General features: G+C 34.8%; 8 protein-coding genes and 2 long non-coding RNA genes across 10 annotated transcripts; 4 read left to right on the top strand and 6 right to left on the bottom strand.

Annotated features, from left to right (window-relative positions):
• Positions 1-9,902: 9,902 nt before the first annotated feature.
• On the top strand, positions 9,903-11,767 carry LOC139431159 (uncharacterized). The gene is made up of 4 exons (XR_011641463.1): positions 9,903-10,566; positions 10,619-10,757; positions 10,809-11,388; positions 11,470-11,767. It is a non-coding gene; the product is annotated as an uncharacterized lncRNA (long non-coding RNA).
• A 5,021-nt stretch (positions 11,768-16,788) lies between these two features.
• LOC111422932 (uncharacterized) lies at positions 16,789-17,454 on the bottom strand. Its single transcript, XM_023056191.2, has one exon. It carries the CDS (start codon positions 17,452-17,454, stop codon positions 16,789-16,791), a length of 666 nt encoding a protein of 221 aa, XP_022911959.2.
• Positions 17,455-19,971: 2,517 nt separating this feature from the next.
• Positions 19,972-22,513, bottom strand: LOC139431414 (uncharacterized). Its single transcript, XM_071199074.1, has one exon. The coding sequence runs from the start codon at positions 22,249-22,251 to the stop codon at positions 20,446-20,448; it is 1,806 nt and encodes a 601-aa protein (XP_071055175.1). The 5' UTR covers positions 22,252-22,513; the 3' UTR covers positions 19,972-20,445.
• A 17,119-nt stretch (positions 22,514-39,632) lies between these two features.
• On the top strand, positions 39,633-40,352 carry LOC139431274 (uncharacterized). Its single transcript, XM_071198918.1, has one exon. It carries the CDS (start codon positions 39,633-39,635, stop codon positions 40,350-40,352), a length of 720 nt encoding a protein of 239 aa, XP_071055019.1.
• Positions 40,353-44,385: 4,033 nt separating this feature from the next.
• Positions 44,386-46,720, bottom strand: LOC139431273 (uncharacterized). The gene is made up of 2 exons (XM_071198917.1): positions 46,651-46,720; positions 44,386-46,418 (listed from the first exon to the last, which is right to left on the bottom strand). The coding sequence occupies exons 1-2, from the start codon at positions 46,718-46,720 to the stop codon at positions 44,386-44,388; spliced, it is 2,103 nt and encodes a 700-aa protein (XP_071055018.1).
• A 506-nt stretch (positions 46,721-47,226) lies between these two features.
• On the top strand, positions 47,227-52,290 carry LOC139431272 (uncharacterized). The gene has a single exon (XM_071198916.1). It carries the CDS (start codon positions 47,227-47,229, stop codon positions 52,288-52,290), a length of 5,064 nt encoding a protein of 1,687 aa, XP_071055017.1.
• A 427-nt stretch (positions 52,291-52,717) lies between these two features.
• Positions 52,718-55,657, bottom strand: LOC139431271 (uncharacterized). Its single transcript, XM_071198915.1, has one exon. It carries the CDS (start codon positions 55,655-55,657, stop codon positions 52,718-52,720), a length of 2,940 nt encoding a protein of 979 aa, XP_071055016.1.
• A 5,297-nt stretch (positions 55,658-60,954) lies between these two features.
• Positions 60,955-61,870, top strand: LOC139430919 (uncharacterized). The gene is made up of 4 exons (XR_011641275.1): positions 60,955-61,136; positions 61,266-61,518; positions 61,617-61,664; positions 61,733-61,870. It is a non-coding gene; the product is annotated as an uncharacterized lncRNA (long non-coding RNA).
• A 4,551-nt stretch (positions 61,871-66,421) lies between these two features.
• On the bottom strand, positions 66,422-71,842 carry LOC111429551 (uncharacterized). Its single transcript, XM_071198717.1, has 2 exons — positions 71,773-71,842; positions 66,422-71,516 (listed from the first exon to the last, which is right to left on the bottom strand). The coding sequence occupies exons 1-2, from the start codon at positions 71,805-71,807 to the stop codon at positions 66,809-66,811; spliced, it is 4,743 nt and encodes a 1,580-aa protein (XP_071054818.1). The 5' UTR covers positions 71,808-71,842; the 3' UTR covers positions 66,422-66,808.
• Positions 71,843-83,685: 11,843 nt separating this feature from the next.
• LOC139431270 (uncharacterized) lies at positions 83,686-84,954 on the bottom strand. The gene has a single exon (XM_071198914.1). The coding sequence runs from the start codon at positions 84,952-84,954 to the stop codon at positions 83,686-83,688; it is 1,269 nt and encodes a 422-aa protein (XP_071055015.1).
• Positions 84,955-124,260: the final 39,306 nt, after the last annotated feature.

The following is a 124,260-nucleotide window of genomic DNA, read 5'->3' as shown; positions in this document are numbered from 1 at the left end:
ATGAAGAGTAGACTACACGATCTTTTGAGGCTTCATTTCTTTCGGAATGTCACGCTTGTTCTGACGTAGTGTACCCACAACAGTAATATTTTTATCCAACAGATAAGTTGCTAGCGGAACACTAGTGAAGAAATTGTCTGTCGTGAGATTGCGACCAGAATTATGAATGCCACGCACAAGAGTTTGTACTACTTCAAGCCCTAGGTTTTTGTATGGAGGTTCTCCGGGCTGGCGACCAACATAAACTAAACCATCCAAAGCATAACCAGATGTAGAATAGATTCACCAGATGTAGATTCACACATCCAAAATATTTTAAGCCATATTTTGCCGGTTTACTTGGCATATATTGAACGAATGTGCATCTACCTCTAAACCCAACTAGTTGTTCATCAATAGTTATATTAGTATCAGGTATGACGCAGGTTTTGCATTGCTGAATGAATAAATCCCAAATGTAGGACACCATTGCCAACTTATCGATTTCCAAACGCGCATTCCGGGTTCTCTTGTCGTCAAATCTGACGCATCTTCGTATTTCTTCAAAGCGAAATATGGACATTGTGGCTCGGTATACAGGATTGGTAAATTCATCACAAAATAATTCTCTCGCAGGAACATCCCAGCTTCTGTCAACTCCCGTATGAATAAGTAAACCACACAATGCAAGAAATTCATCAACGGTTACATCTTTCTACGGTTTTCCTTTTGCTCCATAAACACGTTTGCCCTCTAAATTAGTACAGTTCACAATTTCTTGTACAATAACTGGATTTACAAATAACTGAAACGCTTCTTTTGGTGTTGCAGTCATATGTTTCCTTGCTAGTCCTGGCGCACGCCGAATAATGTTGTGTGGTTGAATTTTATTTTTTGCTGGAGGTTCCAAACTCCATACCAGACCACTTGGAACAATGTAACCGCTCGTTGAAGGCTACCAATATCATTAAGATCATCCTCTGAATTATCGTCATCATGATCAGAACTGGATCCAAAATATTCGTCAGGAACCAATTCGAAATTTCTATCTTCTGTGTCATCATTTTCTGCTTCTGACACATCACTTTCTTCAGAAGGCAGATCATCATATTCAGCTGCCCACTGCACCAATATTTCATCATAACCGGGGTCACCAAATCTCTCGCTTTTCACATTCCTTTTTGACGCCATTATCATATTTATCTCACTAGTTCACTCAATCCAACTTCTATTCCAACTGAATGAAAAACAGCTGCACCTACTGTTATACATCCAACAGTAATGCACGTTTTAACTTGCACAGACACGCACAATTTCGCGCAGCACTGTTTGACAAATTATAATAACCCTCAACCTGTAATGAACAAGTTCAAACTTGTTCTATAGTAACTAGTAGCACACGGGCTTCGGAGGCCCGGTTTATGCAAATACGAGGTGCTAATGGAAACGATTTTTTTTTTCGATTGCTAATTACACTTGAATGTTTTTGAATCAAGTGTGTATTGAATAATTGTTTAGAGCATATCTAAATGCTCAAGCCGATTGAAATTATTTTAAGAAAATTATGGGAAAAATTGAAGAATAGACATGTCGCTTAAAAATCGACGATTTTTTTTAACAACGTAAAAATGCCTAAAAAACACATTAAAAATAAAAAGAAAGTGCGGAAAAGTGAAAAAATGACCGAGAAATGAGTTTGAAATTTCGACGTGACGTCACAATTTGTGACGTCACGAATCTTAGTTACGACGTATTTAACACAATTGTACTGGTAACACAGGTCCGAGAAAATAATTTTTCCACATCCGCGCACACAACACGAATAAAGTAAGTAAAATTAAATCATTTTCTCAAATTTAATGAAAGAATTAACAACTTTTGAGTTTTTACCCCTGCTTCGAACCCGACCCGACATTTCGGGATTGCGCACTAGTTTAAATGTTAATTAACCTAACTCAAAATCTAATTGCTAGACAAAATTCGGAAATAAATCAGTATATTAGGTGAATCCGAATGTAACGTTTTTTTTCAACAAGACTACACTAATATTTGACCCACCCGCAGCTAAAAAATCAAATCAATCAATAAAATTAATATTTTGTACCTATTCTGTTCTTAGCGTTACCCAGGTTGCACTACGAGGAAGTAAACGGAGACGCAACCCAAAAATTAAATATATGCGCTGTAATAAAAGTTTGTCCAATTCAAATATTAATATTTGAAATTGCCAAATGTTAGTTATTTTATTGATGATCATTATCGGACAGATACTCATCACCTACATCCTCCGGATCTCGTTGCTCTGTTGGTTTTGTAGGGTGGTACATTGATGCAGCTAATTTATAAAATTCGATTGCCTTATCACCCCTCTTCCTGCACAAGATTTAAGAAACATATATCTCGCAAGATTACCGGGCAGATGGGTCTTCGTCCGGCCTGAGGAGGACAAACTACCCTTAGCATGTCGCCACGTACTCTCTATGACGTTAGTATGCGCGCCTGTTTCGGGGTCTACAAAATTAATCGAATGGTTAACTTTTAAATGCACGTACCCCCATGTCCAAACAATCGTAGGCCCTCCAATAATCGGATGTTATGGTGGTACCTTGCCGTATCCATTTTTTGATGATGGGGAGAAGGGTATCCGCTGATCTGTCCTCTACGATTTCCATGAACACGCGCCCTGTTCCACGTTCGTATCCGCCAAAAACCCATTGGCCCTCAACGCGGTGTCCACGGTGATATTTTCGCTGGTCAAATTTACTTTCGTCAATCTCGACGACAGAGTCCGGACCGCCTAACATCTCCGGGTGCACCAGGTATTTATCCAGTACGACCTCCCGACAGAATGATGCCCAGTCGACCGCAGTTCTTAAGGACATATTGGTTAGCTTTGCGATAAGTGCAAGATTAGCTTTCTCCACCCACAAAAAGATGAAACCTAAAATTTGGGATATTTTCAACATAGACTGTGCAAAAAATGTATCGGTTTGAAACGATACAGTCGTACCACACTTTTGCTTTTTCTGTTTCCTAATGGAAACACGTCCGTTGCATACCCACAAATATCCATCAATTGCTCTAGCCTGTTGTTGTAAGACTAGCGGACACTCACATTTCGGGCACTTGTAATCGCCTTCATTGGGAATGAAACCCCATTCCCTCAGACGATTCACTAACTCCTCTCCTTCAACCAAACGCAGTGGAAACATGCAGAATTCAGTACTCTAAAAAACAATAAAATTATATCTAATATTATGATCAAAATATCCAACTTACCTCAGCCATGTTAAACACGCAAGTAAATTTAAAAAAACGAAAACAGTTTATATAGTACCGAAAAGTACTATAAGTAACTAAGAACTTACCTTACTTAGTCGGAATTTGAAGCCCACGCAACACGCAGTTTGTTTACTAACAACCTTTGTCGAAATCAGTTGACAGTTGACACAATGAACGTGCACAGATCGGACCAGCGGCCGATTAGCACCGAACATTTCCGAATATTATTTCGATTATTTCAATAATTTTTCAGTTCGTAATTTTATAATTGTAATTTTATATAAGAAATTAGGATGCTCTTTGGATACGCCACTGTGATTGGTTGTGAAAAACAAAGAAACGATTGGAATTAGCAGTGGTGTTAGAGCATGGTTGATGACGTCACAAAACGTGACGGCACATCGAAATTTCAAACTCATTTTTCGGTATGTTTTTCACTTTTCCGCGCTTTTTTTTTTATTTTTAACGCATTATTTGAGCGATTTCACACCGGTAAAAATTCTATTCTTCAATTATACCAAATTATGAGTAACTAAAATCTCGCCGGGCCTGAGAGGATCGGTCTTTGCATCCTAGGGTTAAGGTTGCAAAGTTCTATGTCTTTATTGGTGAGGGTGATGTTGCTAAGGTTTATGTACCTGGGAGCAAAGTTAAAATTATTAAGACTATGTAAGGTTATCTTTTCAGAGGGTTTTGTTTCATTTATTTTCTTTATTATGAAAGTCCCATTAGAAGAGACACCAGCTCGGTTGGGGTCATTTAGTTTAACATGTGAAGAGTTATGTCCTAATACATTCTTGCTTTGTAAATTATTGTTGTTGTAGGTTTTTTTATTATTATTTTGTTGTGACATGTGGTAGTTTTTGTCTTTAACCTTGTGAGTTTTTGCTGTTTTCTGCTTTTTAACTTACGTGTTAGTTCCTCATATTCAAGAAAATGCAGTATAGATGAAAGTTTTCTGTGGATTAGTTTTAGGACGGAATCGACCCCCGACAGTTTCTTGTATTGTATCCTAAGGTTCTTTTTTATAAGTTTCATTTCAATATCTAGTTGTTGGTGTTTAAATATTTTCGGTATCTTGATTTTAAAAACTTTGGGTGTAACTTTGTGTGTGATTGCTTGATGTTACTTATTATTTCTGGAATGCGCTGATTCAAACACACTTCTTTTATTGTATTTAAATTATTCTTTATTTTATTTATTTTACACTTGTTTATAAGGAGTTGATTGAGATATTTAACAGTTTGTGAAATTTGCGAAGTTTTTCTATATTATGTATATGACTGGTATGACGTGAAAAATATCGAAAGACGGGCTCTACATTTTGAGCGCACAGGCTATTTTATACCTTTTTGGGAACACAAAAAGTTGTTCTCGACTTAACCAAAATTAAAAATAAAATTGTGTACTTAACTGCTATTAATTTTAAACCCTAAAACTGATAATTTGAAATAAATCTTAACACTTGATGTGAAAAGTTTATTGTATCTCTCGTGTTTAAGTCTTAACAACAATACGATGAACATGGAATCCCAAATCGCTAAATGGATAAGTTGTTGATTGCTAAAAAAGGGGTTGTTTACCTGATGGGTAATAGATGGCGCTGTTATAATTTTAAAATTTAAATTTACCTGATGGGCGATAGATGGCGCTGTTATAATTTCAAATTTTAAATTTACCTGATGGGCAATAGATGGCGGTGTTATATTTTTAAAATTTAAATTTACCTGATGAACGATAGATGGCGCTGTATTATATATATATTTTTTTTTAATTTAAATTTGCCTGATGAAAGATAGACGTTGAACGCTTAAAAACATGCCTCACGACGCGCACACGCAGGAAATTAGGAATATATCGGAAATAATAGAATTTAATTTCCCCCAATCAACCCAATTTATTATAATAAAAATTACACCTTAAAAGTTTATACGCGATTAAACAAATAAACTTTAACATTTGTGGTACTTTTTTACAAATTCAATTATATGAGCAGGCTTCGGTTTACACTAAATCTTTATAGACTAAACATTGATCATGTAACTTCAAAAATTTGTTGATCGGCAATATTCTTAGCGAGCCGGGTAGGCAAAAACGCTGAGAAAAAAGATGCTTCGCATGTAGAATGAGCTGAGGTAAATCCAACTGAAGTTCGGATAAATTCTTTTTCGGTTTAAATTCACAGAAGCCCAAAACACTGAGACGACGAGACAATGCCATTCATTTGTCGATGCGTGGAGTTTACGAAGTTAACTGAAGTACAAATTACCTTCGTATAAAAAAGTTTCTAGAAATAGTAGGTATTATTGTTACATAAATTGCAAATTAAACAGTTTTTATTAAATCACTGAGGTTAAGTAACGTCCAATGCACCATGCAAAACACATCTTATCAAAAGTTTCTGGACAAATATGTAATAGGTAAGAACTATGACGTTATCACAATCGCAAACCAACGTCTTTCGTGTTTCAATAAAATATTTTAAATTAAAGTAAATAAACGATTGTCTTTAGGTGTCCAACTGTTATGGGATGAACCCAATCCTACCCACTTAACAGACACCTTATTCTTTATTCTCTTTAACACTTTTTCAACAAGATATACGTTTCTCATTTATTAGGTATTAAACAAATCTCTTCTTTGTTTAAAGAGCCCTCATAAAATAAAGTGGTTTGATAAAAAAGCAGCTTTGATTGGAGCTCTGTTACTTAAAAACATCAAGTAAAATATGGGATGTTATCCAAAAACAAGGTGTCGGTGGTGTAAATTAATGAAATATATATACGTACTCGAAATCTCGTTGATCAAAGAGACAGGAAAGATTTTTGAAAAGTCTTTTATAGACAAATGAAATACAAAAAACCACACCTGCGCGAAAACAAAATTTCGCAGCACTCTCTCATAAAGAGAAGAAGAAAATAAGAAAATTGTAGGATGTTTTAGAAATAAAGAAATGGAAAAGGAAAAATTTTGGGAAATCAAGAAAATGTTGCTGAAAGAAAATTTATTATATAAACAAAATGTAAATAAAAATTTTAAAAAATATTAACAAGAAAAATTAAATCAAATACGAATTTATGCAACTCAAAATACTCTAAGATAAGACAAGTCACAAACATTAAACAAATAAAACATACATAAATTTTTGGAATGTAACAACACCTCTCATTCCCCCTAAAATAATTTTCCCCAGGAAATTTCTTACTAATGAAATCCTAAGATGGGTTAAGGAAAAGGAACACAACACTGTCTTACACAATACTCAATACTCTTTAAGGTCTATTAGAATAAGCCGTGATAAGTGAATATATATATATATTTTTTTATTTTAACTAACTACTGTATGTTTTTGGGTTTTAAATGAGAAACATGCCAGTGACCCTGCATTTCATTTCCCTCCATATCCTCTAAAATATAACTGTCTAGGGACAATTTCTTTCGAACTCGATAAGGCCCTATGTATTTTGTTAACATTTTCGCCGTAATTCCCTTTACCAAGTCCGATAACGCAAAATTCCGTCTTCAAACTATAGTTCCCGGTTCGTAGTTCACTACTCGATGTCGCAAATTATAGTGATCACCAGCTCGCTGTGATGCTGATTTGATTCGCGTGTATACTTCTTGGTATAATTTGCCGAAATCGTCAGTACGTTCTCGAATATGAGTTTTAGTTAGTGTTAACGCGGCAACCCATACTATTTTACGCCTTGTTAATGCACTCCGTATTTCGACTGGGTCCGCAAGATTAAAAATTATTCCGTATCAATCATTCGTTCTGTAACGCTCATAAGTTTGATTCACGCGATTTTATAATACACGGCTAGTGCTATAAATCTAAAATATCACATTTATATTCTGTATGGTGGGTGGGAAATCACAATAGAGTAAGAATTATTAAAATTATATTTATTTGGTCTTTTTTTACGATCATCATTATTGCAACCAGCACCCTTCTTTAGAGCCCGGCTTATTGCCGCGCGTTCATTATTGGTCCTTCGAGGCGGATCCATCCGGAATTTGGTCTCTTTGGTTCAGATTTTCGCCCACATTTTCATCCAAATTTTTATTTTACGGGATCGAATCCATTTTTCACCATCTGGTGTCATTCGTCCTTTTCAAAACCACGTTTCTTCACTGTCTTCGATTCACCAAAACCTATCTTGGTGCACATCTGGTACCTAAAAAACTGGTTACGGCTAATTTTAGTCATTTTCGAAAATATTTTCGGATACTTACGCTATTTTAAGAATCCGAATACGCGATTCTTCATCATTTTTCAAAAATACATTTGCGTTATTTTACCTTTTCCAAGAATTTTCACTTTTCTTTTAGTTTTTTTGAACGAATTTAATTTATTTTCCTCTTTTTTCGTTTCTATAGCGAAATTAATCGCGATCCTTTTTTAATCATTTATATTTTTTCTTTACGATTTTCACTCACTGGATTCATTCATAGTGGAATTTATTTTTATTTCTTTTTTTTTTCGGTTTCTCTCTTCCCTTTGGAAGCATCCTCTTTTAGTTTCTTATTTCATTTGTTTCATTTTTTTTTTGAAACTTGTCTATTTGGGTTTAATCATGGCTGACAAACTTGCGAAATTAATCCTAAAACGTACTACTTTTATTAATCAAATTTCTGAAACACTCACATTCGGACATGCCTTACCTTCCAATCCTGTTAATCCTATGAAAAATCAAATTTTTTCTGAAAGAGCAAGCGATGTTTCCACGATTTACGGTAATTTTCAAACGGCACACAATTCAATCATTCGTCTCTGTAATGAAGCCAAGTTCAACGCTCAAGATGCCATTCGTAAACAAGTGGATTTAGAATATTATGAAATTAAAGCCTTACTTCACCAATTATCAGAACCAGCTACATCAGCAAATGTTCTCTCCCCAGTAAATACAAATTGACTAAACTTCAAATTCCAATTTTTGATGGAATATATAAAAATTGGCACACGTTTTTCGATCTATTCAGAACCATGGTACATGAAAACCAGTCACTATCTCCTATTGCAAAATGTCAGTATCTACTCACATCGTTAACTGGAGAAGCCTTTAATCTGTTGAAAGGATTTCCGGTAACGGAAGCCAATTATAATATCGCCTATAATACATTAAAGGGACGTTATCAGAACAAACGCCATTTGGCGACGCTTTACTTCAAGGAAGTCACTAATCTAAAACCTCTGAAGGAGGATTCTCCTAAGGGTTTTCGTTCCCTTATAGATATCTTTCAAGAAAATGTAGAAGGTTTTCGTACATTGGGCTTTCCCGTAGATCAATGGGATTTTCTATTATTTAACTTGTTACTTCAGAAAATTAATTCTTCTATTAAAGCTACTTTTGAAGCCGAACATTCGGAATTTGAGATCCCGACATATAAGCAACTGATTGCGTTTCTAGAAAAGAATGCAAAAGCTTTAGAGACAGTACTTTTAACATCAAATGATAAAACTTCCCAGAGCCGTTCAAAAAAAATATAAGCAATAAATATGTAAATTTAAAAATTGAACAAGGATCTTCCAATTCTGTCAATTTCCAATATCTTTCATACAAAGAAAATCATCCTATTTATCGATGTAATTTATTTCGATGTCATTTTAGTTTAAGTAAAAGGCATACAACACATCAATGTAAATCTACACATCAATGTCACACATGCAAACAGCATTACCATACTTTATTACACCTTAAACCTTCAAGCACACCTAGTATTCATGTTGGAACGTCCTACAATGAAAATCAATATTCTATTGAGGAGGATAAACACAACATTCTCTTACCTATCGCTACTTTAAACATTAAAGACCAAAGAAAATACTCGAAGATTCTTCCTGTGAATAAAGTTGGTTTTATGTGACCTTTCTTTAGTCCATTGGAGTTACGCAGATGATACCAAGTTGATTTTTCTTCAGCAACACTTCTGGTAGGATCAGGAAAAAAAAGATATTTGGTCGGATCGTCCCAATGAGGTAGATGTTACTAATTTTCAACAAGAAAGTCCTCTCGGAAAGAAGTCCGTACCAGAAGGGTAAGGTTCCCGAAGAGATTTCGGATCAAAATATTTTCCCCCAGGAATAAAAGTTATTGAAAATTGCTGTCCGTAATAAAAACCTGGATAAAGAAACCAAAGAAATAAAAAAATTGAAGAATAGTTTTAGGATTTTTTTTTGTAGTTCTAGGATAGTTGAGATGAATGAATAGGTGAAAGGGTGGCTGAATGGTTGAAAGGTGAAGGATGAAAGTGAAAGGGTGTAAGAATTAATAAAGGAAACCTTAGAAAATTTACCTCAGGTGGTCGAGGTTTTAGACCAGAGTAAAATGTAGAAAATAATAAGAAATACGCTTAAATCCGGATAATCCGTAAAAGAAAATCACTTTTCCCACAGTTATACTTAAGTGATAAAATGTAAATAAAAATTTAAAAAAATAGGAATTTATGCAACTCAAAATACTCTAAGATAAGACAAGTTACAAACATTAAACAAATAAAACATACATACATTTTTGGAATGTAACAATGTTTTCTACGAAACAACTCAACAAGTTTTCAAATATTCGATAATTTGACGTAAGTTTTTAATTATAACCAGACATGTAGTTTATTTTTTAAGAATACATACTTCTGAAGGTGCCTTAAAAGGGCGAAACCGGTCAAGGCGCAATTAGCAATAAATAAAGTCCATTGTTTAAGTGCACGTTAGTATATCTTTATTCCGAATTACAACACAATGGTCAGCAAGGAAAATCAAGCCATATTGAATATTTGTCTTTATTAAGATCAAGTCGGAACGTCATCGAAAAGAACCGTTTAATACTATTATGGATACTCCGAAGAGAAAACGTGGTAAGTTATGCGTAGAAGAGAAAGTAAGAATTTTAAAATATTTTCAGGACCCACCAGGAAGAACATCCAACATCAACAGTAAATAGCGTACAATTTACTGTAAAAGCCGCAGGTAACTATATTGTATATCGCTTCGTGCTTCCAATTCAATTTGCGATTGGGGTAGGACTAAGAGGAATAAATTTTATTCATTTCATCATCAAATTATTCATTTAACATTTCAATGGGATTAACCCAAAATGGATAATATAATATTTAGAAATCATATCATACTCCAATTGCAAATGTAATTGATAGCACGGTATTACAATAAATAATTATTTTGCTGCATTTTTGTAAATGTGTCGGAGAGGACCGTTTATAATATTTGAAGGGAAGTCGACGAAAATGGTCACGTTTTACCCTCGATGAAATACCATAGAGCAATGCAGGGAGTCTTGCACAAAATTTGTGAGGACCAAAAAGGTATTATTCGTAGAATAATTCATTCTTACTTTTTTAGGAACATATGTCCAACGGTAAATTCGACACCACAGAAATTCGTAGCAGATATTGAAAGTAACGAAGATTTGCCGACTCTTAAAATGCATTTTTGTTAAAAGAACCTCTTTAAGTACGCTATTGCATGAAATGAATTTTAGGTAAATGTTTTAAAATCTGCAGTAAATAAAAATCTAATACATTTCTTATAGGTATGTTAAAAGGGGAAAAATGCAATAATGGTGGAGAAAGATGAAATTATTTCTTGGCGGCGACATTACCTTCAACAAATACGCGACTTTCGACAAGAAGGAAGACCGATATATAACATGGACGAAACTTGGATTAACGCAGGACACACTGTGGGTAAGGTTCGGACAGATATGTCAGTTAATTCGGCCAGACAAGCTTTTGTAGATGGTTCGTCCACAGGTTTAAGGAGTCCACCCGGGAAAGGAAAACGGCTAATTATCGTCTATATCGGAAGTGAAGAGGGATGTGTTGAAGATGGACAGTTGGTCTTCCGATCAAAAAAATCTGGAGATTATCACGATTGAAATGAATTCAACGCATTTTGAAGAATGGTTTGTCAGCATATTTGCGAAGTTGAAGGAGAATGCGGTAATTGTAATGGACAATGCCCCATATCACAGCATGTTTCGTACGAAGAAAACACCTTGAAAAGTGATCTAGTACGTCTTGTTAAAGAAAACGCAACGTCAACGTCGTATGTAGTAGATGAATTAGTAAAAAATAGTTCATGCTTCGTTTTGCTATTGCCTCCGTATCACTGTGAGTTAAACCCAATAGAGCTCATATGGGCTCAAATAAAAGGATATGCTGCTCGCGCTAATAATACTTTTAAAATTTCAGATGTTTTGAAATTGTTCCATGAGGCATTAACCCACGTCAGTACAGAAGATTGGAAGAAGTCGATTGAATATGTAAAGAAAAAGGAAGAAGAAATGTGGATGATGGATAGTATGTATGGTAGCAATATACAACCCTTGATAATTCATTTGGAAGAAGAAGGTGATGATGATGACGAAGGTGCATATTAGTAATTGTTGTTTTTTTTAAATAAATATCAGTGTTATTAGATTGACAATAGAGTTGTTTAACTCTTGTATTTATATCAATGTTTAAGTGTGATTTGTTTAAGAGTTTTTAGATTATTGATAAATGTTTTTAATTGGTTTATTTTTAATTTAAGGAGGATAATAGTGTCTTATCATTATAACATATACATAATAATACTTCCATTTTCCAAAGTAATATTAAAAGAAATGTAAATATTTGTAAATATTATAGCTTTCAGTCATATATATAAATATAAAACACCTCTTCTCAGTGGTAATTTGTTTTATTTTTTATAAAATAATGTTTTAATTTTATAAAAAATAAAACAAATTACCACTGAGAAGAAGTGTTTTATATATATGACTGAAAAATTTGAATCTCGGTAAAACAAAAATTTCTATATTAAACTGTGCCTTATAGACCCTGCTGGGAGTAGGCGGTTACATAACGAAGGTTACATAACCGAGCAGTCCCTTTTTTTAAGAACCTGTCACGGTGATTTATCACTGCACAAATTAAACGGTACCACTTTAGAAAGAAGAAAAAAAAATTATTATATAAACAAAACAATATTTTTTTTAAATATTTAGCGGGGAAGGTGTAAGTTATGACTAATAGTAAATGTTATTAATATTAAGTAGGTTAAGAGTAATAAGGCTATTTAATAACGTTAGTACAACAAACATAACAACGTTTGTTAGCGGTATGTCTAGTATAAGTATAGTGCACCTAAGTTGTACCTACTTATATCACGGTACATTTATTCAAATAAAAAATAATAAGTTAAAGCCTGATACTGTTTTCTTTTATAATGATGCAAAAAAGGGTGTTGACTTACCGAACCAAATGTTTTCGTATTATAGTTTACGAAAATCCGTGAAATGGTACAGAAAAATTATCATACAGTTAATATGCGGAACTATTAGATAAATTTAAGAAAGTTTCTATATTTGTTGAATTCTGTTATGTCATTTAATAGCAAATCATTATCATTTTTATTATTAATATGTATAAAATATTACTCGTAGAGGTCCAGTTCTCTGGATTTTTTAATTTTCTTGAGAAGTTTGGCGTTTTCTAAAGAAGATTTATGGTTGTTATTCTTTAAATGCTTAAAGACGGTGGAAGACTCTTTGGTAAAGTGTCCTTTGATTCTGGTTTTAAGGCTTCTACCAGTTTGGCCTATGTAAAAATGTTTACATTCATTACATCTTAATTCGTAAACATTTGTTCCTAACGTTATTAGTATGCGAATGTCGCGTGTGCCAATCGAGACTTACATAAAAATGGTTGTAAAACAGAGAATCTGAGACATATCGAAAAACGGCTACGTACTTACCTAGAATAAGATAATACAAACTTTTGAAAAAAAAAATCTTGAAAATCCGTTGAAAATGTGGAAGTTATCGTGTGCACAGATTTGAAAAATGTAGTTTCCAGACAAACGCGTTTAAAGTTTTCGAATGTAAAAAATTGTATATTTTTAACAGCGATTCCTGCACCATACAGCTGTCCTTCCTGAAGCTTATTTTCATCTTCTGCAGCTTTTCTGTCTGACAGTAGGCTTCTACGAGATTCTTTAGCCTCAGCAGTCATGGAGCGCTCAGCGCGAGCAATGCGATTTAAATCCGTTTCATGACAAAAGTCGAAGCACGATCTTCCAATTGTTAATTTCAGTGCTTGCACTATTTCCATAATGCTTGTAAGACTGTTATTAAAATTGCAAGCAGCTATATCAGACGCAATGTCAACCACTTTCTTGCCACTATGAATTGTTTTTGGTGCGATAGACCATAACGCGGCGTTGTAACTTTCATTGCTGTTTTGCGTATATCCCCCTAAACATCTTGTCAAAAGATCTTCCCTTGATAGTTCTTCTTACGCAGGTTTCACTGCGTTGAAAACATCATTGCCGATTGCTGGCTTGTGAGTGTACTCATCGATTTCTGACAAAGCGTACGCTTTTTTCCAGGAACACCACGAGTCAGCACCAACTGGACCATTGTCATGATTTGGAGTTTCATCTGTTGAAATTTTATGATACAAAGTAGCCCAGATCTCTTTTTTCATGTCCTTCACGGAATCGCAATTTCTGCGAATAGCCAATCCATAATATAAGGAAAGTTCATCAATTAATTTTCCTGTTAATTTTCCTTTGCCTCCTAATCCGCGGTTGTTTCTTTTTAGATTTCGTAACCGTGTGCCCATTCGTTTCTGAACGTGATCGACGCATTCTTTTTTAGTTTCTATTACACTGTCATACGGCTGAGCGTCCATAATACCTTTGAAGGTTTTGCTGTCTCCATCTCCTACGTAAAAAGAGTACTTCAAATTATGTTTTTCTTCGGATCGTTGAAACATCCCTACGACGGAGTCCACTTCCATTTTTCCTTCAATAGCGTTTTTGAAAAATGATATTTTATGTTTTTTTTAACTTTTTTGTACAACAAGAACTGTGTTCTATTATGTGGTAGAATTTGGTTTAATTCGGAGGTGCCCATCAGGGCGAAAACATCCCTTTTTCGGGGGTGGGGGTTGAAAAAATTTTTTTTTACCAAGTGGGGTTGTAAGCTGTTTTTCAGGGTAACAGTGACCTGTGTGTGAATTTGGTAACCCAAATCGTATTGGTTACGGAGTTATTAGTTTATGGCTGGGATTTATGGATAACTTCACACCAGTTAATGATGATAAAGTTCGAAGACCAGGATGTATAAATTTATGATGTGTTTCTTCAATTATTAGTTGTGTTAATCGACAATTTTTCGGTAATAATAATTGATGTTTATGCTCGAATGGTATTTCAGCACAACGTAATCGACCATCCACCCTGAGCAACCCATCTCTATCCATGAACGGAGCGAGCTGCCGATAATAAATTTGAGAAAATTTGTTTAGCAATTCGTCTAGTATATTGGTAGATACATCTGTGGTACAATTTATTATTGCTCGTTTCTCTTTATTAACCTCTTTATCAGATTTGTTAAGTTGTTGGTTTGGCCAATTATTGTATTGTTGGGAAAGCCATTCAGGACCGTTCCACTAAATATTAGCATTTAAAAGTTGATTTGGATACAGACCACGAGAAGCACAGTCTGCTGGATTCTGCGATGACGGAACATATTTCCAAGTTAGCAACAAATACCTTCCATTTATGAGGAGAGGATTTGATCCAGGATAATACAACCTGAGAATCCGACCAAGCGGTTATGGAATCGATTGTAATTACAGACGCTATGGTGTTTTTAATGATTAATAGGAAATCAACAAGAAGCGTAGCTCCGCATAGTTCCAATCTGGGTATAGAAATAGTTTTCAATGGGGCAATGCGGGACTTTCCACCGATGAAATAAGTTTTAATGAGTTCATCTTGATTTTGATAACGTAAGTAAGCTGCAGTAGCATATCCCACCTCAGAGGCGTCACAAAAGAGGTGAAGCTCACAAGTTTTATAATCACTAGATGACATGAAGCGAGGTATTTCGAGATTTGATAATAAAGTTAATTGTTGCTTAAAGTTTTCCCATTGTGTTACCACGTGATGAGGTGGAATATCATCCCAATCACAATGAACTTGCCAAAGTTGTTGAATAAAATGCTTAGCTTTGAATGTACGTGGTGCTAAAAATCCCAATAGATCATAAATCCGAGCAATATCTGAAACAATACCATAGTATTCTTTTGTCGAATGATTTGAACGAGGTAAATATTGGTATTTAAAGTTGTCCGTGATTACACACCAATGTGATCCCAGAATTTTAACAGTAATTGAGTCTTCATAGTCTAAAGACAGTAATGATTGCAAATCAGTTTGAAATATGGTTTCCAAAAGGTGTGAACAATTACTTGCCCACTTGCCGAGCTCAAACCCCCCTTTCCGTAGAATAGCAATTAGATCTTCCTTTAATGTAAGTATATCTTTGATTGATGTTGCACCGGTGACAATATCATCAACATAGACATTAAAAAAAACCTATACACTAACGTGCCTATAGATAAGTCCTTGAAAATTATTGAGAAACACCTTAAACGTCACATGAATGATTTTGATGGTGTTGAGAATGAGAACATAAAAGACCTTTGCTCCATCATCAGATTCATATGTAAACAAAATTTTTTCCTTTCTAACAATAAATTTTTCACTATGACTAATGGCTTGCCTATGGGTTCTCCGATTTCGTGTATCATCGCCGATATTTTTGTTAATAATCTAGAAAATAAATTGGTCTCATACAAATACTCCATTTTCACTAAAGATATTAAATTCTATGAAAGGTATGTTGATGACATTATTATTATTTACACGGGGAATCCGGCTAAGCTTAAAGCTTTGTTCAACGTTTTCAACACCATCAATAATCTAGAATTCACCATGGAAAAGGAAAACAATAACCGTATAAATTTTGTGGATCTTACTCTCATAAAGAATTACAAGGATGGTTTTATCAATTTCGACATTTACAGGAAACCAACAACTACTGATTGTATCATCCCCAAGAACTCTTACATTTGTACTGCTCATAAAAAAGCTGCACTTAATTTTTTGTTCAACAGATTAACTACAACACCCCCCTTAATAAAAATAACTTTCAAACAGAACTTAACAATATAATAAAAATAGGAATTAATAACGGCTATAACATCACCTTTTTGCAAGATATTAACAGTATACATAATAATAATATTAGAAAATTAGTTTACCCAAATTTCCAAACCAAAAAACAATACTTAACTTTAACTTATAGCCATAACTTGAACAAACTTAACAAAAATATTAGAAAACTTAACATCATCCCAGCGTTCTTGATGTCATTCTCTATGAGGAATATTTCATAAACAAATATAAAAAGGATAATGAAGAAAACCTACTCAACGACATTTCCGACTTTAACAACCAGAGATTTTTTTCTAAAAATGTTATCATATCCATTTTTATTTTAAATAGTCAGGTTCATTTCAAGAACTGCATTTCAAATTTTCCCGCTTTCTTAACGTTCAACTATCCTTAACCTACAACTTGTTTCAATTACGCATCCTCAGTCCGCTCAAAGATGTCGAAACGAAGAGTGTGACTTAAGATAGATTTTCCGTTTAATAATTTTATATCTTTTGCAATTACGTTAATGAATGCAAATGATCCCTCATGAATTCGACGTATTTCTTGTGAAGTATATCATCTCTCAACAAACGTTTCTCCAATAATTTAAATCGTTTCAGAGCAATATCATATGAATTTCCAAGAATAGGTTCTTTGGTTCTAAACGGGAGTGATACAATAAATCTGCCATTAATATCACGACGATAATTATTTTTGTAATGAGTTTCACATTTTGCCTCTTCAATTGACATCATCTTGATTTCAGTAGTAGATTCCAATTCCCAAAAGCGTTGCATTGATAAATGTAATGAGTCATCAATTGTTAAGATAGATGTTGATAAAGACATGGATGGTAATAATTTGGATTTTCCCATCACTATCCACCCGAACACTGAATACACAGCCACAGGATCGTCCTGACCACCACAGACACGACCACCAGTAAACAATTGATGTACCAATTCTGCTCCCAATAATATATCCACTTCTTCGGAAGGAGAATGATGTTCGGGATGGAATTGGAGGCATTTAAGATAATCGTAGGATTGTATAATAGAAGATAATGAAGGTTGAGCGGAACATATTGAAGATGTAACAATAGCTTTCAGATTAAACGATAAGTTTCCTGAATGGCAAGGTTGAATGATGCAATTAACACTTTCTTTGTTACAGATGGACGTCATCGAGTTTAAACCCTGTATTTCTAACGAAGAATTATTTTGTCGTGGCAAACGAAGTCGTTGCAGTAGCTTGGTGGTAATACAATTTGACGTGCTTCCAGAGTCAATCAATGCACGTGCCAAATGAGGTTGACCAAATTGATCATAAATGAATAAAGGCGATGGGTAAGATAACTCGACGATTTTCTGGTTTTGAATGATTATTTATATCTAATGTTGTACCCACATGAGTAGAAGAAATTGGCTGTTTAGGTCCAAAATGAAGTAATGTATGATGGCGTTGCTTGCATGAATGACAACAGTGATTTGAAAAGCAATTGTTAGTGGTATGACCTTTGCTTAAACAATTTCGACACAAATTGTTATCTCTTGCTATCACTAATCTTTCAGCTGGCGATTTAACATGAAATTGAGCACATCGGTAGACCTGATGTGATTCTGAGCATATCGGACATTTGACGGCCGATTTCGAATCTTCCACCTTTAAATCAATTGCTTTTTCACGAGCCATAGTAGATGTCGACAATTTCGATCGATTTATTGAGGGCTTCTCCGACGAAGTGAATGATACAGAATCTAGAGCCTTAGATTGTTGTTCCAAAAAATGCAATAATTGTTCAAACATCGGAATATCGAAAGTGGTATGTTCTGACTCGAATTTAATTTTACATGATGTATTTAACTTCTGAAGTAATATGTTAAATAAAAGAAAATTCCATTGGTCAACTGGAAAACCCAGAGTTCGGAAGCCCTGTACATTTTCTTTAAAGGTATCTAGGTATGAGAAGACGGAACGATTTAGATGTTTCTTCATGGATCGGTTTTAAAGCGACAATGTCCCAATGAGAAAATACGGAAAAGAAAAAGTAGTATAGCTATGGGCGTTCTGGACCAAAATCCCATAAGATTTAACATTGGGGTCGAAAAGTACTTTTTATCCCCACCACTACCTCCTTTCGAGGGTGTAGCCACGCCCACATTTTAAATTCAACCAATCAGAGCGCAGCATTCTCCAAGAACCCTCTTTTTGGCGGGAAATTTGAATGAGGATCGACAGGCCTTATGATGATGACGTCATCATCGAGGCCGGACACAAAGCGTTTGGTTTGGCTTACCGGCTGAGTGCTATGGTGCGGGGTGCGGGCGGGCAGGGCAGGGTGGTTCAATCAGAGCATAGCATTCTCCAAGAACCCTCTTTTAGGCTGGGGATTGAATGAGGCTACCGCCTTATCACGATGACGTCATCGTCGATATATCAAGGCCTTGACACATCCGGACACGAAGCGTTTGGCTTGGAGGTTATAAAATGATAAATATCTCGTTAACGATGCTTCAAATCGAAAAATAAACCAAAAAATTCCCCCCTACAACCCCCTGTCGCCTATAACAAATACGAACAATATGGCACGGGTGAAAACTGCCAAAAGGGCCTTATTTAGTTATCGAGCTGATGACGTCATGCCGCCGGATCGTGTGGAGCTTGGTAGGGGTGACGTCATCTAGACAACCAGTTAGGTGCGGCATTTGGGCGTGGGCCGGTAGGGGGGGCAGGGTGCGAAGTGAGGGGTGTTGGAACTTCATCGAGACCTTGATACATCCGGACACAAAGCGTTTGGTTTGGCTTACCGGCTGAGTGCTATGGTGCGGCGTGCAGGCGGGCAGGGCAGGGTGGTTCAATCGGAGCATAGCATTCTCCGAGAACCCTCTTTTAGGCTGGGGATTGAATGAGGCTACCGCCCTATCACGATGACGTCATCGTCGATATATCGAGGCCTTGACACATCCGGACACGAAGCGTTTGGCTTGGAGGTTATAAAATGGTAAATATCTCGTTAACGATGCTTCAAATCGAAAAATAAACCAAAAAATTCCCCCCTACAACCCCCAATCGCCTATAACAAGCACGAACAATATGGCACGGGTAAAAACTGCCAAAACGGCCTTATTTAGTTATCGAGCTGATGACGTCATTCCACCGGACATGTGAACACAAAGCGTTTGGCTTGGAGGTTATAAAATGGTAAATATCTCGTTAACGATACTTCAAATCGAAAAATAAACCAAAAAAATTCCCCCCCAACAACCGCCCGTCGCCTATAACAAGCACGAACAATATCGCACGGGTGAAAACTGCCAAAAGGGCCTTGGTTAAAACCCCTGTTCAACCGATCGGTTCAACCCCTATCCCTCCCTACAACCTCCTGCCGACTATAATTAGCGTGAACAACATTGCACGGGTGAAAACTGGTAAAAGGACTTTATTTAGTTATCGAGCTGATGATGTCATGCCGCCGGATCGTGTGCAGCTTGGTGGTGGTGACGTCATCTAGACAACCAGTTAGGTGAAGGATGTGTGCCAGTAGGGGGCAGTGGGTGAGGTGCGGAGTGAGGGGTGTTGGAACTTCATCAAAACCTTGATATATCCGGACACAAAAGCGTTTGGCTTGGAATTCTGCCGGGGTTCGAGCATGCGGGGAGTGAAGTGTTGGAACTTAAGAGGGTATAGAAGTGGTGGTAACCTTTATCGCAGACATGTTTATATTTACTTAATAAAAAATAAAGCAACGCTACGGTTGCTGCTAAAAAAAAACATCACGGCAGCAGCTGTCAGTCGGGAGAGATAAGGATTAAAATAAAAAATTATAGAAGATTAGAGATTATTTATTTATTTAAAAAACCATAAATTATATAAATTTAATAAGATACATTTATTATTATTATTACATTCTTCATAGATGAAGTCGGTTTCGTTAACACACAATAAGTGTTCATTACTTTACGTGTTGGATCATAACATTCATTCTCCACTTTTACCCAGAAATGCATTATGGGTATGTGTAGGTCCTTATGTTTCATATAACCAAACAACATTTCCGGCTAATACCCTAATTTACATTAAAGATGCTTGTAGGCAGGCTCCAAAAAAATGTTGTCTTATCAATTCTTGGGGAATTATATTGTTTAATAATGAGAGTTTAATTCGATCCGCACCTGTTAACAGCATGATAAGATGCGCCAATGTCCCCAGGGTAAAGTATCAACTGTCCCCGGAATAATATATCTTTTATCGTCGTGAGAACTAAGTGCAGTTTTGGTTTGCGTAATTGTTGATACTTGGTGGTTTCGCGATTGAAACAATTTTTGGGTGACGAGCATTTCTTTGTCCTCTCGCAAACATACTAAGTAATCATCGAAACTGATTACGTTTTTAACAATAGACGTTTTTATGCCTTTAGCTTTTTTAACTCTATCTCCCCCCTCCACTCGGCATGCATACATCTTCGATCTCAACCCCACAAATTCAGTCATTACCTTACCGGCGTTTTCATCTTTCATCATACCGAGAACTTTTTTATTTACACGAGGAATGTTGTATATATTATTTTCAGGATAATCACTCGTGTCGAAATATTTCGAAGCATCGCGTCGAATCACTTCATATAAATCCGGGCATTCGACTTCGTATATAAGGGAATCAGTATCGGTGTAACAGACTCTGGCCTTGTCCCCAAATCGTCTCCTCATATACGAATAATGAAAATCATATATTTTTAATTTCGATATATCTAAAATACACATACCAACGTAGATGGGTTTATTAAAATAAATTTCCATTTTATTGAGCTCTATAGCAACTAAATTTTCATCGAAGATAATTGAGGATTTGAAATTTGGTTTCGCGATCAACGCCTCAGCGCCGTAACGACCACCCCATTTTGTCACAAGCTTCACATTGGAATGTTTTCGAATATTTTCCATCGTCTTGCCAAATACGGCGTTGTTCATTAATTTGAATAAATTTTTCTCGAAGTCGTTAATCGCCGCGGTTCTAAATTTAGTGTTTAAATCAATATATGATTTCAACCAAGCCGACTGTTTAAATTCCAAAACACGATGAATTTTTGTTAAAATTAAACCATTTTCAATCGCTTGTTGTAAATTACGATAATGCAACACATATCGCTCTTTATTATATAAAGTGCCCATTAATTTGGTTTGTTTTGAATTTGGTGGTGCACGATGTTCTGGGCAAAATGGAAGGTCACAATGTGAATCATGAATGGATTCAGGGTACTCGAGATCAACTTCTAAAATGTAACCTTCAGGGTTATCCTCAGGTACAGTGAAGTTGATGTTGTTTCCCTCAACCCACTTAAATCCGCCATAGGGTAGGTACTGAGACATTGCCCATCCATATTGATTATTGATATCATCATAAATTATAAATTTTGATGGCTCATCTGATTTATAATTAGGTAGATATTTATTATTAGCCGAGGCGTAACGTTTCGAACACTGGCTTAGACCTCCTCGTATACCTCGCTCTATAAACATTGCCATATCAATATCCGTTAATAGCTCAAGTTTTACCCTCGTATACTTCAGCATGCAGTCCCATGTATACCCGGGCAATGTATAGTAATGAGCCGGGTCTAAGCTATACGAATTCAGGCAGCTAGCCCGAAATTTCTCGAATACGTCTGCTAATAACAAAATATCTGTTTTCAAATATAACTCACTGTAATTTCCTAAATTTTGACAGCCAAAAGCGTTCCACACTTCATTAGCATGCGTATAATCAGTATCTGCAATGTGACTGTCGGTCATAGAGTTATAAAATTTAGATTCATCCGGTAATGCAGTTTCATTTAATTTTGTAAAAGAGTCCAAGTAATCATAAGGAAACACTCCTTTACGCGTTAATAAATTGAATTTAGATTCATCTAAATTTGGAAATTGTGTTTTTAAATTTGGAAAGGAATCTATATAACTTGCTAATTTATCTAAACTCGATGCCATGAACCGAAATGAATCAATAAACCGGAATTTAATTAAATTTTGGTCTATATTTTTAGTAAAAGAAATATATCGCTCCTTATTTATAGGTAGCAAATCGATGCGTCCTTCGAAATCTTTTGCTAAATTCTTTATAATAAAGTGACTATCGTACCCACTTAAATTATGAAAGACTACTGGAATCACGTGACTATCCTGATAGTTAATGTTGCAATCCTCATGCGCAGCTCCTCGATATTTACCAGTAAGGTGACAATGGTCTCGAACTCTGACGAAAACCGCTTTGACGTAGGTGACTACGTCAAAGCGGTTTTCGCATATATGACAGCATGATAATGAGCGAAACTCCAGTTCTTGCGGTTCGGTAAGGGGTTCCATGGGTAAGGGACATAGGAATATAGTTTCCACATCTTCCGCTAGCTGCTTCATTTCGGTCGCAAACCACTGCTGACAGTTCTCACCGGCATATGATTTGTAAAAGCTCAGGGACTCGTCATATGAGCATTTTACGTAATAACCAATACTATATGGCTTATGTTGTGTATCAGTCTTTGTTGTTGGTATCAGAAGACATTCTAGATCCGCATACACCACAAATGGAACCGGTTCTTTATTTTGAAAATTCTTGAAATATACCATTTCACCTTCCTTCGGCATACGGATGCGGCATTCATTCATTTTAGCACAATCCTCCACGTGTTTTTCTAGACCGGTGGAAGTGTAAAAATAGTGAAGGCAACGTTCACAGAAATATTTTTTCGTATGATGTATCGATAATTGAGATGACACTAGTCGGGATAAATCTTTTATCCAAACGTAGTGAAATCTCGGCTTGAATTCACCATCATCATCCCCATCTTCTTCTTCTACATACTTATCTTGGATGAGTAGCAGGTTAACGTGTCTGCCTCTCCTCTCCTTAGCTAGATAGGAAGGAACTACATTATACCGCCCCTTCTTTAGTGATTCGAGAATGTACACGTTGACCGACACATCGTTTTGTTGTTCAAACCGAGGGATTTGTTTCATGACCATCGGCATTGCTATGTTCTTCATATTTAAAACTTCTGAGTAATGTGGATACATGTAAGTTCGGTCGGTGTGATGATTGGCTGGATAAAGCGCTGAAGTCACTGCCCACGCAAAACATGCTTCATCATCGTTCTTTACATTTACACAAGCATGTTTCAACCTAAGGGCCCTAGGTAATTCAATGTATGACGACCCAAGTTGTGGGGTATATTTATTAATGTTCATCTGTAGGTTTACGATCGCATTTAAAGCCCATCCACTATCTTTTTCTTGAAATTCTTCAAGGTCTTTTAGAACGGGGTCTTGAATGTTGCTCTTAAACCACTCTTCTAAATCGGTGTTGTTATAAATTGCGACATTTCTAGTATTTATATATTTAAATTCAAATACTTCCTTTCCCATTTTCTTAGTTACGAATTCACCACAAAACACAGCGTTAACTTTCAATGTTGATTTTTTCACATCATTAGTCATTCTCCTTATTATCATTTTTTTAGCATCTTCCATAAATTGTCGAGGGTCCTTGTGGGTCAGGTTAATGATGATCCCCGTTCTCATTCTGTTGGAGAACGCCGTCTGAAGGTCTTGCCATTTTACCCGCAAGCTTCTAAAGTTCTCGCGAGTCGGGTGAGTTGGTTTGTACCCGGTCCCAGTTACGTACCGGAGCGATTTTAGCATGCTTCGGAATCCATGCATGTGACCAGCACAAGTGGTTATGTGGTGCTTTTCACCACTTGTGTTGGCTACCTTTAGCGCAGCGTTCATCACCTTAATATTACGATTACAGTCCTTTATTGCGGGCTCTATATCTTCCCCATCAGCAGTTACAACTCTATGACGCATTTCCTCAACTAGTCTTGAAAAAGACAGGGTTTTGACTGATGTTGAAGCCATTCTAGAACAGCGAAAATTGCGGTTATAACTTCTCGCATGAGATGCAGGATATTAATAAGTTTTTGTCTAATATCAAAGCCTTATATACACATTTTAATTAAAGAAACAAGTTTTGATAATTATTATAATTGGGAAATAACTTTTGATAATCATTAAATCGAAAATAAATTATCTGTTAAGGGGAAGCTAATTATAATATAGAAACTCTACGTGTGGACATGAGTTAATACGCCGGTGACCTTGATAAACATATAGGATTGTTTAAAAATAATTGCAAGTGTCATCACAATTTTTAAAGTTATTTTTAAATTTATATATGCAACATACACATTATACTTGCACGTTTTATGATAATATTACGCAACATTACGTAATCATCAGCTTCAACACCATATTCATTCGGACAATTACGAAAATGACTACGCTTATATCAGGGGAGCGACTTCATATCAAAGGATAGCTAAGGTAAACACTTAAATAATGATATGAAGATGATGTGAATGTTAAATATTAATTTACGCTTTAGCAGAAAATCCTATTTTTATATGTATGTATACATATAACCAAAGCCCGGACAGTTTAGGAAAGTGATCCTAAAACGCCTCCCACTCCAGTCTCAATATTCAATGAACTAAATCGAAGCGTACGCTTATCAAGGTATACGTTTAGTGTGGAGGGGGCGCACGTTTCCTAAACTGTCCGGGCTCTGCAATAACAATCTAGCGCGTGACCTTGAGATAACTAACGTGATAATCGAAGAATTCCCACACTTACATGATATTAAATCCGCAAACGACGGAAGTTGATGTTCAACTGACCGATTTATAAATTGCTAGGTAAATTTGATAGGTAGCTGCGGCCCCCCCCCCCTCTACTTCCTTAATAAATTATTATTTAATTTCCTCTCACGTCAACCCGTTCATCAACGATTCCCATCATTGTTCCAAAAAAACATAATTATTTATTAATTTTAAAAAATCTTTTATACTTGCACGTTTTATGTTTTCTGGATTATCTTAATAAACTTTAACAATTTTACTTATAATATTACGCAACATTACGTAATCATCAGCTTCAACACCGCGCGGGCTGTAGATCATGATCTATCCAGGCTAGGTCTTAGGGGGGGACAGGGGTTGAACCGGTATTCAACCGGTTGAACAGGGGTTGAACCAACGCCCTTTTGGCAGTTTTCACCCGTGCCATATTGTTCGTGCTTGTTATAGGCGATTGGGGGTTGTAGGGGGGAACTTTTTGGTTTATTTTTCGATTTGAAGCATCGTTAACGAGATATTTACCATTTTATAACCTCCAAGCCAAACGCTTCGTGTCCGGATGTGTCAAGGCCTCGATATATCGACGATGACGTCATCGTGATAAGGCGGTAGCCTCATTCAATCCCCAGCCTAAAAGAGGGTTCTCGGAGAATGCTATGCTCCGATTGAACCACCCTGCCCTGCCCGCCTGCACGCCGCACCATAGCACTCAGCCGGTAAGCCAAACCAAACGCTTTGTGTCCGGATGTATCAAGGTCTCGATGAAGTTCCAACACCCCTCACTTCGCACCCTGCCCCCCCTACCGGCCCACGCCCAAATGCCGCACCTAACTGGTTGTCTAGATGACGTCACCACTACCAAGCTCCACATGATCCGGCGGCATGACGTCATCAGCTCGATAACTAAATAAGGCCCTTTTGGCAGTTTTCACCCGTGCCATATTGTTCGTATTTGTTATAGGCGACAGGGGGTTGTAGGGGGGAATTTTTTGGTTTATTTTTCGATTTGAAGCATCGTTAACGAGATATTTACCATTTTATAACCTCCAAGCCAAACGCTTCGTGTCCGGATGTGTCAAGGCCTTGATATATCGACGATGACGTCATCGTGATAAGGCGGTAGCCTCATTCAATCCCCAGCCTAAAAGAGGGTTCTCGGAGAATGCTATGCTCTGATTGAACCACCCTGCCCTGCCCGCCCGCACCCCGCACCATAGCACTCAGCCGGTAAGCCAAACCAAACGCTTTGTGTCCGGCCTCGATGATGACGTCATCATCATAAGGCCTGTCGATCCTCATTCAAATTTCCCGCCAAAAAGAGGGTTCTTGGAGAATGCTGCGCTCTGATTGGTTGAATTTAAAATGTGGGCGTGGCTACACCCTCGAAAGGAGGTAGTGGTGGGGATAAAAAGTACTTTTCGACCCCAATGTTAAATCTTATGGGATTTTGGTCCAGAACGCCCATAGCTATACTACTAGAAAATTCCAAGGGGAATAAATTCTCAATGGAGAACTGAAGAAAAAAATTTTGAAAATAAAATATTTAATTAAAGTTCCAAGAGGAACAAATTCTTAAAGAAGAATTGCGAAAAAATTTAGAAAATAAATATTTAATTAAAGTTCCAAGGGGAACACATTCTTAAAGAAGAATTGCGGAAAAATTTGCAAAGTTGTAAGGAAATTTTAAGTTCAAGAGAACAATAAGGTTGCATGTAACGTCGCACTTGTGACGGAACAAGAAAAATTGTTGACCATGTTGTGCCAGATGGCCACGTCGAAAATTAAAGAAACCCTCTCCAAAATATGAGAAACGTAATTTTAGAAAATAAGAAAAGTAAAAAATATTCAATTAAAGTTCCAGGGGGAACAAATTCTTAAAGAAGAATTGAGAAAAATTTGAAAAATAAATATATATCCGGGTCGAAGGACCAAATGAATACAGCCGATAAAAACCGGGTTCAAAAAAAAAAAAAAAAATCGGTCTACAGTTGAATTTTCTCATGTCTCACGACATCGTGCGCACTTGACAAAACATTTTACCCCTTCGCGAGTGATATTTGGGTTGCATAAACAAGTTTATTAATGTTATTGTTGTGAACACTATTATAAATCTTCTGTATGTCTTTAAGTTTAAATCTGTTATTAAGGCCTATTTTTATGATGTTTTTGAGTTCTGAAATGTAATTTGGTTTGTTTAACGGAGTATTACAGAGTCGATGGAATGCAAATCTAAAACTGGCCATTTTATGTTGTGCTCAGTTATATGAATCAGATGGTAAGATGCTGCGGTGAACGTATTTTTTCTAAAAATGTTAAAATCGAGACACTCTTTATCTACATTTTTGTTGATATTCAAGTCTAAAAAGTTTAATTGTCCATCTTTTTCAAGTTCATTAGTAAACTTTAAATCGCATAGATTATTAAGGAGGTTACTCAAACCATGTAACAAAGCAGGGTTACCGTCATAAATCACAAAGATGTCGTCAACATATCTGCAGTAGAATTTTATACCACCAGTAAAAGGTTCACGTTTTTTTGAGAAAAATTCTTTTTCGAAATGATTAACATATATGTCAGCGAGTATTTCAGAAATAGGCAAACCCATGAGCAGTCCGTCTTTCATGTAAAAGAATTTATCATCAAATAAGAAGAAGTTTTGTTTACATGTAATTTCTAATAATTTAGAAAAGCAGTTTATTTTATTGATGTTGAGTGCAAGTTCTTTACTATTGCGAATTAAATGTTCTTTGATTATTGAAATGGTGGAATTGATTGGTATGTTAGTATAGAGGTTTTTGATATCGAAAGAGATAAGTTTATAATTTTTTAAGATTTTAAAATTTTTTTTTCCAATAACAAACTAGGTCAGTTAATTACTAATAACAAACACAAACTTAACCAGTTAGAACTTAATGGAGTTTACGAATTAAGATGTAACGAATGTGAACATTTTTACATAGGCCAAACTGGTAGAAGCCTTAAAACCAGAATCAAAGAACACTTTATCAAAGAGTCTTCCACCTTCTTTAAACATTTAAAGAATAACAACCATAAATCTTCTTTAGAAAACGCCAAACTTTTCAAGTTCTCAAGGACCCACGCACGTGTCCTCTTAATAAAATAATTTGTGAGTATTTTTGTTTTCGCTTTTATCTTTTGCAACTCGCTTTTGAGTAGAGGATTTTATACATTATCCGTTTGAAATGTTGTTTCGTTGTAATGTGCACATGTTAACTTTCGTTTTACTCCTTAATTGACGGTAATTATTAATTAATTTCTTATATAACAGGCGAAAACAAGCGTTTGACGAAAACTGGAAAACAGACAAAGAAATAAAAATAGAAAGGGTTAGGATTAGCCCCTGGGAACCCAATATCTGCGACATCTAAATGTAACAATCCGATTTATAAATCCCTTTCTAATCCATTCCCCAATGTACCGAGGACTTCTATAACCAGCCTCATTTAGATGTATAAAGTATGTAGATGTACTTATATAAAGTCGTACTAGTTTCGGGTTACCCCATCATGAAAGGTGGTAAATATATTAGAGTGATGTTAACTCGAAACATTTTTAAAATGAATTAATTATAAAATAATTTTTTTGATGTAGGTATAAAAATTAGAAGTCAAGTTAAAATATATAAATATAAATGTTTAAAAAATATTGTTAACAATTAAACGAAAAAAACTTAAATTAGCCTTAGATTAAACTTATAATGAAAATATTTAAATTTAGAGGCAGGATACACTCAATAATGGAAAACATTTTTTATATAAAAAAGAGCTAACCACGAGGAAAAGTGAAAAAATCAAAAAATATTTTGAAAAATACAGTCAATGAAGCTATAATAGGTGTAAACTGGAAATCAAATGAAAGTAAAGCATTTTGCTATCTGATGGATAAACAAAATGAAGATAAAAGATGAATTAGGAATGGCGACGTTAAAAAGTGTGGAATCTAAAGAAAAATAAAAGAAGTTTGAATCAAAGAAGTTTAAAGCTACCACATAACGCAGAATCAATGATTTTTATCAACAAAAAAAGTTTGTTACAAAAATATTTGAATTTTCACTTATAAGTTTCAATGTAAGTATTTATTTAAGTTTGTTTTTTGATTCTTTTATTTTTTATAATTAAATAACACATTCATTCTGATTGATCTAATGAGAAAATAAAAAAAAATTTTTGTAGTTCTGATGATGCCCGCATGGAACGGGCGAAACATATAAAATAAAAACTATAATTTTTTAAATATATTAACACTATTAAACCAGTAAAAGTGCAATATTTTACTTTAATCCTTGGAATTTAGTTATTAACTGGTTAAAGAATAGACATTAACATACAATTCAATTAAAAATAAATTTTGTATGAATTGGAGAAAAGGAAAGGATCTCCAGACTCCGTGGCTGAAATAAATACAAATTAAAAAAACATAAGTTAAATTCAAATCTATTACGTAGAAACATAAAACAATAAATTGGACTGTAACACGTTTCATCGACAAACATGAAATAAATCAGTTTTTATGCTACAGAGAACTGACTGAACGCACAACAGGTCAAGATATATATAAATCCTTTGGCTACCAAAATCTTTCATCAATCCCTTTCTCCCCTACTTTTTACCACATCCGTTTATATTTAACATTTGTCATTATTTTGTAATATTTTAAAGTGACATTTTGCAAACTTCACGACGTTTACATAACCTTAAAATTTGGATTTCCGTCTACCATTTTGTCATTGTCGGATCGTGTTTTAATTTGTTGAAGTTAAGTTTTTTAATATTTTAATATTATTCATGTTATTTCTAACACGCTAATGAAATTGGAACGTTAAAATTGATACCAGGGTTGTTTATTCAGTGTGACGTAAGTTCATTTTATTATAAGATTGTTATTTCCTACAACCTAACCTAAAATATAAGATAACATGTGTTTATTAGAATTTTTGATTTTGTTCAAATTTATAGTTGATTCAGACTTTTTCGTTTTCATACTATAGATGTTCCTGAGGATGATTCTGAAATGGAAAGAAATGATAATAACAACATAATAAGATATATGTATATATATGTACAGCATCAATTCATATTTAGAAGAATTAAACTTGTCGTGGAACTGCTGCGTAGGAACTTGTACAGATGGAGTTCCATCTATGGTGGGCTCTATCAAAGGATTTTGTGGCGTCGTTAAGAAAAGAAATGCTAACATTGTATACACGCATACAATAGATACTTTTTACATAAATTTTGATGAAACATAACCTCTTCAATAGTAATTGAATTTGAACATCGTCGGCAATAAATTTTATTATTTGATTCAAGGTGCTCCTCTAAATGTTTTCGTAACTGAATATAAGTTGGATATTCGTCATCGCAAGAGGTGCATTTAAAGGGATTAACATCGTAATGAATCATTTTAGAATGAACCATTAAACCAGAGAGAGATGTTTGAGATAAAATTGCAGACTGAACAATATAAATTTATGTTCTTATCTTGTGGTTTACTTGAACAGTTAGACTTAATTGTATGAACATCAGTATTCTTAATACCATTTAGTGATACATTTTCTAAATTGATATCATTCTCTAGAGTTGCGATCGCTGAATTCTTTATGGCACATACACGAAGAAATAGACTTAAACATTAAGCGATCAGGATTATCCTCAACATTAAATTTATGTGTTAAGATTGGTTTTTCATTATCTTGGAAGGTAATTTGATGTGGTGGCATATTTATTGCAGTCTTTGGTGATATCACAAGTAATGTGAATGTCCTTTTGAGGTAGAATATTGTTTGTAAACATAGTTTTAACATGTTTTTATTAAACATGTTTTTCACTTAATAATAATATGTTGAGTTTCACCAAAGACAGTGTGCTATATAACTTGTTACAAATCAACTTGATGATATACATTTATTCCGTACGATGGTTCTGTAATGGATGGGCCATCAGCATAATTTTATTGTAACCTTAAATTTATATTCTATGTTACTCCATGTTTTTTATGTTTGTTTTTGTTTAGTTTTCAGTTTTATGAATAAGAAATAACAAATAAAACTTAATTTTACCGTACAATTTTGCATGTGTTTATAGCAAAAACGAATTCTATATGCGTTGTCCTCGCCATTCTCTATTCAACTTTTAATGTTATGTTATGTTTATGGGCCATAATATTATTTTTGAATTAATGTCAACGGAAAGATAAATATGTTTTGTAGCAATGGCAATAATGGCATGTAGTGGGAGTATGTCAGTTAGTATTAAGTAATAACAGATAGAATATGTAAGACAGTCGACGTATGTAGTTGAATAAACTATTATGTAGAAAACTTTTAAATCAGTATTTTAATATAAGGAGACCCCACCCTTATTGGCAAATTTGTTAGTGAAGAATGAAGATAAATTGATTAATTTGGAGGAGTTTATTTTGGATTCTGGAGCTGCCCAGCATTTAACTAACGAAGGTATGAAAAAGTATATATTGAATTGTAATGAATTTAGTTTAGTTTATTTAAATAAGTTATAGTTAGGCAACTTAGATTACTCAATGAAAACGATTCACACAAAAGACTGAATAAAGCCAGTTCACGCTCAAGCGTTGTTTCTTTAACATAATATAACATGGCGCAGTAGAAATTAACAAATAAAAGAAGAATAAAGAAAAATAGATACAAATAAGCCAATACAGACAATGGATTTCAATGGAAATTTAGCAATAAATTGGAAAAGGTGGAAACAGATTTATGAAATCTACACGATAGCGGCGGAAATAGGAAAAAAGAAAGAAAAAGTACAATGTGCGCAGTTACTTCATCTTATGGGTCATGAAGAGATAGATTTATAATACTTTCACATTTAACAAAGAAGAAGAAAACAAGATCGAAGTATTAAAACAAAAATTTGAAAGTTATTTCGTACCTAAGAAAAACCTAACCTATGAACGTTACAAATTCATAACGTCAAGACAGGAGATGGCTACAATAGATGAATATGCAACTAATTTAAAAAATCAAGGAAATCAATGTGAATTTGGGGATATAAAAGAAGAAATGGTTAAATTAATGTTGATTGTTGGTATCAAAGATGATTCAACAAGGGAAAAATTATTACAAAAAGATGATTTCAACTTGGATAAGGCTATTGAAATTTGCATTCTAACGGAAAATTCAAGAAACCAACTAAAAGAGATGAATGGAACGGAAGAAAATGATTGTATCGAGGAGATGAGAAAGGGAAAATACACGAACCGACGTTTGACAAAACGTCGGTTCGAGACAGATGGATCCGAAACCACAAGATCAGTAAACAAAAAAGAAGAACAGAGGAATTATAACACAATAAAAACAAATAAGGTAATTAAAGATTGTACTAGTCAACAGATAGTCAACATGTAATGCTTACATAATGTAAGTACGGTTGCATAACTTTTGTTTTTGAAACCACAGAATATACAGAAAGGACAAAACCGGCGGCGTCTTTGATGTTTTACTGTTCATTTTATTTAACCTTCGCCATATTGGTGATAGTTACGGCGGCAATTTTAAAATTTAAAATACTCTTTTTATGGTCTAGTGTCCAATCTGTAGCAAAATACCGTCGTTACTAAATTTCTATCAAGAACATATAATTACGTTAATTGTTATAAAAATGTACAAATACTGAAATACATAAAATTTATTTCATAAGTATTAGTATTGTTAAGTAACAATATCAATTTTAAACGTATTAATATGCTAGATTTTTTATAGTGGATATTAAATAAACTGTAGATCATATAAAAATATTTAATTTATTTACAATTTTAAATTAAATATTAGGAGTATTTACAAAATTTTTTTTAATATTTCTATTATGGAATTTTAGAGTATAAAATAATCTTAACCTAATAAATAAATTTAAAAAATAAGAAATCTTAACAAATAAATAAACTTAACAAATATTTTGATGGAAAATTTGTACATATAAAATTGTTCTATTGTTTGTAAGTATTGTAAAAATTGCCGACCTACCCCTCTCTTATATATTACATTCGGGTATAAATCATAAAATGATTCTTCTAATTTAAAAATGTAATTTAAAAATAAATCAGATGCTGATATTAAATTTCCGTACACACTGACAGAAGAAAAACTTTTAAAGTGCATAAATAATTTGCTTGCTTCAAAATTTTCTTCATTAAACATAATAGCACAAGTATCACAATTATTGTGCACAGCCAATACCTTTTTGGCCAGGTATCCACAGACGTACGTAAACCCATTTTGGGCCGGTAGCTCCTGGTTTCGGTAGTCCGTGTCTACTGAAACCAGAGTGTTAACAACATTTTTTGTTTCTAATGTCACTGGCACTTCCTCGATGATTTCGGCCATATTTATTTTCTTTATTTTTACTAAAAATGTGGCAAAATCATCGCTGCAATTCTCATTCCCGGTATGAAAATATCTCTGACAAAACAACTTTCGAAAGCTTCTTTCGAATTGGATGGGTGTTGGGTTCAAACAATTTCCGCCCTGCGTCCTGATTTGCCCAAAAAAGTTTTCTAGGCAATCTTGGTTTACGTATCTTGTTGTTATGTATTCATGATTGTTTTTTCTTAATGTGTTCCATAATGTTTTGATACCACTAATTATTATTGTCCATGCTTTTATACATTTTATTGATGTTGTAACGTCATTTCCTTTGTTATTGATTACTTTTAAATTTTTAATGAAATGTAACATTTCATTTAGATGCTCGTCATCGCCAGAATATTTTCTTGAGTTAAGAATATCAAATAATTTATTGAATCTTTCGATAAATTCGATTGTCCCAATACACTCTGATGGGAGCGCTTTGAAAGAGACGTACACTTCTAAGCTACTTGCCACTGTATTACTAATAATTTGGGCTGCCAATTTAACTTTCATTTTTTGGAAGTTGGTCGGGTTGATATGTGTTGCTGTTAATTTGGGTGCCAATCGATTTCTCTGTTGGACATCCATTTCATAAAATTTTTCGATATATTTCCATGATGTTTTTTTTATTATGAAAATGAAAATCGTGTTTTATTAAATTGTTCCTTGTTGCTTTCAGCAAATGAGGAGTATCGAAAATAAACGGAATGGCGTCCGCATTAAACATCCACGCCGTCTCGGGCGATATATTTAAAAGATTATGGAGTTGAATAAAATTGCTTCCCATATCTGTAACGACACATCTTATATGGAGGCCAATATGTTTTAATTTTTTGATGCATTCCTCGATTTCTTCCTTTAGGGTTGATGCTGTAAGTGTTGTTGTAAAAAAATAACCAAGTGGTAGCTTCCTATTATTAATCAGCCCTCTAATCATAAACACATTAGCAGATCGAGCTACAATGTACTCTCTTTTATTATCTCCTCTGTCTACAACCCCGACTACTTCATCCCTTCCAATGTGATAGAAGAAATTTTCTTTTAGAGCCATTTCGTCAATGCATAGGATGCAATCCTTATCCAAATGACCCATACCAGAGACTTTTATTTGCAATGCCTTGTACAAATGCATGTTGTTGAGCCCCGGCAAAAATTTTAAATGTTCTGTCAACCTTCTTAAAGTCCTTGTTGAAGGCAAATAGAATAACGTTTGTAGAAATCTATAAGAACGAGGACCCAAAAAATATAACTGCATACTCAATTCTTTGTATGCTGTGTTATACGTTCTTTTTGTTGAAGTAATATTGCACAGTCTTCCTTGTATTTTAACAAACTTGGCCAAATCGTTGGGCAAAAATTTATCACAGCAATTGTCAAAATCTTTCAAAGTGGGTTCGTTGTTACTAACTGTATTTGTAAGTAATCTTCTCACTTTTAAATTTTCTGATCGTAAATTTTTTATTGATTGTCTCAATTTTCTCTTCCTTGGCGTGCTCGATGATAGTGACATATTTGTTTGTGCAAATGATTCTAAAGAGATAATAACAAAATGTTAATTAAAACTGATTTTATATTTATTATATGTATTTATACTATACGGTCTCCGAATCGAGTATGGATTGAGTTACAAAGAGGAAATAAATTCTTATTACTGATTTTTCTAACATGTTTGGTTCCTCTTTGTAACTCGATCCAGAGATATACTGTATACAGCGTGTCCCGTATCTTCCGCATCAGAGCATTATACGATTGTACGATACATTATTCTGAAGCGATCTTTCTAATAAAATTTTTTCGAAATGTTTATAATAACCGCACGGGAACTGTTTAAACGAACTGTTTTTCGTCCAATCAGCAGATCGCAAATCAGCCTCAGGTAGTCGGTGCCTCCTTCGGCCGGTCCGCTACGCCGATGATAACTCCTTTCCCACGTGTACCAATAGATTCGTCACGGAAAGAGAAATAAACTTTTTCGGTGAATCAAAGTCGTCCGTTATTGGTCGTTGTTAAACAGTTCCCGTGCGGTTATTATAAACATTTCGAAAAAAATTTATTAGAAAGATCGCTTCAGAATAATGTATTCTACAACCGTATAATGCTCTGATGCGGAAGATACGGGACACGCTGTATATACAGCTATGCCTTCGGCCAGAAACACCCGTAATCGGTGTTAATCGCCATAACGTACGAATGTTTCATTTCTAACAATATCTACACATACCTGATTTTATAGTGCTGGGAGTTGACATAGCGGACGAAGTTGGAGTGGTTTCTATTCAAATAGAACCAAAAAAACAATTAGTATAATTTTAATAAGTCCATAATGAAAAAGGAGTTTTTAATACAATACAATAAAAAGGATTAAGAGGCCAAAGAAAACTTTTTCTTAAGATATATTTTAATAGATTACCTGTTGATACTGAATCCACTTCAACAAACAAAGGGCTGAATGTGAAATCTAAAAATTTTCATTTTAATTAGTAAGAAAAATGTTGTATGCAGCACAATAAGGGACATATTTATTCTAAAAATTTACCTGAAGATAATTCAGTATTATGTTGTTTATCTGTACTTTGAGATTCCTCACATTGACCTCCAGATGGTCGTCCCAGTTCTACAAAAAAAATTGTTTAAAATACAAGTAATATTTTATTCATTAATATTATTACTTCCCATCTTGTTAGAATATTTATGTGAATAAAAACTTTGCTTTTCAGAAGGGTGGAATTTTCTTTATTTTCGGCTCAACCGGTTTCGACTATTCTTTTTTCCTGAAGATGACTAAAAAAGAATAGTCGAAACCGGTTGAGCCGAAAATAAAGAAAATTCCACCCTTCTGAAAAGCAAAGTTTTTATTCACATAAATAATATTTTATTGCTTTTCAGTTGTATAGTATGATTAAATTTTAATTTTCAATTAAATCAATTGCAATAAATTCATGGAGCAATCAATTAACAATTAAAACAAATCAAAATAAAATGGCCAACCCAACTTACATTTATATCTGAGAAAAAGGTACATGGCATTCCAGAGGCTCCAGCTTTAAGAAAAACAAAAGGTTTTTGTTTAAAATGTTTTTGTGTGAAACTACTTTCATTTATACCTGCGAAAGAGTCCAGCTTGGGTGAAATAATCTCTTTCGATGTTGAAGGAACAAGTAAAGTATCTAAAGTAAAATATCCATTAAACAATATGCTGAAATAAAAATTTATTGGTACAATTACCAGATAATATCACAATCTTCTCCTTAGGATTTTGGCTTGTTTTCTCTGTAAATTCAGTAGGAACTGCAGTGGGTAACAACCTTTTTTTGTATGGATCACTGTACATGTTATTTTTAAAATGCAAGGCACAAACTCTATAGCAATTGTACAATTGTTCTAAGAATTTGTCTTGCAAATCTAATCGGTCGCAAGCTTTCAGCCACTGACTTGCTCTAAAAAAATTATATTAGGTATTAAATTATAAGAAAATGTTGATATCACATTTTGTTTACCTTTCTTGATTTTTTGGTATTCGAAACATGCTTATGTTTGTATGACCACTACGAGTATTACAATCATGTACTACACAGTAAAAACCACCTCTCACACTCATTTTATATTAAATACAATACAATACTAATAAAAAAAATTAAAAATACATTAACTAACTAAATTAGACCGTGAAAAACTAAACTACGCTGAAAAAACTACTACTATTTTAAAATATAAGAATTAATAAAGTAGAAACACTATAAATAAACTACGCTACACCTAACAATAATAAAACTAAAGAAACAAAACTATTAACACAAATGATAAGAATCGCAAACAAACGTAAACTCTCTCACACCTATCGCACGTGGTGAACAAACGCAGAGTGGGAGTGGGGACCGTGGGGACAGACGAGTAGACGACTAACTATCACAAATATGGCGGTGCCGCACCAGCGTATAAAAATGCGTTTTAGCGGGAAGATCTCTTTGTCCTTTCTGTTATATTCTGTGTTTGAAACTATATCTTCAGTCGTACAAGAACAAGTTAAGTAGTTCAATGGTTATAATAGTTGTAACATGGTTGTAAAACGTTCTAACACGTTGAAGTAGAAATAATACATAATAAACTTAATTTAGTTGGTCCCGGTTGTTTAAAATCAAACCCTGATTTGCCCTAAAACAACAGGTTATGGGCCCACGCAACGAAGAAAAGTGAGAAAAGCCAGGGAATAAAAAATAAAAAGGAAAGTTTCATAAAAACGACGCCAAAACGCGGTCGCCATTGTTGTCTCATCGAAACAATGGAAGAAATCGTTGACGGTTAAAAGCAAGTGAATAAAAACAAACTCAAAACTTAGGATAAAAAATTCGGTAAGACATTTTAATTTATTTATAAATATAAACGAAAAAGTTAAAAACAAAAATTAAAATAAAAAAATTAAAATAAAATAAATAATAAAAATGAGTCAAACTAACGAATATGCAAGTATTGACACATTGAAAGGAGCGGAGAACTATGAAGTGTGGAGCTTTCAAATTGGAATCTTTTTTAAGGCCAAGGGTATGAGATAGCTTATGGAATAAATAAATGTCCAAAAGAAACAACAATTGAAAAACAACCGATGATGTATGTGCTAAACAGTAAGACGGCAAATGAAATGATCGAAAAATTGTCGGGAATGTATCAAAGAGATACAGAAGATGTGAACTACAGACTACTACAAGATTTTACCAATTACAATTTAAAAAGGAAGTTGATATGGGGTCGAACATAGCAGAACTTGAAAATATAACCCACAAACTAAGGGGATTAAAACAAGAAATAACAGACGAAATGAAAATAACAAAGTTATTATCGATAGTACCAAATACGTATAAATATTTTAGAAGTGGTTGGGAGTCGGCTTCAGAGAAAGATAAATCTTTTGAAAAACTAACCGGAAGATTGCTTAACGAAGAGTTGAGAATGAAAAGTGAAAACACAACGGAACAGGTGGCATTTAAAGGTGAACAAAAAAGAACTAATAGACACAATAAACCAAACAACATAACATGCTTCAAATGTGGAAAAAAGGGCACATCGCAAAAAATTGCAAAAACAAACAAGGATGCAAGAAAAATAATCATTCTGAAAAACAATGTTTTTTCAGGAATAAAAATGAAAAAAATAAAGTTAAAGTTGAAGACAAGGTAAGTTTCCTGGCTGCAAAAAACTTAAATAAAAAATCAGAATGGATACTGGATTCGGGTCCCTCAACCCACATGACAAATGACATGAAGATTTTGATCAAGACTGAAAAATTAAATGAAAATATAGGAACAGCAAAAAAGGATCAAACGATAAAAACAGAAGCAATAGGAGAAATTGAACCAGGAAATTGTAACCTGAAAGATGCATATATGTATCGGAATTGGAAAAGAATTTGTTGTCTGTGGACCAAAAAATGTGGACCAATTGACCCGGAAACATGGGATGGAAAGAAATATTTTGTAACAATGTTAGATGATTATACTCATCACATTGAAGTATACATCATAAATAACAAAAGTGAAGTGCCTGAAATAATACAAGAATACGTCAAAAAAGTCGAAACAAAATTAGAAGCAAAAGTTAAAAAAATCAGTTGCGATAATGGAAAAGAGTACACCAATAATGAATTGCAAAACTGGTGCAAAAAAAAAGGAACAGCATTAGACTATACTATACCACATACTCCACAATTAAATGGAAAAGCTGAGCGAGCAAATAGAACAATAATGGAAAAGACAAGAGCTTTGATATATGATTCGGGATTAGGAAAAAGATTTTGGGGTGAAGCTGTACGAGCTAGTGCTTATTTAATGAATAGAACACCAACAACGACCACAGGATGCACTCCATACGAAATGTGGAATGGAAAGAAACCAAACTTAAAAAATCTACAGATATTTGGTACTTATGCTCATGTAAAGAAGCTTGGTTACCTTAAAAAATTAAATGAAAGAAGTGAAAGAATGATATTTGTAGGATATGCAAGCAATGGACATAGGTTTTTTGATGAGAAAAAACAAAGAATAATTATCTCGAGAGATGCAATATTCGAAAATAAAAAAATTAAAATACTGGTTGATGACACGAAAGAAGAAAATGAAGAAAGACAAGAAAATAATGAAGATAGGAGAGATCAAGAATGTCAGAAAAATGAAGAAAGACAAGAAAATAATGAAGATAAGAGAGATGATGAAGAGGAAGTAGAAATTGAGTTGCAACAATGAAAGTCAGAACAGTGTATATTTAAAAACAGTGACAGAGCATTAATTATGGCTATTTATGTAGATGATGGCCTCATCATATCAAATAATAAAGAACACATAAAATACGTAATTAATAAATTAAATAAAAACTTCATCACAAAATCATGGGTAAATCCAAACAATTTCCTAGGACAAAACATAAAAATAAAAAATAATGAATTAAAACTACAACAAATTAAACTAATTGAAAAAATAACCGAAAAATTTAAAATGAATGAATCAAAAGAGACTCATATACCATTAACTATAAGTGACTTTAAAAGAAGTGATACAATAATTAAAAACTTTCCTTATCAAGAGGCTGTGGGTAGTTTGTTGTATTTGGCAAAGAAAACACGACCGAACATTAGCTTCGCGGTAAACTTTGTAAGTCGTTTCATAAATAAAGTAACAAACAGTGACGTAATCAATGTGAAAAGGATTTTAAAATATTTGAATACTCATAAAAACATTGGTATTAAATATCGATTAAACACGGCACTTAAAAATTTAAAATTAAGTGCGTATTGTGATGCGGATTACGCGAATTGTACAGACACAAGAAAAAGCACGGCCGGATTCGTGATAATGTTAAACGATGGACCAATAAGTTGGGTAGCAAGAAAGCAACCAATAGTTGCTTTATCAACTACGGAGGCGGAGTATATAGCCATGTTAAACATGGATAATAAAAGTGCTATTAGTTTAATTAAAAGTGGCGTAATAAGCAGACGAAGTAACGGATAAGAAAATTGTACTACAGTTTTGTAACAGTGAAGAGAACATTAGTGATATGTTCACAAAACCCCTTGAAAGGGTTAAATTCACTAAGTTTAGGAAAAATATTGTGGGTATAATTTAGGACTTTGTTATTGTTTATTTTTCGTTTACGGGCGAATGTTAAATAGTTAAACGAAAAATAGTATTAAATGGGCAACATGTAATGCTTACATAATGTAAGTACGGTTGCATAACAGAAGAAAATGATTGTATCGAGGAGATGAGAAAGGGAAAATACACGAACCGACGTTTGACAAAAACAGATGGATCCGAAACCACAAGATCAGTAAACAAAAAAGAAGAACAGAGAAATTATAACACAACAAAAACAAATAAGGTAATTAAAGATTGTACTTGTTAAACGGTTGCATAACTTTTGTTTTTGAAACTATATCTTCAGTCGTACAAGAACAAGTTAAGCAGTTCAATGGTTAATAATAGTTGTAACATGGTTGTAAAACGTTCTAACACGTTGAAGTAGAAATAATAAATAATAAACTTAATTTAGTTGGTCCCGGTTGTTTAAAATCAAACCGTGACTTGCCCTAAAACAACAGTACTTGATGTGGTTACACACAAAATTAATGAATGCCTAGCGTTTGGTAAAAAATGTTTGTCATGCGATAGGTTGGGACATTTTAAAAAATTATGTAGGAGTAATGCAAATAAATTTAAATAGATGACATCAAAAAAAGGTAATAGAGAGTCTTAAATCTATTTTTGCGAGACACGGAATACCTAAAATTGTAATATCAGATAGTGGAAGTCAACTGAAGAGTAAAGAATATGCCAATTTTGCTAAAGAATGGAATTTTACATTTATGAATTCTTCTCCATATCATCAACAATCTAATGGTCAAACAGAAAGAACAATACAAACCATAAAGAAAATGTTAAAAAAATCGCTGGAATCAAATGATTTTTATTTAGTTTTGTTAGCACTAAGAAATACATTATATATTACATTGTTATACTCCAGCTCAAATTTTAATGAGTAAAAACCTAAGAGAAAACTTACCTATAAAGAAAAATAAATTACAACCAAAAACAATAAACAGAACTATCTATAATTCAAAATTGAAACAGGATAAAGAAAAAGTGCAAAATATTATAATAATAATGCGTATAAAAAAGTTATAAAAAACTACCAAAATGATGAAATAATTAGATACCAAGAAACACCTAAAAGTGTATGGCAAAGAGGTGAAGTTATAGGTAAAGTTAGGGAAAGAACATATAAAATTAAAAGAAGTGATGGTAAATACATAATTAGCAATATTCAATTTATTAAACCACATTATAACAAGAGATCTTATATAAAACCTGATCAAGAAAGAAACCATAATATTTCACATTATGTATAAAGAATAAAGAAGAGGATGAAGAGATTGATTTGAAAAATGAAGTGGTCCATGACACAAACAATGTTCAGATTGAAAACTCTGTTCGTCCAGTTCGAACAAAAAAGGTTCCAGATAGATATAATGATTTTGTATTAGATTATAATGTAAAGTAAAAAAAAAGATGTTGTAATGAGTTTAGTTTAGTTTATTTAAATAAGTTATAGATAGGCAACTTAGATTACTCAATGAAAACGGTTCACACAAAAGACTGAATAAAGCCGAGGTCTTCTAGGTCTAGTGTTAGTTGTACTGATAGTGCTAGTATTAATTCTAGTTTTAATTTAATTAACACCGGTCGTGAAAGCCTTCGTAATTATAATTAAAGGTATCCTAAAAAATTATCTAATTCATCAAAAAAATTATTTACTCAAAGGTACTACGAATAAAAAGTCTGGACGCGTTTCTAAATGTACAGTTTTCCGACAGAGACGTATAGTAGCAGTGCAAGCAGCTAATGAAAATTACGGTTTAGATGAATTGATGTAGTAATACCTGATATGTCGCCCATTAAATACACCGCTAAAAGAAGCGTTTTTAAAAAGTATTTATAAACCGGAAGACGTCGCAATTAGTGTTATTTTGTTGTATGGGTACAACGTTGTATCGAGATAGAAATGGTATAAAGATACATTAATTCTTTTTAGATTTCTAAAGATCCTAATTTTTTGGAACGAGAAAATGAAAGAAAAATTGAAAAATTTTTATTTTGATACACGCCATACTAGGAATTTAGTCATTAGAAACAAAACGCCCTTGATATAACAATAAAAGTAAAGATTCAGCCATTTATTGATCCTGCTCTATTAAAAGTTTTGTTCCTATAACATCACATTGAAAGAATAGGGACCTTTTTGGTGTTTCTGTTTTTGAATATCTCTACTCCCAAGTATCTATTAATAAATTAATTTTGTCTATTATTTTGTAGAATTGTCTAAATTTGAATTATGTAAATTGATCAGTAAATTTGTTATCAATATTTGTTATAAATCACTATTTTTCATTGCAGTACAATAACGCGTTTTACATAAAATTTTTGATTTGTGTTTATCTTGTATAATCTACAAAATTACCAAAATCCTTGTTCTATTAAATATTTACTGATGAAGACTCCACTTACTGTTCACGACTTTCTCTATATTCTCCATAAAAAACGGATAATATAAACATATTCAATTCATGGTCACAGCTGAGGAAATACAGACTTTGCGTAAGATCAAACATAAGATTAAAGAGAAACAAACAAGAACACAACATCTACAACCACAACTGAGGAAATGCAGACTTTGCGTAAGATCAAACATAAGATTAAAGAGAAACAAACAAGAACACAACACCTACAACCACAACTGAGGAAATACAGACTTTGCGTAAGATCTAACATAAGATTAAAGAGAAACAAACAAGAACACAACATCTACAACCACAACTGAGGAAATACAGACGTTGTGTAAGATCAAACATAAGATTAAAGAGAAACAAACAAGAACACAACATCTACAACCACAACTGAGGAAATACAGACTTTGCGTAAGATCAAACATAAGATTAAAGAGAAACAAACAAGATCATAACATCTACAACCACTACTGAGGAAATACAGACTTTGCGTAAGATCAAACATAAGATTAAAGAGAAACAAACAAGAACACAACATCTACAGCCACAATATTTTTGAATGATTTAGAACATAAAATCTTAAGCAACGACAACACCAACAACAAAAACATTATTTTATGGCGTAGGTATGTTGATGACATATTGGTTGTATGGAATAATAACAACAACTTAAATACAATAGAGCACTTTAATGATTATTGTCATGTATGCGCATGACCAAAAGAAAACGTGCTCGCTACGTTTCGAGCACACCAACCAGTACCACAGAATAACCAGAAAGGACAAAGAGACCTTGAATATGGCGTCCATTTTTATGGACGCCATATTGTTGGCGTTTATTTACATCTGTGTTACCACGTGCGTTTGTTGAGATTGTTTTGATAGCGAAAGTTTTTCTTTGAGTTATAACTATAACTATAACTAAACAACTATTTAGTTAATAGTTATTTAGTGTATTATTCTATTTTTTCTTATATTTTAAAGTAGTTGTGCGCTCCAAAAATACGAGCCACAATAAGCGATTGTGAAGGTGCTGGATGCTCAATGAATTAATTAAAAAAAAATGATTCTAAATAAATTGTTTCTTTAATTAGTAACAAAGGTCGAAATAATAATAAATAAAATAAAGAAAAGAAAATTACCTTAGAAAATGCGGAAAGAAAGCGTAAGAACAAAACGAGACGATGCGGCACACGCGCTGCGAAACGCTCGAGATCGTGGTGAGTGAGATAATGCCCCCTGGCGGGGGTGGCATGTCATATTTGCGGAAATAGCTTAAGCGGAGCGAACAATCACCCGCCAAAAAATAACGAAAAGTTTTTTTTTTTTTTTACAACAATAAGAAATTGAAAATTTACAAAATTAAATATAGTATAATGACAAGATGAACGTGAAATTACAACGATGCAAAAGAGAATGGAACAGGATTGAATTAATTAAAAATGTTACAATAATAATTAGATAACAAACAGTTGTTGGGTTTACATTTCTGAAGGTAGTGGGCAGATTTTCGTTACTGGGCGTTGTAGTTCCCCTTGAGCGGTGCGGACGGTCACCACCCGAACGACGCCATCCAATCCGGGATGTGTTTGAATAATACGTCCCAACTTCCAACACCAAGGAGGCTGTTGATCGTTTTTTATTAGTACGACGGTGTTTAGCGGTATATTAGCTGTTGGAGTAGTCCACTTGGCCCTTTGCTGCAATGTGTGTAAATATTCTAAGCTCCACCTCTTCCAAAAATGTTGCATCATCTTCTGGAGCAAAGCCCATCTAGACAAACGGCCATTTGGGACATTCTGGAAATCGACATTCGGAATTTCATTAGATGCTGGTGATAATGTAAGAAAATGACCAGGAGTGAGGGGCTGAAGGTCATTTGGATCGGATCCAAGTGGACATAGTGGGCGAGAATTAAGGATAGATTCAATTTGAGTAACTAAAGTATAAAGTTCTTCAAATGTTAACACCTGGTCTCCAATAACCCTCTTCAAATGGGTTTTTGCGGACTTGACACCAGCCTCACTCAGTCCGTTAAAATTTGGTGCCGCGGGAGGGTTGAATAGCCACTCTATACCCAACGTTTCACCCGCCATTTGGGCGTACTCGTTTAATTGGCGGTATGCTCCCACGAAATTAGTGCCTTGGTCTGAAAACAGTCGAATACATGTGCCTCGTCGAGCAACAAATCGGCGTAAAGCGGCTAAGAAAGCTTCGGCGGTTAAGTCGGAGACTAATTCTAGATGAATAGCCTTGGTTGCAGCACAAACAAAGAGACATATATACGCTTTAAAGGTTTTTGCTCCTCGATGTCTTCTGGCAGTTACAAAGAAGGGGCCAGCATAATCAACACCAGCCGTAGTAAAGGCCTTCATTTGCTGTATTCTAAAAGTAGGCAAATCAGCCATAAATGAATTGATTGATTTGGGACGTGCTCGAAAACATTTTAAACATCTGGATATCACTCTATAAATTACGGTGCGAGGTGACATAATCCAGAATTGATTTGCTATCAGCGCATGTAACGTTCTATAACCAGGGTGCAAATTTTCTTGATGTAAGTGTTGAACAATTAATTCGCTCAGACGACTTTTACATGGTAACAATATAGGATGTTTCGCATCGTAGACCAGATCAGAGTGTCTCAAACGTCCACCCACTCTAATCAAATCTCCCTCGCCAATGAATGGTGCCAATTTACGATATGGTTTTGCGGGTAAACTACCAGTGTGTAAGCTTCGAAGGACATCCGGAAAGTGTTCCAATTGAACTTGACGTGCCAAAGTATGAAGTGCGGTCTGCTTCTCCAACATTGATATAGGTAGACGGCGATGTTGATTCAATTTTCGACAACCTGCAACGAATCTCAACACATAAGCTACTACATTTTTAATCTTACTTAGAGATGAACAGCGTTCCATCAATGTAAGTAAAAAGTTGTCGGTTTTCGTCGTTGTATTAACAGCCACTACATGTTTCTCTTCGGGTAATTTCTCGGCAAGGGTTGCGATTACTTGGGTAGGCCAGTCGGACGATGGACATGATAACCAGACTGGACCATTCCACCATAACTGACATCCAACCATTTCCGCCGGAAGTAGACCACGGGATCCAGGATCCGCTGGATTATCCAATGATGACACATGATGCCAACACTCGCCAGGTATTATATTTTGAATGTGGCTGGTGCGGTTGGCGACAAATGTCTTCCAACGATGTGGAGATGACTTCAGCCAACCCAAAACTATTGTGGAGTCACACCATGCAAACACCTTAGGTTGAGCGATGCAGGATAGATTGGAGATGAGAAACTCAGCCAAATCAGATAACAGAACAGCACCACAGAGTTCCAAACGAGGTAACGATGTGATTTTAAGTGGTGCTACTCTAGACCTTGCACAGAGAAAATTGACTTTAATAGAATTATCTGGTAATATTAACCTGAGATACGCCACCGCACAGTATCCGACCATAGAGGCATCGGAAAATAAATGAAGTTCTATGGATCTATCATCTGCCAATTGAACGGAACGAGGTATTCTTAATTGTGATAACTGTGGCAGCTGCTCTTTGTATTGGATCCAATAAATTTTGATTTTTTCAGACGGTGTATCATCCCAGTCACACTTTTCCAGCCATAATTGCTGAATTAAATATTTTGCGGCCAATATGCATTGTTCGCTCCGCTTAAGCTATTTCCGCAAATATGACATGCCACCCCCGCCAGGGGGCATTATCTCACTCACCACGATCTCGAGCGTTTCGCAGCGCGTGTGCCGCATCGTCTCGTTTTGTTCTTACGCTTTCTTTCCGCATTTTCTAAGGTAATTTTCTTTTCTTTATTTTATTTATTATTATTTCGACCTTTGTTACTAATTAAAGAAACAATTTATTTAGAATCATTTTTTTTTAATTAATTCATTGAGCATCCAGCACCTTCACAATCGCTTATTGTGGCTCGTATTTTTGGAGCGCACATTTTTTGGTCCTTCGAGCCGGATACTTGGTGTCATTTCGATTGTTTTTTGCATACCTTTATTTAATTTATTTCTAAGTAATTGCAATCATATAGTTTCGCCCACCCGCAACACCACGTGCTCTTACTTCTTTTTCGATTCGCATCGCTCCACATCTGGTGTTTGTTGAAATCGCAATTCAAGTCAATCTGAACAAAAAAAATATACAGATAAAATTATATTAATTATTTCGTTTATTATTTTTTTTCTATCTTTGAAGAGAAGATATAACATTGCATTATATTATTTTTCGCTCTTTATTTTCTTTTCTGTCGATCATTTCTTAAATTGATGAAGATTGTCAATATGGCTGATCACAAACTTTCAAAATTAATCTTACGCCGTAACGGTTACCTTAATCGTTTAATTGAAACGGCTGATGCTGCTCATACTGTATCTGACAGTAATGATTTAAAATTAATTTTCATTGCCCGTGCTAATGACTCTGAAGACACATATAAAGAATTCAAAACGCTGCACAATCAGGTTATTGGGCTTATAGATGAGGCGGATTTTGATACCCATGATGCTATACGTAAACAAGCTGATGAATCTTACTTTACGATAAAAGCCGTCAATTATAGAATTTCCTCTGAAATTTCCAAACCAAAAGATCCTCCTATACCTATTAATTCTCCTAAATTGAATAAAATTTCGCTCCCAGTATTCTCAGGCGATTACAAGAGCTGGCCAAGCTTTTACGATCTGTACCGATCTTTAGTACATGAAAATCAGTCATTATCAGAGGTAGCGAAGTACCAATATCTCTTAACATCGATTTCCGGAGAAGCTTTGCATCTTGTAAAGGGTTTGCCGATGACGGAGGCGAATTATTCGATCGCCTTCAAAACTTTAAAAACTAGATATCAAAATAAACGACATCTGGCGACTCTATATTATAATGAAATTCAAAGCGTTACAATCAAACAATCAACTGAAGGTTCCGCTAAGGCCTATCGGATGTTGATAGACACCTTTTCCGAGAACGTTGAAGGGTTAAGAACGCTGGGCTTTCCTGTTGATGATTGGGATTTTTTATTATTTAATCTTTTGTTGCAAAAATTAGACACGTCAATTAAGACAAAATTTGAAACAGAACATAGTGAATTCGAAATCCCAACTTATATCCAATTAATAAGTTTTTTGGAGAATCAATCAAAGGCCTTAGATTCAGTTAAATTAACATCGTCAGTCAAGGGACCTAAGCCGTCGTTAAAGTCCACGTCAACTTTTGCTACTGAAATAAAACAAAAACTAAGCTGTATTTTATGTAAAATGAACCATAACCTTTATCAGTGCGATAAATTTCTCGAAAAGTCTCCTTCACAGCGGTTTAACATCATTTCTGACAATAAGTTCTGCAAGAATTGCTTAGGATACCGTCATCATACAAGTAAATGCAACTCAAATAAAACTTGTAGAATTTGCAATAAGCGACACCATACGCTTTTACATTTAAATTTAACTCCGCTGGACAAATCTTCACCAAATCCAAATTCAACTGGTACGTCAACCCAACCTCATACTGTCGCTTCTGCTACCAATACCGTCGCTACTATTTTACTTCCGGTCGCAGAATTGGATGTTCAGGATCGATTTGGAAAATACCATAAAGTCAGAGCTCTAATCGACACCTGCAGTATGATCAATTTCATCAGTGAAAACCTTCAAAAGCGATTGCAACTGGTCCGCTCGATTCATTCTGTACCGATTGAGGGTTTGAATAATATGTCATCCAATTGTAACAACGGCTCTGTTGAATGCTATATCAAGCCGTGCAATGTCTTTCAACCTACGTTACACTTCACCGCTGTAATCAGTCAACGTATCTGTTCAGAACATCCCAGCATCTCCATTGATGTTTCTGCGTATCCGCATTTGCAAGATCTTAATATATCTAAAACTCAATCATCTCCTGGGCCAATCGACATACTATTGGGTGCTGAACTGGTGCCATATATTCTTACTGGTGATCGTCGTGTTGGGGGCATGGATGAACCGGCTGCCCTGGGTTCTATTTTTGGATGGTTATTGACGGGAAGATCTGCTGATTCGTCGTTTCCAGAGTCCAACATTTCATTATTGGTTGAACCATCACTTGATTCATGCCTTCGCAAGTTTTGGGAGCTGGAACAAATGAGCGAGATCGTTCCGGAAGATCCTGAAGATCGTCAATGTGACGCACATTTCCAATCTACCTATAATCGCACCTCTGAAGGAAGATTTATAGTCTCACTTCCATTTCGTACACCTACTCCCAAGCTAGGTGAATCTTATACGCAAGCGCATCGTCGATATTTATATCTCGAGAGAAAATTAATCAAAGATTCGGAGATTTTTCAAAAATACAAAATATTTATGGAAGATTATTTAGCTAAAGGCCACATGTCTCCAGTATGTAGTGATGATTATCGCAATGAAAACGCCTATTATATCCCTCACCACTACGTCCTAAATCCCAATTCCTTAAAACTCCGAGTTGTTTTCGATGCCTCCGCCAAAACTAAGTCAGGCTTATCGTTAAACGATATTTTATTGACTGGATCAAAATTACAAAACAATTTATGCTCTATACTTATCAAATTTCGTTACTTTCCAATCGTCTTCATTTGCGACATTAAGCAAATGTATCGTCAAATTTTACTCATTTCCCATCAGCGAGATTTCCAACGTATCCTTTGGAGAAACTATCACACAAATGAGCTTTGTGAGTATCAACTCAATACCGTCACTTATGGTGTTTCTTCTGCCCCATATTTGGCATTGCGCACAATTAAGGAACTAGCTAAGCTCTATGCGGCAAAATTTCCAGAGGCTTCTCAGGTGTTAATAAACGATATGTACGTAGACGATGTTGTTACCGGGAGTTTTTCAGTTCGCGACGCGCTGCATCTACAAGAACAAATTATTAAATTACTTTCATTGGGTGGTTTTGAACTAGCCAAGTGGGCTAGCAATTGTCCTAAACTAATGAAGCGAGTCTGTCCCGATGGTGTTACTTCTCCAGTGTCTCTCGATCACGCTGAGAATGGTTTTATCAAGGTCTTGGGCCTTCATTGGGACCCTTCGATCGACACCTTTGGGTTCTCAAGTCTTCCAAGAAATGACCCGTGCACAAAAAGGGCAATACTTTCAAACATTGCCCGTATTTTCGACCCTTTGGGATTCATAACACCATGCATATTGGCCGCAAAATATTTAATTCAGCAATTATGGCTGGAAAAGTGTGACTGGGATGATACACCGTCTGAAAAAATCAAAATTTATTGGATCCAATACAAAGAGCAGCTGCCACAGTTATCACAATTAAGAATACCTCGTTCCGTTCAATTGGCAGATGATAGATCCATAGAACTTCATTTATTTTCCGATGCCTCTATGGTCGGATACTGTGCGGTGGCGTATCTCAGGTTAATATTACCAGATAATTCTATTAAAGTCAATTTTCTCTGTGCAAGGTCTAGAGTAGCACCACTTAAAATCACATCGTTACCTCGTTTGGAACTCTGTGGTGCTGTTCTGTTATCTGATTTGGCTGAGTTTCTCATCTCCAATCTATCCTGCATCGCTCAACCTAAGGTGTTTGCATGGTGTGACTCCACAATAGTTTTGGGTTGGCTGAAGTCATCTCCACATCGTTGGAAGACATTTGTCGCCAACCGCACCAGCCACATTCAAAATATAATACCTGGCGAGTGTTGGCATCATGTGTCATCATTGGATAATCCAGCGGATCCTGGATCCCGTGGTCTACTTCCGGCGGAAATGGTTGGATGTCAGTTATGGTGGAATGGTCCAGTCTGGTTATCATGTCCATCGTCCGACTGGCCTACCCAAGTAATCGCAACCCTTGCCGAGAAATTACCCGAAGAGAAACATGTAGTGGCTGTTAATACAACGACGAAAACCGACAACTTTTTACTTACATTGATGGAACGCTGTTCATCTCTAAGTAAGATTAAAAATGTAGTAGCTTATGTGTTGAGATTCGTTGCAGGTTGTCGAAAATTGAATCAACATCGCCGTCTACCTATATCAATGTTGGAGAAGCAGACCGCACTTCATACTTTGGCACGTCAAGTTCAATTGGAACACTTTCCGGATGTCCTTCGAAGCTTACACACTGGTAGTTTACCCGCAAAACCATATCGTAAATTGGCACCATTCATTGGCGAGGGAGATTTGATTAGAGTGGGTGGACGTTTGAGACACTCTGATCTGGTCTACGATGCGAAACATCCTATATTGTTACCATGTAAAAGTCGTCTGAGCGAATTAATTGTTCAACACTTACATCAAGAAAATTTGCACCCTGGTTATAGAACGTTACATGCGCTGATAGCAAATCAATTCTGGATTATGTCACCTCGCACCGTAATTTATAGAGTGATATCCAGATGTTTAAAATGTTTTCGAGCACGTCCCAAATCAATCAATTCATTTATGGCTGATTTGCCTACTTTTAGAATACAGCAAATGAAGGCCTTTACTACGGCTGGTGTTGATTATGCTGGCCCCTTCTTTGTAACTGCCAGAAGACATCGAGGAGCAAAAACCTTTAAAGCGTATATATGTCTCTTTGTTTGTGCTGCAACCAAGGCTATTCATCTAGAATTAGTCTCCGACTTAACCGCCGAAGCTTTCTTAGCCGCTTTACGCCGATTTGTTGCTCGACGAGGCACATGTATTCGACTGTTTTCAGACCAAGGCACTAATTTCGTGGGAGCATACCGCCAATTAAACGAGTACGCCCAAATGGCGGGTGAAACGTTGGGTATAGAGTGGCTATTCAACCCTCCCGCGGCACCAAATTTTAACGGACTGAGTGAGGCTGGTGTCAAGTCCGCAAAAACCCATTTGAAGAGGGTTATTGGAGACCAGGTGTTAACATTTGAAGAACTTTATACTTTAGTTACTCAAATTGAATCTATCCTTAATTCTCGCCCACTATGTCCACTTGGATCCGATCCAAATGACCTTCAGCCCCTCACTCCTGGTCATTTTCTTACATTATCACCAGCATCTAATGAAATTCCGAATGTCGATTTCCAGAATGTCCCAAATGGCCGTTTGTCTAGATGGGCTTTGCTCCAGAAGATGATGCAACATTTTTGGAAGAGGTGGAGCTTAGAATATTTACACACATTGCAGCAAAGGGCCAAGTGGACTACTCCAACAGCTAATATACCGCTAAACACCGTCGTACTAATAAAAAACGATCAACAGCCTCCTTGGTGTTGGAAGTTGGGACGTATTATTCAAACACATCCCGGATTGGATGGCGTCGTTCGGGTGGTGACCGTCCGCACCGCTCAAGGGGAACTACAACGCCCAGTAACGAAAATCTGCCCACTACCTTCAGAAATGTAAACCCAACAACTGTTTGTTATCTAATTATTATTGTAACATTTTTAATTAATTCAATCCTGTTCCATTCTCTTTTGCATCGTTGTAATTTCACGTTCATCTTGTCATTATACTATATTTAATTTTGTAAATTTTCAATTTCTTATTGTTGTAAAAAAAAAAAAAACTTTTCGTTATTTTTTGGCGGGTGATTGTTCGCTCCGCTTAAGCTATTTCCGCAAATATGACATGCCACCCCCGCCAGGGGGCATTATCTCACTCACCACGATCTCGAGCGTTTCGCAGCGCGTGTGCCGCATCGTCTCGTTTTGTTCTTACGCTTTCTTTCCGCATTTTCTAAGGTAATTTTCTTTTCTTTATTTTATTTATTATTATTTCGACCTTTGTTACTAATTAAAGAAACAATTTATTTAGAATCATTTTTTTTTAATTAATTCATTGAGCATCCAGCACCTTCACAATCGCTTATTGTGGCTCGTATTTTTGGAGCGCACATGCATGGTGTTATGAATCCCAAAGGGTCGAAAATACGGGCAATGTTTGAAAGTATTGCCCTTTTTGTGCACGGGTCATTTCTTGGAAGACTTGAGAACCCAAAGGTGTCGATCGAAGGGTCCCAATGAAGGCCCAAGACCTTGATAAAACCATTCTCAGCGTGATCGAGAGACACTGGAGAAGTAACACCATCGGGACAGACTCGCTTCATTAGTTTAGGACAATTGCTAGCCCACTTGGCTAGTTCAAAACCACCCAATGAAAGTAATTTAATAATTTGTTCTTGTAGATGCAGCGCGTCGCGAACTGAAAAACTCCCGGTAACAACATCGTCTACGTACATATCGTTTATTAACACCTGAGAAGCCTCTGGAAATTTTGCCGCATAGAGCTTAGCTAGTTCCTTAATTGTGCGCAATGCCAAATATGGGGCAGAAGAAACACCATAAGTGACGGTATTGAGTTGATACTCACAAAGCTCATTTGTGTGATAGTTTCTCCAAAGGATACGTTGGAAATCTCGCTGATGGGAAATGAGTAAAATTTGACGATACATTTGCTTAATGTCGCAAATGAAGACGATTGGAAAGTAACGAAATTTGATAAGTATAGAGCATAAATTGTTTTGTAATTTTGATCCAGTCAATAAAATATCGTTTAACGATAAGCCTGACTTAGTTTTGGCGGAGGCATCGAAAACAACTCGGAGTTTTAAGGAATTGGGATTTAGGACGTAGTGGTGAGGGATATAATAGGCGTTTTCATTGCGATAATCATCACTACATACTGGAGACATGTGGCCTTTAGCTAAATAATCTTCCATAAATATTTTGTATTTTTGAAAAATCTCCGAATCTTTGATTAATTTTCTCTCGAGATATAAATATCGACGATGCGCTTGCGTATAAGATTCACCTAGCTTGGGAGTAGGTGTACGAAATGGAAGTGAGACTATAAATCTTCCTTCAGAGGTGCGATTATAGGTAGATTGGAAATGTGCGTCACATTGACGATCTTCAGGATCTTCCGGAACGATCTCGCTCATTTGTTCCAGCTCCCAAAACTTGCGAAGGCATGAATCAAGTGATGGTTCAACCAATAATGAAATGTTGGACTCTGGAAACGACGAATCAGCAGATCTTCCCGTCAATAACCATCCAAAAATAGAACCCAGGGCAGCCGGTTCATCCATGCCCCCAACACGACGATCACCAGTAAGAATATATGGCACCAGTTCAGCACCCAATAGTATGTCGATTGGCCCAGGAGATGATTGAGTTTTAGATATATTAAGATCTTGCAAATGCGGATACGCAGAAACATCAATGGAGATGCTGGGATGTTCTGAACAGATACGTTGACTGATTACAGCGGTGAAGTGTAACGTAGGTTGAAAGACATTGCACGGCTTGATATAGCATTCAACAGAGCCGTTGTTACAATTGGATGACATATTATTCAAACCCTCAATCGGTACAGAATGAATCGAGCGGACCAGTTGCAATCGCTTTTGAAGGTTTTCACTGATGAAATTGATCATACTGCAGGTGTCGATTAGAGCTCTGACTTTATGGTATTTTCCAAATCGATCCTGAACATCCAATTCTGCGACCGGAAGTAAAATAGTAGCGACGGTATTGGTAGCAGAAGCGACAGTATGAGGTTGGGTTGACGTACCAGTTGAATTTGGATTTGGTGAAGATTTGTCCAGCGGAGTTAAATTTAAATGTAAAAGCGTATGGTGTCGCTTATTGCAAATTCTACAAGTTTTATTTGAGTTGCATTTACTTGTATGATGACGGTATCCTAAGCAATTCTTGCAGAACTTATTGTCAGAAATGATGTTAAACCGCTGTGAAGGAGACTTTTCGAGAAATTTATCGCACTGATAAAGGTTATGGTTCATTTTACATAAAATACAGCTTAGTTTTTGTTTTATTTCAGTAGCAAAAGTTGACGTGGACTTTAACGACGGCTTAGGTCCCTTGACTGACGATGTTAATTTAACTGAATCTAAGGCCTTTGATTGATTCTCCAAAAAACTTATTAATTGGATATAAGTTGGGATTTCGAATTCACTATGTTCTGTTTCAAATTTTGTCTTAATTGACGTGTCTAATTTTTGCAACAAAAGATTAAATAATAAAAAATCCCAATCATCAACAGGAAAGCCCAGCGTTCTTAACCCTTCAACGTTCTCGGAAAAGGTGTCTATCAACATCCGATAGGCCTTAGCGGAACCTTCAGTTGATTGTTTGATTGTAACGCTTTGAATTTCATTATAATATAGAGTCGCCAGATGTCGTTTATTTTGATATCTAGTTTTTAAAGTTTTGAAGGCGATCGAATAATTCGCCTCCGTCATCGGCAAACCCTTTACAAGATGCAAAGCTTCTCCGGAAATCGATGTTAAGAGATATTGGTACTTCGCTACCTCTGATAATGACTGATTTTCATGTACTAAAGATCGGTACAGATCGTAAAAGCTTGGCCAGCTCTTGTAATCGCCTGAGAATACTGGGAGCGAAATTTTATTCAATTTAGGAGAATTAATAGGTATAGGAGGATCTTTTGGTTTGGAAATTTCAGAGGAAATTCTATAATTGACGGCTTTTATCGTAAAGTAAGATTCATCAGCTTGTTTACGTATAGCATCATGGGTATCAAAATCCGCCTCATCTATAAGCCCAATAACCTGATTGTGCAGCGTTTTGAATTCTTTATATGTGTCTTCAGAGTCATTAGCACGGGCAATGAAAATTAATTTTAAATCATTACTGTCAGATACAGTATGAGCAGCATCAGCCGTTTCAATTAAACGATTAAGGTAACCGTTACGGCGTAAGATTAATTTTGAAAGTTTGTGATCAGCCATATTGACAATCTTCATCAATTTAAGAAATGATCGACAGAAAAGAAAATAAAGAGCGAAAAATAATATAATGCAATGTTATATCTTCTCTTCAAAGATAGAAAAAAAATAATAAACGAAATAATTAATATAATTTTATCTGTATATTTTTTTTGTTCAGATTGACTTGAATTGCGATTTCAACAAACACCAGATGTGGAGCGATGCGAATCGAAAAAGAAGTAAGAGCACGTGGTGTTGCGGGTGGGCGAAACTATATGATTGCAATTACTTAGAAATAAATTAAATAAAGGTATGCAAAAAACAATCGAAATGACACCAAGCATCCGGCTCGAAGGACCAAAAAATGTGCGCTCCAAAAATACGAGCCACAATAAGCGATTGTGAAGGTGCTGGATGCTCAATGAATTAATTAAAAAAAAATGATTCTAAATAAATTGTTTCTTTAATTAGTAACAAAGGTCGAAATAATAATAAATAAAATAAAGAAAAGAAAATTACCTTAGAAAATGCGGAAAGAAAGCGTAAGAACAAAACGAGACGATGCGGCACACGCGCTGCGAAACGCTCGAGATCGTGGTGAGTGAGATAATGCCCCCTGGCGGGGGTGGCATGTCATATTTGCGGAAATAGCTTAAGCGGAGCGAACAGTAGTATTAGTTTATCTTATCTTTTAGCATACTTTAGTTTTACTATTTTTTAATAATAGTTTTTTAGTAGTTATTATTTTAATTAGTTTTTATTAATATAAAATGAGTGTGAAATGTGGCTGTTATTGTGTGGTACGTGGTTGTAACCAGTACTATTGGCACAAAGATAAGTATGTTTCGCATACCAAAAGATCTAGAAAGGTAAAGAAAATTTAGTAGTAATATTTACAATTTAAATTATATTTATGTAATTGTTTTTGAGCAAAGCAGTGGCTGAAGGCATGCAATCGTTTAGATTTGGAAGACAAATCTGTACAACAATTATGCAATAATTAAAGAGTTTGTGCATTACATTTTAATAATAACATGTTCAGTGACCCATATAAAAAAAGGTTGTTACCCATTGCAATTCCCACCGAAATTATACAATACAAGGAAACAAGCCAAAAACCCGAAGGAAAGATTGTGATATTATCTGGTAATTGTATTTATAAATTTTAATTTAAGTATATTTGTTAATGAATACTTTACTTTAGATGTTCAACTTGCTCCTTCTACATCAAAAGTGATTAGTTCACCAAAAACAGACTCTTTCTCAGGTCTAAATGAAAGTGAAGAAAATAAACTCGAAAAAACGATGAATAATTAAATTTATTAATGTAAATTCGGTGCTATTGACAATTTCGAACGCCTGGCGTTCCTCATTAGGCACGACTACGAGAAACAAGAAATAAAGATTAAATTAAATTTGTACATATGTGGAATTTAAAATTAATTGATCAAAGAGTCCTTACAAATCTTAAAATAGTTACAAGAGAAAAATAAAAAATATTTACCGTCAAACGAGGAGCATCAAGTTGAGAGTTTTCAGGAATACATTTAGTCTTTGTAAAATCATTTATGAGATTGTCTCCAATGAAATATGAAAATATTGTTGAAAAACACCAAAAACTTTTCCGTGTATAAATTTATAAACTGATGGGTATGAGTAGGTACAAGAAGTTGCAAAAATTATTTGTGTAAAATCGTTAAAACATTAAAAATAATAAAGGATGTCAAAACTTATCTCGAACGTTAATAGGAAATGAAATATATTTGATTGAGTCTGTTCAAGCTGGCGTATTGAGGTGGATTGAAGGTCAAGAGTGCAACATGGAAAGGTGAAAGTTGGGGGAGTTGGTGGGAGTAAAGTAAATGTAAATTGTGCTGTTAAACATATTTTAAAAAATTTCTGTAATTGTAATTGTTGAAGTCTGTTAAATCATTAAGAAGTATGTCATCTTCATTATATTGATGAATAAACAATTCTTCATAAAGGTCGAGTTCTTTTGACTTCTTAATGTTTTTTAAGAGTTCCAAGTTTTTTAATGTAGTTTTGTGTTTTTGATTGTGTATGTGTTTGTAGACGGCGGATGATTCTTTAGTAAGATGTTCCCTAAATCTGGTGGTGACATTTCTGCCTGTCTGTCCTATATATAATTTATTACAATCACCACATTCTATCTTATATACACCACTTAGTTCACCCTTTTCAAATTTGTGTTTATTATTTATCAGGATTTGACCAAGCTTATTGTTAGTGGTAAAGGCAGGGATAATGTCAAAATTATCTAGATTTTGTTTAAATTTGTATTGGAGGGAAGGGTTGTAGGGAAGGGAAATAAATCTATATTTTTTCTTGAAGTGAGGATAGATAAGGTTGTTTAAACGTGAAGCGTGTACTTTATTGTATATTCGTTGTAGGTCCTTTATATTAAAATCGTTATTTAGGCCAATTTTTAATATCTTCTTAAGTTCGTTTAAATAATTATCTTCATTGAGAGGTATGGAGCTGAGACGGTTAAAGAAAAATCTGAAACTCGCTTCTTTGTGTTGGTTACAGTTATATGAAAATTTAGAAATGACAGAGTCTGTAGTGGTAGGCTTTCTGAAAATGTCAAATTCTAGAATCGTTTTTGTTGCATTTCGAGAAATTATAAGATCCAAGAAGTTAAGTTTACCATCAACTTCCATTTCAGTGGTGAACTCGAGATTACATATGTTATTAAAAATGACTTTTAGAGCGGAAAATTTAGCTGGGTTACCATTGTATATAATGAAGATGTCGTCTACGTAGCGGCCGTAAAATAAAATATCGTTGGTAAATAATTTATATTTCTCAGAAAACAGTTCATTTTCGAAATTGTTAACATAGATGTCGGCAACAATTCCAGAGATAGGAGAGCCCATGGGCAAACCATCTTTCATTTGGTAAAAACGGTTGTTGAAGACGAAGAAGTTTTGGTTACAAACTATTTCAAGGATATCGAGAAAACAGTTAATTTCATTAATGTCTATTTTTAGTATTTGTTGTTCTGAAATGAGGTATCTTTTAATGATTGCAACGGAAGCGATCGTGGGTACGTTAGTGTATAGATTTTTGATGTCAAAAGAAATTAGTTTACATTTTTTAGAGACTTCGAAATTCTTCAGTTTATGAATGAGATCGGTTGAATTTTTTATGTTGTAAGAGAATGAACTTTGAAAGGTGTTAAAAAGGAATGACTGAATGATTTTCGATATTTTATTAGTAGATGTGTTATTATTGCTGATAATAGGACGAATACTTTTTTCCTTTTTATGAAGGTTTATGAAGCTTTTTAGAGTGGGAATTAAGGGGTTCATTTCTATACAGTTATAAGGAGTGATATTAAATTTCTTTAGATAAAATTGATTGGTTTTGATTTGTTTTTTGAGTCTGTTGTTGAATTTAACGGTAGGATTATTTTTAATTTCTATAATATTGTTCTCTTTGAAAAAAGTTAAAGTTTTGAAGATGTAGGAATCTTTATTTAGAATGACAAGACCTCCGTTTTTGTCTCCTAGTGTGACAATAAGGTTTTTTTCTTTGATTTTGTGTTTAAGATCTTTTAAATTTTTTAATTTATGGAGTACAGGGTTTACATGGGAGGATTTCGTGTTGACATCTTTAATAAAATTGTGATTTTCTAGAAAAATTTGTTTTAAAACTTTTATAACCCCTATTTAAAAGCAGCTTCATAAAACTTCATAAAAAGGAAAAAAGTATTCGTCCTATTATCAGCAATAATAACACACCTACTAATAAAATATCGAAAATCATTCAGTCATTCCTTTTTAACACCTTTCAAAGTTCATTCTCTTACAACATAAAAAATTCAACCGATCTCATTCATAAACTGAAGAATTTCGAAGTCTCTAAAAAATGTAAACTAATTTCTTTTGACATCAAAAATCTATACACTAACGTACCCACGATCGCTTCCGTTGCAATCATTAAAAGATACCTCATTTCAGAACAACAAATACTAAAAATAGACATTAATGAAATTAACTGTTTTCTCGATATCCTTGAAATAGTTTGTAACCAAAACTTCTTCGTCTTCAACAACCGTTTTTACCAAATGAAAGATGGTTTGCCCATGGGCTCTCCTATCTCTGGAATTGTTGCCGACATCTATGTTAATAATTTCGAAAATGAACTGTTTTCTGAGAAATATAAATTATTTACCAACGATATTTTATTTTACGGCCGCTACGTAGACGACATCTTCATTATATACAATGGTAACCCAGCTAAATTTTCCGCTCTAAAAGTCATTTTTAATAACTTATGTAATCTCGAGTTCACCACTGAAATGGAAGTTGATGGTAAACTTAACTTCTTGGATCTTATAATTTCTCGAAATGCAACAAAAACGATTCTAGAATTTGACATTTTCAGAAAGCCTACCACTACAGACTCTGTCATTTCTAAATTTTCATATAACTGTAACCAACACAAAGAAGCGAGTTTCAGATTTTTCTTTAACCGTCTCAGCTCCATACCTCTCAATGAAGATAATTATTTAAACGAACTTAAGAAGATATTAAAAATTGGCCTAAATAACGATTTTAATATAAAGGACCTACAACGAATATACAATAAAGTACACGCTTCACGTTTAAACAACCTTATCTATCCTCACTTCAAGAAAAAATATAGATTTATTTCCCTTCCCTACAACCCTTCCCTCCAATACAAATTTAAACAAAATCTAGATAATTTTGACATTATCCCTGCCTTTACCACTAACAATAAGCTTGGTCAAATCCTGATAAATAATAAACACAAATTTGAAAAGGGTGAACTAAGTGGTGTATATAAGATAGAATGTGGTGATTGTAATAAATTATATATAGGACAGACAGGCAGAAATGTCACCACCAGATTTAGGGAACATCTTACTAAAGAATCATCCGCCGTCTACAAACACATACACAATCAAAAACACAAAACTACATTAAAAAACTTGGAACTCTTAAAAAACATTAAGAAGTCAAAAGAACTCGACCTTTATGAAGAATTGTTTATTCATCAATATAATGAAGATGACATACTTCTTAATGATTTAACAGACTTCAACAATTACAATTACAGAAATTTTTTAAAAGTTGTTTAACAGCACAATTTACATTTACTTTACTCCCACCAACTCCCCCAACTTTCACCTTTCCATGTTGCACTCGTGACCTTCAGTCCACCTCAATACGCCAGCTTGAACAGACTCAATCAAATATATTTCATTTCCTATTAACGTTCGGGATAAGTTTTGACATCCTTTATTATTTTTAATGTTTAACGATTTTACACAAATAATTTTTGCAACTTCTTGTACCTACTCATACCCATCAGTTTATAAATTTATACACGGAAAAGTTTTTGGTGTTTTTCAACAATATTTTCATATTTCATTGGAGATAATCTCATAAATGATTTTACAAAGACTAAATGTATTCCTGAAAACCCTCAACTTGATGCTCCTCGTTTGACGGTAAATATTTTTTATTTTTTATTTTTCACTTGTAACTATTTTAAGATTTGTAAGGACTCTTTGATCAATTAATTTTAAATTCCACATATGTACAAATTTAATTTAATCTTTATTTCTTGTTTCTCGTAGTCGTGCCTGATGAGGAACGCCAGGCGTTCGAAATTGTCAATAGCACCGAATTTACATTAATAAATTTAATTATTCATCGTTGTTTCGAGTTTATTTTCTTCAATACTTTACGATGAACCCGGAATCTACAATTTCTAAACTAGATGAAAGTATTTGAACACTAACAATAAATATAAAGGTTTTTTTCTTGTAGAACCGGGACCATCTGGAGTTGAATGTGGTGATACCCAAAACCATAATACTGATTTATTAGGTAAGTTTAATAATTAATATTTCTGTTATTATTATAATTATATAATATATAATTATAAGCATACAAAATTTCCTTCTACTATAATTGCTAATTTTTAGATTTTCAATGCAGCCCGTTATTTGTGGATGTGCATTCAGAATCAACAGGTAATCTATTAAAATTTCTTATTTAACTCTCTCTATTATTAATTGTTTTTGTGGTTCTACATAAATAGAAAGCCGTCCAGCTTCATCCGCTAGGTCCACACCCAGCACTACAAAATCAGGTATTATGATTTTATGTACTTACAAAATGTATTTGAAGCATGCAAGACAATGATTTTACCATATTGTAGTTTTTAAATTATCTTTGATTTGTTGATTTAGTGTAATTTTTTAAAAATTTTTGTAGAAACTTTTGAAACTTTTGATCTGAAAATGTCAAGGTGAGAAGATTACTTATGAATGCAAGTACTACTAACAAAACATGCACTCTACAAGATTTCGACAATTATTGTGATCGTTTTTTCCCAACAATTTGGCAAGTTTTATAAAAATTCAGGTGGGGTTGTGCAACATAACATCATCAAAAAGAAGATATACTACTGCATACAAAGAGTTCAGTATGCAATTATATTTTTTGGGGCCACGGTCTTATAAATTTTTACAGACTTTATTTTATTTGCCTTCAACAAGGACCTTAAGAAGGTTTACTGAAAATTTAAAATTTGTCCCTGGCCTCAACAACATACAACTGTATAAGGCATTGGAAATTAAAGTTTCTTCTATGGGATATTTAGACAAGGATTGCATCCTCTGTATAGATGAAATTGCCCTAAAAGAGAACCTGTTTTATCACATTGGAAGAGACCAAGTTGTTGGTCTTGTAGATATAGGAGACGATAAAAGAGAGTACATTTCAGCACGAAATGCAAATGTTTTTATGATTAGAGGGCTTACAAATAATTGGAAATTACCTCTTGGTTATTTTTTTATTAAAACATGTACAGCACCAACATTGAAAGAAGAGATTGAGCAATGTATTCAAAAATTAAAAAATATTGGACTCCGAGTACGATGTGGGATAACAGATATGGGAAGTAATTTTATGCAACTACACAATATTTTAAAATAACACCAGAGACCCAATGGATTTTGTTAAATGGAGACGCAATTCCTTTTATTTTTGATACTCCTCACTTGTTAAAAGCTACCAGAAATAATTTAATTAAACATCATTTTGTGTTTAATGATAAGAAAACATCTTGGGAGTTTATTTCAAGTTTTTATAACATGGATGTTCAATAAAGAAACAGAATGGCACCAAAATTGACTCCTGCACACATCAACCCAACCAACTTCCAAAAAATGAAGGTAAAATTAGCAGCCCAAGTAATTAGCCATACGGTGGCGAGTGGGTTGGAAGTTTATTTATCTTTAAAAGCGCTCCCATCAGAATGTATTGGAACAATAGAGTTTAATGAAAAATTCAATAAGCTATTTGATGTATTAAATTCAAAAAAATATTCTGGCGAAGACGACTTCTTAAATGAAATGTTTGATATTATTAAAAATTTAAAGGTTATTAATGGAAAAGGACATGATGTAACAAAATCAATAAAATGTTTAAAGGCTTGGGCAGTAACCATCAAAGGTATCCAAAAATTATGGACTATATTAAAAGAAAATAATCATGACTTCATGACGACCAGTGTAGTGTATCCAAATTCATTATTGTTTAAGTAAATTACAAAACGTTTAACTATAAAATGTAGGCTCAGCAACTTCATTAATAAGTATCAGGTTATCGTCCGTTGAACCGTATTACCGTGGTAAGCATTATTGCTGTAATACTTTAATATTGATTACGCTTTTGTAATCATCAGAATTGTACGAACCTTTGGGTAAAATACATTAACATGTAGTTGGGAAGAAACTCTTTTATTCAAAAAACCTAAAACCCTTCAACGATACCACATGGCGATCCTGCCAGTTGTGTTCATTGTGAAACAGAACAGCGTAAAAAAAAAGAGATAATAAATAAATAATAAGAAAAAAAAAGAAGAAAGAAAATATGGGAAAGCAACAATCCAAGGAAGTTAAAGAAGAGATAATTATAGTTCAATCCGGAAATAGTGGTGGTCAAACATCTGATGTTTCAACGGGTCATATATTCGAAATTTTCGGTATAATCGCATTTATTGGTGTTGTTTTAATATTTACGTGCTGCTGCTGTGGAGCGGTGATATATTTGGTACGAGTGAGAGAAAGGGCTATGGAAGGAAGATTGAAGCGTCATCTTAGCCGAAGCCAAGACTTATAAATTAAATTCTCTACACCAAGCAAGAGATGTGCGCGATTATGTCTATTGAATGTCGGAAGTGATTGTGACGAGTTTTCGGCATCTTCTTGAAGAGCTGCGTGTAATACAGAGAAACCTAACCAAGGACAATGAAGAGAGGCGTAAGGATATTTCAGTGATTAATCGTAAGGTAATTAAATTAGAAAGCTTAGAAGTTGAATTTAAAGATCTAAAAGAAAAATTTAAGCTAGGGAAATATGATAGTGATAGAGTTACAGAAATAAAAAACTTTTGCAAAGCAATTAAAAAATATTTCAATAGTTGTAATGAGGTTTTAGAAAGTAGACGTAAAGCAATCGAATCTTTATCCGATAATATAGAGTTAGGTTCTGATATAACTGTAAAAGACGAAACAAAAATGAGTTCATTTGACTTAAAAACGGCAGGTTCTTTGCTTCCATCTATGGATGGTACGGAAGATACCACCAAACAGCTTATCAACTCAATTAAATTATACGATGAATTGTTGAATGATGCAGGTAAACAATTATTAACTAAATATGTACTAAAGACAAAACGTTCACAAAGTGCTAAGTTGCGAATGAATAGTAATTATAATAGTAATAATGATTTAGTTAAAGATTTAGAAAAACACTTTTTAACCAAACATTCGGCAGCTGTGCTTTCTGTAAAGTTGAATAATGCAAGACAAGGTTCTAGAACAGTTGAAGAGTTCGGCAAAAGTGTCGAAGAATTATTTGTGAATCTCACTATTTCACAAGCGGATGATAACGCCGAGACATTAACTATATAAATAAATTTCAGACCATCAAATAGCTTTCGTGGAAATAATCGTCGACCTAGTACTAGTACCTATAGAGGCTCTGCAAGAGGACATGTGTACTATTCCGAAACTGCTCAGAAAAACTCTAATAACAACCAAAATTTTAATGACATTCAAAATCAATCTGACAATAATTTAGAAAAATTTTTTCGTAACTAATAAAGATGAAATAGTAGTAAGTTACAATTTAAACGGGTTAAATTATATAAATTTTAGGAGTAATAATAAATGTTTTTCATTTTTAATTGACACGGGAGCTTCTGTCAGCAAATTTTTTCAAGAATTTTTAAATGACGATCATGTAATAAATCCATTCAATAAACTTGAGGTTAAAGGCATTAGCGGTTCAGTAACTTCGCTTGGATCAGCAGATATCCTTTTACAAATTAATAACGAAAAATGTATAACACATCAGTTTATAGTAATTAATAATCCAAATTGTCAATTTCAGGGAATATTAGGATCAGATTTCTTTTTCAAATATTTTGCCACAATAAATTACGAAACATTTTTACTATCTCTTTGGATTGACAATGTTAAAGTTTCTGTACCCATTAACTCAGATGCGTCAGTATATTAAGTATTTTCCAGTTAACTTAAAAGGAGATTTAGTTGTACTGAACGAGGAAATAGGTGATGGTGTTTTTGTTGCAAATACTGTAGTTAAGGTCAATAACGATAATAAAATACCAGTTAGAATACTAAACACTAACGATCAAAACATTAAATTAAAAAATTTTGTTCCAAAAGTTGAAACTCTAGAGAATTATAATATATGCAACATTCAAACTAATAAAGCTTCAATAGGGCAGATACTTTGCTAGATTTAATAAGAATGGATCATTTAAATGCGGAAGAAAAACTAACATTACAAAGAGTGTGTGCAAAATATTCCGATGTTTTTCATTTAAAACATGATACTTTGGGTGTTACTAATGTTTACAAACAAAAGTTATATTTGCAAAACTCAGTAATTCATGAAATTCATAAACAGGTCAATAAAATGCTAGAAGACGGTATCATTGAGGAAACTCGATCAGAATGGTCAGCACCTTTGCTCATTGTTCCAAAAAAGGAAGATAAAAATGGTAACAAAAAATGGCGTGTAGTTATAGACTACCGATTATTAAACAAAAAGATTGAAGATGATAATTATCCATTGCCTTCTGTCTTAGAAATAATAGATTCTTTATCAGGTGCAATGTACTTTTCTCATCTTGATTTATCACAGGGGTACTACCAAGTAGAATTGGATCAAGCTAGCAGACCGTATACAGCTTTTAGTACAGATAGAGGTCAATTGTAGATGACGAGATTACCAATGGGACTTAAAGTTAGTCCTAGCGGTTTTAGTCGTGCAATGACTATTGCCATGTCAGGTTTAACATATGACATATGTTTTGTTTATCTTGATGATCTGATTGTTTTTGGAAATACATTACTAAATCATAATAAAAATCTTGTAAAAGTACTTCAAAGGTTAAGAGAGGTTAATTTAAAGCTTAACCCAAATAAATGTGAATTTCTTAAAAAAGATATTGTTTATTTAGGTCATAACATATCCGCTGAAGGAATTTCACCGGATCAGTCAAAAGTCGAAGTAATAAAACATTATCCCGTTCCCAAAGATGCTAATGAAACAAAAAGATTCGTCGCATTCGTAAACTACTATAGACGTTTCATTAAAGATGTTCGCGCAGCAATAAATGCCGGGACAAAATTAAAAAAAAGAGGGGTGCTGATTCAAAGCAAAATTAATAGAAATAATAAAAAATAAACTGAATTAAAGAAATTCTTGCTATATTTACCCAATTCTCTTTCCCTTCCCCAAATCACACAAAGGTTTTACTTTCACAAATTACAAAATCTAACAACTCGCGTGTTATCGCATTGAGGGTGGCGACGATAAGAGATCGATCCAAAAGATCGATCCAATTTTATCCTTTTAACGTTCAATTTCTACCGGCGCCCAAAAGATGGCGCTCACACATTCCGCCCACCAACAAAAATATAAACAGAGTACAGGAATATAGATATTTTTTTTTTTTTTATAATAGCGTGAAAGTTTTAGTTAAATGAACATGGAAATAAACAGGTAAGTAATGATAATTGGTAATTAGTTAACCAGAAATTAATCGACATTAAATGTAAGTTACGTATTTCAATTTAAGTGGGCAACGGACAAATCTTCACCAACGGTCGAGTCACGTGACCACGTGTTGTTTTAACGGTCGCCACACGTATGACGCCGTCAACTCCAGGATGAAGCGCCTCGATTCTACCCATTTCCCACTGCAACGGAGGGCGCAATTCATTTTTAATGGTGACGAGATCCCCAACAGACGGACTCGAATCAGGAGTGTTCCATTTTCTTCTTTGTTGAAGCGAATGTAAGTATTCAACGTGCCATCGTTTCCAAAAATCCTGGACCATTCTTTGTAATAGCTTCCAACGGTCCAAGCGATTGAGGGGTAATTGAGTACAATCTAAATCTAAAACAGAAGTATTTTGAGGTTCGAGTAATAAAAAATGGGCGGGAGTCAATGGTTGAAGATCATTTGGATCTTTGGTGATCGCCGAAAGCGGTCTCGAATTCAAAATAGCTTCGATCTGTGTAAGAACTGTATAGACCTCCTCGAAGGTAAGTTTCTGATCTCCGATGACTCTGATTAAATGTGACTTAACCGATTTTACACCCGCCTCAGCCAATCCATTAAAATGCGGAGCCCCTGGCGGATGGAATTGCCACGTGAGTTCTAGCCTTTGACCTGAAATCTTTGCCATTTCTTGAAGTCTATTATATGTGCCCACGAAATTGGTTCCTTGGTCCGATAGAATGAGTGTACATCGACCTCTTCTGGATGTAAATCTTCTCAAAGCCGCAATAAAGGCCTCTGTGGAGAGATCTGAAACCAATTCTAAGTGTATGGCTTTTGTAGACGTACACACAAATACAGAAATATAAGATTTGATACACTTCGCTCCTCTACATCGACTGATTGTGGTATAAAGGGGTCCTGCGAAGTCCACAGCTACCCTGGAAAAGGCCTTAGCTTCAGCTACTCGAAATGCTGGCAGGTCCGCCATCAATGGTGCATATGAACGAGGCTTGCATTTTACGCAACGGATACATCTGGATACAACACGATGCACTAAACTTCTCGATCCAAGAATCCAATATTGTCGCATCACCAGCGATTGTAAGGTTCTTTGACCCACATGAAGATGTTTTTTATGAAGTTCTTCCACCAACAGTTCATTGACCCGATTAGTTTTTGGTAACAACACTGGGTGTTTATGATCAAATGGTATCACTGCATATTTTAAACGCCCGCCCACCCTAATTAAACCCTCTCTATCAATGAACGGAGCCAATTTTCGAAGAGGTTTAGGGGGTAATTGGTTATTTTTTATGGAAATGAACAGTGACGAAAAGTGTTGATTCTGAACGTGGCGGAGCATAGTGGTTAAAGCCTGCTGAACTTCAAACAAAGATAAGTTTATACCAGAACATCCTTTTTGCCTTTGACATAGACTTAGGAATCTTTGAATGTATGCTAGGATACGTTGAATTTTTGATAGTGAGGAAAATTTATTCAAAAGAATATCAATGATATTAGTTTTAATTTCAGTTGTTTGAACGAATTTCTGTTGTTGTTCACGTAGAATATCTTCTGTTTCAGGAATTTTATTGATAGATGGCCAATATTCTGGGGATTTATTAAGCCATGAGGGACCTTTCCACCACAATTCTGTGGCAATTAGTTGATCTGGGAACATGCCTCTAGATCCGCAGTCAGCGGGATTAGAGGACGAGGGAATGTATCTCCAAGAAGTTGACGGCAGAATGTTATTTATATGAGACACACGATTGGCGACGAAAACCCTCCAACGACTTGGGGTGGAAGCAATCCACGCCAAGGTGACTTGCGAATCCGACCAGGCGGTAATTGATTTAAATTCTATAAGTGGAGACAATGTTTCCTTAATATTTTGCAACATGTCTGCAAGAAGAACTGCGCCACACAATTCCAAACGTGGAATTGAAATCGTCTTCAGAGGTGCGACACGAGCTTTAGCACATATGAAAGATGTGGTTATGGAGGTGTCAGTTTGAGAGCGTAAATAGGCAACTGTGCAATACCCCTGTTGAGAAGCGTCGCAGAATAAATGAAGTTGCACCGATTGAGTTTTAATTGGAATCATTAATCGAGGTAAACTCCATTCGGATAACACTGGAAGATTGTTTTTAAATGTTTTCCAATTTTCAGTTACATGGAGCGGAGGAGTTTCATCCCAAGATATTTTTAGTTGCCATAACTGCTGCATGTAAATTTTTGCTTTGAGGGTACATGGAGTAAGAAACCCTAGGGGATCGTATATTCGAGCGATCTCTGATAATATAGATCTTTTGGTACAAGGAGCCGGACGAGAGGAGAAAGAGTACTGGAATTGATCGGAGGTAGGATTCCATTGTAATCCAAGCACTTTTACGCAATGAGTGTCATCATAATCCAAGGATATTGGCATTGAAAGGTCAGTATTAGACACAGAACGTAATATTTCTTTACAATTGCTCGCCCATTTTCTTAGCTCAAAGCTTCCTCTTCCCAATAGATCAATCAATTCCTGCTGTACTTTCAAAGCTTCATTTATCGATTGGGCCCCTGCAACGATGTCATCCACATACACATGGTTGCGTAAAACCGTAGCTGCTCTAGGATAGTAATTCTCATATTTGTTGGCCAATTCCAATAAGGTCCGTAAAGCCAGAAAAGGTGCCGACGCTACGCCATACGTGACTGTGTTTAAACAATATTCCTCTATCGGTTCTGCAGGAGAGAACCGCCATAAGATCTTCTGAAACGGCCGATCAGAAGGGGATATCAAAATTTGCCGATACATCTGCTTAATATCGCAGATGAATGCATAGTTGAAACATCTAAATGACATTAAGATTTTTACGATATCCTGCTGAAGCTTGCGCCCAATTAATAAATTATCATTTAATGATATGCCATTAGACGTTATGGCAGAGGCGTCAAAAACCACTCTAAGTTTTGTAGAAAGACTCTCTGGTCGAACAATACAATGATGTGGTATATAATAGGATTTTTCAGAAGGAGATTTTAATGATGACAGACGTGTCATGTGATTAGATTCAAGATAATCCTTCATAAATTTAACATAATCATCTTTTAATGCAGGATTTTTCAGGAGTCGATTTTCCAATGACAAAAAACGTTTTAACGCCATAGTATAAGAATTTCCAAGAACAGGTTCCTTTGTTTTGAATGGCAACGAAACCATAAACCGACCAGAGGAGGTAAGTTGACAGTTCTTTTTAAAATGAGATTCACACATTTCTTCTGATTTTGATAATGATGTTTCTTTTGGTATGGATTCCAATTCCCAAAATCTTTGAATCGATTTTTCAAGCGAGGCATTGGTGGTTGAAAGACAAGTTGAGTGATGATTTGGATTGGAAATAGAAGATTTTCCCATTATGATCCACCCGAAAACGGAATTAACCGCAATAGGCTCATTAGGTCCGCCCTGAATGCGACCATCAGTAAATATTTGAGGCACCAGCTCAGCTCCCAATAAGAGATCGACGGATATCGTGGTAAGGTTTTTATCTGGATTTATGTTTAAGTGTTTTAGGTGTGAATACATGGAGGTAATGGATGAAATGGATGGTTGGTTGGAACAAATGCTTGGTGTGATGATTGCTTTAAATTGAAAAGATGGTTGGTGAGAATGGATGGGTTGAACGGAACAATGAATTGATCCCTTTTTACATAGAGATGTCATCGAGTTTAGTCCTTGAATCTCTACACATGATGTATATTCTCGAGGAAGATGTAATTTCTTTGAGAGTCTTTCAGAAATAAAGTTTGACATACTTCCGGAGTCAATTAAAGCATTTACGGTATGTAGTTTTCCAAATTGATCCGGAGTGTTGACTTGAATAATGGGTAGAATAACCTTGTGAGTTGTTTCTTTTATATTAGAAGACATTTCATGGAAGGATGTCCCGACGTGAACAGATGAAGAACCTTGACCCTTCAGATGTAAGGATGAATGGTGATGTTGGTTGCATAGACGGCAGGTACGAGTAGAGGTGCAATTGTGGGTTGCATGTTTTTGACTGAGACAATTCCGACACAAATTGTGTTCTCTTGCAAGTGATAATCTTTCCAGAGCTGACTTGCCATTAAAAACGTGACAGCGATATATAGGATGAGAGTCTGAGCATAAGATACATTTCAGCGATGAAGTCTTCGAATGATTTTCAATTTTTAAATTCACTGATCGAGTGGTGGGTTTTGAACGCCCAAGGGAAGTTTTATCTCCCGACGTTAATAAAACTGACTCTATTGCCTTTGCTCTTTTTTCAAGGAAGGACATCAGCTGTACATAGGTTGGAATATCTACATGAGAATATTCCGCTTCAAAGGCTGTTCGGATGGCGTCTGTTAATTTTTGCAACATTAAATTGAAAAGTAAGAAATCCCAATTGTCAACGGGGAATTCCAAGGTACGAAAACCTTCAACGTTTTCATGAAAGGTATCAATTAGTGATCGAAAACCTTTTGCAGACTCGTCCTTCAATGGTTTCACATGAAGGATTTCAAGAAAATACAAAGTGGCTAAATGCCGTTTATTATGATATCTTCCTTTTAAGGTTTTATAGGCCGTTTCATAGTTAGCCTCTGTAACAGGCAATCCTTTTAAAAGATTAAAGGCTTCTCCTTTTAAGGATGTAAGCAGATACTGGTATTTAACGATAGACGACAGAGAATTGTTTTCATGGACCAGAGAACGAAATAAATCATAAAATGTATGCCACTCCTTATAATTACCATCAAAAGTAGGTAACGAAATTTTATTCAATTTTGGTGACGATGGTGCAGAAACGTTACTAGTTGTGGCTGGTGGTGGTGAACGTTGATGAAAGAGAGCTTTGATTGTATAGTATGCAGTAGCTGCTGTTTTTCTAACTTTATCATGCTCGTCAAAGTCAGCTTCTTCAATCAGTCCAATAATTGTATTATGAGCCGTTTGGAAATCTTTATAAATGCCATCAATGTCTTGTGCTCGTTCAAGAAAAATGCTATTTTTTATAGGATCGGAAGAGGTATCTTGACCCAGGGCTAGGCATTCAAGTAGGTGGTTATAGAAACCAGTACGGCGTAAAGTGAGTTTTGTAAGTTTTTCGCTCATAATGAGATAATAAAGTAATTTTGTTTAAAAATAGAATAGAAACAAAATTTATTTAATGATTCGTAACTCGATTGATGAGAGCGAGAGAGAATGTTTGAGAGAGTGAAAGAAAGCCTAGAGAGAGAGAGTGAGAGAGAGAGACTTGTGGAAGGAACGAGGTATACGTATATAAAATACTTAGGATGATTTTCGTAAGGACGATTTAAAACGAAACGATTGCGACCAATGAGGTAAGGGACCAAATTGTTTACCATAAAAGGTAATGCTAAAAATAGCTGTATCCAAGTTTTTAGTTGCCAGATGTTCGAAACGTCGAACGTGGAGGATCAAAAGAAAACGCTTGGATGAAAGAAGGAAACGTGAAATGAACAGCGTAATGACGAAAAATAATGAAAATAATAAGAAAAAGAAAAATAAATGAAAATGATAACGAAAATAAATCCGGAATGCGATCCGGCTCGAAGGACCAATGTTCGCGCAGCAATAAATGCCGGGACAAAATTAAAAAAAAGAGGGGTGCTGATTCAAAGCAAAATTAATAGAAATAATAAAAAATAAACTGAATTAAAGAAATTCTTGCTATATTTACCCAATTCTCTTTCCCTTCCCCAAATCACACAAAGGTTTTACTTTCACAAATTACAAAATCTAACAACTCGCGTGTTATCGCATTGAGGGTGGCGACGATAAGAGATCGATCCAAAAGATCGATCCAATTTTATCCTTTTAACGTTCAATTTTTTTAAAAAGAAAAAACTCGCGTGTTATCGCATTGAGGGTGGCGACGATAAGAGATCGATCCAAAAGATCGATCCAATTTTATCCTTTTAACGTTCAATTTCTACCGGCGCCCAAAAGATGGCGCTCACACAAAAGATTTTGCTCATATAGCTGCACCTTTGAATCATTTAACACGTAAAGGTGTAATCTTTAAATGGGATAACGCGTGTCAAGACGCATTTGATAAATTAAAAGCCACCCTTATCTGTCCACCTATATTACAATATCCAAATTTTTCCAAGCATAACACTTTTATTTTAAAAACAGATGCTTCAGGTTATGCTGTTGGTGCTATTCTTTGTAATGGTGATGACAGACCTGTAGCGTATTGTAGTCGTAGCCTTAATAAATCCGAGAATAATTACAGTACAATCGAAAAAGAACTAACAGCAATTGTATTTGCGGTAAAACATCTATTCGGAAGGAAATTCCAAATATTTACTGACCATCGACCACTTGTTTATTTGTTTAGTATGACTAATCCTTCCAGTAGATTAACGAAATTCAGATTAGTTTTAGAAGAATATGATTTCGATATTCAATATATAGTAGGAAAAAATAACGTGGCAGCAGATGCTTTGTCCCGCATAGAAATTTCTTTAGATCAACTTAAAAGTATGACAGATAACGCAGTAAAGGTAAATGTTATAATTAGGTACATCGCTGGGGGATTTAAAGAAAATATGCATGCAAGAAAAAATAGAAGAGTTAGTAATTATAAAAGACAGCGCGCGAGAAAATCTATTAAAAGAACTATTAAAACTATCTCATGAGATGATAAAAAGATTAGGTATAAAGATAACAGTTGTAAAAGGTAAACAAAGTGTACACGATTTAGAAACTAGACAACTTATCATTAACGACTATCATATGCTTCCTACTGGCGGACATGCGGGCATAAACCGGACATACAATAATATAAAAAAATGTTACGCATGGCCAGGAATGCAAAAAGACGTTGAAAATTTCATTAAACGTTGCGATGATTGTCAACGTTATAAATACCCGAATTGTAAAAAACATCCATTAACAATTACGACAACAGCTTCCTCTGCTTTTGAAAAAGTATTTCTAGATTTAGTAGGACCACTAGAAGTAGATGAAGAAAATAAACGTTATATATTAACATTGCAGTGCGATTTAAGTAAATACGTTGAAGCATATCCAATTGAAAATAAAGAAGCTATAACAGTTTCTAAAACATTCGTCCAAAATTTTATTCTAAGATATGGGATACCATCAGAAATAGTAACGGATCAGGGTACTGAATTTCTATCAGAAACTTTTAAAGAAACTTGTAAAATTTTAGGAATCACTCACTAGAATGCTACAGCATATCATCATCAGACGTGAGGTGCTCTAGAAAATTCGCACAAAAGTCTAGGTAGCTATTTGAGAATGCAGATAAGTAAAAACGTAAACTCGTGGAGTTCATGGGTTTCATTTTGGTGTTTCTCTTACAATAATACAGTTCATACTGAAACAAAATATACACCTCATGAACTCGTATTTGGAAAAACTTGCAAATTGCCTTCATCTATTCTAGAAACCATTGAACCTTTATATAATTTTAGTGATTATCCTTTAGAATTAAAATACCGATTGCAAAATGCATGGTCAGACGCGAAAAATAATTTAATTCAGTCGAAAGCAAAACGTAAAGAACATTATGATAAGCAGTGTAAACCAATTAATTATAAGAAAGATGATCAAGTGTTACTTAAAAATGAAAGTGGTAATAAAATGGATTGTTTATATAAAGGACCTTATGAAGTAAAAGAAGATAAATTTTCAAACGTTGTGTTAGAAAAAAACAGTAAAGTGATTACAGTACATAAGGACAGAATAAAACATATTACCAAAGCACTTAAAAATTATATTTTAGTTCTAAGTAAAGTTGTGTATTTTAAAATAGAAAAATAAAAATAAAGGGTTTATGTTAAGTTTTAGGGTAACAATAGGAATTTAGCATTTAAGTTAGTATTAAAAAAAAATTGTAAAATGTTTAAAATTTTTTTTTCCTTCCCCAGGGAGATGTAGTGTATCCAAATTCATTATTGTTTAAGTAAATTACAAAACGTTTAACTATAAAATGTAGGCTCAGCAACTTAATTAATAAGTATCAGGTTATCGTCCGTTGAACGGTATTACCGTGGTAAGCATTATTGCTGTAATACTTTAATATTGATTACGCTTTTTTAATCATCAGAATTGTACGAACCTTTGGGTAAAATACATTAACATGTAGTTGGGAAGAAACTCTTTTATTCAAAAAACCTAAAACCCTTCAACGATACCACAATTTAATATAATTATTATATAAATAATAAATAAATGTATTTAATATAATAAATTTAATTTAATTTATTAACCAGGACTGTCTGGAAAATTTCTTTGGGCAAATACGGTTCCAGGGAGGAAATTCTGTGAACCCCACGCCCATTCATTTTGAAAGAAGTTTTCGAAAATTGTTTTGCCAACGTTATTTTCACACTGGAAATGAAAATTGTAGTAATGATTTCGCTACATACTTAATAAAGATAAAAGAAATAAATATGCGCGAAATAGCTCAGGAACCAGCATCAATTCTGGAGACACCAAATATAGATGGTAATTTGGTGTCGGTTGACCCAGATTACCGAACCCAAGAATTACCGGCCCAAAATGGCTTTACTTATGTTTGTGGCTACCTTGCCAAAAAGATATTAGTTTTTCTTCTGAAAATATTTATGGCAATCTGATTGCACCAAATAATTTATTTTTAAATTATATTTTTAAATTAGAACAGGTATTTTACGACGGCTATCCGACTATACTACACAAAAGAGGAGTGGGTTGGGCACCATTTTGATTGTTCAAATTTTCCTACGTTAAAGTTAAAGTTTTTATTAAGCTTGTTTATTAGATTAAGATTATTTTATACCTTAAAGTATCACAATCGGAATATGAAAAAAACACCTGTAAATGGACCAAGTGCAAAATTTAAAATTGTTAATAATTTATAAAATAAATATTTTTAAATAATCTACATATTTTTTTTTAATTAACGATATACTGTATTAAATGAATTTTATATATTGTATTAAATTTTCATAAAAATAACCGTAATTATATCTTCAATACAAATTTAGTAAAATTAAATTTCAAAATCATTTTAGTGGACACTCTCCTAAAACAGAGTACGTTACTTTTCAAATTGGCGCCTACACGCCAACAATATGGCCGAAGGTCAGATAAAATAGCTGGTGAAACTTCAAAAGCACCGCCGGTTTTGTCCTTTCTGGTTATTCTGTGCCAGCACAGAACAGATATATAAAAGAAGCACCAACTACATGTTAAAATCAGAGCAACACATTTTACCCCCACTTTTGTATGGCACAACTAGGCGCGAAATTTGAACTGGTTAACTCCGTTATTATTTTTTTTTTCATTTATAAAATAAGAAAAAAAACACAAATTTAAAAGTGAACTGCTTTTTTTATTGATAGTAACAGCAAATATAACAAAAATAATCTAAAAATATACATATTTTCAATAAAAACAACACTTTTAACAAGCTTTTAAGACCATTCCTTAAAAGCTTGTTAAAAGTGTTGTTTTTATTGAAAATATGTATCCGTTTACAGGACCACTTCTTTCTAGACAAGGATGATACGGCGAGATTAGACATGACAATACAAGAAATTACAATGCAGTAATCAAAAAAATTAATACGAAATTAATTAAAAGAATAGGTTCCGCTGCATTGTAAAGCCGGATTTATATTTATCTGACGTGTTGTGTCGTGATGCGCTCTGACGCACTCTGACGATATTTTGAATCAATACAATCGTAGCACTCAGAGAGTTCATACGTGGGTCTATAATATTTTCCCATGAATCTTTTGATTCAGATTATGAAGAAGATATTCATTTTATGGTACTGGCAACTCTTTAAAAAAAAGAAAAACAGAGAAGATATTGGGTTCATCCAGTGAACAGAGGGCGAATTTCACGGCCTGGTTAAAGAGCTTGAGAGCGATGCTGATAATGTTAAATGTAATAAATTTAATATCGAAAGAAAGAAGAAACGCAAATCTGACGAGTCATAAAACAGGTGTACACTTGTCTGATCTGTCGTTATGCGTCACTTCCCACTCCACTGCTCTGACGGATATCGGGATCGCTGCTGATGCGACACAACACAAGGCACCACAACACATTGCGACACACAAATATAAATCTCACCATAGTAAACGTATTCAACCGATACCGTTCTGACGCGTCACAACACGACACGTCAGACAAATATAAATCCGGCTTAACGCTCGCTCAAGGTTAACAGCAAATGTAATACAAAGTAAATTAGATGTAACGATTTGTGTAGTAATAATAAATGTGTTAAAGTTGTTAAACTAAACGTCATTGTTCTATGTGGGACCCTCTCACTGACGAACACAACATTTTGGCGACGAGGGTTAAAAGTGAATGACAATGGCGATTCTAGGGAAAATAGAGTCGTTCAACGTAAATGATCCGGCTAGTTGGGATGCCTACGATGAACGAATCGGGTATTTCTTGGCGGCAAACGGGATTGTGGACAACAAGAAAAAACATACAGTGTTTTTGAGCGTCTGTGGCTCCGCGACCTACGACATTTTACGCTCGTTTCTAGCACCGGAAAAAGCACCGGAAAATTGTGGATTCGGTACCACTCTAGACATGATGTTACGTGACAGGCTAGTTTGCGGTGTTTCGGATGAGGGACTACAAAGACGTTTATTAGCCGAGAAAGATCTTACGTTCGCGAACGCGTTGGACATGTGCATAGCGAACGAAACGGCTATAAAAGGACAGACGTTACTCCGGGAAACTACACCGGGTACATTGGGAAATAACTGTAGTGAAGTCCGTGCAATGAACACAAACAAAAACACAAATAAAAAGGAAGACAGTCGCGCACGTAAACAAAAATGTTTTAGACGTGAAGGAAACCATAGTCCGGACGGATGTGCTTTCAAGAATGTGGAATGCAGATACTGCAAGAAGCAAGGACACATAGAAAAGGCTTGTTTTTTAAAAAAGAAACGATCGGGAACCAAGAACAGAAGACAAGCAAAAACGAAGACGATAGACAACACAGAAGAGGAGGAGGAAGAAGAACAAGGGTACAGAACACCTATAAACAAAATTAATTGCAACCGAATTCCTGACAAGGTAATGATTGATGTCAAAATCAACGGTTACTGCTTGCCAATGGAAGTAGACTCAGGAGCAGGAGCAACCATTATTGGTAAGAAAACTTTTCATGACATTTTCGGAGACAAACTACCAGAGTTAAGTCCACCGAAGGTAATTTTGAAGGATTATCAAGATAAAGTAGTTGATACATTGGGAGAATGCACGATCTCCGTAGATTATAAAAACAAAAAAATGAATTTACTTACCAATCATTATTCTAAAAAACAATCGATCCAATCTAGTGGGTAGAAATTGGTTCGATTCATTGGGAATTTCCGTAACAGGAATAGACAACTGCATAGTTAGCAATACACCAAAGTACGCCCACGAATATCCAGAAGTATTTGAGGAAAAGGTAGGAACATACCGAGGTAGGCCAGTATCATTCGATATTGATCCAAACGTAAAACCGATAATGATGAAAGTGCGCAAGATACCTTTCGCGTTAAAAGGGAAAATCGATGATGAATTGAACAGATTATTACGTGAAGGAATAATAGAGCCAATAGAACACCCAAGGTGGGGAACGCCAGTCGTAAGTGTCATAAAAAGTAACGGAGAAATTAGGTTGTGCTGCGATTATCGTGTGGCATTAAACAAAGCTTTACGTACCGACACGTACCCAGTACCATCCGTTCAAAGCATTCTAGCAACGTTAGCAGGTTTGCAAATACCTTGGTATTTGCAAAAATTGATATGGCCCAAGCATATTTGCAACTGACTGTGGACGATGAAGCCGCCGAAGCACAAACCATTATTACTCACAGAGGAGCGTTCAAATGTAACCGATTGCAATTTGGAGTTTCTGTGGCCCCACAGATCTTTCAGAGATTTATTGACACACGTTTGGCTGGAATAGATGGAGTGTTACCTTATTACGACGACATATTATGTGTTGGAAAGTCAGATGAAGATCTACAGATGAAGGTCAGAGAAGTGTTACGACGTTACAAAGAAGACGGACTTCATGTGAGAAGAGAAAAATGTACATTTCATCATCAAATAGAAATCATATATTCAATTCAAACGGACTCCTTGGGCAAAAGATAAATAAACAGATTGAGAACAGCAAAAAATCTATTGTTCGTTATCTGTAAGAGGCGGGGAATATCGAGAAATAAACCCCGTCCTCTTGCTTCCGAACGTCCGTCTCCTGGGCTTCTCAGAAAGTCTGTGACCGTGAGACTACAGTACATTTATTTCGTAAAAGTATATTTTCAGCATAGTGTAATAATTTTAAGAAGTACCCTCTCTGAGACGATTGCCAAAGTTTTAAAAAGTCTTAATTTACCGATTTTAGGTAGATTCCTTTACACAATCTAGTAAAGCTTAAGTATATTGAGGAAATCGCACATTTTCACTTGGTGCAGCTGTCCACGATAATGACAACTTTTCTGCGCTTGTATTAGCGTGAAATCTATTCCTATAATATATGTGCAAAAAATGACACCTTTGTTCTCCCGTTTAAGTGTACAATTTTCACATAAACCGTATTATACGAAGTCGTTTTTATGGCAGAGTTTAGTAATTTTTTTATGATTAACATTCTAACTATTTTACAACAAAAAATACATCATTTTGTACAGAAATATGTTAACAACAATCCTATGTATTTAACTTCGAATAAAGATGTGAGAGAAAGCCGCAAAGCTGCACCGAGTGAACCACTGTCGGTTCATATAAAAACCGCTATTGAACGACATTATTTTTGTGTTTATTTTGTTGTAGTGATTTAGTCCTACGTTAATTTATTTTACAAGACAATTTGTTATTAGTGTTTATATGTATATTAGGTATGTATGCGTTATTATCCTTCAATAATTCATTCCATTTAACCCTCGGCATACGAGGTGGGGTATCATATACCCCAGCTTCAGGAAAACTGAAAAAATTGAAAAAGAAAAAAGACGCACGAGATCGTGTTCTATGTAAAATTTTATAGAAATAGTATTTTATTTCCGGGATATGTCATACCCCACCTAGTATGGCATGTGAGATTAATTCACCTCGTATGCGGAGGGTTAATTTATTATTGTAAAAGCCTTAACGTGTATATCTCTTTTATTTATTATAAAATTTTAATTAATTAATGCCAAACAGTGAATGCAAAGTATTACTATATTATTAATTGTTATTATTTTTTTATTTATCACAATTAGTGAATAAACAAAAAGGATGTGATTTGTGGCATTTTTTAAAAGCGTATGAAGCTAAAAAAACTTTATGTGAATTTTACAGATCCCTGATAGTATAGGGAATTCGACGTTATGAGAAAATTTATAAAATAACTTATAGTAATTAATTTTTTTTTTTATATATAGGCCCATCGACATCTAAGGTCATTAAGGCCATCATGGTATTTAGACGTGACTCACATTTCTATCACGTGACGGTCAGAGACTCGTCACACTCGTCGCATCGAGGTTGCTCCTCTCCCTTTAGAAGGTGAGAGGAGATCAGGGCCGTATGTCCCAGACGGAGCCCATGGTATAGAACCTGGTCCTCCCGGGACAGCGAGATGGGGAATCTCCAGCCCTCTACCTCAGGCTTCACCGCGCGAAAACTCCGGTTGCCTACATCGTCCCACTCCTGTTGCCACCTTCCTCAGCATTCAAAACAGTTTTCAATTCAGGAGCGGGCGTCTCGGGATCGACCGTCGGGACGTTCTCGGTGTCTTCGATCCAGGGCTCGGGCCCCCAGCCTCTACAGATCTTATCGCGGGCAATGTCCAATCTATCTCGCGTTGCAAGTCGGCCAAACGCACTGCACACGGTCGGGTAATGGTCGGTCTAAGGTCGTACCGCAGCCCCAGCTCGAAGATACACCCGCGAACCGGATGGTGCGGTCGCGCGCTCACTTTCGAGGCATATGACAATAGCGCCTTCTCCCTCCTTTTCCACAGGGACGGTACGCCACACTCGCAGTATAGACTGCTTGTGGGGGTTGTGGGAAAGGCCCCGATGGCGTACCTCAGTCCCAGGTTGTGGATCGGATCGAGTTTTTTAAGCAGGGATTGTCTCGCCGACGCGTACACTACCGCCCCGTAATCGAGGATCGGCAGCACGAGAGCGTGATGAAGCCTCAACAGCACGGACGAGTCCGCTCCCCACCGAGTGCCCGCCACCATTCGAATGGTATTCAGCGCCTTCTTACCGCGAGTTAAAACATCTTCCACATGATGCGTCCATCGCAGCCCTTTATCCAGTATTACGCCAAGGAAGCGCATCGACTGGACACATTCGATTGGCGAATCCATTATTCGTAGTCTAGGATCGGCATGCTCGCGGCGCAATCTGCAAAAATGCATACATTTCGTTTTTTCTTTTGAAATTTTAAAATCTCTGGACCTAGCGTTGTCGTTAACTCTATCGATTGCCGTTTGTAGCGTATACTCCATTTCAGTCATGTTACTTCCCCCGTAAAAAACCAAGTCGTCGACGTAAAGGCATCTGCCGACGTCGGCATCCAGACCGGAAGTAATGGAATTCATGGCTATCAGGAATAGGGTTACGCTCAGGGTTGAGTCCTGCGGTATACCGTTTTCGAGTATTCTACGTTCCGACAGACAATTTCCTACACGAACTCGAAAATTTCTGTTTTCCAGGAACGAGGATACGGCCACGGGGAGTCTTCCACGAAAACCCCACTCGTGGAGTTGCTCGAGAATGCCGTATCTCCAAGTCATATCGTACGCTTTTTCTATATCAAAGAAAACGGCAACCACATGCTCCCGCTTGAAGAAAGCGTCCTGAACGGCGCGCTCCAGGAGGACCAGGTTATCAGTTGTAGAGCGACCCTACCTGAAACCAAACCGATGGTCGGCGAGGAGTCGCTTACTTTCTAGCACCCACATTAATCTGAAATTGATCATTTTTTCGAACAGCTTACTCAAACAGCACGTAAGACTGATCGGTCTGTAGCTGTTCGCCGACGTCGGGTCCTTGCCCTGTTTCAGGATCGGTACGATCAGGGACGTTTTAAAGACGGCGGAAACGTACCGGAGGACCACACGTTATTGTACAGTTCCAGAAGTATTCTGAACCATTCGTCGGGAAGGTGCTTGACGAGCTCATAACGAACATCGTCATGACCGGCGGCTGAGGGTTTTGCGGACTTCAAGGACTCTCGAAGTTCAGTCATCGTGAAAGGTAAGTTATAGGATAACTCACCCTCACTCGTGAATTTTAGCGGGGCCGACTCTCTATTTGTTTTATTTTGCCGGAAAACGCCATCATAATTCTGGGAGGAGCTCGTACACTCAAAGTGACCCAGAAGCCCAGAGCCTCGGCGATGTCCTCTCTGTTGATCAGAGAGTGATCGCCCTCGAGAATTTCTGATACGGGGCCGTAGTATCCGGCCCCCTTGATGGCACCGATCTTTCTCCACAACTCGACGGGGGAGGTTTTACCGGTCAGGGAAGAGACAACATTTTTCCAACTGTCCCGTTTGGCAGCGAGCATCAGACATCTCGCTTTGGCCCTCGCTTTTTTAAATTCTATCAGACGCTCAGGTGTGGATAGATTCTTAAAGCGGTTATATGCGGTTTTCTTTGCTTTAACGGCTGCTTCGATTTCGGAGTTCCACCAGGGAACGGAGCCCGTCCTCACACGTCCGCTACTGCGCGGTATCGATTCCTCCGCGGCCCTTTGAATGGCGCACGTGAACGCGGCCGCGTCGTGTTCCACGTCACCGTTGAAGGTCGGTTTCCGGAGCCGGAGCGCGAATCGCGTCCAGTCCGCCTTCTCGAGAATCCACTTTCTCGGTGTTTCGTGGTTTTCGGTTTGACTAGGAATCGATACTATTATGGGAACGTGGTCGCTGAAGGATAGATGCTCCGCCGTGCTCGAGGATAATCTTGGAGCTATCGACGGAGAAGCGATGGACAAATCGACAGCCGTTAAAGCGCCCGACCTGGCAGCCAAGTGTGTGGGATCGCCGGAATTCAAGAGAACAAGTCCATCGTCCTCCAGGAGCGTTTCGATACTGCTCCCCTGGGCGTCTCGTCGATTACAGCCCCACATGGGACTGTGGGCGTTGAAATCGCCCAGAAGCAGAAAGGGACGGGGAAGCTGAGCTATAAGGCTACGTAAGTCGTTTAAAGTATATTCAGGATTTGGCAGGTAAATACAACAAACCGTGACCTGAAATGGACTCCGCAGACGGACCGCAACGATCTGTAGGTTGCTGGTGATGGCAACCGGGATCGCCACGTGCGGTCTCTTGACTAGTAGCGCCACGCCCCCTTTCGCCCGGAGGTTACGGGGACAGTCGACGCGGAAAGTTTCGTAGCGTTTGAGATTATAGCTCTGTTCCGGTACTAAGTGGGTCTCTTGAAGACAAACACACAAAGGGTCAAACTGGTTCATTAGGGACTTTAGTTCGCAATAATGTCGAACCAATCCGTTACAGTTCCACTGAATGATGTTGGTAGTGGATTTATCGGATTTTAAAGGATTTGATTTAACTTTGAACCAGATGACTGAGACGTATAAACAAATAAATAACAAACAAGTGTAAATAAACTATGAGAATAAATATGTAAATAAATAAGTGTATAAATAAAGCTATACTAATAAATAGGTAAAATAAAATGTAAAAAGACGGACAAACAGGAAAATAAATAAAACTCTATAATAAATAAATAAAATAGAAATTTAAACGGACGGACAAACAGGTATGTAAATAAAAGCTCTATGATAAATAAATAAAATAAAAGTGTAAACGGACGGACAAACATATAGATAAATAAATGCTCTATAATAAATAAATAAAAGACAAAAACAGACATTTATGTAAATACTATCTATATTAAAATAATCAACTTTCCTTTGCGGGAGAAGCTGACGGAAGACCTCCTACGGAAGCTCGCCGCGGCAGCGTCGGCGACGCTTTCATCGCCATGGACCCGCCTGGGGGTTGTCTAGGCGGTGGCTGTGTGCCACCACCTACGATTTCGTTAGGGGGCGTTACCACGTTACGTGGCCTTCCCTTCTGCCATCCCCTCTTCTTCTTACGAGTATTGACGGTAGAGTTTTCCGACAAGTCGTCAGTCTCCGTATGGGAGAACTGACTTGAGGTTTCTACGTTGTCGGTGAGATCTACCGGCAGAGGAATTTTAAACACGCCTAGATTTCCGGAAGTGCTGGTCGAGGGTTGAGCCTTTACTTCCGATTTAATTACCGGCTTGATGGCCGCTACAATAGCGGGTATTAAATCTTTGATCAGGCTATCGTACTTGGGCAAGGAAGCGGTTGCAGACGAATACGACACACCCTGAGTGGGTGTGCGTACCGTCGTTTGTTGTAGCCGTCGCTTTGCCTCAAGATAGGATAATTTATCCTTCGTCTTCATTTCCTGAATCGCCGATTCTTTTTTGAAGACGGGACAGGATCTGGACCGAGCCGAACGTGGTCCGCCGCAATTAACGCAAACGAGGGAGTCCTCGCAAGGTCGCCCCTCGTGGATAGCCTTCCCACACACACATATTTGTTCGGCCTCACATCGGAGAGATGTGTAACGCTGACATTTAAAACATCTCATTGGAGCAGGTATGTAAAGCCTGACATCCAATGAGTAATACGCCGCTTTCACCTTTTTCGGCAGAATAGGGCTGTTGAACGTGAGTATGTGATTGGGGGTGTCGCTGAGAACACCCTCTCTCTTGGACTTGATCCTCCTCACGTCAATTACCCCTTGGCGCATCAATTCCGCCTGGATTTCTTCCAAGGAGCAGTTCAACAAATCGGGACAGTACACAATGCCTTTCGAGGTATTTAAGGCTCTATGCGGGTTAACCTTCACATCTATGTTACCTATTCGCTTAGTGACTAGAACTCGTTTGGCTTGTACCGCAGACGCGGTTTCAACCAACAAGCCTTTCCTGGTTTTCTTAATTGACTTAAATTCTCCAAACAATCCGTACAGTTGCTTCTGTAATACGAACGGGCTAAGTTTGTCGAACGACAAACCGTTCAAAGCCTTGACGACAAGGAACCGGGGAGTGACCTCCTTTTCCGAGTTCGTCAAGTTGCCCGTTTTTTTAGAGGCGGGCGCCTCTTGAATGGGTTTTCTCGTTGAGTTTTCCATTCTGTTGGGTTCACCAGCGCTTCGTGTAGAAAGGAACGGGCTGAGAATGGTTGGGAACGGGTATACCCTCGGTTAAGGAAACCTACCCCAGTTCCCCGGGGCCCAACCCTCATTTTATCGATTCCGGATAAACACGGACGAATCGATACTCGTTCGGGGCAATGCGGATTCCGACCTCCGCATCCATTCTACACTACCTGATCAGGGCCCGAAGTGGCTGGCCTCTGACACGTACCCAGTCCCCCCTCGGCAGAGCAAGCTCACATCAGCCTCCTCCACCCCCGGCCGAGACACCGGAGGCTTCGTCAGCACTCCCAGGGTTTCCAAAATACGTGCCAATCACATAAAAACGAAAAAGAAGACGAAGAACAAGAACAAGAGACGTAACAAGCCGGTGCCGTGCCGGTCCTGGCAAAAAAACCGACTATAGAAGCCAGGCTGGTTGGTCCGCGTCGGGTTAATCCGATACTCGCCGAAGCGAGCGTTCCCCTATCCGCCACCTGGGGACGCGCCCGGTGGGGGTCCAGCTCCCCCGCGGGAGTAATTAATTATTATTTGTCTTATTATTGGTTCTTTTGCTTTATAACTATTTATTAAAAAATGACATACATTTATAATTTTAGATGCCTATTTCTTGCGCAATTAAAAATTGTCGCTCATCTTACTATGTGTCCAGGGTTATTGGGTTAAATATATCGTTATAAACGCATAGATTTTTTAGCGGATATGGCCATATTGGAAAACTACAATAGAAGGATATATAATTACATTTTATGGACTGATGAGAAACGATTTGTAAGTAATGGACTTCCAAATAGGCAGAATGAAAGATACTGGGCCACTGAAAATCTTAATGAGATTAATGAAGTCGAAAATCAAGGCCACTTGGGAATTAATGTATGGTGCGGCATAATCGATCGATATTTAGTGGGTCCATATTTTTTCGATTACAATTGTAATGCACCAATCTGTCTCCAGTTCTTAGAAAATGAAGTGCCCGATTTATTGGTAGATATATCTCTCATGCAGGAAAATGTATAGTTTCAAATAGATGGAGCGCTCTATCACAATTCTGCAATTGTTACGCAATATATGAACCGCGTATATCCTGAGAGATGGATAGGAAGATCTGGTCCAGTGCATGGACTTCTTTTTATGGGGCACAATCAAGAATATTGTATATAGTACTCCCACAAACAACGTTGAACATCTTAAACAAAAAATTCGTGATGCCTGTAATACGATACTCTTAGAAAAGTTACTCATAATGAAGTGAGAAGCCGGTTTGACGGCGAATGGTGGTCAACTTGAGCACACTTTGTACGTGCAACATATTATGTTTCTGTTGTTTTAATTTATTAAAATCAAAATTTATTGTTTTAAGTTTTAAAAATTTTATGATTGTCTCAACAAATTGTTCTATACATTTATTTCGTTGTTATTTTGTTACTATTCAGTTTATTAAAATGTTTTGTAAACCAACTTCCTGATCTATTATATTATTATTTTATATTAGTAAATTATTAATCCATGGCTACCTATGATAGAAGATATATCAGGATAACACTCGTCAATATTAATTTATATATCCCGCTCTATATTAAAAACTATTAGAGATATAAAAAAACGTTTTTATTCAATATTGCTAAGAATTATATAGGCATCCTATTTCTAAACAGAAAAAAATATGTGTTCGTTGAAAAAATAAATTTGTGTACGTCGCGACGCCTAGCGTCGTCGTCCAAAATTTGTAACGCCTGATGTTTCTTAAAGCTGAGAAGATACTATTTAAAATGGTCTCCATTTTTTTTTTTTGAAAATTTTACCTGTTTCCCATAAAAGAGGTGGGGCGTCGAGTTTCGCTGACCCTGTACATTGGAATAAAAATTAAATGGTCAAAGAATCTTAAATTTAAATTTACAAAATGAATAAATAATAATCAAATTCCAAAGAAAAAACAATAAATACGACAAACTTAGTTGTTAGGTTAAAAATATAGAACATAGAAAAATATAAGGGGGGGGGGGGGAGGAAAGGAAATTAGTCACTGGGATGTGTGCTACTTTTCCAGGATAAGGGATAGATCTATAAATTTCATCTTTGGAATTAATTGGTTGAAGAGCTGTGGAATTTTTAATATTTTATCTATTTATGGGTGTGAAGCCGTTATTTGTGCCAATTAATTTTATTATGTTTAATTCTTTATTTTTGTTTTCTGCTGACATAGGAGTATTAAACCACCTGTATAAATAGGCTCTAATAGCTGCAGTCTTATGAGTTAGGCAATGGAAAGAATTAGCTGCGATGATGCTATCAGTTTGTGTTGGTTTTCTGTAGATTTCGAAATCTATTGAATTATTGTTATTTATCAATGTTAAGTCTAAGAAATTAAGTTTGTTATTTTGTTCTATTTCTATTGTAAAATTAATGTTGCTGTTTAAGTTATTAATGTATGAGTGGAAATCCTCAACCAAATTTAGACTATCATCATTCCATATTATTAAAGTGTCATCCACATATTTACGCCAAAGAATGATGTTATGTATGTTAAATATTCCAGTATTTGTTCAATACTTTTATTGTTAATTTCAATTACCTCTATCCAGTTTGAATAAAAATCTACCAAGACAAAGAAAATGTTACTTTTATATTCACATTTACACTTTTATATCATAAATCAGATGACAATATGTCCCATGGTCTTGTCGGAATTTTTCTGTTCAATAATGTTAGTTTAACTAACAATATTTATGTGCACTGTTAATTAATAAAGATGTTATATGAACATAACATAGTATGGTAATATACTACCATGGAAATTTGGTATCATGGTCATGATCAAGAAACAGCAAACGGTTACATTATCAACAGCCGAATCTGAATATGTGGCAGCTGCAATGTGTTGTACGGAAATTCTGTATATGTATAAGTGGGCTGGCTAAAGACTTCGGAAACAAAGATGGTGAACCAGTACTGTATGTGGACAATCAAAGCGCAGTGGCCATGATCAATAATCATGAAAATACAAGAAAATCAAAACACATTGATATTAAATGGCATTTTATTAAGGACGTTTTGCAAATAAACAAATTCAAGTAAAATATTATAATATCACAGCTTCACTTTAGTGTTAAGAGATGGCGTTAATAAAAAAAAATAAATAAATAAAAAAAAAGATAATAGTAAAAAAACATAAAAAAGTGATAAGACGGACTTTTTGAATTAAGCAATTTCTGTTTGAACCTGCAACCCGAAATATTCTATTATAAATTAAAAAAATTGTATTTTGATAAAAAATAAACGATCATCACAATTTTTGGCGACCAACGTGGGGCAGGCAAACAAAAAAAGCAGACAAAATAAATACAGTGTGTCCGCGGATTGTGTCCCCGTAAGGTATAATTGACGATACATTTTTGAATTCAAATTCCATCTTTTGCAATTAAAGTCTGGATGTCATAAAACGAAATATAACCAAGTTTTATGTCAAATGTCCTCAAAGTACCAAATAACCAAATAAAGTACCAAATTGACAATTGTTATATTTGTTGATTATAATTACTATTATTTTTAGTTATTTTATTATTGTATTTTTTTTGCCGTTGTTATTGTTATTACATTTCCGATCTTAAGAGCTAAAAGCAATTACCTTATAGTAAGTAATAGTATTTAGCACTGGTGATTCTGGCGAATGGCAGGGGCGGGTGTTGCGGGGGCACACGCACGAATAAATTTGCAGTAAAACTAAAATATTAAAAATTGCACATTTAAATGTGAGATCACTCATACCTAAATTTAGTTTATTATTTGACTTAATTAATGCTCATGATTATGACGTACTAGCGGTATCTGAAACTTGGCTAAAGAGTGAAATTACGGATAATGCTGTAAGAATTCCAGGGTTTGATCTTATGAGAAGGGACCGTGTTGGTCGCGGGGGTGGCGAGGGTATCTATATTAGGGCAGATATACCTTTTAATATTATTGAAACGGACAATTCCGTAGAGCAAATCTGGGTAAGGATAAAAGTAAAAAATCAGGTCTTGAGGGTTGGACTGGTTTACAGGCCCCCAGGTGATAATCTACCAAATTTTGTGGATAACTGTGAGAACTCAATCTCGGAATGCATGACGTCGTCGGATTGTACGTTGTGTGTTGGGGATGTAAATGTTGATCTGTTGAATTCTCAGTCAGGATCATCGGTGCTGCTTGAGTCATTCCTAGCATCTGTTGGGTTGTATCAATTAATTGATGAGCCCATCAGAATTACCTGCACATCGCAGACACTTCTTGATCTTTTGTTAGTTTCGAACAATGATCTCATTAAGAATGTAGGCACTTTGCATGTCCCTCATATTTCAGATCATGAATTGATATCATGTCAAATTATACACGATACTGGTAAAAAGCCTGCAGTTTACCGTACATATCCAGACCTCAAAAATATTAATTATCAGCAATTTTATTCGGATTTAAAATCAATACCTTGGAGAAATATTTACTATTTGTCTGATGTAAATGATAAACTAAATTACTTGAATGATAGTATCCTGACTTTGGTAGATTTGCATGCACCCATGCTGACTAAACGTTTCACCAAACCGGCAACTCCATGGTTGACAGATAATGTAAAATCAATGATGGCTCTGAGAGAAGGCGATGTCTTTCATAAATTTAAAAGAATTAAAAATACAACTGATTGGACATCATACAAAATATTACGAAACATAACTACAAATGCCATAAGGACTGAAAAGAGGGTGTATTATGCAAATGCTTTCTCACGAGATGACTCAAGAACGCTTTGGTGGAAACTTTGGAGCTTAAAAATTGACAATAAGCACAATAGTGAACCTGTGTCCATTAGCGTAACTGCAGATGACTTCAATGATTATTTTGTTGGCGGTGTGACTGTGGCCAATCAGTGTGACGCTGAGCTGCTGAATTTTTATGGTACTTCTGTTTTTAGAAGCGATTGTTCAAAAATGATCTTTTCATATGTGAGTGAAGAAACTATTTTAGGAATAATTAACTCCATAATGGTTGTGATCATATTAATATCGACATTATTAAATTTTGTTTACCATTTTTATTACCATATCTTACACATATTGTTAATTCTTCTATACGTCAGTTGGTTTTCCCTGGGATTTGGAAGCAATCCACTGTGATACCTTTACTAAAGAAATTACCTCCAATGACAATATCGGATTTCAGGCCCATCAGTCTTTTGTCAACAATGTCAAAAATTTTGGAACAAGTGTTAGCTAAGCAAATTTGTCGCCATTGTAATATTAATAACGTATTACCCAGTCACCAGTCTGGGTTTAGGCCGGGTTATAGTTGTTCTACAGCCCTGTTGGAGGTCACTGACAATATATTCGCGGCTCAGAGTGGCGAACTGGCTACAATGCTGTAGGCTCTGGATTTTTAAAAGCCGTTCGATACAATAAATCACAAATTAGTAATTAATAAACTTCGTTATTTTGGATTTTCAAATTCTGCTATTCAGTTGGTTGCTTCTTATTTGCATGGTAGATCGCAGTGTGTACGCTTTGATGGTTCTTTGTCATCGATATTGAAAATATCGTAGGGTGTACCACAAGGCTCGGTCTAGGGTCCCCTCTTATTTGCTCTGTATACTGCTGATATTCACACTGTTTTAAAACATTGTAAAATACACTTATACGCGGATGACATGCAATTGTACTTGCATTTCCCCCCATTGGATGTGGAAAAGGCGTGCGAACAACTTAATGATAGAGCATAATTTGAATCTTAACCCTCAAAATTCGTTGTTGGGACTGTTTTGCTCAAAAAATTGTAGAAATTCCTTAAAAAGCAAAATATCTAATGCAGTATTAGTGGGTGGCGTGGCTGTTCCTGTAACCAATGCTATAAAAAACTTGGGTGTGATAATTGATCATAGGTTGAGATTTGAGCAACATGGTATACTGTTTGCGGGGGGCGTATACTGCATTGCGATTGATTTATGGGAATAGGCATGTGCTGAATAAACAATTAAGAACACGTCTTTGTGATACCTAGTCCTGAGTCGCATGAATTACTGGTGTATGCTCCTAATCCTACAAGGGTGACTGCCTGCCGGATACAGAAACTTCAAAATTGTTGTTTAAGCGTGATCCATAGTAAAAGGAAATATGATCATATATCACATACGTTGATGGACAGCGGTTGCTTAAATATGCAACAAAGACGTGAGTTGCACTTTGCTTCATTGTACTGCAAGGTAATTAACTATAAGTGTCCGCCTTATCTGGCTGAGAAACTATCATATAGAACAGATGTTCACAATGTGAATATATGACGGAAAGACGTTTTAACAATTCCGAGACATGCTTCCCGAAGGTCTTTCTCCTATTTGATTATAAAGACTTGTAATAATACACCCATTATCACTAGTACTAGATCTTTCAATTTATTTAAACGATATTTTAAACGTCAACTTTTCACTGATTTGTGCTAATGTGCTTCCGCTTTGCTCTGTCCTTGTTCTTGTTATTGTTATGGTTATTGCTGCTTTTCTTTTTTTTGGTTTATTAGTAATTTTTTATTTGTATTTAGCTCTCTCGAAATAGGTATTAAGTGGAAGAGTAGACGTTCGTAAGAACAGTCTGAACTTCGTCCCTTGAAAACCGACATTAAATTTTATTTTCTATTATGTTGTATTGTTAAGTTGTACCTTGTTGGTTTTCAATAAAGGCATATTATTATTATTATTTTATGTTAAATTATAGCGATATGCCGAATTTTATTAATTTAGGTTATAAAAGCAAAATGCAGGTTTTTAAATCATAAGATTAACAAAACATTTTCGATCTAAACTAAATTAACATAAAAGCTTATTCAATGATACCACCACCAACACTAATACATAATCAGCCCTCTTTCGACATTGTTTATAACTTTTTCTAATATGGTCCAACGGAATTTCTGTAATAACACCAACAAAACAAATAAAATATCTGAGAGAAAAATAAGAACTAAAACTTTAGTAGAAAAAGAAAGTGGTGAGAAAGAAACTAGGATAATAGCTACTACGAGTTTTGGGAATGAAGAGGAAAAAACGGGACAGACAAACATGATGGACATGATTAAGCAAATGTTAATGGACATTAATAAAGAAATGAAAAAAAAGTATAAGAAAATATACTGGAAATGAAACAAAATTTAGAAGAAAACAAGATTGAAATGAAACTAAATTTAGAACAAAAATTAGAAGAAAACAAGATTGAAATGAAACAAAAATTACCTTTATATGTAGAGAAGAGAGTAGAAGAGAAATGCAAAATCATTTTAGAAGAAGGAAACGAGAAGATTACAATTATAAATGACCAAGTTATTGAAACTAATGACAAACAACGACAGATAGACAGAGAAATTGAATTGATTGAGGACCAAATTAAGACGAATATCGATAAGATTGACAAGGTGAAAAATTTTGGGATAGCTCTTGAAGGGAAAATAAATTTTAGTCAAGTTCAAACCGAAGGGAAAGACCATTATAAAAAGATGACAGAAGAAATTAGAATTATTAAAGAACGAGGAATTAAAGTTATGAACAAAGAAAATATTTTATATGAAACTCAAAGAATAATAATTATTATATTTTATTAATTGGTACGACGCTTACATGTTGATTTAACAATAATTAATGACTACTTAATATATAGTTTCACAATTTGTAATAATAATTTTCCAATAAGCACAAGTCATCACATTACCACATTTATTAATTGTTTTGTAAAATATTAATGTGCTTCCTTTGCACCTTTCCCCTTAAAAAAAAATTGAAGTGGCACAATTAATTTTTTTTTTTATTTTCATTTTACATATAATAACGCTTAACTTTATTTTTATGTACTTCTATTAACTTATTATCTATTTTTAACGTAACGTTCGTCGCCTTATCACTAATTACCTTATAAGGTTCTGTAATGGTTCTAATTTATTGCCGCTTTTATTTCTTAACAGTACCTTATCATTAAACTTAAAATCAACATTTGAACTCTTAATATCAATAAACAAACAACCGGAAGGAAGGATTTTACCATTAATACGTTAAAGAGAGGAATAATAGAAAGGAAACATTAGCAGCGACGGGAATCGAACCCAGGTCTCCGGTTTGCCGGACGGTTGCAGTGACCTCTATGCTATGCCACAAGATGTAGGGAAATTGATGAAGAAGGATTCCTTTTAACGTGTATATTTTTGGACCGATTTAATGTCATTTACATGCACAACCATCATGCAATATATTGTTGGGTAAGCTACATTTTTCCCAAAAACTAACTCGTATGAAGTGTATTTCGTTTCAGTACACTATCGTTATATGCGAAACACCGAAATTGTACCCATGAGCTCCACGTTTCTGGAAATTTTGAAATTTGCATGCGGAAATAGGAGCCTAAATGTTTGTGAGAATTTTCCAGTGATCCCAAAGTTTGATGACGATATGCAGTTGAATTAAGTTGTTTAATACTTAATAATTTTGAAGTTGCTCGGAATAATTGAGGTAAGAATTCTGTACCTTGATCTGTTACCACCTCTTGTGGTATACCTAATCTTAGCACAAAATTATGTACAAAATCTTTTGCTACTGTTTCTGATTCTTTATTTTTAATTGGATATGCTTCTATAAATTTTGTTAATTCACACTGTATAGTTAATATGTATCTGTTATCATCATCATCCTGATTAATGGGGCCCATGATATCTAAATAAATTTTTTGAAAAGCCGACGAGGCACGAGTGGTGATGATCTGAGGTTCTATGTGCGATCGCGAATGTTTATACCTCTGATAATCATCATACTTCCGCACAAAATTTTCCACATCGCTTTTTAAATTTTGCCAAAAGTAGTATATCAAAAGTAGTGTATGCAAACACTTCTTGATGTTTGCATACATTCGATTTACACCTGCGTGTCCTCCTGTAGGCAGTAAATGGAAATCATTAAGTATCAACTGTCGAGTTTCTTTACACTCTTCTATTCGTTTTACATTGTCAATAATCGAGATTTTAATGTCGCAATCATTTAATATTTTTGGTACCTTGAAATTTTATGACCTAAGTACAATATTTCTTTTTTTAAAAATGAATATTTTAATGGATTTAATTTTAAGTTGGTTTCTCTTAGTCTCTGTAGAACTTTAATTAAATTTTCGTTATGGTTTTGCAAATCTTTACCAAAACAATCAAGTCTTCTAATTATATAAAACAGGATTCAAAGTTCAAACCTGACATTGCTACGGGTATTACTCTTGAAAAAGAGCTACGGCTGGTTGTTAAACCCATCGGTAGTCTTGTCATTCGAAACTGTACTTTACGTGTCGTAAAAGCTGTACAATTTCTCCTTTCCAGATCTAATTCCACTTGATAATAACCTTGTGATAAGTCTAGGTGAGAAAAGTAAAATGCACCAGACCATGAATCTAAAATTTCTGAAATATTTGCTAACGGAAATCTATCACTATCAAAATTGGAGAAGACCAAATAGACCACCGTCATTTAACATTTTATCAATCTGCTTATCAATTTCTGTCTTTTGAAAATGATTTGGAAATGTATGATTTATTGTTAATGTTTTATTTTATTAAGACAGAGTAATTCGGTGCAACAATGTTTCCGCTGACAATCCAGCCTTTATCAAGCACGACTATAAAAAGTGAAGGAGAGAAATTATTACTATTAGTAAAAAATATGAGCCATTTTGTAAATTTTCTTTTTTTTTGTAAAATAAGAAAGATATTTACCGTCAATGAGAGTGCCACAGATTAGGAGAGACCGTTATCGAACTGTACATTAGATGATTTGGGATTAACTTCGCCACATTAGCTTTGGATACAATTTAACAAATGTTTGAATCGTGAAACGCACGTGTTGGTTATAAAATTGGGTTAAGTTTATTCAAACTGTAAACTGAAATAAAAATTAGATGAAAGTATATGAGGAATAAGCATTTTGGTTTGACCAATTATCATAGTAGAATATAAAGTAAAATTAAACAAAAACGTAAAAGAAAGATGAAATATTCGACAAAAATGTACAAGTTAAATTTAAAAAAGGTAAAAGGTGATTCTAGCGTGAAGCGCTAAGAACGACTGAGGTGAAGAAGGAGAATGAACTTGAAAGTAAGAAATTGGAGGGGTGAGATACATGAAACATAAAAAATATAAATTTAAATGAATTTAATAAATTATCTATAATTATTTATCTCTGTATTATCATTCATGATTAAATGTCCGTCCCTTAGTTTACCGTCATAAATGTAATATTCCTTATATAACTCCCTTGATTTTTTAAAAGTTTGACATTTTGAAATGAAATTTTATGATCGTGTGTTGAAATATGTATGTTTAAAAACGGCAGATGAGTCTTTAGTTGTGTGTTCTCTGAATCTTATTTTTAGATTTCTGCCGGTTTGATCTATGTTTAAACTCCACTCGATTGTTCGATTCCAAATCTATGTTTGGTATTGTTAATAAGTTTGCAAATTTTTAAGCCTGATGAAAACGCAGGAATAGTGTTAAATTTTTGAAGATTATGTTTAAATTTAAATTCAAGGGAGGGCATGTATGGGACAGATATATTTAATTGGTGAAGTAAAATGTGGATATATTAATTTATTAATGTAAGAATTATGAGTTTTATTATAAATTTGTTGAATATCATAGACCATATCATAGATTGTTGTTAAGACCTATTTTTATTATGGTTTTTAGTTCTGTATTATGATTATTATCGTTAAGAGGTGTATTAAAAAGCGTATTGAACATGAATCTGAAGGCAGCTTCTTATTGCTATTTGCAGTTAAAAGAACTTTTAGGTATTACAGCTTCGGTGGTAGTAATATGTTAAAGTTAAGAGTATTATCCTTAAGATTTTTAGTAATTGTGAGATCCAAGAAGTTAAGGCTATTTTGTTTTTCTATTTCTACTATAAATTGTAAATTGCTCCGAAATGAAACCTGAAATAGGTATCATTTCCTTGTTTCATATGGTAGTATTGTTCGTTAAAAAGGAAAAAATTCTGTTCACATACGACTCCAAGTAGGGCGATGAATGAATTAATTTCTATAATGCTCAAGTTTAAAATGTAAAGGTTATTTATTAAGTGTTGTTTGATGATTTGAAGTGACGTATTTATGGGTGTATTTATGTCTAGTGAAATTATTCTGTGTTTATCAGTGATATGTATCTTTTTCAATTTTTCTATAAGTTGTGATGAATTTTTTATGTTATATGAAAATTGATTTTGAAATGTCTTGTATAGAAAACTTTGTATTGTTTTGGCTATTTTACTAGAGGGTGTAGTTGGCAATGTTGGGTCTAATACTTTTATCTTCTTTATGTAATTTAATCAGGCTTTTGAGAGTTGGTATTAGAGGATTTATAACTATGGAGTTGTATATATTTATGTTAAAGGTATGTAATTCATGTTGATGGTCTTTGATACATTTCTTTAATCTATTGTTATAATTATTAGTGGGGTTTTTAGTTATAGTGGTAATGTTATTTTCTCTGTATTTTCCTCTATGTAGGTATTTTTGTTCATTATTACATATCCTGCGTTTTTATCACCCATCGTGACGATAATTTCGTTATTATTAAGTTTTTGTTTAAGGAGCTTGAGGTCTTTATGAATCGAGTGGAATTTATTTAGTGGTTATTTATAATGTTGTTATTTTCAAGAAATATTTGTTTGATGTTAACATTCAGTAGCTGTGACTCTATTTCTATGGCAAGATCCACACTGTTAAAAATTTTACGTGGAGATTTAACTCTTTCGGTATAATGTGAAATATTACCACGAAAAAGTGATAGATTTAACTAAATTCTAGTAACTTGTAACTCTTTTTAGAGTGAAATTCATCTTTTTAAAGATGTTAAAAATACGGAGTTAATATACTTACTCCATATGGGTGTAATTCTACACTTTTTAACTCCGTGTGTTAGCTCATATTAGAATACAAATAATTCGGTGTAATTTAACTAAATTTAAAATAGTATTCACTCCGTTAGGTAGTAGTTGTAATCACGTGATTTGCCATGTGATTTAAAGAAAAAGTATGCTATCTCTTTCTCATGTATGTGCCGTAAATCTATCTCTCTCATTCGCTGCACCTCTAGCGTTGTTGCACTGTCGGCGTTGCCGGTGGCAAACGAAAACGAACGAACTTGGTTTATTCAATCGGCTATGGAGTTTATCGAAGGGTGCAAACACGCATAACGTCAAACCGCGATATAATTTATTGCACCATTTATAGCAGTGGCATTATAATAATTATCAAAATGTACGATTGGTTTGTACGCGTAAAATACGGCGGGTGAAAGAAATGGGTAAAGATAAGTGGTGAAGAATTGTGTTAGGAATTAATTGATATATCCGGTAAGTACATATATTATATTTAGCTATAATTTGTTAGTATAAATGACTATTATTCGTTTAATTCATAATATATTCAATAATGAAAGCTGCAACACCGTAAAATTTGCATGTAACTCTATTATAATTGTTCCCAATGCCTAAAAGTCGCGCCACATGTTGCACGCCAGTACTGTTTGGCGCTCTTGCCGGACGCCATTACCTTTAGGTGTTGATTTTACTCATTTAAGGCATCTACGCGCTAATGGAAAGATTCGGAAAGGTAACATTTCAATCGATTCAATTGTTCTATCGATAACAGTGTACTAAAATATTGTTTTCGGAAGCAATCTTGCTAAACTTTCAATTGTTGCAATGTTGATCCAATATTGTTAACTTTTTTAAATTTACTAAATTTACCAGTACTATTATAACAAGTATTTTAAATTACAGTTAAACAACGTTTCGAATTAAACGAAACAGATACTATCGAATACTTCGACGACGCACGATTTGATATTGGAAATATCATTTGTGATTTTATCTGGTCGGAGTGAACATTGAAATCAAGCTTCAAAACACGGAATTTGAAGAACTGTACAGGTTAATTGAAAGTACGTATAACTTGCACTCAATAATTACTTCTTTTAGAATTGGTTATGAAGCTCGAATTTTCTGTCTTTGTTTCTAATTATGCATTCGCTTAATTGTATATTTAATTAAACTTCATAATGAAAACTTTAGAGACTTTATAATCGAGTCGAAATACGTATCACGTGTGAATGTTTTGCTCCGAGATAAAACCATAATAATTTGGGAAATCTCGAGTAATAATTCCATTAAAACGAAGTAGTGAGATTGTTCTAGTGTTTATGCAGTGTGATTAGTTGGGGAAAGTGGAATGAAAGCTAAATCTGTTAAATATCGGCAGTTAAATAATATAAATTGCGAGGAACGGACAGGGGACCGGCTTTCGACGGGTCGACCGGAACCGACTCTCTTGGCGTGGAGTTGATATACGGGGTTGATATGTCTTGTATTAAATGCAACTTATTAATTAACGAGAAAGCAGATAAATTTATTAAATGTGATGGGTGCTGCAGAGTTATTCATATTGTTTGTTCTGAATTATCTGAAACTGAATTGAAGTGCTTTGCATTGCGTCCAAATACTAGACGTAGGATTAAGTACATTTGCATGGAATGTGAACAGGGAGTGCGTCAAATTCCGAAACTGATTACGTTAATAAATGAATTGAGGGATGAGGTTCGGGAGTTGAAGGGTAAATATGAAAAACTACCTAATGCTTCAATTGCTGCAGATTCTACTGACATATTTGTTACTGAAGAAATAATAAATGAAATCTATGAGAGGAATAAACGCTCACAAAATATTATAGTATATGGTAGTGTTGAGGATGGTACATCTAAGGCTGATCAAATACAACGTGACAACGACTTAGTAAAAAACGTACTTCAGGAGGCTAATGTGGTGGTTGAACAATTAAAACCGATTAGAATAGGTAAATATGATAACACAAAACAATCTATTGCACGTCCAATTAAGGTCCGACTGTCCTCCTCTGATAATGTATTTGCTGTAATACGCAAATTCCGAGAAATAAAAAAGAATACTCGTTACTCCCACTTATCTGCCTCACCCGATCGTACGCCGAAGCAGATTTCTGTGTTTAAGGCCGTAAAAGCGCAGTTGGATGCTCGTATTGCGGGTGGCGAGACTAACTTAAAGATTAAATACCGGAATGGCATTCCTTCTATTATTCAAGGCAATTCGGAAAACTGATAACACCCAACAGGCAAAATAGTTCCTTCTCTTTTTATTACCAAAACGTTAGAGGCTTGAATTCAAAAACCCACATTTTCTATAACAACGTTATTAATGTTTCTGCTGATGTGGTATTGATTGCGGAGTCATGGTAGAATCAATCAATTTATAACAACGAACTTTTTACTAATTATTATAATGTTATTCGTAAGGATAGGGATTTTGCAATGATTAATCGTGGGAGGGGCGGTGGGGTTTTGCTTGCACTAAAACATACCATACCATTTGACATTATCGATACTAGTCATCTTCGTGCAACAGTACCTATGATAGATTTAGTAATCTGTAGGTGTCTTATTAATAACAAGTCTATTTTAATCATACTAGTCTACATTCCTCCCGATATATCTTCTGATGATATGGAGACATTTACTACTGCTCTTGAGGCTATTATAATTAACCATTTCTTTGTATTGGTTGGAGATTTCAATCTCCCCGATTTAATCTTACCTACTAGTCAACATTCAATTAAAACCAGGGCTTTTATTGATTTTTTAAGTGTTCTTAATGCCAAACAGTACAATAACGTTAAGAATGAAGATGGCAGAATGTTGGATTTGTTGATCTCTAATGCTGACCTGAATTTTCACATAATAAGATCTGACAATCCAGTTGTACCAGAAGATTCTTATCATCCCAGTCTTGAAGTGGAAGTTTACTACTCTACACCTACTAATCAACAGCGGTTCCCATCTTCTGATAATTTACGCTATGACTTCCATCGAGCAAATTACCCTGCATTATATGATCACTTCTTTAAGTATGATTGGTCTTTTTTGCTTTCCCATACCGATGTCAATGAGGCTTTGGATGCCTTCTATGATGCCATTTACTCCGTAATTAATACACACGTCCCTGTTAAAACCAAATCTGATAGTTCTTACCCACCGTGGTTTTCGTCGGAAATAAAGAGACATATTAATATCAAAAAATTCTATCACAAAAAATGGATCAAAACAAAAAAAATTGTATTTTATAATGAATTTAAGCGACTAAGGAGGTTGTTAAAAAATGAAATAAACGACAGTTACATTAAGTATCTTAACAACATACAAAATACCATCAAGACTGATCCGTCCAGTATATGGAATTTTCTCCGAGCTAAGAAACGTACCATAAGAATACCCTGTAATCTGATTGATAGTGAGAGCAATGTTCTTGCTGATCCTCAAGATATTGTAAATGCTTTTGCTGACATGTTTTCTGCTGTTCACACTGTATCTACTGACCGAACTTTCACTGAATCTAATTTCAATCCGTTGCCATACTCTTTTCATCCCACTACAGAAGAGGAGCTAATTAAATTAATGGCAACGTTTTCTAATAAGCATACTGCTGGAGATGATTTGTTGCCAAGTTTTATGGTCAGAGATTGCCGTTATATATTTGCTTGCCCTCTTAAATTTATTATTAACTTGTCCATTACGTCCTGTGAATTTCCTGAAAGATGGAAACGATCAAGAATTGTGCCTGTTTATAAAAAGGATGATCGTACGTCCCTCTCAAACTATAGACCAATTTCGATAATTTCCAATTTTGCTAAACTATTTGAAAAGTTATTATATTCTTTTATGTACACCAGCACATGCCCCTTTGTGTCAGCTTCCCAGCATGGTTTTGTTTCCGGTCGCTCTACAGTTACCAACTTGGCTACGATTTCCGAGTTTATCTGTAGCACCTTGGATAGACGTGGCAGCGTCTATCCAAGGTGGATGTTGTATACACTGATCTATCCAAAGCCTTTGATCTGATTGACCATAGAATTCTCTTGTATAAATTGAGCTCTTTCGGATTTGTTCCTTCAGCAATTCAACTTCTGGCCTCTTATTTGCAACATAGAAAATGTTATGTTGCTTACAATGGATATTTTTCTAATGAGTTCACTCTTACCTCAGGGGTTCCACAGGGATCAAATTTGGGCCCTCTATTATTTATTCTTTTCATAAATGACTTACTTCTAAAAATTGATTGTCGGATGTTGGGATATGCTGATGATATCAAGATCTATGCCGAAGTCTCATCGATGGCAGATGCAGATAAGCTGCAGCACAACTTAAACACAATAGTGCAATGGTGTAAGACCTACAAACTTAACCTTAATATAGATAAATGTTGTGTACTTACTTATAGCCGATGCTCGTCACCATGCATATATCCTTACAATATTGCTGGCAGCATTTTAAGTCGTGTTGAGGAGTACAGGGATTTGGGGGTCCTGTTTGATGCAAGTCTTAATTTTAAAAAACATATCAATAATGTGTGTTCGGAGGCCTTTAGGTCCCTAGGTTTTGTGATGCGTATGTCTAAATATTTCACAAGTGTCAGCTTATTAAAGACCTTGTATTGTGCTTACGTTCTGAGTAAGTTAGAATACGCTTGCCTGATTTGGAGTCCCTTATATGCATGTGAGTTCTTAAGCCTTGATCGAGTCCATCGTAGATTCTTAAAATTTCTTTCTTACAAATCTGATGGAATTTATCCTGAGCGAGGTATACCACAAAATGATTTGCTTGCACGACACAATATGATTTCCTTGATGGACAGAAGAAACGCGTTTTATGAAAGGTTTCTACAAAGGCTTATCGAATATAACATCGATTGCCCTTTCATTCTTGAGCGACTAGGGTTTGTTGTTCCAAGGAGTAACTCAAGATATAGCTGCGTATTCGTCATTCCTTATGCTAGGACAAACATTATGAGACGGGCGCCAACATACACTCTCTGTAAAGTGGGCAACGGGATTCCAGACAATCAGTGATCACCTGCATGCAAATTCATTTATACATGTAAATTCACTTATTTAGTTTTTATTTTTATTTTCTTTATAATTCGGTCAATTGTTAATTTCTTGAATTTTTTGTAATTCTTGTTTTTTTTTTCTCACATACAGATACATATTATTGTATTATTACATTATGTAATATATATTGTTATCCTTTTTTGAGCTACGCCTGTTGGGTAATAAAGGAATATTATTATTATTATAATGGTAGAAACTTGGCATTTCTTACTATAATATATAACTTCAGACGTGCTAATTTCTCTGACATTGATTCGTACCTGTCTACTATTAACTGGGATACAGAGCTAAATACTCGTGAAATAGACCCTGCTATTGATTTCTTTTATTACCATTTAAATTTTGCCATTCAAGAATTTACTCTGATCAAGCGCAAATTCACTAATGGTTTTCCGTTGTGGTTTTCGCGAGATACTATCAGAGTGATCAGAGAAAAGCGAAGGGCTCATGTTAAGTGGAAACGGTATGGAAAACTAATAGATTATTTAACTTTTTCATTATTGCGAGGGCGTTCCAGGTTTCTCATTCGGCGCGACTATGGGAAGTATGTTGGTGGTGTCGAGAGCAGTATTAAAGCTACTCCTAAATACTTTTGGTCTTATATTAAAAACAAGAAAGGTGCGGATACAATTCCTACACCTATGACATTAAATGGGGCTGTTGCCGGGGACGGTAAGGGTGTCTGCTCGCTATTCGCAACATATTTCTCTTCGGTGTATGTCCCTCCCTCTGTTAATTCAATTAATTCACTTCACTCTGTTAATGCTGACCTTAATAATACTACATGTTTGGGTCCGATGCACTTTGAGCGGCCTGAGGTTGAGGAAGCACTTATTGCTTTAAACATAAATAAGGGTCCAGGCACTGATGATGGTATTCCTCCTATCGTAATAAAATCATGTTTTGAATCTCTTTCTCTACCACTTTACATCTTATTTAACAAATCTGTAAATGAAGGTACGTTTCCTGCCTTTTGGAAACGTGCATATATTTTGCCCTTTTTCAAATCCGGTAGTCGTAACCTTATATCTAACTATCGCCCAATATCTATATTGTCTGTGTTTGGTAAGGTTTTGGAGAATCTGGTTTATACCAGACTCTTCTTTAGCCTTAAATCCAAAATCGATCCCAGACAACATGGTTTTTTTGCGAATCGGTCAGTGGAGAGCAACCTGCTTGAATACACAAATTATATTTTAACATCATTTGACCAATATTGTCAAGTTGATTCTGTTTACACCGATTTTAGCAAATCTTTTGATCGTGTGGACCACAGCCTTCTTTTATCAAAACTTCATGGTTATGGTGTTCATGGTGGGTTGTTCCGCTGGTTTGATTCATATTTGCGAGATAGGAGCCAGATTGTGTCTGTTAACGGATATAGCACTGACCCTATGTCAGTTCCCTCGAGTGTCCCTCAAGGTAGCCACCAAGGACCCTTGCTATTTAATCTTTATGTTAACGATATTTTCAAGGTTGTGAAGCATTGTGAATGTCTAATGTACGCAGATGATCTCAAGCTTTATTTGCGTATCTTCTCTCCGATGGACTGCTCTAGACTGCAGACTGACCTTCTCAGGATTTTTTACTTTTGCACTAAAAACCACTGTCTGTCTAAATGTAATGTTATTTCTTTTTCGAGAAGGAAGAATACTGTTCATTACGATTACAACATCGCTGGCGAAAACTTAACACGTGTTTCTTTTATTAGAGACCTTGGAGTGACTCTCGATTCCAAGCTTCTCTACGCACAGCACATTGACACTACTGTTAATAAGGCTTGGCGTATGCTCGGTTTCATTATGAGATCCACCTCTTCCTTTGTAAGCGTTGAAGCGATTAAAAATTTATATTTCGCATATGTTTACAGTATTTTTAATTTTTGCACTGTAGTTTGGAATCCCCAATACTTTATTTATATTGACCGAATTGAAAAAATCTACCTTATATTAATTATCATTCGTCTTGCAGATCTTTTCGGTTAATGTCTCTTCGACAGCGTCGCTTGTGTAACGACGTATTGCTCTTCTACAAGGTTTTACACAATATGTGTGATTCCACAGTTCTTTTGAATTCGGTCAATATTCATGTACCTCCCCGTCTTCTCCGCTTTAATTTCTTGTTCTGTACGCCTATTCCGCACACCAATGCTTTTCGAAACTCTCCTATGTTGCGAATGGCTCGACTGATAAGCTCGATATTGATTTGTGTCAGCATTCATTTTTTTGTGTAATGTTTAATTTCGCCGTTACTGTTAAATGAAACAATGCCTAATTACTGTTGGGCGTTGTTTTATTTTACTTTACTTTTTGGTTTTTTTGCTTTTTGTATTATTATTATTGTTTTATTTTATTTTATCTTTTTTTGTATATATATATATATTAATATTTGAATTTCCGATGTTTTTAGTTTAAGTTTCATTTCATGTTTAATTTTATTTTTATTGCTCGCCTTAATTTTGATAATTTTTATTTTTTGGTTTATACATTTTTCTTTTTTTATTGTAATTTTTTTTTGTGGTACAGATCATTTGGGTTTGTCCAGTTTCTGTACCCATAAATTGTAAATAAATAACTAATCATTTTGTCAACTAAAAATCGATATGGGAAACCATCTAAATAAGCCTGAACAATAAAAAAAGAGCGTAAATTTTACAGAAAATTCGACTAAAAATTTTTGAACCAAGCTCAATTTTTTCCTAAAAAAATTATATTTTTAGATTGATTTGGCTTACAATTATGTCTGTTCTTTTACTTACAAACAGTCATTACCCTTTTTTTCATTTTTGCATTGAATTTTCCGTAAGTTTTTTAACCATTAAAAAAAATTGGCGGTCTTTGAGCGACATAATGGTTAGTAACAAATTCCTTAAACTTTTACTAATGTGCTGTGTAACACTGATATGTACAAATAGCTGTACAAGAAACCTAATTAGACAACTAGTGTTACAGTGCGACTTTTTTCACAAGAAAGTAGAGAATTATTAACTTTAAGAGAGTCTATTACAAAATGTTTTTTAAACTCATTAAATATTAATTATATTAACCCTATTGTTGTCAATTGCACTTACTACTCCGGTAATTAAGAAAATAGAGAGTGGGTGTTTTCTTTACGTCCGGAGTAATGAAACAAATGTTGTGCACTTATGAACGTATTAATTTATATTTTCTCTACCGGTTTCGCAGTTTTTAAGAGAAAATTAACTGCATCATCAGGAGAATCCTTAAAATACAAAATTAAATCACATCAATGTTACAAAATTCTTTTTAGTTTCTAGAGGTATTTCAATTGAATAAATCAAACAAAACAAAAATCATCCAAGTAAAACTTACGTCAAATCAAAAACAGGTTAACATCAGTTGAAAATAAAACATAGTAAATTACATTTAACTAGTCAAACTAACAATCAAAAGGAAACGATTAAAAAACGATTGAAAAGTATAAAACGTGTTGTCGCTAAAACAAGAAAGTGAGGTCAAGGAGTAAAATGTATCTGGTGGAAAAATCTATATAAAACTTAAGTTGGTACTTATTGACAAATTCAAATTATAAAAATCAAGACTAAATATGGAAAAAAATTATTAGTATTTACTACTGCAAATCAAGCTTGAAAATAAATGGGTGGATAATTAGGTAACAGGGAGAAGGGAAATGTCAAAGAAAGCCGCAGCAACGGACACCAGTGAAAAAAGGAAAAAAAGGGGGAACATGAGTAAGATGTAAGGGAGGGAAGGGGGAGGTCAAGGAACTCAAAAGCTGCAAAGTTTAACCATTATCTTATATAAAAAATTCTCGTGTAGTTGAGTAATTTAGGAAAAGGAAATTTGGAAGTTCCGAGGTGGATGTTTTAGAAAATGTTTTAGATTTTATTAATATTAGGTGGTTTTTTCGGAGGTGGTGTAAACGGTTGTTTCAAACTAAGGTATAATGGAATCTGTGTGGCTTGCGTTTGATTATTGAGACATTTAATTTCGGGATGATTCTGCTTGAATTTATTAATTTCATAGATTTCCATAATGTCCATGAGATCTCCCTTATTGAGATGATGAATTATTTTTGAATTCTTGTCTTCATCAAATTCGTGTTGTTTATTGAAGATGAGATGTCTTCCAAAGTTTGATTTTTCTTTATTTTTGTGCTCTTTAATTCTAGCTCTTAGGGGTCTCCCTGTCTCTCCGACATAGGTGGCCTCCTTTAGCATTACATAAAAGTTTATAAATCGTATTTTTATTCTTAAAAGTCAAGTTAATGTCATATTCTTTAAGTTTTGTTTTTATTCTATTAGTTATGTTACCCTGGAACGTGATGGCTCTATAGTTTTGTTTCTTAGGTGTGTTTTGGGTTGTCAATGTTGTGTTTTGTGTTGTGAAAAATCTGATTTTTGTTTCGTCAAGAATCCTTTCAATGAAATTTATAATATATTTGTTGTTTATAGCAATTTGCTCAATGATTTTAAGTTCTTTTTTCAGGGAGGTAGCATCAAGGTTTGAATTAAAGGCTCTATAGTATAAAGCGTTGAAAGCTGCGCATTTATGATTGATACTGTGGTGAGAATCATAAAGTATAATAGGCTATAGTTTGGGTAGGCTTTCTGTATATATTGTAAAATATGGATTTATTTTCTTTTCTCAGATTCAAGTCTAGGAAATTAATTTGGTTATCGTTTTCTAATTCCATTGTAAAGTTAATTTTGGGGTGTAATCGATTAATATAATTATGAATCTGATCAATTATCTTGGTATCTTTAGTATTGACAATAACCAATATGTCATCAACGTATCTTTTCCACATGAGAATATGTTCATGAAAAGGACTAAGTGAACTTATAATAAATTTATTCTCCAAATTGTTCAAAAAAATTTCGCAAATTAAACCACTAAGTGGAGAATCCATAGCCTTCTTGGTATGTATATAGGCATTCATTAAATAAACAGAAATTTTGTTTAAGACAGATGTCAAACAGTTTATATATATTATTGACATCTTGTTGATCAATGATATTATTTTTCAGAAATTCCTTTATAATTATTAAAGTTTCTTTTGTAGGTACATTTGTGTATAGATTAACTATGTCGAAAGAGAGAATTGTGTAATGCTCAGGTAGTTCTATGTTTATCAATTGTGATATTAATTCGTTACGATTTTTAATAGAATGTGCAGGATGAAATTCAATGAAATATTTGAAGAAATAAACTAAGAATTTGGAAATATTATAAGTGCTGAAGTCTATTGAACATATGATAGGTCTGATTGGACAGTTCGGTTTATGTAATTTAGGTAAAGAGTAAAGTATCGGAATTTTAGGGTTCATGGGGATTATTCCATAGAGATTTTTATTATAGAATTTAATGAGAGTAGGTTTTGTTTCTTTAACTATTGTTTTTACCGATGTATGATATTCTTTATTTGTTATTTTTGTGGATTTTTGAAAGTTCTTCTCTCTTAGAAAAAAGTCTGTTTTGTTAATATAATCTATTTCATTAATGAAAACCATCCCTACATTTTTGTATGCTTTTATACAAATTACCTTATTTTCTTTCAGTTTTCGTTTGATGCTTACGTCTTATAGTCTTCATCTCCTCTCCTCTCGATCTTTCCCTCTCTAATTCTATTGCGGCACATCTAAGATTAGGGTTAGTATGAATAGCGTATTTTTCTCCTTTCTCTAGAAGTTCTTTCTCCACTTCATTAAATTGTATATTTGAAATGTTGGTAAACTTTCCATGGACTGTATGGTAATTAGTTCCATTTCTCTGTTTTGAGGGTTGCTTTTGGTTGGGTTTTTTCTTTTTTCGTAGTTCCTCAAGCGTCTTTTCCTTTTTCTTCCATTCGTTTTTCAAAATCTCTTCCTGAATTATATGTCGTTCTATGATAAAACTTTCTATTTGTATGTAATGCAATCGTTGATTGAGATTTTGGAATGAATTGTAAGCGAGAATATTATTTTTATCTAGTTTTCTGTAATGGTTGTTAATTTCTTTTTCTGATCTGACTTTTCATGAGTCTTCTTATTTCGTTCATTGTTAAGTTAAGTTAAGAAAATGCCTAAAAATTTTCATTAACACATTTTTTCATAAAAACAAAGCAATTAGTAAAAAAAGTTGCATAATTAAAATGAAAAAAAAGTTGCTCATCTATCATTAAAATTAATCTTAAGAAGCCTGTTTTTTTAATAGTAACATAAGTAACTTAAAAGCATAATCAAGGGGTTTGCATAGGACGACTATGAAAGTGGCATATACAACGTTTCATTTTATTTTGTTCAAAAAATAGATTAAAAGTACTTGTATTGTGAATTTACATGACAATGTCATTAATGGCATTGAGATACAACGAAACTATGACGCTTTCTGTAGTGAAATAAAAAGCCCCTCTAAGAGTTTTATTTATTGTTCTGCTAAGTAAAATCGTAGGTGTTTTTTATTTCACTACAGAATTTCAGAACTTCTTGAGGGTAATCCGAACTGTTATCGTTTTTATCATTCTTTGAAAATGGGCACTTTACAGACATGAAACTGTCAAAATTACAAGTTGTTTCATTTTTCTTATAAAAATATACAGTTCTGAGTTCGCTCTTACTCTCTTCGTCGTTTCTATATTTCTTCATAATTAATAATAAATTAAATTTAGTTTTGTAATTAGCATTAACATTAAAGTTCCACAGTTTCCATGGTAATTTAAAGCGTAAAGAAAAACCCTCTACTACGCGTCGGGGTTTTCTTTACCCTCATGCCGCAAACCCCTTGATTATGTCCCTAATACATAAATTATTATTATTTCTGTCGTCGTTGTATGTAATGTAAACAACCATTTTTCGAATGAATTTATCTGATTCGTTGATAGTCATAGCATTACTTTAAAATAACAATATATTTTTTTAAATAAAAAATACATCTTTTCTAAACACTTTGTTAAATTTCATTTAAAACAGGGGGGTCTTTTAAAGTAATTTTAATACTAAAAGTGTCACTTTCATTAATAGAAAAACAGGTAGCATTCGAATGCAGAACAATAGGAATCCGATTTCAATAACCGGTGTGAAGACAGCAGTAAAAATTTCCGATGATACCCCAACACCCATAGACGGAGTCTCAATTTTTTCGAACAAAAAAACATTACATTATCAACTTAAGAAGTTAATTACTTTTAATAACAGTATATTAAAAGTAATTAGACAAAATTAAAATATATTTGTCACTAATATCAAGGTACAATCAGCAATTTTAATTAAAATAACTGGCTCCAGCTCCCTTATTGGTTCGAAGATGCGAACCTAACTTTATATACGCCTTCTAGACATGAAAGAAATATATTTATCGAAAGAAATTCCACTTGCAAATGGTCCGCGGGGATGAACTACCCCGCAGTAGATTATAATTTGCTCTACCGCCCTTATTGGTTCGAAGATCCGAACCAAACTTTACACAAATCTTCTAGACTACATTAGAATCAAATATCCGTTAACAATTTTCACTTGCATAGGGACCGCGGGGGTGAGCTCTCAGTAGATTATATAATATTATAAATTTATATATTAATTTTTGTTATAATTAATTTATATATTAATATTATTAATTTATTTTTTTTTCATTTAATTGTAATATATGCAAACATACTGCCATAATTATAATATATTATTTTATGAAATAGTAGGTAAATGCGCCATCTATTAAATTTATTAGTAGCTTATAATAAGGATTTGAACCTCGTTCAAAGTTTATCGACTAACAACTTGTTACGTTTTGTTTGGTTGACGTTCAAGAATGGCAAACTTTTGTTTCGGGATTTGTTTTGTTTTTTTTACAGAGCCATCTAGGAAGAACTTTCCTTTACCACCTTTCCTTCTTATTTTCTAAACATTTTTAAGATTTTAAAAGGTAGATGGGGTTGATTAATTTAGGAATTTAATTGTTCAAATTTTAAAGAATTTTTTTTTGAGGATCAATTGGGAATAAAATAGGAATTCGGTTAACTTAGTTAAAACTTTTTTTTAAGTAATATCAGAATAAAGAACAAAAATAGGAGATTTTAGGGAAAAATATAATGTACCACTTTTTTGGTAATATGAGTTTTTTAAAGTTATAAAACGAAAACACGACAAAATTTAACTCTCTTTCGTCATTCAGCGGTATAACGTGTAACATCGTGAAAAAAATTAGTCGTCGACATTTTGAAAATTTGAGTTTTGAGAAGTTTAGTCGAGATTATTAATCCATAATTTTTGGGAGAATCACGCATGTTATAATATTAAATCATAATTGATCGCTTGTGATTTTGGTAACAGAAGTTTATTCTGGATTTAGTTGTACTGCAAAGAAAAAAATTGTTTGATAGCCTCAGAACATCCACGAGGTACGTTAAAATTAATTTTCTTATCCTAATTTTCATTCATTCATACTTTAGATTTCATTCAAAACCTTTCATGCTATTTAAAAAAAAAATATATATATAAAAAAAAAACTTAAAACTATCTTAAAACTATACTTAAAACTATCTTAAAACTATTGGATTTTTTTCTTAATTAATTTTAATTGGTTAGGCTTTTGGAGGGAGCATTTTAAGAAAATTTTCTTCATCCACCTCGTGGGGAATAAAATCACGAGGTCATTCAGTCGCCTAAAAATACCCAAAATAAGTATCCTGAAGGAAGAAGGCGTTATCAGAAATATCCTACCTTAAGTTCTTCCTGGATGGTCATCTGGAGATTCTTTATGGTAATCTTAGTTAGGGAAAAGGTCAGACGTTAAGTTTTGTTATAAAACATTCAAGAAACAATTTACTATTTTGGAAATTTAATTTAAATTATCTTTGTTTCATTTTTTTTTGTTATTATTAAATTCATTAATCTCTTGATTATCTTCTTTTGTAAAATTTTAATTGGAATTTTTTTTTTTTCCTTTTCGATTCATAAAAATTCGTTCTAAATTAAATTTAATTTTATCAGACGAATACGGAAATTTATATATTTTTTTTTGCTTTGGCTTTCTGATTTGGAATAATTAAATTTTCATAATCACATTTTCCAATTTCAATCATCAGTTTTTTTATATTTAATTTTAATTTATTATTTTGGTTTGTGTATTACCAACTTTTATATATATATATTTTTTTTCCTCCAATATATTTCGTATTATTTTGTTTGCTATTCTTGAATTTCAATTATTTACTGTTGTGTTTGTCTCATCCTGTATAACTGAAAATTTTGAATTTTTAATATCTTCTTTTCGCCATTATTGTGTTATCGTGGTTTATTCAATGGCGTGGCGCTGTATAAATGAATCACCCCTTCTCCATTGAGCTGGTCGAGGTACCGCGATAAAATTCACTTTTCAAAATTAAAGTTAGGAAAATTGGGTGGGATAAGTTGAGTATAGGTATAGTATATATTTTTGTGATACAGCGGCAACAAACTGATACATACGATCTCACGGGGAATAACCGTTTCGTCTGTTTTCGTGTTTACTAGGTCATAGTGGTTGAGAACCAGTCGAGAACTCACATAAGTTGACGCATTGAAGTTGTTCGAACCAGTCGAATTGTATTGTTTACAGTGGGTAAATTTTGGATGTGTCCATTTTTAATTTGATTTTGTTATTTCGATTAATGCTATTATTGCTTTCGGTATGTCAGCTGACATTTGCGAGGGTGTGATTTTTATTGGTTATTTTTTATTTATCTGTTTTATTTGAGTGCTTTGGTTGTGTTTTACGTTCATATATTGGTATTTCTTCAGATCTCATTATCGCGTTTAATCAATAACTGTTGTTGATTTACTATTTTTAAATATATTTCTTTGTTTTATTTCATTTATTTTCGTTTTCTTTTTCGTTCTTATTCATTGTAGGTATTGCTTTTTTAATATTGAGTTGACATTGTTTTATTATTTTCCAATAGTTTTTAAGAATTTATTATTAACTTTCCTAAAATGGCACAAAAAATGGATGCACTAACTTGTCAAGATTTAGCTTCCTACATAAAAATGGTGATGCCATCACTTTCATATGAGGAATTGGTAATACTGTAAAAACAGAATCCTCTCTTTCCAAAAATATCTAAAGTGTAATTGAGCGAGTTTTGAAAAGAAACAGTTTATTTAAGAGAATATTTTTAGGAGGGATGCAAAAAGAAAATAAAAATGTTGAAACCGCGGATATTTTGGATATATTACGTAGTTTAAGTTCACTAAAATCACAAAACTATAAACGTAAGTATTCCATTTATGGTGACTTTTATGCCAATATTTCAAAGTAGAAAATATAGTGAAAAATAGATTTCGTTTCTATAGACAATGGAGATTGGATATATCTACATTTATAACAAGTAAGTTGTCTATTATGAGTAGCACAAATGGTATGACAAAAGCAGTAAAAAAAATTCAAGTCTTGATGTAATGAAGGTTGTGAATCAGTCGTTTTCAATAGTAGAAAAGGGCATCCACTTAAGTAATTCATTGAATAGTTCGACAACCCCTGACGATTTTAAGTTACTAGACATAGAAAATGAATCTGTAAAAAATATTTTACCTAACAACGATGTTTCTGATCAATTATCTTCATTTGAAGGCGAGACTCTCAACTTAACAGATTCCTTTAAAAACCTGTCTGTGCCTGATTGTTTAAAATCATTATTGATAGAAGATAAGTCTTAAATAAAAGAAATTTTACCAAAAAATTCACAAAATTCTTCAGTACCCATTCCTATTACAAGTAAATATACAGTCAAAGAAGGTTATTTTGCAATACCAGAAAATGTTTGGAAAGAAATTAAAATCTCTGTATTATCCTACTTACATTAAGCACGGTTGGTAACAATACGTGTGAGTTAACCGTATGTTATGTTAATTATTTAAAATTATATATTAAAATATATTGTAAATGCATTCACAAAGAATGTAAAAGTTTTGTATTTAAATACAATTAAACGATCGTGTTGTAACAGTACGAAGTACTTTATTCAATTTCTACCATACAGATAGTGCAACAAGTTATGTCAAAGGTCTAGACCGAATAATTAAAAAAATGTACAAATGTACAAAGAGCGAACAAATTATATTAAGGAAATATCTTTGCCATTTAAGGTGGAACTGTTTATCATCGAACAACTTCTAGTGGCTAGTGAATACAAAAAATAATCAAACTTACTTCTACATTTTGACGCCACCGGAAATATAATAAGAAATATATCTTTATCAAAAACGCGTATATTTTTTTATACTACCATTATTACTTTGAGCGATGTAAAACGATATTTTTCAGTATGCGGCTAGGCATAATTCACATACAATTTTTAAATTTTTGAGCGATTTTAATTTTAATTTTTGCCAATATTTGTGCTGTAGTCGTTTTATGAAAATGATATCTAAAGATATTGATTTAATAGTCAACAATAAAGAACAACATATGTTTTTTAAAGAAGTCATAGCGTCTGCTGTAAATTTTAGCACACTGTTAGAAATTGAAATGTGGTTTATTAATCTGTGGATTATTTTAAATTGTAAAATTTATTGTAAGCGTGTACAACTAGCGCTTAAGGATCTATTAAGCATTTGTAGAAAACATCCACTTCACTCTAATTCTTTCGAACATTTTAATCATATTGACACTATTGTCAATAAACGTCCCATTGCTTTATACAACTCCAGTCCATTTTTCAAAACATTTTCTGCCATTATAAAAAATATTGTCATACTAACTGAAGACGAAGAAACTAATAAATATCATAATGTAAATTTGGCGAATCTTATTCTGAAAAAATATATCCCATACTGTCCCCTGTGGACCGCAATTATGTCGCCATTACAATAGCGACTCAGTAATGCTGCAGTGGAGAATTATTTTGGTAATTTAAAAATAAATGTTTTAAAATATAAAATATAATGTGAAAAAAATATAAAATGTTCTCGTTTTATAAGTTTATCTTTATATAAAGAATATCGGCTAAACATAAATAAAACTACTTTAACAACGAAAGGGAGGAAGAAAATGCTAGACAATGAAATACATTGCAAAGAAAATTGGAGGAAAAGAACAAAGAAAATAGATACACATTTTTCGGGACGACATTTAAAATAGGATGATAAAATTATTGATAACATAAATCCCAAAAACGTAATAGAACTTGACGATGATATTTTTAATGAAAAAAGAAATTATCAAATATTCTCCTGCGAATTGGCAACGTATTTGTTTTCCGGGGCAGAAATAACAAACTCTGTGTTAGATAAACTGACAACCATAAAACATGAATTGATTTTTCCAATTGTAGAAAATGATTGCCACTTTATATTAGGTATAGTGAATACTAAATTTAAAACATTTACCTTGATTTTTTGATGAAACTTTAATCATTTACCTATTTAATTTAGAAATCTGAAACCTATTTAAAGAAATTTTTATCTATTTGGGCACTAAAACTAAACACCAATAATATTTTTTTTAACAATTGGAATATTAAAGAAACTAATCATATCACACAAAAGGATGTACATTATATATTTTTGCCAAATATTATGTGAAGGTAAACCGCTAACTATTTGTTTAGGCAACCCATTTAGCAGCCTTTGTTGCTATGACATTTTGTTGATTTATTCATTTGTTTTTAAAAACAACAGCCATTTTTTCTATTCGTTATTAAAACGACGTTTTTTACTCGATCTTCTGAAGAAGCCAATTTCCAAACCCAATTCAAATAAGAATTTTCCTATTTTTCTTTTGAATCACACCTACATCTATTCCCGACATTTGTCGCGCGAACATTTGGTTCTTCGAGCCGGATCCTTCAGGTCCTCGAGGTGTGTCTTTGGCCAGCGGGCGTTGATTTCCTTATTTCGGCTTAGTCCATACGTATTGTTCGGACACGATCAATCACCCTCTCTCGAGGGGCGCCCAAGTTATGTTTTGTAATTTATTATGAGTGATTTAAAAATGTCCCAATAGATGGTACACATTTTATACGGGTTAATAAGATGTAAAGTTCAAGACACACTCGGGTTTTGTACTTCAAACAGAACGGCCTCAGTTCGCCTATATCCATTTACGCCAATACATTTATATTAAATTCATTGTGACGGGGAGGGAAGAGAAGAGAAAGACTAATTAAAGATAGTTATGAGGTGAGATTTGATTTTTATTGAATTTTACAAGAGCCTTATCCTATTACAAATCGATTCACAATTGATTTTGCTATTTCATAAACCACGTTTAAATTTGAACCAGTCTTTTTCATTATTATGTTGCTGGGATTTTCCTACGCCAACACGTATTTTCATTTGCTTAGCTTAGTCTATCCACAATTCTTTTATTTTCTTACGGCTTAGTCCATTCTAAATTAGTCAAATTTATATAAGTTTAGCCTATACTCAACTATTTATTTTTGTATTATTTGGTGATTTACTTTCCATTTTATGTGTGTAAATTAAACTTCGGTTTTTGCACTTTAATGGATTTTTATTTTTAATTTTCACTCAACCGGTTTCACTGTGTTTATACAGCATCTTCAGGACTTATCGTCAATTCCTTACAAAATATACATTAGATTCATTCATTTGGCAATTCCTCACTTGTTCCTACCGTTAGATCATGTAAATGATTCCTTTAAGTTGTGATTATGAAAGATTAAAACATTTTAGATAATTGAAGCGTCATGGAGTTGTGAAAGTTAGTTTGAGGTTATGTCACATAACATTTTCAATCTTCGATTTATTTGTTATTTTTTATAATTTCAAATCCGTCCTATCATGACAGCTACAGCTGAAAAAATACAATAATTGTTATTGAAGCAAACTGGTAATCTGAATCGTTTGAATGAAACTCTTACCTGCGGTCAAAAACTTGTCACCGAAGACGATCAGTGCATATTTTCCGCCCGAGTAGAAATTCTTAACCGTACATTCGATCAGTTTCAAGATGTACATAATCAAATTATTGGGTTGATTTCCGATGATTTTTCCCAGCATGATGAGGTGCGCAAGCAGGCTGATACTGCCTACTTCTCCATCAAATCACTCATATTCAAAAATAAACCAACTACTTCAGCACCTCTTCCAAAGTCTTCTCCGAAACTCAACAAAATTATCATTCCTATCTTCGATGGCAACTATAAGAATTGACCAATGTTCTTTGACTTGTTTAGAACGATGGTTCATGGGAACGAATCTTTGTCCGACGTTGCCAAGTTTCAATATTTGTGGACTTCATTAAAAGATGAACCTCTGAATCTTTTGAAGTCGTTGCCCGTAACAAACAGCAATTATGTTATTGCTTATTATACTTTAAAAGGAAGATACCAGAATAAAAGACATCTAGCTACCATCTATTACAATGAGTTAATGACAATGAAGCCTTGCAGTGAAACATCTCCTAAATACTTACGGCTCCTGGTAAACACTTTTAAAGAAAATGTTGAAGGCTTTCGTGTGTTGGGATTTCCAGTGGATACCTGGGACTTTCTTTTGTTCAATATTCTTCTACAAAAATTAAATGATACTATCAAAACGCAATTTGAAATAGAGCAGAGTAATGTAGAATTGCCTTCCTACCAACAACTTGTCGATTTTCTAGAAAACCAAGCCAAAGCTTTGGACTCGGTAAAGTGGACATCGAATGAAAAATCTCCTGTCAATTGAAAGCTCAAACCGATGATTAACCTGAAAGTTGAACAAAATGTAAAGGTTGATAAATGCTTGATTTGTTCAGAATTGCATTTTATTTATCGTTGTCCAACATTTAAAGGCAAATCTGCTACAGAAAGACTCACCTTTGCGAGGGAACATAATCTCTGCCGTAATTGTCTGAGCTGTCAACATCACACTCATAAATGCCCATCTCAGCGTCGATGTTTCCATTGCCAACAAAATCATCACACTTTGCTGCATCTTCAAAGATCAACACTTAATAAAGGAATCTAAAATCAAAGAAACTTCAGTTATCTTACCAATTGCCGTTATAAAAATTAAAGACCATTATGGAAACATTCAAGCCGTACGTGCGCTCATAGATTCTGGAAGTATGACTAACTTCATCACTGAAAGATTATCCAAACGGCTTCGTCTGTTTCGTCGTAACACTTCATTGGAGATTAGCGGATTGAATTCAATGAAATCGGTCTGCAACAAGGCATCAGTTGATTGTTTGGTGCAACCATACCATGTGAGCAATCCATCTTTTGAGTTCCGAGCAGTAATAACTCCTAACATTTGTTCGAAGCAACCGTTTTCTGATGTTATCATTAAATCGCATCGTCACCTAAAGAACTTAAATTTCCATGATGCTCAGTATTCCGACGCTAAAGAAGTTAATCTTTTACTTGGAGCTGAATTAGTTCCACAGATACTAACTGGTGGTCGCGTGATGGGAGGTACTGATGATCCTATAGCTGTTGAATCTGTCTTTGGCTGGGTACTGATGGGGCGCTCAACATTGCCCTCAACCTCAGATGCTGATCTCTCAACTTGTTTGTCTACGGTTGATTTGTCATTAGATCAATCACTCCTAAAATTTTGGGAATTAGAAACCATTCCTGAAACATCATCACTAAATAGGGACGAGCAATTATGTGAAGATTACTTTCAAAAAACATATTGCCGCACTGAAACTGGTAGATTTATGGTTTCTTTGTCATTTCGCAGGGACGTAAAATTTCTTGGAACTTCATATCAAAATGCGCTCAGACGATTCATGTCATTAGAAGCTCGTCTGTTAAAATCACCTGTTTTAAATTCAGGTTACACAGAATTTATGAGAGATTACCTGCTTTCCGGGCACATGACACCGGTTCCACCAAATCAAATTCATACTCAAACATCGTATTATATTCCACACCATTGCGTTTTGAAACCAGAAAGTTCCTCCACTAAATTGAGAGTGGTTTTTGACGCCTCTGCTGACTCTTCCACAGGAATATCATTAAATGATTTGCTGTTCATCGGATCAAAATTACAACAAGACATCGTTCACATATTACCGAATTTTCGATGTTATAAATTCGTTTTTATGTGCGATATTAAGCAAATGTATCGCCCGATACTTGTCTCACCTGAACATTGCAAGTTTCAGCGCATTTTATGGCGTTTTTCTCCCGAAGAGCAGATACAAACATATCAGCTAAACATGGTTACCTATGGAGTAGCCTCGGCTCCGTTTTTAGCTCTGAGAACCATCCAAGAACTTGATATAATCTATGCCAACGAATTTCCCAATGTTAATGAAGTTCTAAAAAAGAACATTTATGTGGATGATATCGTCACTGATATCGGTGCTCAATCCATAGAAGAATTGCTAAACTTACAACAAGATTTAATCACGGTTATGAGATATGGAGGTTTTGATCTTCGGAAGTGGGCCAGTAATGCATCAGAGATTCTTTCCACGGTGTCCACTTCTGATTTACAATCACCAATCTCTTTGAAAAATAGCGAAATCAACTACGTGAAAGTCTTAGGCCTACACACACACACACATACACTTCCCTTTCATACGGCATATAGGCTTCGCCCTTTGTCGTCATTTTCTCCTTCCTTTCTCTCGACCCAGTTTGCCCCCAATCCAGAGCATTGATCTTTCACGGGGTTACCATCCCTAACCGCGTGGAGGTGGAGTCATCCTACTATCCCGTACACAGACACTTTCCTCCCCTCATTCATCATCATACGTGTCTTTACGGCCTCTCGTGGACCATGCCGGACCATTGCCGGCTTCACAACGGCCCGACACTTCAGGGGGGCGCTTATACTCCTTCCGTAAGTGGCCGTCGTACCTTTACGGCCTCTCACGGCCCATCCCGCTTTCAAGTCTTTCCACTTGTTGCCACTTTATAATTTATTAATCTTTTCTGTTTCATCTTATTTGAATCCATGTTGCAAGCTCTTAGATAAATTTAAAATGGTGATTAATTAGAAAAAATTAAAATACTTCTTGTACTTGCTATTTAAATATTTATTGAAACCGGTTTCGAAGTATTACTTCATCATCAGTCAAAACGTCAAGTCCTTAAAAAAAAAAATGTAAAACCTCATAGAACAACACACCTGTTGAAAACAAACAATCAACTAACAAAACATCACTAAGAAATTAACGAAGCAAGATCTTATAGTTAACACGTTACAAATTTGTCATGAGACAAAATGTTTTTCAGATGCCGCCCAAGGACAGCACCATCCACATCGTACGTCGCAGCCCAGTACCGGACCTTCTGTAGCGATCCGCAGATCTGTTCAGATTTTATTAATTAATTATTGATATTTTCATTCACTCTCGAAAGGAGGGAATCGTTGCTCGACTCATCCTTCCCTTTCTTTTCTTTTCTCTAATTGTTATAGTTGTAATTGTTTGATTGGTTAAACCATGCGTTGGCCAATAAGATTATTCTTAGAGTTAAGAACGTCCAGGGGAAAAACGTTTTCCTTCTGTTTTCCTTCCCTTTCTTTTGTTTAATTGCTGATATTGCAATTTCTAATTGGTTGAGCCATGTGTTGGCGAATAAGGACTTTCCTAGAGGAAAGAGCGTCGAGAGGGTAAAGGTTTAAATATTGAGGAGGAGCGCCTTTTGAGTCAGTTCGGTTTGGATTTAAATTAATTTCTTCGGCGAAACACCCTATTCGGTTTCGGTTAAGAGTCTTAGTGGAAAGTCCGAGTAAGACTCCGGTAATTCTTAAGTTTGATGTAAGTTATTTAATAAATAATTATTAATTAACTTTTATTCGATCGGATTAAAATTAAAGTGTTACACTTTTTAACGAGTTATTCCTCTCAATATGATCGCTTTGACCCTTGGTAAGTCGTTAATGTTTTATTTTACATATTAACTTGTAAAGATTGTAACTAATTGCTTTGGCTTTTTCTGATTTGGTATGAACGTACGTAATATTCGATATTCTTTTGAATTATTCTTTTTATTAAATTGATCATTGTAAGTTTTTGTTGAACTTAGATTTTGTTTTAATGTTTTTAATTAAAATTGGTTATAAAGATTTTCAAGTAAAGTCAGGAAAATTACTAGATTAAAATTTCTTTCGTTGTTAATCAATATAAAGTTTTCGAGTTAGTTTTGTAGCTAACTTTATTTGTTCCAATTTATTTTAACTGTAATTCTGTTTATTAATTTTAGTTTGTCTTTTATTTTTTTTTGCTGTTGTTTTCGTTTGATTTTAATTCATTGAATTTAGTATTTAAATTTGACTTGATTTCTTTTATTAAATTTCATTTAACTTTGCTCCCTAAATCCAAGCCGGCGTGACAAGGTTCTGCTTGTCGCATACGCCTTTAGCACACCCATACAACAAAGTAAGAGTCGCTCCTTACAAATTGGTGTCAGGTGTGCCGCTCCTTACACTTCACTTAGATAGTTTAATCTATTCAGTTTAGTTATTCCGTTCGGTTCAACGTAATTGACACCTTATTTAGTATTACTACTAACCAACTTTGTTTTCTGTTTCAAGTACCGTAGCAGGCTCGGACTCTCATCCATCCCAGGAAGAAGGAATCTCCCAAGGATTCGAAGTTACCAGAGGCTACCCTCTTGGCAGCCAGTTGCGAAAACAACTCTATCAGAACAACAAAAGAACACATATTGACAAGTAACAAAACATTTATATAAATATAAATATAACTCTTGTGTAAATATCTCTTTATGTATAAATATAGTTCTCTGTGTAATTAATTCTTTGTGTAAATAAATTCTCTGTGTAAATAACTACAACTAGCAAACAATAAAGATACGTACATATAATAATGTAATAATTACATCGAACAAACAAAATCATACTAAGGTAAGTCTATTTTCTATTTTCTTTTCAGGTATTTCCTTTGGGCAAATATTTCATTACAGTGACAAAACAAAAACAAAATCAACACACTTCCTGCCTTCTTTTTACAAAGATAGCATCAACATATCTTTTAAATACCTCAAACCTGTCCCTTCTGGTCATAACAATTTTATAACCCGCTGTATCCCATCCTGTAGCCTCCTTTTCCAATTCGTACTCAATTCTGAGATCATTATATTTTGGACACGATTCAATCATATGGAATACTGTTTCTATTTCTCCACACGTGCATAGTGGGGAACCCTCTAATGCCAATTTGCTGAGGTTGTACTTTATTGGACCATGTCCACTTAGCGCAAAACCCATGTTTAGGCCCAGCTTTGCCCACTGGGCCCACTTTAGTCTTACTTTTGGAATAAACTGATATGTAACCCTTCCATTTATACTACCATCCCATCTCCGTTGCCAAACCTTTAGGATTTGTTCTTTCATTATTTCCTTGACTTTTCCCCTAGCCATGCCCCTTTCACCCCCATTCATTCCTAGCATTTGTACACCCTCCCTTTTGGGCCCCCAATACATTACGTATCGCGCCGCCAGCTCTATATCCTACGGGGCACAGCCCGCTAGGACTTGGAGCGCATCGTTGGAGATTGTCCTGCATACTGGAAGCATTGCCATTAAAATCGCCCTTTGCATCGAAATTAGTTTTCGGCTGAAATGCACATTAGTGATTCTTTCCCCTCAAACTGGCGCGTCATAACCAATCATTCCCAGAAACAAGCCCTTATATAGGGTCGCTAAGGCTGATCTACTCAGCCCTCATTCACACCTCATTATGCCTCCTTACAGCCGATTTAATTTTACCTTTTACATGCTCAAGGTGCGGCAAAAATGACCAGCCCTCATCCATGATCACTCCCAAGTATTTCATACTTTTACTGTATTTTATACCATCATCACCAACCTTAATGATTGGCTGTAATTTACCTTTTAATAGAATCATCTTAGTTTTATGTTTTGCAATCGAAAGTTTATTATTTGTTAGCCAACCATTTATTTCGTTCATCGAATGATTCCCTCTCACCTCTAATTCAGTTCGACTGTTTCCTTCAACCAATACGCAAATGTCATCCGCATAAGCAACCACATTGACTCCTTTATATTCTTTATGTAATAATTCGTCCAACAAAATAGACCAGAATCGAGGGCCCAATACTGAGCCCTGCGGGCACCCTCTCGTTATCGCCGTTGTTATTTTGTCTTCACCTGCGCTTATTGTTAGACTTCTATTCCTAAAATAATTATGTATCAAATTATATATTATCTTGGAAACCTTAGCTCTTTCCAGCCTTTGGAGCACTGAGGGCCACCAGACATTGTCAAATACCCCGGCCACATCTATACATATTCCTAAAACATATTTAGAATCCGTGGTATTTTTAATCTCTCTTACCCTTAGAAGTGCAACCATCGTTCCCTTTCCTGCTTTAAAACCGTATTGATTTTGACTTTCCAACCCCATTTCTTTGTATTTAACCTCTATTTTATTCCATATGATCCTTTCCAGCAATTTTCCCATCACAGGCAGCAACGATATTACCCCATAAGCCTTTGGATCAGACGATATTTTATTTACATTTTTGGTAAGCAGAGCTGCTTCAGCTTGCTTCCATTTCGTAGGAAAAGTTTGAGTCTCAACACACATGTTCAATATCGTCTCGATTATGCCTGGCTTGTAATTCCAAACACTGCGCAGGTACTCAGGATAGATCCCATCGTTCCCTGGCGCCTTTCCCATCTTCATTAATTTTATTGCTACGCCTATTTCATGCATACTAATCCAGTCTCTTTCATGAAACATTTCGTGTCTTATCACATCTGCCATAACGTCATCGTTAGCACCACCCACAACCAGAGCATTTATCACAGTTTTAGCCGTTTCTTCCCAGCCCCTTGTTTCAACATCATTCATTGTAACAGAATTATACTAATTTCTAATCTTTACTTTCTTCATACATAGCTTATAAAAATAACCCCAAGGGTCATTCCTACTGCTCTCAACGGATCTCTGCCAGCACTGTCGCTTTACCTTAACAATCATTTCCTTATATTGTTTTAGGCGAGCCCTGTATTCTAACTTTATTCTCGTTATTATTGCCTCTTCCGCACCCTCATTTATTTTATTTCTCATTTCCTTTCTCACTCTTTTCACTATTCTTTTGTCATTCTCCAACTCTCTATTCCACCATCTGTTTTTACCAAAACCTTGTTTGCTTCTATTTGGAAGCATAACACTCATAACATAATTCATTGACTCATTCAACATATTAACCATTTCATTTACATCTCTCATTTTGTTTAGCTCCCAAACAAATTTATTATAGAAAACCCCTCTCATTTCATCTTGCACCCTATCCCATTTTACCTTTCTTACATTACCACCTTCAGTAGTTTTATTAATATGGTTTTCTGTTTCAGGTACAGCCCCCATATGGACCCGATAGAGAAGACTTCTATGGTCAGAGGCAGTCGTAGACAGGACCCGCCACCCAGTTATCATAGACAGCGCTGGACCGGATACCATCGTAACATCGATATTTGAGGACCCGTTTAAAGTTTCAAATGTAGGCAAGTTTCCAGGCTCATTGACTATATATAAATCTTTCGACAAAATAAACTCTTGTAATGCCTCTCCCTTGTGATCCGATATTCGATCGTGCCACATTAGCGATCTTGCATTTACATCCGCCCCTATTATGACGGGAATACCCTGAAACAAACTTATTACCTTGTCTAGGCTATCTATATACCTTTCTATGCCTTCGTTATATTTACAGTACATCGATACAAAGACTACGATTTTTGCGCCACACTCCACTGTTATTACTACGCAGTTCTCATCTGTTAATCACGACTGCACCGTTACTACCAGTCTATCATGTAATACCAAAATGGCCGCCCCTACTTCGCCGGAATCGTGCCGTATGACACGTCCCAGCTTGTTGTGCCACATCAACTTACCACTTGGCAAGTATGGTTCCTGTAATAGAAATAGATCAGCAGTTCCCTGTGAAGCAAGATTCTCCACCTCCCCCATAACAGCTCTGGCGTTCTGGCAATTTAATTGCTTAATTCTTATATTATACATAACCAGTTTTTTCACGTCTCAGAGAAACTTGACGCAGAAATTCCGGGCATGAAGTAGATGTTGGGGAGTGGTTGTATTGTTGCTTTCTATTTTGGCACAATTTGCAAGTTGGCTCCTTTTGTTTGTCCGGACAGTTGTTATATGTGTGACCTGGTTTTGAACAATGCCGACATGTGTCTTCACCTTTACACACTTTAGATATATGGCTATACTCCAGGCACTTAAAGCATCTCGTTACAAGGACATAATCCGTCACCCTGCAAGACCTTGGACCGATGTACACACGTCCCGAGTTTGTAAGAATTGTCCAAACGTTTGTTGGAACCTCGAAAATTATGTTCGATTCATTTTCTCGCTTAGCTA

The sequence above is a fragment of the Onthophagus taurus genome, chromosome 8, assembly GCF_036711975.1.
Source record: "Onthophagus taurus isolate NC chromosome 8, IU_Otau_3.0, whole genome shotgun sequence".
Lineage (NCBI taxonomy): Eukaryota > Metazoa > Arthropoda > Insecta > Coleoptera > Scarabaeidae > Onthophagus > Onthophagus taurus.
Note: the sequence above shows the minus strand (reverse complement) of the source record. Positions and strands in the feature narration are given on the sequence as shown.

Bases quoted from the DNA above. Each gene is read 5' to 3' on its own strand.
- LOC111422932 (XM_023056191.2), bottom strand. From the start codon at position 17,454: ATGACGTCCATCTGTAACAAAGAAAGTGTTAATTGCATCATTCAACCT.
- LOC139431414 (XM_071199074.1), bottom strand. From the start codon at position 22,251: ATGGCATCGAGTTTAGATAAATTAGCAAGTTATATAGATTCCTTTCCA.
- LOC139431274 (XM_071198918.1), top strand. From the start codon at position 39,633: ATGGCTATTTATGTAGATGATGGCCTCATCATATCAAATAATAAAGAA.
- LOC139431273 (XM_071198917.1), bottom strand. From the start codon at position 46,720: ATGCGGAAAGAAAGCGTAAGAACAAAACGAGACGATGCGGCACACGCG. The intron at 46,419-46,650 runs GTGAGTGAGATA...TTCAATTGGCAG, and splicing joins GCGAAACGCTCGAGATCGTG to ATGATAGATCCATAGAACTT.
- LOC139431272 (XM_071198916.1), top strand. From the start codon at position 47,227: ATGGCTGATCACAAACTTTCAAAATTAATCTTACGCCGTAACGGTTAC.
- LOC139431271 (XM_071198915.1), bottom strand. From the start codon at position 55,657: ATGGCTGATCACAAACTTTCAAAATTAATCTTACGCCGTAACGGTTAC.
- LOC111429551 (XM_071198717.1), bottom strand. From the start codon at position 71,807: ATGCCTAGCCCTGGGTCAAGATACCTCTTCCGATC. The intron at 71,517-71,772 runs CTATAAAAAATA...TTCGTTACCTAC, and splicing joins TCAAGATACCTCTTCCGATC to TTTTGATGGTAATTATAAGG.
- LOC139431270 (XM_071198914.1), bottom strand. From the start codon at position 84,954: ATGGAAAACTCAACGAGAAAACCCATTCAAGAGGCGCCCGCCTCTAAA.